The sequence below is a fragment of the Ursus arctos genome, chromosome X, assembly GCF_023065955.2.
Source record: "Ursus arctos isolate Adak ecotype North America chromosome X, UrsArc2.0, whole genome shotgun sequence".
Lineage (NCBI taxonomy): Eukaryota > Metazoa > Chordata > Mammalia > Carnivora > Ursidae > Ursus > Ursus arctos.
The window spans coordinates 42,973,010-43,117,188 of NC_079873.1; the positions used below are offsets into that span (position 1 = coordinate 42,973,010).

The following is a 144,179-nucleotide window of genomic DNA, read 5'->3' on the forward strand; positions in this document are numbered from 1 at the left end:
GGTAACTTGAGCCTTCTCTTTTTTCTTGGTCAGTTTAGCTAAAGATTTGCGACTTCTGTTGGTCTTTTCAGAGAAACAATTTTTGTTTTGTTTTGTTGATTTCAAATATTTGGTGGCCTAACATATTGTCTATCCTGAGGAATGTTCCATGTGCACTTGAAAAGAATATGTATTTTGCCTTTTCAGAGGCAGGTATACTATTAAGCCTAGTTTCTTTATATTGTTGTTCAAGTCTTCTATTTCCTTGTTGATCTGCTGCTTTGTTGTCCTATACATTCCTGAAAGTGGAGTATTAAAGTTTCCAAATATTGTTGAATTCTCCATAACACTCTTAATTTCTATAACTTTCTGTTTTTCTTCTTTTGGGGCTCCAGTTTTAGGTGGATATGCACCTGTGTTTGTGATTTTAATATCTTATAGATGGATATCCTCTGTTATCATTATAAAATGTTTTTCTTTACTTGTAATAAACTTTTCTGTTTTAAAGTCTATTTTTTCTAATATTATAGCCACTCCAGCTTTACCTAATGCTGAAAAATTAAATGCTTTCCCTTTAATTTCTGGAACAAAGCAAAGAGATTCTTCTCACCACTTCCATTCAACATTGTAGTGGAAGTCTTAAACAGTGCAATTACTCATGAAAAAGAAATAACATTAATACTAATTGGAAAGGGGAAAAAACTTTCCCTATATGCAGACAACATAATTGTCTAGAAAAAATTCCCAAGTAATCTACAAAATAAAAACCCTTAGAAATATCAAGTGAGTTCAACAAAAACTCAGGGTATAACTCAACACACAAAATCTATCATACATCTAAAAACCAGTAATGAAATTTTTAAAAATTTGCAATAGCTCCAACAATTAAACAAAATTGAAGAAAACAATACAATTTATGATAACTCAAAAAAGGGAAGAAATTAGGTGTGAATTTAGCAAAAAGTAAACAAGATCTGCATGTTGAAAACTATAAAGCACTGATTCAAGAAATCTAGGAAGATCTAAAGAAATGGAAAGACATCTAGTATTCATGGATTTGTACGATCTACATAATAAGATGAAGAATATCCCCAAATTAATCTAGATTTAACACAATTCCCACCAACACCACAAGATTTTTTATAGTTATAGAAAAGCTGATCCCATAACATATAGGAAAAATCAAAGGAATTAGAATAACTAAACCAATTTTGAAAAAGAAGAATAAATTTGAAGGAATCACACTTCTTGAGATTAAAATTCACTTTAAAACTACAGTTATCCAGATAGTGTGATATTGGTAAAGGAAGGACATATAGATCAGTAGAAAAGAATAGAGTATTTAGAAATAGACCAATACAAATATGGTGAGCTGATTTTTTACAAAGATGCAGTTTCAATGGAGAAATAATAGTCCTTTCAACAAACAATGTTCATACTAAAGCCACAGAAGTTCTACCTACAATATATCTATTTGAATAATTAACATTAAGAAAAGTATGAAGGGGCGCCTGGCTGGCTCAGCTGTAAGAGCATGTGACTCTTGATCTCAGGGTTGTGAGTTTGAGCCCCAGGTTGGGAGTAGAGATTACTTAAATAAATAAAAACTTTTTAAAAAGTATGAAAAATACCAAGTGCTGGCAAGGATGTGGAGCAATTAGAACTCACACATTGCTGGTAGGAATGCAAAATCGTTCGGTCACTTTGGAAAACATTTTGGCAGTTTCTTATAAAGTTAAACATCCAGATACCATAACAATTTATGAGCAAGCCTACTGCTAGGCATTTCTTTTGCCATATTAAAACTATGTTCACACAAAAACCTGCATATGAATGTTATAGCCTCTTAACTCATCATCTCCAAAAGTGAAAATTACCCATATGTTTAAATTGGTGAATGGATAAACAATTTGTGATACATCTATACAAAAAATACTATTCAGAAATAAAAACTAATAATTGATACATGTAACAACTTGGATGAATCTCTAAGGTGTTATCCTAAGTAAAAGAAGCCTGTCTCAAAAGGTTACTTATTCTATGCTTCCATAGATATGACATTTTGGAAAAGTGAAAACTAGATTGAAAGAGAACAGGAGCCTTTGCCAGGGTTTGTAGTTGAGGAAGACTGTGTGACTAAAACAGTATGTCATAGAGACTTTTGGGGGTTATGGGATTGTTCTGTATCCTGATTGTGGTGCGGTTACATGAATTTATACTCACAGTGCCATTCATATCAAAAAGTAATTTACTATATGTAATTTTAAGAAATGACAAATCTCTTTATGTAACAAGATGAAACACATGCCAACATATATAGTTAAGTAAAAAAAAATCTTGGTGCAAAATAGTTTGTATTATATACTATTGTTTGGTAAAAATGTAATATATGTGTGTATGTGTGTGCGTGTGTGTTTGCTTCCATATGTATAAAATATCTTTGAAAGAATAACTAAGAAACTCACTAAGTGTGTAGGGGCCAGGTATAAAAAGTTTTTATTGTATATGATTTTGTGTCAGCTTTGGGTAATTGTTTAAAATTATTCTTTATATCTTTATTATAATATATGATATATACAAAATAATGCATGTGGTTTTAATGGACACCCAGAGTTGAAAACTACTCTTTTATAAGTTCCATATTTATTATGCTATTTTGCTTATTGCTTGTCTTCCTCACTAAAAGGTAAGTTTTAAACGTGCAAGGATTTTTTCCACTCCTTTGTTTATGCATGTATCTCTACTGCCTTGAACAGTGACAACCACACAGTAGTTGGCCAACGAATGGTTGTTGAGTGAATAAAATAAAGTGATAACAGGATGTATGGTGGAAGCAGAGAAGAGGAACAGTTGTCTGGTTTTGGTTAAGGAATGGAAGGAAGAGTCAGTAAAGCTCAATGAAAGAGTTAAAATATGAGCTGATCTATGAAAGGTGAATACTAGATAGCAGGGTATGAAAGCACACATATTTGAGATCTTAGTGCACTTTCCAAATTGTAAGCACTCGTGTGAGACTTTGGCTTAGGGTGGGAAAAGCTGAGTGGTGAGAGATGAGGCTGGAGAGAGAGAGATCAAGTTAGACTACCAAGGCTTCTGTATACCATGCTAAGGAGTTGGGATTTTGGTAGAAACAGAGGGTCTGAACTAAGTGATCCTGATGACTTAGAGAAAAGTCTATAAATATTCATATATCACCCTTTCAGTGAGCTTTTCCATAATGGCAATCTTCTCCCCCTTCTCCGTGTACATTGCTATCCTACTTATTTGCTTTATTTCTTCATAATACTTGTCACTTTCTGGCATGTATTTTCTTAAATATTTTATTATCTGCCACAAGCATGTAGTCCCTCCGAGGGCAGAAATTGTTGCCATTTTGGTTATGGTTCTATCCTTAGAGCCTGGTGCATATTAACTGCTTGATAAATATTTGTTGCATGAATTTTTCAAAACTTTGAATGTAGAGGAAGTCAAGAAATATTATCAGGTTTCAATGCGTCTGGATTTCTGATAATCTACTGGCTAATTTTTCCAGCTCAATTCCCAAATACAATTAATTATTAATAGCATAAGCCCCTAATTTTCTGTATTTATTCGTTGATTACTACAATATCCTTTAAATCAACTTCTCTGCCTCCAGATTGCACCAGTACAACCCATTTTCTATATTCTCATTTTAAACATTACCATACACTTTCTTGCTTAAAATTCTTCCTTGGGTTTCTGTTTTCCTCATGATTAAGCTCAAACTCCATGACGTGGCTTGCAAGGTCCTTCCTTTTCTGGCCTCTTCTTATATTCAGCTTCATTACTCATTACTGTTCCTTTCACACTATACTTCAAGTCCACTGCCATTCTTCCATTTCATTCATCCATTCAATAATCTAGTCAACATTAAACAAGTCTTTAATGAGCACCCTTTAGGAGATAAGGTATATTTCAGGTTTTTAATATTCACCAATCAATGGGATAGCCATAGTTCCTACACTGTCTTCTCTACCTATTATTTTGTTGCATTATAGTGCTGTTAGATGTTTATGTGTTCATTTCCCCCACTGTTTGGATGGCCTTGAAATCCAGGACTGTGTCTTATTTTTCTTTATATGGGCAATATCAGGAACAGAACCTTACACTGAGTGGTTGTTCAGAATCTGCTGGTTGAATGAAAAAATATGAGTTAAAATGTTGAAATGAACTATAAAAATACCAGCAAAAGTAAGGACCTGGTGCTGGCCCCAGTCATTTCCCTGACCACATTTTGGTTATTTATTCATCCAACAAACATTGATAATCACCTATTTTATGCCAGGCTCTTATGTGTTTAAAATGCACCTTTAGCCTCTAAGCTGTGGGACTCCTACTGCAATGCCCATGGGTGTAGCATAGTATTTGGGACATGGTAGATGCTCACTATATACTTGTAGATTGACTGAAAATAACCGCAAAAAAGGAGAATTGGGGTACAGATTTTGGGCCCAGAAGAGCTTTCTGGAGATAGTGGCAATAGGTAATTCACTACTGAACTTTTAACCACAGTAAGAATTATTTTTATTATTGAAAATTTTGTCAGTTATCATTTTCTTAGGGGGCGAGTATATACATATATAAGAATGCTTTCTAGATGAGTTTACTATTATTTACTTGGAAACTGAGTATAGCATGTAACTCTTTGGATACCATTCTGAGACAAAAAATGATTCAGATTTAAGATTTTTCAAAACCTTGAAATCAAAGTATGCCACTAATAAAGATGAACTTTTTTTTCAACATGGTATGTCAGAAAACAGTAAACCAGTATGACAAATAGGTAACTGTTGAAGTCCAAGAGTTAAGGGACTAAGGGTTAGGAAGGTATTTCAAAGGCTAAATCAACAAGGCAAGGTGACAAATTTGGATACGTGGGGTTTGGCTGAAATTATTCAGTTCTTGGGATGACTAGAGCTAGGATTTATAAAAAATTACTGATCCCTCTCCCAGCCAGTTTACATCATCTGATAGGGTGAGAAAGCCAGAGAGATAAAGCATCGTAAGAGCTTGCTAGAGAGGCACAGGAAGTTGCATGATAAAGGGGGCGTGGCAGCGGAAGATAAGCCTCTCCAAACGAAGGAAAATAGCACTTCCGGTCACGCCATCGTTGTGTCGCGGCTTTCTTCTGCAAGGTGAGTGTAAAGAAGAGGGTGATAATTTTCACAACTGAGTCCCCAGACCCTCGGGGAAGCTTTCCTCCTCGCTTCTACATGGGGCGGAAAGAAGTTTTCATCCCCAGAGTACGTTGTGTGTAGGATGCTTCTGACGCTTAGGTTCCGGTCGCCTATCTTTTCTCCCCTACTCTGAAGATGGCAGGCCGTCATCCCCTCCCTTTTCTCTCTTGTAGTTCTTTCATCCCTGCTCATTCTTCACCTGTCCTCGTTATCCCAGATCTCTCCCTGACCGTTCTGAGCCTGGGTCAATCCCTCTATCACAGATTTTTTTCCTCCCTCTTACCTCCCACCTTGTTCTCTGCCCCCTTTTAGCCTAAAAACTTCTGCAACCCCTTTATCCCACTCTTCCTTTTCCTTCGACTCCAATACTTTACCTCCCTCCCTGCCCCACAAGCCTTCTGATCCCTCCTGCCCCCCTCCTGCAAAGGCCATTGAATTATATACTTGCCAAAACCAGGTGTGACTTCACTTTCTTGGTCAACGCCGTTTTTGTTCTTAAAAATAAGCAGCGGCAGAAATTTTAGCCCTTAGAGACGTAGGGTCTTGTTCAAATTATTATTGTTATTATTATTTATTATTATTATTTTTACTCTAAACAAAATGATACATCAGAAACTGCACTGATTTTTAACCCTCTACTCATGACATTAAAAAAAAATTGGCATAGAACTCAATCCACACTTTTTAAAGGTGCAGATATAGTGGGTTTTGCCTGTAACCTGTAATTTGTAATGGTGGAAGCTTTCCCATCTCCTTTAGAACTTCTCATGGAATAGAAATGGTTGACAGATATGACGTCCAATCACAAATTTATTTTTTCATATGAGTTACATTTATTATGCAGATCCTTTTCTGGTATCTGGTAGCAACATTGAACAGCAGGCCGGCAGATTTTTCAGACACAGTTTTCCTGGGAACTTTGCAAGTATTCTCTATTTGGTGCAAAAATGTATTTTTCTGTCCCATTCATCAGGTTTAATTTGTGTTGTGAGAACGTAAGTTAATCATAATTTATTATTCCAGTTTTTTACCCAAGAGAGGGGACATCATGATCATTAAACTTATGATGAGGGTCAGGGCTTTTCAGGCTCTAAAGAGGAATTTAACCAAGGATTTTCTTGAACAAGCAATTTATTCCTCTCCTCCTGTAACTACTGTGTTATACTTGCCAAAATAAGAGGTAACACTTTTTTTCTGGGCCAGGGATAATTTTCAGTTCTTTTAGAAAAAAATGAGGTGGAGATTTTCACGATACTAAAACACTTAGGAACTTTTTTGAAGGGTATTGCTGATGTCTCCATATTCTCTATTTAAGTCATAATTACACAGCATTTAAATGTCACACAGCTTCAGCCCAGTGTGCAACCATCATTTATTCATCCAAGAATTTTTTATTGAATAACTTTATGTGTCAGGCAGTGTTAAGCACTGAGGATACAACAGTGGAAAATAAAAAGTTTATTATACTGTAGTTGATAGACAGACAATAAATGAATATACAATAAATATGAATAGGTTGTGACAGGGAGGGGATGTACTATTTTAAATAGGATGGTTAGGAAGGCTTCCCTGATGTTGAGCAGAACCTAAAGGAAGTGAGGGCACAAACTGTACAGCTATTAGTGGGAAAAACAGGATATATCTATGTCGGTGTCTCTGTATTTGTTGTTCATTCAGCTTCCTACACACACACACACCCTTGCCCCTGGTCACTTTCCTGCATAGCTTTAATGCAGCACTCTGTATACTGAAATAACCTAATCCAGGCACATACATTTTCCATATTCTTTTTATCCTGGGCTAGCTTCTTGCTATCTTTAGGTATATTGTCAGTTACCAGCCCTGCTAGGAAGACATACCTTTATATCCATCCTCACTTCTCCCTCAGTCTGTTTATCTGTGGTACATTGTGTGCTGTCTTAGGGCGTATTTGCTTACCTCTCTCACTGCTCTTATCACTGTGTCTTCATGGTATGTTGCCCATAAATGTTTGGTGTGTTAAATTGGAAGAATTCAGTACTGGTCTGTCTGTACAGGCAACCTTTTAAATATAGTTGGTCCCTTAATGTTCAAAACCATCCTTTAAGGTCAGTATTATCATTGTCATTTTACTGATGATAAAACCAAGACTCAGAGGTAGATAGTAACTTACTGTTCGTGATGAGGTTCATGGAGGTGAGGTCTGTGAAACACTTAGTCCTGAGCAGATTCTCTTTGTCTTTTTGTCTCTCTTTTTCTGTTTATTAATGAGAAATAGAAAATATATGGATTATTTTATTATTTTATGAGACATAATCTGGGTATAGAAATTTCATTTAAAAAAATTTCCTTTCATAAGTCAAATTATATCAGGTACTTGTTAATGAATATTAAGAGCTGAGAGGCATGGTGGCTTTTTTTACTTGAACATTTTTTAGTTTAACAGGCATAAGTCGAAAGAAGAGTACAATGAATACTTTTATGCTCTGAACCTAGATTCAGCAGTTGTTAACTTTTGCCGTATTAGTTCACTTGTTCACTCACTTGCTCCTCTTAGCCATCCATCCATCCAGCCAGCCAGCCAGCCAGCCATTCATTTTTTTAATTAAAGTGTAATCGTTTATCTGTTTTCTGATCTATCTATTTTGGCTGAACCATTTGAGATTTGCAGGCATTATTTTTAAGTAAACTTAAATACAAACAGAAAGGAGCATGTATCATAAGTGTACAGCCCGAAGCACTTTCATAGTGTAAACACCTGTGTAACCAGCATCCAAATTAAGAAATAGAACATGATTAGCATCTCAAGGCCCTTGAATGTATCCCCTACAAGTCACATCTAAACTCCCATTAGTCACAGTCCTGGCTTCTATCATGGTATAATAATTTTGCCTATTTTTGGACTTTATAAAAATATGGTAGTATAGTATTTTTTGTGTGTGCCTGACTTCTTTGGCTTAAGATTTTGTTTTTAAGGGGTGCCTGGGTGGCTCAGTCAGTTAAGTGTCTGCCTTTAGCTCAGGTCCTGATCTCAGGGTCCTGGGATTTAGCCCTGTATAGCATCTGGCTCTCTGCTCTGCAGGGAGTCAGCTTCTCCCTCTCACTCTCCCTCTCTGCACGTGGGCTCTCAATCAAAAAAATAGAATCTTAAAAAAAAAAAAGATTTCGTTTTCGAGATTCATCCATATTATTGGGTGCAGTGGTAATTCCTTCATTCTCATTGCTATGTGAATATATCATAGCAGATGGACATTTTGTTTGTTTCCATTTTTGGCCTGTAAATAATACTGTGAACGATCTAGTACATGTCTTTTGGTGATATATGCACACATTTCTGTTGGGCATGTATCAAAGAGTAGAATTGCTGAATTAAAGATTATGTATATGATTAGCTTTAGTAGATAATATCAACTGGTTTTCCACAATGGTTGTACAGACACACCTCATTTTATTGCACTTTGCTTTATTGGACTTTGCAGATACCGTTTTTTAACAAATTGAAGGATTGTGGCTATCCTCAGTTGAGCAAATCCATCGGCACCATTTTTCCAACATCATTTGCTCGCTTGATGTCTCTGTGTTACATTTTGGTAATTCTTGCAATATTTCACACTTTTTCATTACTATTATATTTGTTAATGGTGATCTGTGATCAGTGATGATGACTCGCTGAAAGCTCAGATGATGGTTAGCATTTTTTAGCAATATTTTTAAATTACAGTATATACATTTTTAGACATAATGTTAATTGCATACTTAATAGACTACAGTATAGTGTAAACATAACTTTTGTATGCACTGGGAAACCAAAAAATTCTTTTCACTTTATTGTGGTATTCATTTTGATGCGGTGGTATGGAACCAAATCCACAATGTCTCTGAGGTGTGCCTGTACTATAAAACTCTTATAAATCTTTAAGAGTTCTACTTGCTCCAGTGTATTGTCAACGCTTGTCATTGTCTTTGCTTTTTTGCTTTTTAAGGGAAAAAAAAGCCATTCTAGTGGTTATGAATGGTATCTTATTGTGGTTTTAATTTGCAAATCTGATGATAAATGTGCATTTGTTCATATATTTGTAGGCCTGGATATCTTTTTATGAAATACCTGTTTAATCTTTGACCACTTTTTCCCTGGACTATCTTACTGATTTGTAGGAGATCTTTTTATATTAAGAATGTTAATATTTTGTTAGATATATTTATTGCAAATTTCAGTTTCTTGCATTCTCAGTTTCTTAATGGTGTCTTTTGATGAACTGAATATCTCAATTTTAATATTGTTCAGTTTCATAGTTTTTCCCCTTTATGGCTAGTGCTTGTTTTGTTAAGAAATCTTTGCCTTTCTCAAAGTCGTGAATACATTTTTCTATGTTGTGTTATTGTTTAATCTTTTCATTTGTATTCACAATTTATTTGAATTGATTTTGTGTATGATTTCAGTATGAGTAAAGCCCCCCCCTTTTTTCATATGTCAAAATGGACATTCAGAGGTGCCTGGGTGGCTCAGTCGGTTAAGTGTCTGCCTTTGGATCAGGTCATGATCCCAGGGTCTTGGGATTGAGCCCCACAATGGGCTCTGCTCAGTGGGAAGTCTGCTTCTCCCTCTCCATCTGCCCCTTCCCCTGCTCCTGCTCCTGCTCATGCATGTGTATGTGCATGCTCTTTCTCTCAAATAAATAAAACTTCTTAAAAAAAAAAAAGAAATGGACTTTCAGTCAGCCCATTATCACTTACTGAAAAGATCGTTCTTTCCCTTGTATAGAGTCATGTTTTTCATACATCAAATGACTAGATTATATATATGGGTTTGTTTCTGAATTCCGTTCTGCTTGGTTTTTCTATTCTTGTATAAGTACCACTGTCATAATTAACGTCATTTTATAATATACTTTATATATAGTTATTTAGTCCTACAGTTATGTTTTTTTTCTTCAGTAATGTCTGGTTATTCATGCATTTTAGAATCAGCTTGTCAGTTTCCACAAAAATGCTTCTTGGCATTTTGATTGAGATACTACTTAATAGATCAATTTGAGGGCATGCATCATGTCACTTTACCCCTAAATATCTCAGTGTTCATCTCTGAATATTAGGGACATTTTGTAAATAATTTAATTACCATGATGTCACCAAGAAAAATTAAAAATAATTTCCTAATATCATCTAATACCTAATCCATTTTCAAATTTCTTTTTTTTCCCCCAGTGAGCCTTTATAGCTGGTATTTCTTGTTTTAAAAAAAGAAGACAAGCACTGTTTACTAAGGTTCTATTTTTCATCAGGCAATGTATACATATTTAATCAAAACAAAGAGTAAAGATGTACATATTCTTCCATTTTATAGTAAAGGAAAGGAATCATACTTGGCTAAGAAACTTATTCAATCATAAAGCTTCAAAGGCTGTTCATATTCAAATGCATAGTTCTATAATATGAAATCCCATGCTCTTATCACTGTATCATATAATATACAAAAGAATAAAGGTAAAAATCAAATAATAAAGAGGTAGGGAGAGGAAGAAATCCTGCCGAGGGACCTATTAATTATAAAATGCAAAATATAGGTCTTATAGCTGGTTTTTAAAACCATCATCCAACCTAGATTAAAGTATATTTATATTTTTTGAGATTTTTTTTGTTATCCTTTTCTCTATTTTGTTGAACTTGTGGCTATTTATATATGTAGTACTTTTCAATCCATTGCAGTCATCATTTCTTCTGTTGCTCAAACTGTCCAGTTTGGAAGGAGCTAGTTGCAACCCCTGACATGCATTGTCTGCTTTTTTCATTTATTACTGAAATTTTCAAATATATTTAAAGTAGAAGATAGTAAAATAAAGAAGCATGTATTTTTCAGCTTCAACACTTAATACCATTTGAGGAGACCTTTTCTCCTCACCCACTTTTTTCACTGGGGTATTTTAAAGCAGTCCCAGATGTTATGTCATTACAGGTAAATAACTCACTGTACATCTCTCTTTTTTTTTAAAAGATCTTATTTATTTGAGAGGGAGAGAGTGTGAGAGCAAGCAAGAGCACAAGAGCAGGGGGAGGGAGAAGCAGATTCCCTGCTAAGCAGGGAGCCGACGCAGGGCTGGATCCCAGAATGCTGAGGTCATGATCTGCACCGAAGGCAGACACTTAAAACGACTGAGCCACCCAGGCACCCCACATCTCTAACTCTTAAGTGCATTATATTAAGTAACCACAAGCCCATTATACTTAATAAGATTAACAGTAATTCCTTATATTATCTAATGCCCCGTCCATATTCAAATTTCCATGATTGTCTTAAAGATGTCTTTTTAGGGGCAACTGGGTGGCTCAGTCAGTTAAGTGTCTCTTGATTTCTGCTCAGGTCATGATCTCAGGGTCGTGATACCAAGCTCTGTGTTGAGCTCGGCATTCTTTCTCTCCCTCTTCCTCTGCCCCTCCCCCACCACATGTGTGTGTGCTCTCTCTCTCTGTCTTTCTCAAGTAAATAAATCTTTAAAAAAAGTATTAATAAAAAAGATGTCTTTTTGTAGTTGCTTTGTTAAGTCTATATCTAAACAAGGGCCACTTTATTGCCGTTAGATATTTTTCTTTAAGTCTCTTTTCCTGACCATCTGTAGTCACCCCCCCACATTTTAAAGACCAGTGGTTTATTAGAGAAACTAAGTTACTTATCCTGTCAATGAACGGATTTAGATGATTGCTTCCTTGAGGTGTTATTCAGTTTGTTTTCCCATCTGCATGTTTCTGTTCACTGGCATTTAGAACTAGAGGATTGATTAGATTCAGTTTCAGTTATTTTTTTTAAAGATTTTACTTATTTATTAGAGAGATAGAGGTCATAAGCGGGGGCGGGAGGAAGGGTAGAGGGAGAAGCAGACTTCCCGCTGAGTTGGGAGCCTGCCATGGGGCTTGAGCCCATGATGCTAGGACAGACAGACGCTTAACTGATGAACCACCCAGGCATCCCTTCAATTATTTTTTAAGGGAAAAAATCGTTGCAGGTAGTGATACGCACTTTCCATTGTATTTCATCGTATCTGGTTTAACATTTTAACTGATTCTGGGGTTGATTTGTGTTTCAGGTTTTGTCAGCCTGATCTCTCCATTGTAGCATCTCCTATCAACCTTTCTCCTGTTGATTTTAGCAGCTATTGAAGATAATTGTCTAAATTCATTATTTCAGTAGTAGTTGAAAAAGAGTGGTCTAATTTTATCAATCCTTCTGCATTTATTAGCTGAAATTATTTTATAAAAAGACCTTTTCTTTTTTTTTTTAAAGATTTTATTTATTTATTTGACAGAGAGAGAGACAGCCAGCGAGAGAGGGACGCTTAACGACTGAGCCACCCATGTGCCCCTAAAACAGACCTTTTCTTTATCAGCTTTTTTTGGGTCCCAAAATATATTTTATAAAAAGAAAGTCAGGGTGAATGCCTTTTTTCATTTATCGGAGTAATGGGTTGGTTTCCTAGGGGCTTTCATTGTTTTCTTTAATATCATTAGGAATTTGTGGATTTTTATGTATTTTATTATATGTATCCACTGTGATTTATTTTTGATGTTCAAACTGTGTCATCATAGAAATTAGACTTTTCTGTTTGGCTCCTGTATTCTTTACATGATCTCATTAGATCTTGACTTCCTTTCTTTCTTTTTTTTTTTTTAATTTAAATTTTAGTTAGTTAACATACAGCACAATATTGGTTTCTGGAGTAGAATTCAGTGATTCATCATTTACGTACAACACCCAGTGCTCATCACATCACAGTAAGTGCCCTCTTTAATACCCATCACCCATCTAGCCCTTCCTTGCTTTTTGACATAAGATACTTTAGGTTCATTATGTACATTCTGTGCCCCCATCCTGGAATCAGCCATTTTGTTAGGAGGCATGTATTTCAGTAGGGATTGGTACTTAGAAAGCAAGATGTGTGTGCTCAGGGGATTATTACTATTTTCTTAGTCATGCTACGTGACCTTTTGTTATGCCTTTTTCCTCACTATTTTGAGTACAAGTGAATGACTCCACCAGCATTCCATTGAAAATTAAGCTAAGCATGGCTTTCATTTGTTTATGTAGTCATTCATTCAGTAAAAGTTTAGAGACCACACTACCTTGTATCTGGTCTTACGCTGGGTACAGAGGACTTGTAAAGCTAAGCCTGACTGGTTTCCTGTTCTTTTTTTTTTTTTAAAGATTTTATTTATTTATTTGACAGAGAGAGACAGCCAGCGAGAGAGGGAACACAAGCAGGGGGAGTGGGAGAGGAAGAAGCAGGCTCCCAGCGGAGGAGCCTGATGTGGGGCTCGATCCCAGAACGCCAGTATCACGCCCTGAGCCGAAGGCAGACGCTTAATGACTGTGCTACCCAGACGCCCCTGGTTTCCTGTTCTTGATGAAGATTCATTATAGTGGGGGTATGAGTAAATGAACAGACAGTGTCTAAAGAGTATGATGAGTACTGTGGTGGGTATAGGCAAGTGGCGGCAAGTGATAGACTGTGGGGGAGCACAGAAGGGGCATCTGCAAATGCTTTGGAAAGGAAGATAATGTTTGATATTGGATGAATAGAGGAAGTATGAAGGCCGAAAAGTTAGGAAAGGTGTTCCAGTCAGAAAACTGGAAGAACTGTGGAGGGATCTTGATATATTCAAAGAAAGGCATATGTGTAGTTGATTATAACTGGAACATAAGTTTTATGTAGAGGAGGAGAAATGAAACTGGAGACATAGATAGGGGACAGGATGTTGAGAGCCCCAAAAGTTAGGTCAGAGAACTAGGATTTCATTCTGAAGCTTATGAAGAAGAAATAATGGAATTGTCCTAAGTGGATGAGATACACAGTTCTCTTTGTGATGTACTGATGGTGCACTGGGTGGGGGAAGGAGAATGAGACAGTAGGAGACTGATAAGGAGAGAGGTGTAGTGGTCTGGGAGAGAGACAGTGTCATGTTACACTCCACCCTATATGTGTGTGTGGTGTATGGGAGAGTCATGTGTGTGTGTATTACATATAATCTATTATAACACATAATATATGTATATAAACATAGGGTGCAGTGTAACATGACATTTTATATATATGTATAATATATACGTGATATATATTATATGTATATAAGATAGCTCTATGCATACACATGTACATAGTGTTGCATGTCTGTAATTCTGTATGTGCATAAATATCCAGGGGCCGTCTCATTGCAACAAGTCTAAAATAGAGAATATTTCAGTGAAAAAACACTGCCCAAGGACAGCTGAAGAGTGGAAAAGGACTAACAAACACTCCCTCCTTGACCAAACCTGAGTCATGCTCCTTGGAGCCCTCTTTTCAACTAGATCTCATCTTTGGGCATTGTCTTTGACCTATCTAGTCCAGTTTTAGAAAGAGTCATGCTGAATCAACTTAATGAGACCCCTCCCTGCCCCTTAATACATGATCATCCTGGTCTTCCTTCAACAAGAATTCTAAGTCTGTTTAGCAAGAATTCCCCTATTCTTGGTGTCTCTTCTTAATTTTCTATCTACTGACCCCCCCCCATCACTGCCCAGATCTACTCCTTGGCTATAGATTCCCAGCTGTCTTTACTGTATTCAGAGTGGAGTCCATTTTCTCTTTGCTATTGCAGTAGTCTTGATGCCTATCGCAATAGTCCTTTTAATCTTATCATTTTAACAAGTGTCAGGATAATTTTTTTCTTTAACAGACCCCACGAGAACTTTTGCTTATTGTGTTCTTTCTCTTCAAAGCTCCACCAGTTGACAGTGAGGCCCAGTTGTGCATCCTTGAGTAATCTGAGAATTCCTCTTCCTCCTCTTCTTCATGGGATTTAATGGTATAAGGAGGAGTGAGATTGCTCAGCTTCTCCCAGACTGTTGGAATGTAGCCTTAACAGTTATCTCTAGGAGAGTGGAATGATAATTAAAGATACTTATCTCCTTTTATGTGTTTCTGTGTGCCAGGCACTGTTGTATACTAATGAACATATATTGCATTTGTCTTTCAAGACTACTATCTTAAACTTTTTAAAAATATAAAATGTGAAATACCTGTACATGGTTATATAAGATGTAGACTGAGAGGGTTCTGTTACATTAGGGATTTAGGGAAAACCAGGGCAGTGATTATGTATGGATCAGTGTTAGTGAAGGCTGATGTGCAGAGGACTAATAATATAATTGGTGAAAGTGTTGATGAAATGAGTGTAGACTTTCATGTCAAAGATCTTGTCTGTGAAAAGTGGAATTGATAATAGGTGGTACATGTATATTTTTAGGATGAGAGATTCGAACGTGTTTATAATGTTCTGCAGGGGAGGAGCTGATAAAAACAGAGGTTGAAAATAATAGGAGAGAACGGGGATAACTGGCGAAGCAAAATGTGGAAAAGATATGTAGAGAACATACGAAGTACTGGCCACGAACAAGAGAAGGGACATCACTTCTGACACTGGTATTAAGGAGAGTCAGAAAGGGATGTTTTTAATTTTTACGGTTTTGGAAAAGCAAGAAATAGGGAGAGCTTCTTTCTTGGTGCCCTTTTATTCCCTGTGAATAAGGTAGTAAGGGCATTCTGGAGTGTGAGAGGGGATGGCCAGGGGCCAGAGGAAAGACAAGGAAACTTGCAACCATCTTTAGGAAATGAAAGAACATTGATGGGCAGTAATGAACACCTATCTAGGTTGGAAATGAAGTGTTTGTAGTTTTGTCTTTTATTTCTAGGTACGTTCAACTGCCAAGAAGTAGGAGCAAAGAAGGCAAACATTGGGTTTGATTTTAGACTGTGAATGTGGTGGTGGTGATTGTGGGTGGTGGAAGGTTTGAGGGGCTAATAAATAAGTTGTTGAGGTTACTGATGGGATTTGTTCAGGTTATAGACCATGGGATCTAGTTTCATCAGGGAAGAGTATATTCTTAGGAAGATTCTGTGGATCCAGAGAAAGAGAAGTTGTGTGAATATGTGCATGGGTGTGGGAGAACTTGTATAAAAATTTCAAAGCTCAAAAGAGTAGAAGTAACAAGGTGATATGGCAGACAAGAAATGGTGGTCAGAGTAGGTTATTGGAGCTTAAGAGTTCAGAGGAAAAGTAGTTCTGGATGATGAGTGAGTTGGAGTAGAGGAGGTCAAGGAACTGAAGCTGGGGTGATGGACAAGTTAGCCATGAGATATCAAAGATACTGCAGAAGATAAAAGGTGATAAAAAGAGTGGAGAGGAAGATGAAGAAGATGCTATATTTTGTAGAAGGGGTTAGTATAGCTGTGAGACAGATGGCATTGAAAATCAAAGGAGCAGAGATTTTCACAGCAGGGAGATGATTTAGGGAATGGAAGCAGCAGTTGCCAACATGAGTTGTTGCCCTTAACCAGTTTAGCAGCAGATTCCTTGGATGGCCCTGGCTTTGTTTGTCTCAGTTTTGTCTTTGCCCTTTTTGGTGGGGGGCAATAACCAGGGTTAGGGCCAAGAAAGGACTGGTGGTCTTGAATGTAAGGAGAGCTAAGATAGCATTCTATATTGATTTCTATTTTTGGAGGGACTTAACTGCCCTTAGCTACTTTAGGGTAGGACCCTGGCTTGCCCAGGTGTGTGTTTCCAAAAATCCTATTGCAAATGGATATGTTAGCCAGTCCCCATACTTTTTATAGAGAGAGGTAGGTGCTTTTTATATAATATCATTCATCATCTCAGAAAGGTTGAGAACACATACTTTAAGGGAATTCCATAGGAAGGCCCTGGATTCTTCCTTTTTTAAAAAATATTTTTAGATTGTGCAATATAACAAAAATACCAAAAGTTCTGTAAAATGTAAATGTACACTAAGCTGAATAATTATAAAGTAAACACCCATAAAAGAACCTTCCAGAACCAAAAATAGAACATTGGAAATTATTCAGAAGCCTCCGCTCGTAATCTTCTCTCTCCCCCAGAGGTAACCATTTATCCTGACTTGACTTTTGTGGTTATTACTTATTTGCCCGTTTGTATAGACACGTGCACGCATATACACCTATTTATACATTTTACTGTTTATGGACATTTGGATTACCTTCTATTTTTGGCTGTTGTGACTAGTGCTGCTAAGAATATTCTTGTACACCTGTTGCATATGTGCATGAGTTTCTCTAAGATATATATCTGGCAGAGGGATTACTTGGTAATAGTATGTGCATCCCTTCAACTTTATTAGATAATGGAAAGTGGATCGCCACAAGAATTGTACCAGTTTTGACTATGAAATGTATGTGGATTTATACCTTGGTTTTTTTCTCCTCCACAGTTTTGAGGCCAGAGAACTATGGCTTGGAGATGACCCAGGGGTAGCCAGGACCTGTGATTTGCTGTGGATACGGGGGACTTGATTACTGTTTCACATTTCTCCTGGAACAATTGCACTTAACTGCTTCAGGGGGCTTCCACAGGAGAACCTTGGTTTGGTCCCATCTTTCCCAGAATCTTAAGGCCCAAGAATTGGGCTCCAGAATTGAGTGTGGTTGCCCAGCCTCTGAGGGCATTTGAGAATGAAGGAGGCTGCATTATTATCCTGCAATGCAAACAGTTGATTTTAGCAATTAGCCAGGAGTTCTGTAGGGGGGCTCTGAGTCAGTTGTCTCTTTTTCAGACTCAAGGGTCAAGAATCAGAACCAGGAAGTTAATAACCAGCATCTGTGGATGGCCGAGTGTAAAGACTAGTGTAGTGGCTTAGATGACCCTGTGTCTTTGGAGGGTCCTTGAACAACTGTCTTTAGCCAGCTCCCTCCTTGTCCCTTTCTTTCCCAGAGTCTGTCCTTTAGGGAGCCCTTGCACAGGGCCAGGAGGGCCCTGGCTTTTTTATTTCTTCCCCAGAGTTTCAAGGTTTTATAGAAGTACACTTGTAGTGATTAAAAAATGAGTTTATTAACTTTCAGAAAATTGACAAAATGTTCTATATGAAGATGTGAAATATTATACATGTGTATTATTGATTTTTTATTTTAAAACAAATAATGGAATAATAAATAATTCCAAACTTTAATTGCAATTAGTATTTAATGTACCTTTTGGATGTGACTATAGTTTTTAGTTATTTCACAAAAATTAATATATTAGCATATTAGTTCACTCTTTCTTTACATTTTACTACTGTTATTATTTTTGCTTTCTCTGTACATGTTGAGAATTTGAATTTTCAAGAAAAGTCATTGAAAACAGTGGCATGTTTGTTGTAGCTCTTCACTTGATATCCTTTCATCCTTTGGCTGCTGTTTTTGTCAAACTGTTTAATGCCTAACTATAGCCCCTCACATATTCGCAAGGCAAAGATATTCTAGAAAATGTGTTATCTTTATTATCGGTTGGACACGACATTAACCCTGTTAGCTTTTACGTGTTGTGCTCTGCTCTATATTACATGGCAACCCGCCTGAGGATGTCCATCTCACAGATATTGCTTGAATGGTATGTTATGCACAGGTTTGGCATACCAGTATGCTGTGGTTTACTAGTTGGGAATGTTGGGACCAGAGGTGTGGAAGAATCAGCAGGCTTATGAGAAAACTAGCTCATCTATGGCTAGGTGAAGGGATGTTCTAAAAATCACTGAAGGGTGTACGTAAGCTTATTTTTCAAGAATGGGGATTCTAGAGGTCACAAAGGAAAGATTCCAGGTGGAAAGGAGCACAGTGAACCGATAGCTTCAGGGGGAGATGGGCATAGCTTGCTACTTTTCATTCCCTCTATTTGTTTTGGTTATCAGGAAAATATTTTCCCAGGGCACTGGCAGACAAGTGTGAATGAACAAAGGGGGAAGTCATAGAAGGTGAGAGGGGAAACATACACAGTCTAAGAATGTCAGAAGTGCTAGGATACCAGTGGGAAAGAGAGTGGAAACCTTAAAAAAGTCAGATACACCATTAATTAATCAAGTAAGGAAAAATGGAGTGATCTAGACTCTGCTGGATAATGAGGACACAATTAAATTAGGTGTATTTTCTACTGAGTCTGGTGGATGAGATAGACACAGACATTGCAACAGGGAGTGCTATGATGGAGGGGAGACCAGGGTGTGGTACTGTCAAAAGAAACATGGAGGAGGGCCTCTAACCCATCCTAGAGGCTCAGTGAAGGCCTCCTGGAAGGCACCAGGTTGAGAACTTAATTTTGCATAGAAGTAGCCATTATTCTGGCAATGGATGAGAATCGTCTGAGGGTGGGGACCAGAGAGCAGGTATATCGTAGCTGCCCGGTTAGCCATTTAGTCTTGAACTTGGGAAGTACCTGAAGAAATGGACAGTTGAGAGGCTACTCTGGTTTAGTAGAGCTAGGGAAAAGGGGTCAAGTAGAAGTGAATCATTTCATAAATGGTTAAATTTATGATGCAGTTTTAATAACCTTAGCCCTCATGAAAGAGTAGCCTCTTCTGTTTTCCTCACTATGCCATGAAATGATAATCATTTTCCATATATGTGTTTTTCATCTTGTTTAAGGAATTCTTTCTTACCTTGATTTCATAAAGGTATTCTACTATATTCTCCTATAAAACTTTTATAATTTTCTTTTCACAGTTAGTTTCCAGTTGGAATTTATTTTTGTGTATTGTATGACGTAGAGAACTTACTTTTTTTTTTTTTCCGGAATGATTTATCTGTGGTTCTGGGATTATTTACCGAATAGTCTGTTCATTGTCCACAGATTTATAATGCTGTCTCTATCATATACCAAGTTTTTGTAATAGATGTATATGTCTGCTTTTAGGCTTCCTATTCTGTTCCATTGTTCTATTTGTCTGTATCTATACTAGTCCTACATTGTTAATTACTATAGCTTTGTAATGCATCTTAATATTTGGTAGGGAAAGGCTCCTTCCTTATTCCTCTTCCTCAAAAATATATTTTTGCCCTTTACTTTTCCATATGAATTTTAAGGTAAGTTTAACATGGTCTATAAGAAACATTGAAATTTTGATTAGAACTTGTTTCTGTTTATAGGTTTATAGATTTTGTTGCATCTTTACAACAATGAATACGGTTCATCCCGCCTTTTGTCTAGGTATTTTTAATGTCTTTGGAAAAAAGTTTTATAGTTTTCTCCGTAAGGGTTTCATGCATATTTTGTTAGACATATTTCTGTGTACCTGATAAGTTTTTATTGTCCTCGCTGATCTTTTTTAAATTATGTTTTGTAACTGATTGTGGCTGGTGTATGGGAGTGCTTGATTCTGGTGCATTGTTCTTACTTTGCTTACCTCTTTTTCTAGATCCAGTTGTTTATAGGTTTTGTTGTGTTTTTATATAAACTTTATATAAAACATACTTAAAGGTATGTAAATCATAACTGTACAGCTCATTGAATTATCACGAAGTATTTTTGGCTTGTTAGTGTAATTTGTGAATAATTGTAATTTTTCCCCTTGCAGCCCTTGTACCTCCAAATATTGATATCATTCTGTATAAAATAAAATAGAATTTCTTTTCTTAAACTATTTTCACTGAAGCGTTTCTGAGGCTTCATGCTCTACATAGTGGTGTTTGATATGTAAATACTTTTGAAGTTATCAAAGAAAGGACATTACCTTTACTTGGAAATTCCAACAGAACTTAATAAAAGAGCTTGCAGGGTAGTGATATTTCAGATAATTGACAGTAGTCCAGGATTTGGTGTTCAGCATTTGTGAAATGCTGAAATGAAACTTGGTGAAAAACAAATATATACAAATTAATGTACTGAGACTAAGATAGATATAGAAAGAAAAACACACCCATCCTACAGTAATACATACTTTCTAGTGACCAGAACAGTCAGGTCCTTTCTCCAGAGCACGTCAGTTCCCACATTGGGATACTTGGGAAATCAAACTAAGAAAACAGCTTGTTGCTTACTGTGAGCATGGAATTAAAGCAAAGAAGGCAGAGAATCTCACAAGCATGGGGTCTTTTGTGCAGCTGTGAATCATTTGAGGAATGCGTTTGAATGCTCTACCCTCTCTTCATCACACTCCAAGCAGTTTGAGGGGCAGCAAGATGTAGTGGAAAAATACTGGGTTTTGTTGACAGTTGACAGGGACTTGAATCCTAGCTCTTTGCGTATTGATCTTAGGCAAGTTAGTTCTCAGAGTTTCATTTTTCTCACTGGCGGAGTAGAAATCATGACACTGCTAATTTAAAAGAAATATATTTTTTCAAATTATTTGCTGTATCCTGCAGAATTACGGGTTTAGATTTGATAATCCATGCCTGTGGGTGAAGAGGAAAGTGCCAATGATCCTTTCTAATTTGTTAGAATGATCTTAAAGTATTAATCCGTTTCCAAATACAGAGATTGCAGAGACAACTTTATCACTAGGTGGTATTAGCTTCCTCTTGCTGCTGTAATACATTTTGACAAATATAAATAATAAACACATATATTATCTTACAATTCTGGAGGTCAGCAGTCCTAAAAATCAAGGTGTTGGCAGGCTTGAGCTCCCTCCAGAAGCTCTCAGGGAGAATATATTCTCTTGCTTTTTTCAGCTTCTAGAGATCACCTGCGTTCCTTTTCATTCATGGTCCTTTTCTCTCTCTACAGATCACCAGTATAGCATCTTCACCTTCTCTGACTCTGACTCTCTACTTCCACTGTTATATCTCCGTCTCTGACTTTGGTCCTTCTGTTTCTTATAAGGACTCTTGTAATTACGTGGAGCCCACCGGTAATCCGGGATAACTTTTTCATCTTAAGATCCTTGATCACTTACGCAAAGTCCCATTTGCCATGTAAAGTAACATATTCACAGGATCAGGACATCTTGGGAAGGCTATTATTCTGTCTGTTACACCAGGTTAATGAGTTAACAAACAAGATACCTAGTTAGAATTACATATTTCTTTTGTAGGTTATTTTCATAGGTTATTTTCATCAATTTCTAAAGTTGTGGGAGTCCTACAAAATGTCTTTCTTTAAATAGTACTTCCAAGGAAAGATTTGTATTAACAGAGAATAGAACTACTTGGTAACAGTTATGATTATTCATAAGTCTCCATATTGTAAGAGAGAACTAGATTGACATTCTTTTTTTTTTATTTTAATGTTTTTTTATTATGTTAGTCACCATACAGTACATCCCTGGTTTCTGATGTAAAGTTCGATGATTCATTAGTTGTAGATTGACATTCTTGTTAAAATTTCTCAATTTAACATCTTTTAAATTTAGATTTTTTGAGATAAGTGTGAAGCAAGATGGTTTCTACCCCTCCACAGCTCGAGGGAAGAGTACAGAGCCTTCATCTCTCTTTGAGTTTCCTTTTGTTGATTGTGAAGATTTGTATTTGTAAAGTTAGGCTTTGGAATTCCATTAGCTAATTTTAAGTAGAAAACAGGTCTGGAGCCAATTTTGCTTGTGGAAATGGAGAGGAAATGGAGAAAGGGCTGAAAAGAACTTTATTATCAATGAAATTCTGTATTCTGTGCCTTGTAAAGTAGTTGTTCAGATTCAGTGTGATCACTTTACAAGGCCCTGACACCTTAGTGAATGAGAGCAGTTTGAGTCTTTAATACTCTTTTCCGTACTTTCCACCTTTTTGTTTCCTTGTGCTGTACTCTAATAATTTTTACAAATTATTTTCTTAATCTGTTGATTAATGCAATCCCTTGGGTTTTTCATTTGAGGCACTGTTTTTTTTTCTTCCAAATTTCGATTAGGTTTAATTGTGATATATACCATGTATTATAATTTCCTGATGCTTGGAAATACCTTCAAGTTTGTTATTTACTTCTTTATGTGTAGTAAAATAATTATCTTATAGTTTGTGTTTGCTAACCCCAGTGTTAAGTCTTTCCTGTTACCAGCTGATCCTGCTGTTTTGGCTTCTTTAGATAAATTCAAGGCTCAAGGATCCCTAGGCCAAGTCATGTAATTCAGCCTGAGCATCAGAATGACCTGCTTCCACTCATCAAACCCCTGAGAGGGTAGCCTGGTATAGTTCTAGACTTTAATTTGTTTCTTTTGCCTTCAAAACAACCGAAATGAAAGTTAAAATTTTTTTGGAATGGACAAATGCCCTCAGGGCAGAAATTGCCTCCTTGCTTATCTGTTTCTCTAGATTCCCCTTTTCCCCTGCTGTTTCCTTGATGTTTCTGTATTTTTATTGCCCTGTACTTTTATTGTTTTTAAGTAGATGTTATTTCTTTGTCATCAAGATTTTGTTTTGTTTTGTTTTCAGCATGAGGGTTTGTCCAAACAACCTTGTGGGCAATAACCAGAATTAGGAAATTTTCCTACAACTCTTTCCTATGCTTTCTTTGGGATTAGGTTCAGGCTCAGAGCTTCTCATTACCTTGTGGGTTTTCTTTTCTTTATTTTATAGACGAAACATCCAGTGTTTAGAAGAGTAAAGATACTTGCCCAAGGTCACCTAGCAAGTAAGTAATAATATTGGTTTTGAGCCCAGCTCTGTCTAGTCCTGAAGCCTGTGTGCTTAACCAGTTCAGTGCACTGCATCCTTTGGATTCTGTTGTTTTTTTGTTCTGGAATATGGAACATCTTTCTTCTAGGAGGAGAGTAAATGTTGCATTGTGTTTCTCTTACTAAGTTTTCATCCCTCAAGATCAGCACCCTCTCTCTTGTTCCTGGGGATTACATGCATTTCTATGCCTCTTTCAGAAGATCTATGCCTGTTTCTGAGACATCCTAATAAATAAGAGACCCTCTTCTACATCTACCCTGTGCCTTTCAGAACTGAATTTAGGGACAGTCAGTACCCCAGCTTTAACCACAAGGTTTTATTTTCTTTTCACCTGCAGGATTTTCCACCTCGAAAGACCAAAATGCATTCCCAGCTGAATTTGGAAAGAGCTAAGGACAAAGGGATCCAAGAAGAAATTCTCTCAGGTGAACGAAGACAGGAGAATGAGACAGGTAGGAGCTCGAGAATTTATAGTTTGGTTAGTGTTAAGATAGTTTTGGAATTTTGGTTGGCGAATGCCCACAGGGCACCTTGACATGGTGGAAAACACAGGAGCCTTGGAGCCACACACATTTGAATTGACACTCAGTTCCCTTACTTATTAACTCTAAAATACTGGGTCAATCAGTTCTCTTCTCTGGCATCAGTTTCTTCATTTATATAACTTGAATAATAATACCTATCTCTCAAGGTTTCCATGTGAAATATAGGAAATATATTTTGGTAAAGTGTTTGCGCTTGGTACATGCTTACTAAAGAATTGTAGTATTATTATAATTCTTGTTGCAACTGTAGGGGCAGAAAAATGTTCCCTTCTTTTTTTTTCTAGATGGACTATTACATGTATTTATTATCTGTTTGCATTTCTTTTTTGTGAATGGTTTACTCATGTTCCTTGCCTGTTTCTGTATTTGGGTCTGTCATTTAGTTGTTAAGATTTTGGCTAAGAATAGTATCTACTTCAAAGAGGGAAATTTCAGAAAAAGTCAAAATTCTAAAGAATGTTAGAGATCCAGAATCCAAGGCCAATTCATCATAGTCTCTGCTGTGGAGAAGACTTGGCATGTGATGACATAGGCTGCAAGAAAGCTTAGCAGGGAAGGATATAACATACTCCCTTCTCTGCAGAAATCTGTTGTGGGCACAATACTGCCACTTTCAAAAAATAATTCTACCAAAGAGAAAGACTGAGTACATTAAGGAAAGACTGAGCTAGATGTTTTTATATGAGGAAAACCTTTAGGAGAAAGGTATGGTTTATTTTTTAATTTAAATTCAATTAATTAACATGTACTGTATTATAAATTTCAGAGGTAGAGTTCAGTGATTCATCAGTCTTAAATAATACCCAGTGCTCATTACATCATGTGCCCTCCTTAATGTCCATCACCCAGGGATGGAGTAATGGGTAACAGAGGTATAGTTTATAGGACCATAACTGTGCAAAGGTTTTAGAATTTGTGAGACACTAGAAAATTTCCAATGGGGAGAAGCCCTACATGTATGATTAATGTCTAAAAGCCTTTTGTTGGTGTTCAGGGTCGATGCCTCAGAGTACTCATAGTAGAGGGAAACCCTATGAAGGTAACGAATATAGAAATTTCTGTCGTGATGCTGAGCTTATTTGACATCTGAGGACTCACACCTGAGAACTTATTAATTCATATGGCTATGAAAACATGGAGAGGCCTTCAGGCAGAATTTAATTTCTCTTTCAACACCAGAGATTTCATAGGGTAGGAAAACTTTTCCAATGTGAGAGAAATTGCAGTGGGTAATCAAGCTTTCTCAGTCATAATGAAAATGCAGAGAGAAACCCTATGAATGTATTGACTATGGGAAAGACTTCAGAACAAGTTCAGACTTTTTAAAAGTTTTTTAAAAATTTTGTATTTGATTTTAAAGATTTTATTTATTTATTTGATCGGGGGGGCGGAGAATAAGCAAGAGGAGCAGCAGCCGGAGAGGGAGAAGCAGGCTCTCTGCTGAGCAGGGAGCCTGACGCAGGGCTCAATCCCAGGACCCTGGGATCATGACCTGAGTTGAAGACAGACGCTTAACTGACTGAGCCACCCAGGCACCCCTAGACTTTCTTTTAGTGTAAGAGAGTTCATAGGGGAGAAAACTCTATGTTCGCAATGCCTGTGGGAAGGCTTGCAGATCCAGTTCAAACCTTGCTAAGCATGAAAGAATTGACAGTGCAAAGAAACCTTATGGTGTGTAATGAATGTGGGAAAGGGATTTTGGTGATATCAGTCAGAAAATTTATAACGGAGATGGAAAGAGATCCTTGTTTATCATCTGTAAATTCATAGTGGAGAGAAATTGTACCCGTAATGAATAAGCCTTCATTTAGAGGCTAAGATTTTTTTATATATATATCTTTTTTTAAATAATTTTCTTAGTAACATGTAATGTATTATTTGTTTCAGGGGTCCAGGTCTGTGATTCATCAGTCTTACACAAGTCACAGCACTCACCATAGCACATACCCTCCCCAATCTCCATCACCCAGCCACTCCATCCCTCCCACCCCCCTCCACTCCAGCAACCCTCAGGTTGTTTCCTGAGATTAAGAGCCTCTTATGGTTTGTTCCCTCTCTGGTTTCCTCTTGTTTCATTTTTTCCTCTCTTCCTCTATGGTGCTCTGCCTCGTTTCTCAAATTCCATGTATCAGTGAGATCATATGATAATTGTCTTTCTCTGATTGACTTATTTGGCTTTAGCATAATACCCTCTAGTTCCATCCACATTGTTGCAAATGGCACGATTTCATTTTTTGATGGCTGCATAATATTCCAGCGTGTGTGTGTGTGTGTGTGTATACACCACATCTTCTTCTTCTTTTTTTTTTAAATGACTTTTTATTATATTGTGTTAGTCACCGTACAGTACATCACGGGTTCCGATGTTAAGTTCGATGCTTCATTAGTTGCGTATAACACCCAGTGCACCATGCAATACGTGCCCTCCTTACTACCCATCACCAGTCTATCCCAATCCCCCACCCCCCTCCCCTCTCAGGCCCTCAGTTTGTTTCTCATAGTCCATAGTCTCTCATGTTTCATTCCCCCTTCTGATTACCCCCCCTTCTTTATCCCTTTCTTCCCCTACCGATCATCCTAGTTCTTATGTTCCATAGATGAGAGAAATCATATGATAATTGTCTTTCTCTGCTTGACTTATTTCACTTAGCATTATCTCCTCCAGTGCCGTCCATGTTGTAGCAAATGTTGAGAATTCGTTCTTTCTGATAGCTGAGTAATACTCCATTGTATATATGTACCACAGCTTCTTAATCCATTCATCTGTTGAAGGGCATCTCGGCTCCTTCCACGATTTAGCTATTGTGGACAATGCTGCTATGAACATTGGGGTGCATATGGCCCTTCTCTTCACTACGTCTGTATCTTTGGGGTAAACACCCAGTAGTGCAATGGCTGGATCATAGGGTAGCTCAATTTTTAACTTTTTAAGGGACCTCCACACTGTTTTCCAGAGTGGCTGTACCAACTTGCATTCCCACCAACAATGTAGGAGGGATCCCCTTTCTCCACATCCTCTCCAACAATTGTTGTCTCTTGCCTTGTCTATTTTTGCAATTCTAACTGGTGTAAGGTGGTATCTCAGTGTGGTTTTGATTTGAATTTCCCTGATGGCTAATGATTTTGAACATTTTTTCATGTGTCTGTTAGCCATTTGTATGTCTTCATTGGAAAAGTGTCTGTTCATATCTTCTGCCCATTTTTTGATTTGTTTATTTGTTTCTCGTGTATTGAGTTTGAGAAGTTCTTTGTAGATCTTGGATACCAGTCCTTTATCTGTAGTGTCCTTTGCAAATATATTCTCCCAACCGTGGGCTGCCTTTTAGTTTTTCTGACTGTTTCCTTGGCTGCGCAGAAGCTTTTTATCTTGATGAAGTCCCACAAGTTCATTTTATCTTTTGTTTCTCTTGCCTTTGGAGATGTGTCATGAAAAAGGTTGCTTTGGCCGATGTCGTAGAGGTTGCTGCCTATGTTCTCCTCTAGAATTTTGATGGATTCCTGTCTCACATCGAGGTCTTTCATCCATTTGGAGATTATTTTTGTGTATGGTGTGAGAGAGTGGTCAAGTTTCATTCTTTTGCATGTAGCTGTCCAATTTTCCCAGCACCATTTATTGAAGAGACTGTCTTTTTCCCACCGGATGTTTTTTCCTGCTTTATCAATGATTAGTTGCCCAAAGAGCTGAGGGTCCATTTCTGGGTTCCTATTCTGTACCATTGGTCTATGTGTCTGTTTTTGTGCCAGTACCATGCTGTCTTTGTGATCACAGCATTGTAGTACAGCTCGAAATCCAGCATTGTGATGCCCCCAGCATTGTTTTTCCTTTTCAACAGTTCCTTGGCGATTCGAGGCCTTTTCTGGTTCCAAACAAATTTAAGGACTGTTTGTTCCAGTTCTTTGAAAAATGTCCTCGGTATTTTGATTGGCATAGCATTGAAAGTGTAGATTGCTCTGGGTAGCATGGACATTTTAACTATGTTAATTCTACCGATCCATGAGCATGGAATATTTTTCCATCTTTTTATGTCTTCCTCAATGTCTTTCAAGAGTGATTTATAGTTTCTAGAATATAGGTCCCTTACGTCTCTGGTTAAGTTAATTCCAAGATAACATATGGTTTTTCATGCTATTGTAAATGGGATGGATTCCCTAATTTCTCTTTCTTCGGTCTCGTGATTCGTGTATAGAAATGCAACTGATTTCTGAGCATTGATTTTGTATCCCGCCCATTACTGAATTGCTCTATAATTTCTAATAGTTTGGGAGTGGCTTCTTTTGGGTTTTCCATATAGAGTATCATGTCATCTGCAAAGAGAGACATTTTGACTTCTTTGCCGATTTGAATACCTTTGATCCCTTTTTGTCGTCTGATTGCTGTTGCAAGGACTTCTAGTACTATGTTGAATAATAGTGGCGAGAGTGGGCATCCTTGTCGTGTTCCTGATCTTAAGGGAAAGGCTTCCAGCTTTTCCCCATTGAGAATAATATTTGCAGTAGGCTTTTCATAGATGGCTTTTATGAGATTGAGAAATGTACCCTCTATTCCTACACTCTGAAGGGTTTTAATCAGGAAAGGATGCTGTATTTTGTCAAATGCTTTTTCTGCATCAGTTGAGAGGATCATATGGTTCCTGAGTCTTTTCTTGTTGATATGATGTATCACGCTGATTGATTTGCGAATATTGAACCACGTTTGCATCCCAGGTATGAATCCCACTTGATCGTGATGGATAATCCTTTTAATGTACTGTTGGATGCTATTAGCAAGTATCTTGTTGAGGATTTTGGCATCCATATTCATTAGGGAGATCTGTCTGTAATTCTCCTTTTTGAGGGGGTCTTTGCCTGGTTTGGGGATCAAGGTAATATTGGCCTCATAGAATGAGTTTGGTAGCTCTCCTTCTGTTTCTATTTTTTGAAATAGCTTTATGAGAATAGGTATTATTTCTTCTTTGAATGTTTGGTAGAATTCCCCAGGAAAACCGTCCGGGCCTGGAGTTTTGTTATTTGGAAGGTTGTTTATCACTGACTCAATTTCTTCATAATTAATTGGCCTGTTTAAGAAATCAATTTCTTCCGGTTTCAATCTTGGTAGTTTGTAGGATTCCAGGACGGCTTCCATCTCTTCCAGATTGCTTAGTTTATTGGCATATAGCTGTTGATAAAAATTTCTAATAATCCTTCCAATTTCAATGCGTGACCTCTCCTTTTTCATTCATAATTTTAATAATTTGGGTCCTTTCTCTTTTCTTTTGGATAAGTCTTGCCAGTGGTCTGTCAATTTTATTGATTCTCTCAAAGAACCAGCTTCTAGTCCTGTTGATCTGCTCTACCGTACTTCTGGTTTCTAATTCATTGATTTCTGCTCTAATTTTGGTCAACTGCTTCCTCGTGCGTGGATTAGGCCTGTCCCTCTGTTGCTGTTCCAGCTTCCTGAGGTGAGAATATAAAAACTGCATTTTAGATTTTTCTATTCTTTTGAGTGAGGCTTGGATGGCTATGTATTTCCCCCTTAGGACTGCCTTTGCAGTATCCCATAGGTTTTGGACCGTTGTGTTTTCATTCTCGTTGGTGTCCATAAATTCTTTAAGTTGATTTTTGATTTCCTGGTTTATCGAATCATTCCTGAGCAGGATGGTTCTTAGTCTCCAAGTGTTTGAGTTTCTTCCAAATTTTTCCTTGTGGTTGAGTTCCAATTTCAGAGCGTTGTGGTCTGAGAATATGCAGGGGATAATTTCAGTCTTTTGGTATCAGTTGAGACCTGTTTTGTGTCCCAGAACATGGTCTATTCTTGAGAATGTTCCATGGGCATTAGAATAGAATGAGTATTCTTTGGTTCTGGGGTGTAGTGTTCTGTATATATCTATGAGGTCCAACTCGTCGAGTATGGCATTCAAAGCCTTTGATTCTTTGCTTAGTTTTTGCCAGGGTGTTCTGTCTATTTCTGATAGTGGAGTGTTGAGGTCCCCTACTATTAATGTATTTTTATTTATATGTCTCTTTATTCTGGTTAAGAGTTGGCTTGTGTATCTTGCTGCTCCCCTGTTGGGGGCATATATATTTATAATTGTCATATCCACTTGTTGAATACTTCCCTTAAGAATAATATAGTGCCCTTCTGCGTCTCTAACTATAGTCTCTAGTTTAAAATCCAATCTCTCTGATATGAGAATTGCTACCCCAGCTTTCTTTTGAGGTCCATTTGCATGAAAGATGGTACTCCATCCCCTTACTCTCAATCTGAATGCATCTTTGGGTTCGAAATGAGTCTCTTGTAGACAGCAAATGGATGGGTCATTTCTTTTTCTCCAATCTGCAACCCTGTGGCGTTTATGGGAGGATTTAAGCCATTCACATTAAGACTGAGTGCTGAGAGATATGATTTTAATGATGCCATGTTGCCAGTAAAGTCTTTGTTTGTATCGGTTGTGACTTTCTTTTCTGTATCACTCTTGGGGCCTTTTTACCTTTATAGAACCCCCCCTTAATATCTCCTGTAGGGCTAGTTTCGTGGTTACGAAATTGGTCAATGACTGGCGATTCTGAAATGTCTTTATTTCTCCATCAATTCTGAATGACAGCCTTGCTGGATAAAGGATCCTTGGCTGCATATTTTTCTCTGAAAGAGCTTTAAAAATGCCCCCCCAACCCTTTCTCTCATTCCAGGTCTGTGTAGACAGGTCTGACGTAATTCTGATGCCTTTGCCTTGGTACGTGAGAAATTTCTTTGCCCTGGCCACTTTCAATACTGTATCCTTGGATCTAATATTTGCGAAATGCACTATGACGTGACATGGCGTAGGTTTGTCATGGTTGAGCTTGGGAGGGGTCCTCTCTGCCTCTTGGACACGAATGTTTGTTTCCCTCGCTAGATTAGGGAAGTTTTCAGCTACAATTTGTTCAAATATCTCTTCTAGACCTCTGTTTTTCTCCACCCCCTCGGGGATGCCGATGATTCTAACATTGGATCGTTTCGTTGAGTCAATAATCTCCCATAGCCAACATTCGTGGGCGTGGATTTTTTAAAGACCAGCTTCTATTTTTGTTTTTTCCTCTATTAACCCATCCTCCAATTCACTAATACGTTCCTCTGCTTCTGTGACCCTGGCCGTCAGAGCCTCTAGTTTTGCCTGCATTTGGCTCATAGAATTTTTAATTTCTGTCAGATTCGCTCTCATTTCTGTCCTTAGGGATTCTATATTCTCAGTAACCTTTTCGTTAATAGTTTTTTCAATTCTACTCATCATTTTGACCATTGTTACTCTGAATTCCATTTCTGATAATTTGGTTACATCCACATCCATTATTTCTGTGGCAGAGGCCACAGACTCACTGTCTTTTCTTTGCTGGGGTGGGGGGCTTCTCCTTCTTGTCATTCTGATGAGGAGAGGTTGCGGGTTTCTCCAGAGCCCAAATTATTGACTGGGTCCCAGGCCGTACCCCTTGTTTTATAGGGATCTTGGGGATGTGGGCTTCTTCTTTAAAGATTTTATTTATTTATATGTGGCAGAGATTCAACCAGCGAAAGAGGGAACACAAGCAGGGGAGTGGGAGAGGAAGAAGCAGGCTCCCAGGGGAGGAGCCCGAGGAGGGACTCCTTTCCGGAATGCCGGGATCACGCCCTAAGCCGGAGACAGGCGCTCAATGACTGTGCCACCCAGGCGCTCCGGGTTGTGGGCTTCTTGATTTTTCAGCCTGCCTTCTGTGTTCTGGGGGAGGGGCCTGCCGCGCCGATACTCAGGCAACCCTGTTTGGGTAGAGTCTCTGTGTCCCCTGCGAGGGGCAATGGGGATGGGCACGCTGTGAGCCCGTGTTTCCAGGCTTTTGTTCTCTTGCGGCTTTCCCTGGCGGTCTGCTGTGCCTGTTCTGAGAGTCAGAGCAGCAGCGGCCGAATCCCAGCCTCTGTCTCAGAACAGAGGGATTGTGGCCCGTTCTCCATTGATGTTCTGGCCACTTTAACTCCGTTACTGTTGGTGCTGCTCAGCCCTGCAGCGTCCCGGGATGTGTGCCCCACACCCGGCGTCCCAGCCCTCACTTGCAGGGCTGGCGCGTCTCTGTCCTTTGTGTTTCTAAGGCAGCCATCCGCCAGCCGCCCCCATGCGCTTCCGGATCTCCGGGTCTCAGTCTATTTCCGGCGAGCACACCGGGATTCCGGAGTTCCGTGAGAAGCCTGGTGGGGCGCGCTCCCGGCTCAGGGTCTCAGTCTGCTCTTTCGCGGGTGCCGTCCACGAGTCTGCCTGGTCCCCCATGCAGGTGGCCCGCCAGCCGCCCCACGCGCACTCTGGGAGCTCCCCGTCTCTGTCTGGATCCAGTGAGCAGACCGGGATTCCGGAGTTCCGCGAGATGCCTGGTGGCGCGCGCTCCCGGCTCACCGGTCTCAGTCCGCTCTCTCGCGGTTGCCGTCCGTGAGTCCGCCCGCTCCCCCGTGCAGGTGGCTACAGCTTCCCGGTGCCCGAACGCGGCGGTTTCCTCCCCCTTCCTTTTATCTTCCGATATCTGAGTGCGGTTTCATGGCTCCCCTCTTCGTACCTCAATACTCAGCGCTGGAGATGTTCATTTGTAGAGATCCGGATGTATCTTCCTGCGTCTCAGGCTGATTCCGTGGATGTTCAGGCTGGTCTGGTACCTATCCAGCTCGACTCAGGGGACCGGCTGAAAAAGGGGTCCCCTACTCCTCCGCCATCTTAACTCCTCCTCTACACCACATCTTCTTTATCCATTCATCTGTCAATGGATATCTAAGCTCTTTCCATAGTTTGGCTCTTGTGGACATTGCTGCTATAAACATTGGGGTACAGGTGTCCCTTCGGATCACTACATTTGTATTTTGGGATAAATACCCAGTAGTGCAATTGCTGGGTCATAGGGTAGCTCTATTTTAAACTTTTCGAGGAACCTCCAAACTGTTTTCTGGAGTAGCTGCACCAGCTTGCATTCCCATCAACAGTGTAGGAGGGTTCCCTTTTCTCCACATCCTTACAGGCTAAGTTTTATCTATCATCAAGTGATTCATAAAGGCAGGATCTTCTGTGTTTATAAAAAATGTTAGTACGCTTTCAGCAGGTTTAGTCTTATTTGACATCAGTGGGTCCATAGTAGAGAAGAATCTTTCAGGTGCAATGAATGTGGAAAGGCCTTCAATTTTTTTAAAAGATTTTATTTATTTATTTGAGAGAGAGAGAGAGAGAATGAGAACATGAACAGGGGGAGGGACAGAGGGAGAAGCAGAATCCCCATTGAGCAAAGAGCCCAATGTGGGGCTCGATCCCAGCACTCTGGGATCATGACCTGAGCCAAAGGCAGATGCTTAACTGACTGAGCCACCCAGGCATCCCGAAAAGGCCTTCAATTTGAAGTGGCGTCTTACTCAGCGTTAGACATTACAGGCATCTTACTAATGTAATGATGTGAGAAGGTCTTTGTGAGAAAATCAGATCATGATAGAAATGAAAAAAAAAAGATTCATAATAAAAGTTGATTGAAATACTTCACATTTATTCCATATAATTATACATCTACCATGTACCAAGCAGTATAAGAACTTTATGTAGTGTGTTTAATCATTTAACTCTTACAACAATCATGTGATATAGGAAATCTTATCCTTGTTTTGCATGTGAAGAAACTGAAGAAATGAGATGGAAGAATTTTCCTAAGGTCACATAGCTATCACTGGAAGAGCCAGGATTTGAATCCTGCATAATTTAATTGTTAGGGGTTTATAATGGCAATGTGTAAATCTTCAGAGATGTGTTAGCGTTTATTTATCATTAAGGAATTCATTCGAGAAATTGGAATTCACTCTTCAGTGCAGTGAGTTTTGGAAGCTTTAAGTCAGATTTGGAATCTGGTAGATACTCCCAGAAACTGCACATTGGGCTCCATAAAATGGAGTAAGGGTTATAAAGAGTTTATCCTATAACTCCTTTTGAATAGGGATTATTACCTCTAATCTTGGAAGATTTCACTAATAACAAAATTCTGTTCTCAAATGTCCATCCTAACCACTTCTCATGGTTTAGGCAATTTGCTGTAGTGTAGAGAACAATCCCAGGCTCTGGGATTAGCTAGGACAGCTTCATCATCAGGAAGTAAGGGAGAGCAGTCCAATTCTAAAAAAGACTGAGTAGGGATGGAAGACAGACAAATGTGCTGGGAGCTTTAGGAACAGAGCCAGGTCATTCTAGGAATTATAACTAGACAAGCCAAAGTAAACAGAATTTAGCCCATAAGAAGTAGAGAAACTAGGGTATATGCTATGATTTTTCTCCTTGGATGGGTATAGATATAGGTTGCTTGTCTGTTACCCAGTATTCAGAGGAACTGCGACTTGAAATTGCCACAGGAATATTCATTGTTCTAGCATTCGAAGATCAGTGCGAGTGAGATTAAAGTGAAATTTTGGAATTTTGAAAAAATGCTCCAGTAGATTGTTGTTTATTTGAGAAAGAGGTTTTTAGTCTCCACTGTACTTTTCCAGGGGGTCTGGATGCAGAAGAAATGAAGAAGGTAAGTCGATCCATTGTTTCACTAAGTGCGGTAGGCCTGTTACCTGTTTTCTCCGGTGTAGCATTTCGCTTGTTACCAGATTTCTGACCTTTAGTTAGAGATGACTATTTTCTGAATGAATTGACAAAACTGAAGTATAAGTCAGAATGCCAGTATATGGGGTTTTGTCTTCTCTGATGACAAGATGTCTCTCCAATGGGCAGTGCTAGATGTACATGAACAGAATTTACCTCCCAATGCTGATTTTTGCTACAACATTCCTTTGTTACATGTACCATTGCTGTAGTCATACTGTTGCCAACATTGTCTAGGAAATATCTGCCTAATCCCGTGTTAATTCTCTTAGATCAACTCTGATAATTATTGAGGCACGTCATTGTGACAGGCTACGCTCCAGGAAGAGAAAGAAATTGTATATATCGTGCCAATTCCAGCTGATTGAAATAGGTTTTCATAGTATGCTGTCTTGAGAATGATTCTGAGGTAAAGGGGGACAATATTGGGGTTAATTACTGACGTCTGCCATAGATGCGAGATTGGTGTCAGACTGACCTCATATATTAATTACATCCTCATGATGACTCTTATTCATTCAGAAACATTCGTTAAGCATCTTCTCTATGCCAGCCACTGTGGTAGATATTTTGAGTAGAGATGTGAATAAGACATGCTTTTCTGCTCCCAGAGGAGCAGAAGAGATATTAGTAGAAGAGACATGTAAACAAATATACACAGCAGAATATTACAAGTTTGATAAAAAGAATATATATAGAATACATTAGAGGCACAAAGGAGGAAATAGTTAATTTCAGTGGGTGGGAGAGGGTTCCAGAAAGAAATTAATGCTTAAGTTAAATATTGAAATGTGTGTAGATGTTACCAGTGTTAACTGCTGGGGCTGAGGAATAGAAGAGATTCAGTCATTTCAAGCCGTGGTGGTATGAGCAAAGATACATCATGAAATAACTCTGTGTTTACAGTGTGTTTGTGGTATGTTTAAGAAGCTAAGTGTAGTTCGAACATAGTGAGAGAGGGTATAATGAAAAGGAGACAGTAGTTTGATCAGGGAGAGCCTTGAATGCTATACTAAGAACAGCGGAGAGATATTTAGAGATTTTAATCAAGGGATAAACAGGATCAGATTTGCATTTTAGAACTATCCAGTCGATGAGAGTAAAATGGATAGACTGGAAAAGACAGAACTGGGTATAGGAAGACCAATTCAGAGGCTATTACAGAAGAGGAGAGCTGTTGAAGCCTGAGTTAAGGCAGTGGGAAGGAAATGAGAATACATACATTTGAGAAATTAAGAACTCAGTCACTGACTGGATTTGTGGGGAGGGCCAATGGAGAAGAAGAAATCTAGGACAATCCTCCATTTTCTTTCTGCCTCAGGTGGTTGAGAAGATGTATAAGCCGTTTCATGAGGGGCGCCTGGGTGGCTCAGTTGGTTAAGCATCTGCCTTTGGTTCAGGTCATGATCCCAGAGTCTTGGGATTGAGCCCTGCATTGGGCTCCCTGATCAGTGGGGGAGTCTGCTTCTCCCTCTTCCTCTGCCCTTCCTCCCCACCTCCACCCCCACCCCCGCCGCTCCTGTTCGCTCTCTCTCTCAAATAAATAAAATCCTGGAAAAAAAAAAGGCATTTGGCGGGGTGGGGAGGGATGATGAGTTCAATTTTGAACATGCAAAGTCTCAGGCACCTTCAGAATGTCCAAGAGGAATTATCCAGTAGGTAACCAGGAATTTATTCAGCTGTTGTGAAGCAAGTAAGATTACAGATAGATTTGGAAGTCCTTAAGCATAGAGGTGGTGGTTTTAAGGTATGAATGAAATTGCTCCAGGGGTGTGTGGAGTGAGGGAATAAAAGGTGAGGGCGGGAGAGCAGGGCAGAATCCCAGAAACAGGCATTTTAAGGGAGGGCAAAGCAAACTGTGAAAGAGCGATCGGAAAGGTAGGAGGGGAACCAGAGGAACTGTTGCATTCTCCTTGTGCCCTCTTGTGGCGGTCTGAGTTTCTTTCCCAGAATAAATACCCCTTTCCTGTTTTTAGTCTCCAGGCTCCCCCATCCCTGACTAATTTGGACCCATAATTCCCAGTCCCACTCTACCGGTAAGACTGGGGTTACCAGGTCCTCTGGCAGTCATTTAAGTGTAAAACTCCTCTTTGATTGCTACAATTTAAGAGAGATTTGGAACACCCCCTTACAAAAGAGTTGCAAAAGAATAAAAAGCAAACATTGGGGGCCCTTCAGTTTCTACATTTATATGTTCCCCACCTCTTTTGATCTGTTCTGTTGGCCATATTAATTTCAGTAAATCCCAGTTCTCATCACATCCCTTTCCTTTATAATTAAATGGCTCCCTTTATAACTGAAATATATTTTATTTTGTATTTTTGTTATATATAATAGCATAATATATATTACTTATTATAGTAAGGCCTATATATGGCTTAAAAACTAAATAGTAACAAAAAATAGTAGTGTTTACCTTCACCTTTTCCCACCCTCCCAGGCTCAAATACCTGAAGTAGCCAGCTTTGAAATATATTAGCTATTTCTTCTGGTTTTTATCCCAATAATGCTAAATAATATAGCTATACCGGCATAGCTTGGAGATACTGTGCGTTCAGTTCCAGACAACTGCAAAACAGTGAATATTACAATAAAGTGAGTCAAATGAAGTTTTTTGGTTTCTCAGTGCATGTAAAAGTTATGTTTACACTATACTGTAGTCCACTAAGTGTACAGTAACATTATGTCTAAAAAACAACGTACAGACCTTAATTGAAAAATACTTTATTGCTAAAAAATGCTGATCATCATATCATCTGAGCTTTTAGCGAGTTATAATCACTGAACACAGATCACCATAACAAATATAGTAATACTTAAAAAATTTGAAATATTGTGATAATTACCAAAATGTAGCACAGAGACACAAAGTGAGCAAATGCTGTTGGAAAATTGGTGCCAATAGATTTGCTTGATGCAGAGTTGCCACAAATCTTCAATTTGAAAAAAAAAAAGTGCAACTACCTGGGGAGCCTGGGTGGCTCAGTCGGTTAAACTTTTGCTCAGGTCATGATCTCAGGGTCCAGGGATGGAGCCCCGTGTTGGGCTCCCTGCTCAGTGGAGAGCCTGCTTCTCCTTCTCCCTCTGCCCCTCTCTCTGCTCTCTCTGTCCCTCGCTCGCTCTTCCGAGATCTCTCTATCCCAAATAAATAAATAAAATCTTTAAAAAAAATGCAACTATATCTGAAGCTCTATAAAGCGAAGTGCAATAAAACAAAATATGCCTATTTACCGTAGATGTAGATTAAACTGTTTTTTTCTCTTCCACTTTTCTTCTCCATCTTTTTATATAGTTGTAGCATATATTTTGGTTAATGATAATGTTTATATTGTGGTTGTGCAAACAGTGTACACTAAAGAGACAAGTAGGTAATTGTGATTATATTTCTCTTATATACATTTTTGTCATTTCTAGAGATAATAATTGCTTTTCACCTCCATAATTTAATATATTCCTCTCCTTTCCCTCCGATCTATCATGTCTGGGTTCTTTTTTTTTTTCCAACATGTTCCCAAGTAAGATTATCAAAAAAAATTTTTTTTCCTGGAAATCCCCTTCGTAAGGCCTTTTGTTCTGCTTCAGTCTGGACTATTTGCACTCCTGATTCCTGGAAGCTTTTAGAATTTCCACTTCATCACTGATATTCTGAAATTATGTGATGACGTGTAGATATTGCATCTATTATGCTGGACACTTGGTAGACTCCTTTAGTTTATATGTTCTTGTGCTTAGGCTCTAGAAATTTTATTATTTCTTTTAATAATTTGCAAGCTCCATAAGGACAGTGATTTTTATCTATCTTATTTCTGTGTCCCCAGTGCCTGAATAATAATAATGCCTGATACATGATAGGCACTTATTATTTGTTGAATGAATTGCTATTTACATTTAAAATAATATAAATAAAGTAATACCAGTAAACCTACTAGCCAGGACAAGTAATAGAACATTAGTGGTACCTTAGTGCCCACCCTCCCCATTGCCCTTCTCTGGTCACACTCCTGTCTGCCTCCACCTTGAGATAGCACTACTCTGGGCATTGTATTAATAATCCCCTTGGTTTTCTTACAGTTTTATCATCTATATGTATTACAGGTGGTATTATAAACAACATATTGTTCAGTTTTGAAAAAATTGAAAAGCAAGCACAAATCTGGTTGCATGAGGAATGGGTAATATTGCCCTTGTTAAAGTCTTCCGAGAAAACAGGTTCTGGGTCAAAGACTGACTTCACCTTCCCTGAGAATTTAATAAAGCCATTTCTGGGAAAATTGGTGAATGACATCATGAAGTTTGCTATTACTGATGAAAGTCCTATGTCTGTCTAATTTATTTTTTCTATTGTAGGTAACTTTTTCTACCTGTAAGCTTATAGGATGTTTTCTTTATTCTTTGAGTTCAGAAATTTGATCAGGGTATGCCTAAGTGTGTCTTAGAATGTAAGCTCCGTGAAGGCAGGGATTTTTGCCTATTTTGTTCACTGATAAATATCTTAAGTGCCTAAAAAAGTGCCAGATATATAATAGGTCCTTACTAATCTATTGATTAAATGACTGTATGGAAGCATAAATTAATAAATGGATGGGTGAATGGATAGGTAAATCAATCTTGTCTGGAATTCAGAGGGCCCTTTCTTTAGCTCAGGGAAATTCCTTTCTGTCATTTATTTAATGTGGCCTCTCTTGCCCATGTCTCTTTTATCCTTTAACTCCCCTATCCACCCACCTGTATTCACATGGTAGGTCCCTAAGTCTTTTGTCCCTCATTGACTCTATTACTTTATAATAATAGTAATTATTATGATTATTTCAGTGCTTTGGTATAAATCTTGCATTTCATTTTCTAGTCCAGTAACTCGGAGCTCATTAGTGACCCGTCATTTTTCATTTTATTATTTAATTGAAACGTTTTAAAGCTTTGAACTTACAGAAAATTTTTGACATGTGTGTGCTGTACTTGACTTTTCTTAGCTGTTCTTATTACTCTTTAGTCAGGTTTTCACATATCTTACCCAACACTTTTGTTTCATTTCTCTTTGACTGCTGAGACATAGTTTTGCTTATATGTCTGTTTTTATGAGTGATCACTTTATTAGCCCCAATGTACATTGGAAAAGGCGCATTTGAGTCAGTACCTCTAGAACACCAACTGTGTAAGTATGAAAAGTGTTCCTATGCAAAAGAGGTCACATATGAACTCTAATCCTCACACTGTTGTATTTCCAGAGAACAGTTGGCATTTCTTCACACCACTGATTGTCCCAGGGTAGAACTGAAAATTTCAGTATTTGGTCCTAGTTACCTTGGACACAAATTGTACTCTGCAGGTGTTCTTTCATTGAGAGCAGACAAACACAGTATTTAAGTTTGTGTGCAAGGGCTCAAAAGCTAGCATGAAGCTAACTAGCAAAAAGAATGAGAACTAAAATGACCGTTAGATTTAAATTTTTAGAGAACTTGTTAACAGGAGCATCCTATCAGACTAAATCTAGTTTTTTATTAAAAGGTTTTTTTACCCTTTAAGAAATGGTTCACATTGATCTTTCTTTAATAAGGCTTCCCTACATCTGGATGAATGGCTAAACCCTTTTCTAATATTCCATATAAAGGTTTGCTACCCCGTCCCATGACAGAGCTCTTTTGGTTTTGCCCTCCTAGGACTTAACAGTATGGCCAAGGAAGATAGGTCCAGTTAGTGCCTGCTCCCCACTATCCTGATTAAGTAGCACCTACTGTACAATGGTAACTCTACTTCAGATTTTGGACTCCCTAATCCAGAGGAATTGGGAGTTTAGGGGTGGTGGACATACAGTTTCCTTGTTTAGACCTATTCTCCGTTTCTGCCAAGTGTTTGTTAATCAAAAACAAACTTCATGTAGAAACTTCTCTGTATTAAAACAATAAAGCTGGTAAAGAATTTTCATGATTTCAATGGTGTGGGTATTTTAAAAGACCAATAAATAACAATTTGTCTTCCCTGCCTAGGTTCAGAACCAATTGAAATATAAATTTAGGAATCAGATAGATGTAGATCAAAATATCATCTTCATTGCTGATAAAGATCATTGGAGAAGGCGGTGTTAGTGTGAACTTCCTAATGCTGGGCCCCAGAATTAGGCAGACTTACCTAGGCAATTACAAGCAATGCTGAAAAATCGAGAGACTCCAGGCCGAAAGTAGGCTCCTTATTGCATGGCAAGGAGCTAGTCAGAATGCATGTTCTCCATAGGCATAGAGACCCCTGGGAGAAAAGCAGAAAGCAAGAGCGTGAGCCAAGCACACTCAGATATGTCTCTCAAACATACTAGTCTTATAACTCATTCATTCTCCTGTGGGCAGAAAAGCAGGAGTGCTAGTCTACTTGAAGTTCTTCCACATGGAAATATGAGAAGTAAAGATTAAGTGTTCCCTCCAGCACAGCTCAGTGATATATTCAGTATTGCCATTTGCTTGAAGCTGTCTGTCTCTTCAGGACCAAAAATATCACAATTTTGCTGTAACAAGAAAAGCTATTAGTATATTTTGGGAAGACTTACGTATAGTGCGGATAGCTTAACTGCATAGATCATAATTAAAGACACATCAGTGAAGTATTTAAAAACCTCATCTAAATGCTGTAACAAAACATGAAGAAATGCTTCTTAAAGGCAAATATACCAAAAGGAATCCATTCACAACTATTTACCAAGTGAGAACATTAAATATTATACGTTTTGAGCATGATACGTTCCTCTACTTACTAGAGCTTTGCAGTGAAGCTTCAGGTGAGAAATTTCTCTGTATTATCTGGGTTCATGTAGTAGCCACATGTTGGGAAAGTGTATAGGTGTGGGTGGGGAGAAAAGGGAAGGGAAGGGAGAAAAGAAAATGAGATTTCAGGGAAAGGGCACCAAATTGTGGATAATCTGGGCCACGTGTTTGATGCAGAGATGGGGAGAGGATTGAGTGACAGTGGGATAGTGGGAGTGATATGAACAAGCAAGGTATGTGTGATAATCATGACATTGGGGACAGTGTGAATAATGAGGGAGAATGGTCTGAAATCACTGAAAATGAAGGGGTTGCCAGTGTGAATGCTAGTGATAGGACAAGATCAGAATATATGTGGTAATGGTAGTTACGGACACGATGTATGTCCTACTGTGAAAGATGAGAATTATGCATGTGTGTGTATGGTTGTGTGTGAGAGTGAGGAAGGAGAGATAATGGTAAAGGACACAGTGAGACTGGGATTATTATGTGTAAAAATGTGAATGGGTATTTCAAGTAGCCATGGGAGGATGTAGACAGTGGGTGGAATGGGGAAAGTTTAAGTGATGGTAGAAGACAGATTCATAGTGGAAGTGATAGGGTTAGTGTTTGAATGTGTGTGTGATGCTGGGGGAAATGAGAAGTGTATCTACTTTTGGGAGCAGATAGATGTGGTGAGTATGTGTGATAAGGGGGAGTGGAAAAGTGTTACGATAACTTGGAGTGTGGCTATCATGAGTGTCTGAGTGGGGTTGTTGAATAAATCCGTATGATGGGAAAATGCAGTTTCAAGTGTCAGGAACAGGAAAAGAATGTGTGTGACAATAGAGTTGATGTGGGTATTGGTTGTGAGTGTATAATAGGGAGATGGCATGAGCATGTGGGAAAGTTTTGGAAGATGACGAAGGTTTTATAGTGGGGTTATGGACTGTGTGACAGTGGGTGTGTTTAGACACTAATAATGTAGCGATTGAGTGATTATAGGTGTGGCTGAGTGATGGCAGTGCTATGTGTTGATTAGAACTAATTGTATTTGACAGAGTCATGGTACTGTATGGACATTGTGCGTATAATATAGGATAAGACAGTGGATGTGCAGGAATGGGAGTAATAGAGATCGTGTGCATGCTAGTGGGATAGTTCGGAGAATTGGGACAGTGTGTAGATATCATAAGTCATAAAGTAGTCATTATAAGTCATAGAGGGAGTTATGTGTGAATGAGATACTCTGTTAAAAACTGTGTGAGACAAATTTTTCATGTAATAGATCTGGAAATGAGTTGTTTAAAATGATTAGGAGATATCTTTCTCTTATCTAAAATCCAGTGGATTGAAGTCCAGGAACCCCATGATTTCATCAGTGCCCCTCACATACATATATTTTTTTTGTTTCATGATCTTTAGCATGTGGCTCCCATCTTTCAGGGGCCTCATGGTTGCAGGATGCCTTATACAACTTTATCCATCATGTCTGTTTCAGGTAGGAAGATAAGGAAGAGGAGAGAACAAAATACCTTGTCAGTAGAATCAGTCTCCTTTATATGGAGCTTTCCCAAAAATTTTACCCAACAATTTCCACTTAAATCCATAGGACAGAACTGACACATGGCCACCACTATTTGTAAGGGTGTCTGGGAAATATAAGTTTACAGCTAAGAACGTTGTCAACTATAATAAAAGTCAAGGTTTATTTAATAAGAAAGAAGGGATGTTAGGTTGGATATAGCCAGGAGAGGAGGAGAGTGGTTGCAGATATGGGAGAGAGTATAATTAAAAGATCAAAATCCCAGAGGTAACAGATACAGGTAGGATTCAATGTACAGGGGCACTATAAGACTGGCATGGTTTGAGATGCTGGAGATATCATGGTAAACAAAAATAGATATGTTTTCTCTGCCCTCATGAAGCTTACTGTCTTGTAATTAAAGACAGACATTAATCACAGACCCAAATATTTGTGAGGTTGACATTGTAATAAGTGTTGTGGAAGCTAAGTGCATGGTTCTGTGAATAGATTTAGAGGGTTTGACCCACTCTGAAGGCCAGCGAAGGAGGAAGTGACAATTGAACTGAGACCAGAAGGCAGATTCAGAATTAACTGGTTGAAGGATGGGTGGATGGTTGGGATGGGGGAAGAGTGTTCCCGGAAGAGGAAATGGCATGAACAAAGGCACTTCTGTGCTCCATTTATTTTTAAAATGTATTTTATTTTTATTTCATTTAGAATATTTGCTGTTGTTATGTCTTCAGGTTCACTCATCTATTTACTAGTTAATTCCATCCAGTGAATTTTTCATTTCAAATATTATGGTTTTTATTACTAGACATGATTTGCACCTTATTAAAAATGTCTCATTTCTCTACTTAACATGACTATTCTTCTAGCTTTTTGCACATAAGGAACACAGTTATAGTACTTTTTTTAGAGAGAGAGACAGAGAACTGTCGGATTGGAGGGAGGGGCAGAGGGAGAAGAGAGTATCTTAAGCAGGCTTTGCACGCAGTGTGGAGCCCACTGGAGCCTGAGGTGGGGCTCATTCTCACCACCCTGAGATCATGACCTGAACTGAAATAAAGAGTCAGACACTAAATCAACTGAACCACCCAGGCACCCCAATTACAGTGACTTTTTAAATGAGCTTGTCTGCTGAATATATAACATCTGTGTAAGTTGTGGGTCAGTTTGGATTGATTTTTTTCCCCTCATATTTTTCTGCTTCCTGGCTTGCCTGGCTTTGTTTTTTTGTTTGTTTGTTTTTTGAATGCTAGGCATTATGAACTTTACCTTTTGAACTCTACATTTTGGTGAAATCTTGGTAAATTTTTTGCCTTTTGGTGCTAGATATTTTTGTATTATACATCATCTTGAGGTTTATTATAAGATGTAGTTATTTAGAAGCAGTTAAATCTCTTTTGAGTCTTTTAAGTTTTAGGCAGGACCACAGAAATGTTTTTGCATAAAGCTAATTATCCCAGACTAGTGAAGCAAGGTCCATCTGAATACCCCATGCCTCAGGAATTATGAGTTATTCTGCTCTGGATGGTAGGAACAGGTGCAAACAGGCAGGAACAGGCATGATCCCCAGACCTGTGTGAGCTTTTGACATTTGTGTTCTCTAATCTTTCTGGGTGGTTCTTTCCCCAGCTTTGGGTACTTATTTATATGCATTAACTGATCAGTATTCTGCTGAATACTTTATGGCAATCTTTCGAAATTCTTGAGAATTCTCCTTAAGTGCAGCTCTCTACTTTTTGGTATTCTCTTCTCTGAACTCTAGCCACATTGTTCTTTCTGATCTCATCTCTGTCACCTCAACGAAGGAAATCCTCTGAGCTCTGACTGCATTCTCCTTCATTGCACCATGAACTGGAAACTCTTCCAAGTTGAAAAGGCTCACCTCATCCCCTGCCCACTCCCATCTTTCAGGGATCACTGTTTTTCACTGCCTGATGTCTGATGTCTTAGAAACAATGATTTCATATGTTTGTCCCCCTTTTTTAAGTGTTTCTCTCAGGTTGGAGGGTAAATCAGTCCCTGGTTTGCCTCTTAGGAAGCTGTATGGTGGAGACTCGTTAGATAATCCTTTCCTTTTACTTTTCCTTTTTTTTCTTTTTCTCTTCCTTTTCTTCTTTCTTTTCTCTCCTTCTCCTCTCTTCTCCTTTGAGCTTGTTGGTTTCCTCAGTACTGCCAAGTATCAGATATAAGTGACAGTTGTACTTCTAAAATTTTTGTTATCAAGATGAGAAGGAAGAGTCTGAACAAAACAAGAAACATATTCAAAATCAGGGGTATAAAGATTTTTGGATCATGGGATATAACCACATATTCCAAGGGTAAATCTTCATGACTTCAAACTTATATTTCTGAGTATAAAGTCAAGTTAAAGAGGCAGATTAACTTCCCTTCAAAGGATAGATGTTTTAGGCTTGGGATAGATACAGGATTGTATCCAAGACTATAGTAAGTGTTAGAATAATTGTGCTCTAATCTCAGACACTGTCGTACATGAGGATGAACCCATACATAGGACAGGCAGCCCATGGTGTGGGTCACAGGATCTTAGCTTTCTTTATCCAATTTCAGTTTCAGAGATCACAGGTCACCAAGAAGGTTATGATGGTGAGAAAACATGTATAAAGAGCATTAAAGAGCCTTTAGGCAGGCTTCAGATTTTGTTAACATCAGAAAATTCATCAGTAGAGATAAACCCTATGAATGTAGTGATTATGGGTCTTTGAACCAATGTTCAAATGTTAATTCAACTATACTGAATTAATGAAGAATTAATTAAGTGAAGAGAAGCCATAGGAAGCAGTTAATGTAGAAAAGCCTTTAGGAGGGAGTCAAACTTGAGTAATCATCACAAATTTCAATCTGGAGAGAAATTATTAAATATCCAAAATGTGATAAAATACTTCCCTCTGTTCTTACCCCATGCAGGTTCCCCCAGTCTCTATAAGTGATTCCTCAGATCCCTCCTCCCATGGCTTTTTGACAAAGGAGGGAAAACACTCTTTCCCAAGCCAAAGACTTACAACACTGTGAATTCTTCTCTAATTTTTCCTAGTCTCTAAGTACATTTGGTCAAAGGAATAGAATAAGTATTAGTAGGGTGACTAGTCTGCTGTTCTGCATAAGTCCTGTAAGATGTGTTCAGAACTCCTTGGTGGCTCCCTTTAGAATAGGGAGATACTTGGTATCTTTTTTTTTTTTTTTAAGCTGTGTGTCTTTAAAATTCTGAGGCAACTTTAAAAGTCACATTCAATATCCTGCGAAATTTGTATTGTGTTTTCTTCATGCTGTAATAGAAATAGGCTTCTGTCATTGTTTAAACATCAGAATAATTTAGATTTGTATAATTTCCCACTAAGTGCAAAGTCTTCATAGGTAATTTACTAAGAAAGTATAGATTATTTTAGGTGCCAAGTATACATTTCTGAATTACTTTCCATAAAAATGAATATTTGCTTGGCTTTTGAATGGGTAAGGACATCCCTGGTATTTTTTTTAAATGGAGGAAATGACAGTGGAAAAGATGGTAATAGTTGCATGCCTTCCTAGATCAGGAATTCACAAACAAAATTAAAAGGCAAGCCACAAACCAAAAAAATGTATTTGCAACAAATATGATAGGCATAAAGTTAATATCCTTAATGTTTAAAGAACTCTCACAGAAGTAGAAATGACTAAAAAACACTGAAAAGTGTGTTCCCCTTCATTAATCACAAAGTAAATACAATTTAAATCAATTAAATATTTTGTCTATCAAACCAGAAAAGATGTTTTTAAAGGAAATACTGAATATGATCAAGGGTACTTGAGAACTCTTCTACATTACTAGTGTTGATAAAACTTTCTGGAAAGCATTTGGGTATTGAATAACAGCCTTAAAATAGTTCATACCCCTTTGACCTAGTAATTCCATTTCTAATAATACACCCTAAGGAAATAATTGGAGATATGCACAGAACTTTGTGGGGAAAAATCACCACAATGATAATCTAATGAACAAAAATAAATAGAAACAACACCTTTGTTAATTAGTTGAGTAGGTACATTTATATAATGGGATATTATATAATTATAAAGAAGCTTACAAAGGCTTTTTAGTATCTTGGAAAATGTTATAATAATATCAGAATAATTATTATGTAACATTATGTTCTCAAAACAGTCTCAGATGCAGGATATTATCGTTGTGCATGTGGGGGTGTGTGTGCGATGTTGGAGTTGGTATGGACCATTTTTCCAGTGTTTTTCAGATGATCCTTGTTTCATAAAATGAAATCAGAAAATGCCATAAGCCGAAGTATGTGATGACTGAAGTCCAGCTCTATACCTGTTAACAGTTATTAATGCTTCATGATTCTCAAATTAGGTTATATTGATGCTGAACATCGAGGACACCTATGGAGCTAAGTCATATCCCAGGTACCCAAGAACATTCAGATATACCTATGAATTTTCTAGTGCAAATGACAGAAGGGCTCTAAGTCACAAGATACCAAAAGCCCATATGGTAAGATTATCTGATGAGATATCAAACAAACACCCTCAAACTGCATGGAGGTTCTACTTGCAGACTTCCTCTTGTCTCTTCTGATAACCTTCTCCTTGTTAATGGAATGTTAATTGCTGTAGTGATGGGAGTGAGGAATTAATTGGAAGGGAATAGGGAATTGGTCAGTGTGAAGGAAGATGTAACCTATTTAAGTTTATGCCAAGATCATTTTTTTCCCAAACTACTTAGCATTTTTATTTTTTTATTTTTTAATAATAATATTTTTTATTATATTATGTTAGTCACCATACAGTACATCCCTAGTTTTTGATGTAAAGTTCCATGATTCATTACTTGCGTATAACACCCAGTGCACCATGCAATACGTGCCCTCCTTAATACCCATCACCAGCCTATCCCATTCTCCCTCACCCCCTGAAGCCCTCAGTTTGTTTCCCAGAGTCCATAGTCTCTCGTGGTTCAATCCCCCTTCTGTTTACCCCCCTTTCATTCTTCCCTTCCTCTTCCTACTGATGTCCCTGCTATTCCTTATGTTCCACAAATGAGTGAAACCATATAATTGTCTTTCAGTGCTTGACTTATTTCGCTTAGCATTATCTCCTCTAGTACCGTCCATGTTGCAGCAGATGTTGAGAAATCGTTCTTTTTGATGTATGCCAAGATCATTTGATGTCATCTTGAGATATCACTTTGCCTGCTCTCATGCTGCAAATTGGCATTAAAAACTCCATAAAGTATCTCAAAATTGTACAAGTCTAACTGGACTCAGTTTTGTTTACATTTGACTGAGATCCAGTAGTCCTTGAAAAGAGGTAATACATGTGTTTTTGCTCATCGTTTCCCCAGCACTTATAATGCGTAGCATCTAGTACACATACTTAAATTTCTTTTAAAATTCTTACACAGATATAAGTAAGGGAGGTAAAATCTAATTAGTTTCCATCCAAAAACATGGAAGGATGTAAGAATTCTATAGTGCTCATTTTGAGGCACCATAATGTTTTTTACATTTTTTAGTTTTTTTTAATTCCAGTATAGTTAACATACAGTATAATATTAGTTTCAATTAGTTTCAATTAGTACAATATAATGATTCAACAAATCTATACATTGCTCAGTGCTCATAATGATAAGTGTGCTCTTTATTCCTCGTCACCTATTTCACCCATTCCCCCACCCACCTCCCCTCTGGTAACCATCAGTTTGCTCTCTGTAGTTGAGTCTGTTTCTTCGTTTGTCTCACTCTCTCTCTCTCTTTTTTCCCTTTACCTGTTGGTTTTGTGTCTTAAATTGCACATAGAAGTGAGTTCATATGGTATTACCTTCCTCTGACTAACTTATTTCCCTTAGCATTATACTCTCTAGCTCCATTCATTCTTTGTTATGGCTGAATAATATTCCATTGTGTGTGTGTATGTGTGTGTGTATAGTGTGTGTGTGTATATATATATATATATATATATATATATATATATAGTATATGTATATAAGTATACATTTCTGAATTACTTTCCATATATGTATATATATGTATATATATATACACATACACACACACACCACATCTTCTTGATCCATTCATCTATCAATGGGTAGTTGGGCTGCTTCCATAATTTGGCTACCTACAATAAGCATAGGGATGCATATATCCCTTTGAATTAGTGTTTTTGTATTTTTTGGGTAGATACCCAGTAGGAAGCATCCTAATATGTTTTATGCTTGGGTCTCAATGTATAGTACCTATATAGAAGTTTCAAGAAGGACCCATTATTTCATATGATTATTTTATCATTTACTCCACTATGATTTTGGTTTTATTATTTCTTCTTGCATATCTGTTAAGTTATGATTTGTATATTTATATTACGCAGTGAACTTTTCATCTAAAATAATGTTTTACCTTAAAGTCCTATGTCTGGGGGCACCTGGGTGGCTTAGTCGTTAAGCGTCTGCCTTCGGCTCAGGTCATGATCCCAGCGTTCTGGGATCGAGCCCCACATCGGGCTCCCTGCTCAGCAGGAAGCCTGCTTCCTCCTCTCCCACTCCCCCTGCTTGTGTTCCCTCTCTCGCTGCCTCTCTCTCTGTCAAATAAATAAATAAATAATCTTAAAAAAATAAAGTACTGTGTCTGATATTAATATATCATTTGTTTATTGTGTACCATAACTTACTCCATCTTTTTATTTTTATCCTGGATATATGTTTATGTTTCTATTATGTTTTGCATGCAATAATGGGGAAGTGTTTTGCATAAATTTCCATTGATTAAAGCATCCCAAAATATCTATAATTGCAGTTTTTATTTGCTCTTTGAAGGAAAGCTTCATTTATTCCCTCTCCACTGCTCCTGTCTTTATGTAGTTCCAAGTTTCTGCCCTATATTGTTTTCCTTCTGCTCCAAGAAAATCTTTTAACATTTCTTGTAGGATAGATCTACTGTGATGAATTCCTTCAGTTTTTGTTTGTCTAAGAAAGTATTTCTCCTTCAATTTTAAAGGATACTTTGCTAGATATAGAAATGTAGGTCAGTGGGTTTTTTTCTTTAACGTTTTAAATATTTCACTCCACTCTCTTTTTGCTTGCATGGTTTCTGATGAGAAACCTTCAGTAGTTCTTACCTATGTTCCATTATAAGTAAGATACGTTTTTCTTCTAGCTTCTTTGAGGATTTTCTCTTTGTCTTTGGTCTTCTGCAGTTTGAAAATTATGTGCCTCAGTGTGAATCTTTTAGTATTTACCTGTTTGATGTTCTTTGGGCTTCCTGGATCTGATTTGTTGTCTTCATTAATTTTGGAAAATTCTTAGCATTATTTTTTGCAATATTTCTTCTGCTTCATTCTTCTCCCTCTGTGTACCAGTTATGCATATGTTGCATCTTTTGAAATTGTCCTATGGTTCTTAAATGTTCTGGTTTTTAAAAATTATTTTTCCTAATTACCTTTCAGTTTGGGAGGTATCTCTTAATCCACTTTCCAGCTTTCCTCAGCTGTGTCCAGTCTACTAATGAGTTCACCAAAGGCATTCTTCATTTGTTATGATTTTTTCTAGCATTTCCGTTTGGTTTTTTTCTTAGAATTTCCATCACTCTGCTGACTTTACCCATATCCTTGATGTTGTTTGCTTTTTTTCATTAGATCCTTTAACATATTAATTACAGTGTGTTGAATTCCCTGTCTGATAAGTCGAACACTCTTTCATATTTGAGTCTTATGCTTCCTTTGTCTCTTCAGACTTTTTCTTCTTGCTTTTTGGTGTGCCTTCTAATTTTTTGTTGAAAGCTGGATATGATGTTTAGGTAATAGGAAGTTAGATAGATTGGTCTCTAGTGTGAAGATACATGTTAATCTTGCTAGGAGTGGGCTTTGTTTAAAGTTTCCTTTAGCGTTAGGTGTCAGAGGCTCCATATTCTTCTAGCATCCTTGATTTTGTTTCCTCTTTTGACTTTGGGCTTCCTTAAGTCCCCTTCCTTAGAGAGTCTTTGTCTTGCAGTTCATTGTGTTATAGCCCATTGTTAATATACTGGAGCCCTGTTGCTGTGGTGGTATGGTATGGGAGAAAAGGGAGTGTTTTGTAATATTCCAGTTAAATCTCAGAGTTTTAGTGGGCCTGTGACCTTTACAGGTATTTCTTCTTGTGTAGCCCCCCTCTCTGTGCCCCTACCTTAGGTGAGATAGGAAAGCTAGAGGGTTTGGAATGAGAAGGATACCCTTCCTCCATGGCTCTGGAACAAGGTTCTGGTAGTCTTTTCTCCTGGAGAGTAGGCCTTTGTTGTGGAGAAGGCTCTGGGCATATTTCATAAGGATATTCACAAGGACTCTTCCTCTGTACTTGCCAGGGCCACAAGGGTGTCTTTCTTGGATCTGCACTCTGAGAACCCGGTGAGATTCCTGGAAGTAAAGCCCATGAAAGTGTGCCTCCCCCCAAGACTACCACTCCCAGGAGTTTCTCACTTTCACTCTAGTCCACACACAGCCTCCAGCATCTTGTCAAAATTATCAGTTAAGTGTTCCTACAAGTTTATAGCTTTAGTGACTTCTGTTTCAGGTAAGTATATCTCATTTGTGATTCTGGATTTGCCTATTCCTCAAGATTTCAGGATGGTGGTTTGTTCTGAAACATCATTTCTCTGTCGGGTCCAAGAAAAGTCATTGATTTTTAATTTGTTTAGCGTTTTGTTGTTTTTATCACTTCTTTTCAAGGCTGTACCTCCATCTTCACATTGTGTTGATAAGAAAAACAGACAAGAAGCAAAGAGTCAGTAGATACTGTGGGTTCCTGGAAACTGGAGAAACCTAGGCCCTGTATTTCAGGGATGGAAAGAAACCCCAGGTTGGTTTGTGAGATCCTCTACCAATGTGATCTTGTGCCTCACTTCCTGGGTAAGGCCAGGAGAGATGAAGACTACAAAATAGAAATGGTTGTGTGGTGTCTATAGGGATTTTGAGCTTTAGGCCTCCTCATATGGTTTCTCTCAGCTCAGGGTATCATGGGAGTAAACAATGTGGTAAGCAAAGACAGCCTCACAGAGATGAACAGGCCCCATTATATGATAGGAGCAGCGGAATATTTCCCATGTATATGAGTGGTATGTGACGCCCTCAGAGAGAGTCAGACCCCAAGAGGGTTTTGTAGTATAGAATGAGGTTCAAGTCAATAGCTACCTGCTTGGACAGACATTGGTGAACCAGATATCACATGAATGTCAGAGTGGATATGGGCTACTCAACAGAACCCATTCTGATGTTTTGACCCCAAGGTCTCATAACTGAGACACAACCCCAAAGACATAGAATTTATAAAATGAGTTGCAGAGAAAAAGAAAACTTGTATTTCCTGCATACCTGAATTTGTCAGATAATATTCATACCTGATGAACAACCAGCAGCAGAAAGTATGTGATAAATGATGAGTACAGTAAACAAATTTATCTGTTCAAAATGTGGGGCACATGGTTCTTACTAGTTGAAAACCACAGTGGTCTTACCTCAAGGCAAGAGTGACATCATGTGAGAAATGACCTGTGGCACTTTGCTGGGTACCAAATGTAAAGGGAACTGGGTATTTGAGGAGGAAAAAAGAGGAACTTCTTACATTCAACATTCTTCTCTCTGCAGAGTGAAATCTGCCGTTTTTAAAGGTGTGATTCCATGTCATTTCTTCTTCTTGTCCCTGTCCCTCTTACTTCAAATCTTTTCTCCCTCATCATTTCCTCTACTCCCTTCTTTCCCATGAAACCCCCTTCTTCCTTCTCCTTTTTAATTTTCCTTTCATCTACTTATTAATCTCTCTAACTCCTCCTGTCTCCCCCTCATACTCTTCTATCCTACATCTCTTCTTCCTTCTGCATTCTATTTCCTTACTCTCCTTCTTACTGGTTTTTCTGTTTCAGCTTAATATCTATTCTTTCTCCACTCTTATTTCTCCTTATCTTAATTATTCGATTTACTTGCAGCTATTTTCATTCATCCTTTCTCTGATCCCTGTTTTCTTCTTTCCTTCTTCTATCTATTCCTCTTCCCCCCTTTTGAATTTTTCTTTCTCTATTTCTCCCTCTATGCTCCTTTCTAACAGTAAGATAGAATAGAATGCAATTAAGGTGTACTTAAAATGGTAGACTCAACAGGAATAGGTGATGGATTAGGTTTGTGAGTAAGGCAGAGGAAATATTATGAATAAGTAAAATAGGAAGAGAAACTACTAAATATGGTTTTTAAAACTACGTATAAAAGAACAACAAACATTCTAAATGGTGAAATGGTAAAGTCATTTCAGGAAAAAGAAAAGGATGTTGCTTATTGAGATTATTACCCAAAATTGTTCTTGATGTTTTAGCAGATCATCTAAAACAACAAAATAAGTGCTGTATATATTGTAAAATAAGAGATCAAATTATTTTTCTTACAGTATGACTGTACATTATAAATTCCAATAGTTGTACATTTTTAAAAAGCATCAGAATTGAGGACTTCTGCTTCCAGCAGGAAGGGGTAAATGGTATAGATACGCTTTTTCCCCTATTGATCCCTGGGCATTGTATATAAACCAAACATGAGAAGACCTTGAAAGTTAGAGATAAGATGGCAAACCTTCTAGGGAATTTGGATCCCAAAGAGTGACATGGTGGTGAGTTTCCTGGGTTTTCTTTTGGCCTCATATATCCCAAAGCAGATGCTGAAGAAGCTTGCAAACTGGAAACACCAAAGGACATAGACCAAAAAACAAAAAGCCCCAACATAACTCTGTTCTTAACATATCTAAAAGACAGAGACAGCATAGCAAGACAAAAAAATTTTTTTAGACAATAACTGCCCTACTCTAGCTAAATGCCAGAGGGGAGACTGTGGCCTTGTGCCTACCAGCAAAAGCCAACTAGAGACCCTCTACTTCCACTCTTGCCAGGCTGTAATGAGGTCTTTAATCTCCTGACAGAGTGTCAGGGAAGGGCAAATAGGGAGTGGGAATAATAGCCCAGTCCCCACAATGTCAGAAACTATGTGGGGAGCCTGGCTCTCTATCACTGAAGATGATAATGAGATGCATCTCCCCCTAACCAATGAAGTCACGTCAAAAGAAGGCACAGTGGACAAATGGGATTTTTATTACCACCCAGCACTAAAAATAATACACATTTACCATGTAATTAGGTACCCAGCTCCCTCCCAGTCAGGCTGATACCAGTAAAACCTTAGTATGGAGCTGGAACTCTCACTTAGCCCTCAATGAAAACGAGCCCCTCTCTCTCAGGTGCCAGTGGTGGCTGAGTAGGAATGTGGACCTAGCTACGTGTGGTAAAACAGAAGATTTAAATAAGATTCAATCCTCATAACATACTATGCAAAATATCTAAGATTCAGTTGAAAATGACTAGTTATATCAAGAGCTATGATAATTACAACTTGAATGAGAAAAGACAGTCAACACACGCCAGCACCAAAATGACACAGATAATAGAATCATCGAACAAGGATTTTTAAATAGACGTCATAAACATGTTTCAGTGAACAGTCGTGAGCATTCTTAGAACAAATGGAAAAATAGAAAGTCTCAACAAAGAAACAGAAAATCTTCCAAAGAGGAGTGCCTGGGTGGCTTAGTTGGTTATGTGTCTGCCTTGGGCTCAGGTCATGATCCCAGGGTCCTGGGATGGAGTCCCACATCAGGCTCCCTGCTCAGCGGGGAGTCTGCTTGTCCTTCTCCCTGTGCCCTGCCCATGCTTTCTCAGTCTGTCTCTCTCTCAAATAAATAAATAAATCTTAAAAAAGAAGAAAATCTCCCAAAGAAATAGAAGATACAAAGAAGAATCAAAAAGAAATTTAAGAACTGAAAAATCTAATAAATGAACTTTAAAAAAAACCTCAGTAGGTGACTTCAACAAGAGAATAATATAACAGAAGAATAAATCCGTGAACTCTTAAGATGGAACAATAGAAATTATCCAGTCATACCAAAAGAGAAAAAAATAGAGTGAAAAACAAAAACAGAGCCTCAGGCCCTTGTTGGACTATTACAAAAGATTTAACATGGGTGTTGTCATAGTCACAGAAGAAGAAAGAAGGGCTAGAAAAGTAGCTGAAAATTTTCCAAATTTGGAAAAGAGCATAATCCCATAGGGTCAAGAAGCTGAGTAAACTCCAAAAAGGATACAGCCAAATAAATTCGTACCAAGGCTTATCATTTTCAAACTTGTGAAAGCTAAAGACAGAAATTAAGAATCTTGAAAGCCGCCGGACAGAGAAATGATACTTTACCTGTAGGAGAACACCAAATTGATAACAGCAGATATCTCATTCGAAACCATGGAGGCCACAGTATTTTTCAAGTGCTCTGAGAATGAAACTGTCAACCCAGAATTATATATCCAATAAAAATATTCTTTAGTACCATATAGAGGAAATTGAGACGTTTTCAAAAGAAGGAAAACTAAGAGAATTTGTTACCAGCCTTCCTATCCTAAAAGGATGGCTAGAGGAAGTTCTTGAAAAAGAAAGGAAATGATAAGAGAAAGGGTCTTGGACCATCAGTAAGGAAGAGAGGACAACAAAATAAAATATGAGTAAACATAATAGACTTTCCTTTCTCTCTTTTTTTTTTTTTTAAGATTTTTATTTATTTATTTATTTGACAGAGATAGAGACAGCCAGCGAGAGAGGGAACACAAGCAGGGGGAGTGGGAGAGGAAGAAGCAGGCTCATAGCGGAGGAGCCTGATGTGGGGCCCGATCCCATAACGCCGGGATCACGCCCTGAGCCGAAGGCAGACGCTTAACCGCTGTGCCACCCAGGCGCCCCCTTTTTTTTTTTTTTAAGATTTTATTTATTTATTTATTTGACAGAGATAGAGACAGTCCTTTTTCTCTTGAGTTCTTTAAATTATACTTGATGATTGAAGCCAGAATTAGGACACCATCTGTCTGTAGTTCTCAGTGTATGAAGAGATATTTAAGATGATTATATATATATATATATAAACTTAATATATAAATTATATTATAAATGTAATATAAATGATGGTAAAAGTATGTAAACAGAGGTAAGTTTTCTATACTTCACCAAACTGGCAAAGTGTTACATGAGTGGTGTGTTGATCTTAGACTTCTCAGCCTCCAGAACTGCAAGAAATAAATTTTATAAATGTGTATGTGTGTGTGTGTGTGTGTGTGTGTGTGTGTGTGTGTGTGTGTAAATGTAATTAGGCACCCAGATCTCTCTCAGTCAGGCCAATATCAGTAAAACCTTAACATGTATGTGTGTTGGGACAACTGGGTGGCTCAGTCAGTTAAGCATCTGCCTTTGGCTCAGGTCATGATCCCCAGAGTCCTGGGATCGAGTCCCGCATCAGGCTCCTTGCTCAGCTGGGAGTCTGCTTCTCCCTCTGCCTGCTGCTCCCTCTGCTTGTGCTCTCTCTCTCACAATCTCTCTCTGACAAATAAATAAAATCTTTAAAAAATAAAATATATGTGTGTATATACAAGTATACGCACACATATATATGAAATGATAATATATAATATATATAATGTGATACCTATAGCAATCACTATAAAAGTCTGTTTAATGTTATATGCTCAAAAACATAGATAAAATAGACTTTGTCTTAGTCCATTTGGGCTGCTGTAATAAAATACGACAGACTAGTAGCTTATAAACAACAAATTTATTTATCACAGTTCTGAGGGTGAGAAGCCTAAGTTCAGGGTACCGGCATGGTTGCATTTGGTGAGGTCTCTATTCATAGCCCTCTTTTCATGGCCTCTTCTCACTGTGTCCTCACATGGTGGAAGGGATTAAAAATATCTCTGGAGCCTCTAAGGTACTAATCCCTTTCATGAGAACTCTACCCTCACAACCTAAACACCTCCTAAAGACCCATCTCCTAATACTATCATCTGTGGGGAGGTTACGATTTCAACATAGGAATTTTAGAGGGATACAAACAGAATAGCAGAATTCTACAAAAAAGTTTAGCTCTTCAGAAGGCAAGAAATAAAGAAATGGAAAAGAGAAAAAGAAACCAATTAGAAAATGGGCAAAAGACATGAAGAAACATTTTACCAAAGAAGATACATGGATGGCGAGTAAGTACATGTTAAAAATGTTCAACATCATTAGACGTTAGGGAAATGCAAATTAAAACCACAATGAGTTATTAGTTCACATTTATGAGAGTGGCTTAAAAAAATACAACAGGTTGCTGGCAAGGATTTGGAGAAAATGGATCATTTACACATTGCTGGTGGGAATGTAAAATTGATACAACCACTCTGGGAAAGTTTGGCAGTTTCTTATAAAACTAACATTCTTATTATACTACTCAGCAATTGCAGTCTTGAGCATTTATCCCAGAGAAATGAGAACTTATGTTCACAGAAAAAAAATTATACGCAAATGTTTATAGCAGCTTTATTCGTAATAGTCCCAAACTGGAAACTGCCCAGATGTCCTTCAGTGGGTAAATTTTTAAACCAGCTGTGGCACATCTATATCCTGGAATAGTACTCAGCAATAAAAAGGAACAAACCATTAACACATACACATAACAATGTGGGTGTGTCTCACAGGCATTATGCTGAGTGAAGAAAAAGTCACAATGTGACATTGTATGATTCCAATTTTATAACCTTTTGAAATGTTGAAATTACAAAGTTGGAGAACACATTAATGGCTGCTAAGGGTTAGGGATAGTGGAGGGAAGGATGATGAATGTGAGTGTAAAGGGGTAGTACAGGGAAATCTGTGGGGTTAGTATAATTCTGTACATTGGTTGCTATGGTGATTACTATAGAAACCTCCCCACATGTGATAGAACTATATGCATATATCATACCAATGTCAATTTCTTGGTTTTAATACTGTATTACAGTTTCATAACTGTGCCCATTGGGGGAACTGGCTGAAGGGGTACATAGGACTTCTCTGTATTATCTTTGCAATTTCCTGTGTATCTATAATTATTTCAAAATAAAAAGTTAAAAAACTTTTAAAGTAGAATTAATAAAATAATTTGTTTTTTCAAAAATCATGCCATAAGTATTAGCTGGTTGGCTGCCATTACTGCCACCACTGAACACTGGATACTAGATGCTGCCCTTAGCCCTGCTACCAGTGCTGCTCCTAGAAACTGGATTGTAGAAAAGAATTGATTCCACAGGTGTTTGGGGTCTATAAATCCTGTGATTTCCAAAAAATGTCTGTACATTCCAAAGATAGGTCTGGCTCTTAACAAGCTCCTGGGGGATAATCTCCAAGCCCTTGGAATATCCTGCCTGATCAGAGTGTCTTTTTGTTCACTTGGAACTTTGGGCCATACTAGATAGTTTATGTTAACAGTGTGATTTATAGTGGGCCTTGGCCCATTTTGTATTATATAGTGGGCCTCTGGTCTTGTAGCACCTCTGCACAGCCTGGAGGCTGAGTAACTAAGGTCAGCCACACGAGTGTCTAGTGCCTATCTGATTGACCCCCAGTAAAATCCCAGCTCAGGGAAATTTCCCAGGTTGCCACATATCTTGCTGGGAGATTTAAGCACTGGCCATCCAACTCCACTGAGAGAAGACAGCCAGAAGCATACGCCTGGTTTCTCCTGGAATCTTTCCTGTGCACCTTTTGGTTTTGTTGATTTAAAATTAGTATGCTTTTGCTGTAATAAACAATAGCCATGAGCATAACACCTCTGAGTTCTTTGAGTTCTTCTAGTGAATCATCGAACCTCAGGGTAGTTTTCAGGACCTGCCACACTGGTAAATCCTAGATCACATTCTCTTGGCTGCTACGGGAGTGTGAAAAAGTGAACATCTGGCCTTTATAAAGGCTTTTGCAGTTTGAACTGTTATGTAATATAGAGTATATACACAGTGTTCCCTTATTAAAATGTGAAAAAAATAATTGAAATATATCTAGCCCTAAGGGTTTTCAGTAAGCATCTGTGGGACTATATAAAGAAGTTCTAAAAATAAGACAGACAACACAAGATAAAGTACTTGCACAATTACTTTACAAAAGAAATCTAATAGTTCCATTAATATATGAATGTGTGTTTCACTATTTACATCAGAAATGTAAATTAAGCCACAGGAGATACCAATAAAGTACACATCACATTGGCAAAAGGTTGAAAAAGTTTTTATATTACCAAGCACTGTACAGTATGTCAGTCTTATTCCTGGGCATCTGGTGTCACAGGAATGAAGAACATTAAGCATAAAATACGAGGATATATGTACAAGTATTTTATTGCAGTGTTTGTGTGTATGTGCTCCCCAAAACCTTGAAACTAGAATGACCATCAGTGGGGAAATGATTGACTACGTTGCAGTATATCCCTATCATGGAATATTATGCAGCAATGTAAAAGAGTGGGGAAGAGGTAGATCAGTGTTAATTAAAATAAATCTGATACATTGAAGTGTATATGATCTTAATTTTTGTAAAACAGTAAAAAAATAAGATGACTTTTTGAACATGGAAAGTTATAAAAATGGTTGTTAAAATGCATGTTTGGCAGATGAGGGTTGAGGTGGAGGAAAGGAGTGGGAGGCAGAAGCAAAAGAATGCAATTTAAAATATGACATATGATCCCATTTATGTAAGCATATATATGTTATGTGAAAAGGTAGCATCAAAATCTTACTAGCGGTTGTCTCAGGGTGGTGTGGTGCCATTTGGAGTGATGTTTACTTAATTTTTAAAATATTTGATGTTTAAATTTTTATTTTTTTATCTTCATTTTTTAAAGATTTTATTTATTTATTTTGAGTGTGTGTGAGTGGGGGAAGGGGCAGAGGGAGAGGAAGAGAATCTCAGACTCCCTGCTGAGCGTAGAGCCCAAAGCGGAGCTCCATCTCACAACCCTGAGATCGTGACCTGAGCTGAAATCAAGAGTCAGAGGTTCAATCGACTGAGCCACCCAGGCGCCCCAATATTTAAATTTTTAGTGACAAATATGCATTGTTTGTATAAGGAAAAGTAAGTGAACTCATCACAGGAAGGAAAAAAGAATACCTCTCAGGTTTCTTGCTTGAGCAACAGGGTGGATGGTGTGATTCATTCTTTTATTAACAAACATTTTTGAGCATATAAAATACGCCAGGTATCATTGTAGGTACAGGTTACACAGCAATGAATAAAATAAATAAAAATCCATCTCCCTAAAAGGCTTTTTGTTCTAAGGGAGAGAGAGTGGCATGACTAGAGGAGAAACACAGTGTTGGTGAGGAAGAGGATATAAACAAAGGAATCAGTTTGAGACTGTTAAATTTGAAAATATTGAGGGATATCCAGTTGCATAAGAGAGGCAGGCAGTTGGATTATGGATCTAGAATTCATAGGCCAAACCAAGACTGGAGATACAGATACAGAAGCAGATAGCATTTAAAATGGTGTTTCAGACCTTCTTTCCTGAGTCTGATCACGTCCCACTGCAGACACTTTACAGAGGAAGTGCTGAGGAAAAACAGGCAGCTGACAGGGGAGGTTGCTATGCAACAGATGAGGAAAGTCATCCAGCCAGGCAGAATTGATGTTGGCCCTTGGGGACCAAATGCTGCCATCCTTCCTAGCATTAGCTTTCTTTCATATGCAGACTCCTGGCAGAAGCTGATGCCAGAACAAATGTGAAATGTACCAAGGTCTGCCTTGTATTTTTGGAAAGTATCAGTTCAATTTGAGTCATTTCACATCTGTATATGATTTTCTGTCTGAGTCTCCAGTCATGTGGAAGCATAGCAGCATGTGTGTCCTTGGGTCCAACTCCAGTCAGTGCTATTTGTGCTTCCCATTTTGTATATTGAGAATCTGGCTCAGAGAAGTGGAATGACCTGAGACAGCTCACACAGCTAGGGGTAGAATGGCCCAGCAATTCGTCCCAGGAATTGAGGCCTGAGCCCTGGAAGGAACCAGGGTAAACATTTACACTGAATGTGGGCTTGCCATGGTTCAGACGCACAGGTGCCTGATTGTCCTGGCTGCTCAAGCAGGCACCAGGAAGGCCTCAGGGGCAGCGGTGTTTGTGCCACTCACAGGGAGAGAACTGACAATCGGAGCAGGGAGTGGACCCCCAGGAACAATTCCCACACCTGGATGGACCCACATGGGGTGGGGACTAAGGGTCTCTCTCTATGTTCTCCTAAATGCAGAGCATGAGCTTAAAGTCTCCGGAGAACACAAACCTTGCTTGTTTGGGACAGGTGTTGACAGGGCAGGGGAGGTGTATGTGTGGGATTTGTCGCTCAAAACTGAAGAGGGGAGGGTGCCTCAGTTCCTGGGCCAGCACTAGTGGAACATGGGTTTTGGATTAAGGAAAACCTAAGGCCCACATTTTTCATTTTCTCTTTACTGGCTCTGGCCTTGTCTAGTTCATGCAGTGTGTCTGTGCTTTAGCTTTCTGACCTGTAAAATGGGGATGCTGATATCCACTCCCAGGGCTGCCTTAAGAGAAAGACAAGCCCCAGCACAGATTGCGCTGTGATGTTCAAGCTGTTCCCTTCCCTCCGCTCCTCACCTGCACACAAAATATGCGCATGGCTGGAGCTGCACAAAGAGCAGGAGAGAAGCTAATGTTTATGAGTCTGGGATCTGTTGAGGGGGATCATACAGATTCTTGTGGCAGGTGCAGACTTCTTCTACCTCCAACAGTGTATTCTCTTTGGCCATTCCTTTTCCTGGGTGAGCTTAGCGGGAGCCTAGCACTTGTTGCAGTTTGAGACCCCACACGGACACCTCCTTAATAGTGACTTAAGTGGTGCTAGGCAGGGGGCTAGAGATGCTTGCCGACCGGACAGGAGGGGCCACAGAAGGCGAGGGATAGAACAGAGACGCATTGCGGAAAAGGTAGGGGGCCGGTGTGTGGGGCAAGGGGTGGGACCTAAAGGCACAGCGCATCTGTTTGGGGGAGGGGATATTGATGAAGGAGGTGGGACCGTGGTATACTGTCGACCTGGTTGGTGGTGGGATGGTGTGTTGGCAAAGGGGCGGGATTGCTTCCCCTTGCACATGCGCACCATGGTGTTCGGGACGAAGCTTTTGTTGGGGAAGCGGGCGGGACTTTTATTTGGTCGGTCAGTTCTTGCGCATGCGCATAACTATCTGAGGCGGTGGGTGGTATATTAGGCGGAGAGGCGGGGTCGTCATAGCTGCCGCGCTGGCATTTTCTCCTGGACAAGGAGAGGGTGCGGCTGCGGAGAGCCGAGCACTGCAATCCCGATCCTCTGAGTCGTGAAGAAGGGAGGCAACGAGGGGGTTGGGGTTGGGGCCTGAGGCAAGGTGAGAATTAGCCCCCAGACAGGGCATCTGCCCCCTGGTGCGGGCCCCCCATTTTTCATTTCGATCCCTTTACCCCGGATTCCGATCCCCCTTCCACTCCCCGAACCCCCCATTCACACCCCTCACCCGATCCTCCCTTGCTCAGAACCCCTGTTCGTTCTCCGAACCCCTCCCATCGTTAAAAATCTCCACAGATTTCTTGACCTCAATCTGTACTGTCATACGATTCCTCCCGATTCGAAACCTCCATTCAATTTACCATATGCGAGTCCCAACCCACTCCCCCTGGATTCAGAACTGTTAATGGCTTTCCGAATCACGATTTGAAGCTTCTCCCCGTCAGTAGCTTCTCGGGATTCAGAGCCTCCATCCTGACACCCATTCACTTTTCCCACTCTGATCCCGCCCGTTCCCCTCACATTCAGCGCCTCATTCGCCCCCACAGTCAATCCCAGACACCTCCCCACCCAAATTCGGCTCTTCATATTTGCCCTCTGTGGTATAACGCCCAGCTCCTCCCCCACATCCCCCAGGCTCTGCTCTTGCCAGAGGGACAGGAGCCATGGCTCAGAAAATGGACTGTGGTGCGGGCCTCCTCGGCTTCCAGGTGAGATCTCCACTCCCCACCCCACCATTTCCCTAGCCGACAGTTCCCTGGGGTCCCTTTGGCCGTCCAAAAGCCTGGATCTGATTTTGCCCTCTTCGTGCCTAGACTCCGTCGTCTTTCAAATTCCCATGGTTTATGGGGGGGGGGAGGGGCGTCCCTTTTCAGCCATCAGTCCCTGCTTAGAGAAAGGGGAGACCCTGTTAGTAGTCAGGGCAATCTGCCCAGAGAATGCGGGTTGGGTAAGGAACCATTTTTTTCCACAGTCCTGACGCTTTTAGAGCAGTCTGCCACCCCCTCCCCCAACCTCCCTCCGCCACCCTCCCTCTCTCCTGCATTCCCCACCCCTGCGACCCCCCTTATTCTCCTCAACTCCTCCAGGCGGCACCCTTGCTCTGGCTCCCCTCACGTCTTTAGCTCCTGCCGCACACCGCATTGCTCTGCTCTAACCTCCTCCATCAACCCCCACCGCCCCCTTCATTCTACTTCATCCCCACTCCTCATTCCGCCCCACCCCTCATTTGGTCCTGCCCCATTCCATCCCTACCACACGTTTTGTTACCATTCCGCCTCCCATCTCCCCTTGCTGGTGGTCTGCGCCTCAGCCTTTCTGCACCATTCGCCTGCCTGCACCTCCCCTGCACTGCTCTCCCTACACTCCTGCTTCCGCTTCGGAGGCCCAGAAATTTCATTTTCTCCCCCTGTATTTGCAGGCTGAGGCCTCCGTAGAAGACAGCACCTTGCTTATGCAGACCCTGATGGAGGCCATCCAGATCTCGGAGGCTCCACCTACCAACCAGGCCACAGCAGCTGGCCCGAATGCTAGTCCCCAGAGTTCACAGCCCCCAACAGCCAGTGAGATGGCTGATATTCAGGTTTTAGCAGCTGCTGCTAGGCCCAAAACAGCCTTTAAGGCTCAGAATGCCACCACAAAAGGCCCAAATGGTGCCTATGATTTCTCTCAGGCTCTTAATGCCAAGGAGATGCCCAATGCGCCACCTAAGGCAGCCTTTAAGGCCCAGAATGCCACCCCAAAGGGCCCAAATGCTGCCTATGATTTTTCCCAGGCAGCGACCACCAGTGAGTTAACTGCTAACAAGTCCGAGATGGCCTTTAAGGCCCAGAATGCCACTACTAAGGTGGGCCCAAATGCCACCTACAATTTCTCTCAGTCTCTCAGTGCCAGTGAGATGGCCAACACTCAGCCTAAGACAGCTTTTAAGGCTTGGAATGACACCACTAAGGCCCCTACAGTTGATACCCAGACCCAGAATATTAACCAAGCCAAGATGGCCACTTCCCAGACTGAGGTAGAGACCAGCCCAGGTATCCCTGAATCTGATGGTGCAGCTGCACAGACATCAGCAGATGGTTCCCAGGCTCAGAATCTGGAGTCCAGGACTATAATACGGGGCAAGAGGACCCGCAAGGTGAGATCCCTGCTAGCTCCACTTTGATTTGGGCTCTCTCCTTTCTTCTCTGAGGTTCATTTGTTCTAAACAAAACAAAACATACATATATGATGGCCTGTATTCAGTTAGGTTGTAGGGGTTGATAAGGTGAATGTGATAATTTCTGTGCTCTGAATATCCACAGACTAATGGGGAGATGAGACATGGACACATAATATATATATACATACTCTGTATATAATTAGTTTACGTTTTCATGGTAGCCACTATGTGTTAGGTCTTGAGCTAGGCACATTCACAGGTTATCTCATTAAATCTTCAAGATATTACCAGCTAGGGTTCATAGTCTCAGTTTTACAGAGAAGGAAACTAAGTCCCAGAGAGGTGAAGTGACTTGAGTGATTTGTCCAGGGTGGTACAAGCAGAGCCAGTGTTGGACATAGGAAGAGGAGAAGCCTCAGGCCCCACCCTTGGGTTGCTCCTGACCTGATTCAGAGATGAAACTCCTGCCTGGAAGACAGTGAAAGACAAGCCCTGGACTCAGGGTGACCATTGGCTAGTGGGTCAGGCTGTCACTACAGGTGAGGGTTTTAGGGGGCCTTCCTGGAATAGATAGGGTGAGGAAACAGAAACATCTGGTGACCCTGGACCTTTCTTCTCTCTGATGATGCAGATTAATAACTTGAATGTGGATGAGAACAGCGGTGGGGATCAGAGGCGGGCCCCACTGGCTACAGGGACATGGAGGTCTGCACCGGTTCCAGTCACCACTCAGAACCCACCTGGAGCACCCCCCAATGTGCTCTGGCAGACCCCACTGGCCTGGCAGAACCCATCAGGTTGGCAAAACCAGCCAGCCAGGCAGACCCCACCAGCACGTCAGAGCCCCCCAGCTAGGCAGACCCCACCAGCCTGGCAAAACCCAGTTGCTTGGCAGAACCCAGTGATCTGGCCGAACCCAGTGATCTGGCAGAATCCAGTGATCTGGCCGAACCCCATTGTCTGGCCTGGTCCGGTTGTCTGGCCAAACCCACTGGCCTGGCAGAATCCACCTGGATGGCAGACCCCACCTGGATGGCAGAACCCACCAGGCTGGCAGGGTCCTGCAGATTGGCAAGGCCCTCCTGACTGGCCTCTACCACCTGACTGGCCTCTACCACCTGATTGGCCACTTCCCACTGACTGGCCACTCCCACCTGACTGGATCCCCACTGATTGGCCAGTTCCACCTGACTGGCAGAACCTGCGACCCTCACCAAACCTGCGCCCCTCTCCCAATTCGCGTGCCTCACAGAACCTGGGTGCCTCACAGCCCCGAGATGTGGCCCTTCTTCAGGAAAGAGTAAGAACTGTTATTCCCAGTCACTTCTCTGTCTCTTCCTCTTGTCTTGTCCTTTTATCTATAATTCAATCAAGTTTCCTGTAAATATCTTAATAACTTTAATGATTTCCTTTTCCCCTCCTAGGCAAATAAGTTGGTCAAGTACCTGATGCTTAAAGATTATACGAAGGTGCCCATCAAGCGCTCAGGTAGGCATCCAGTGCCCTCCTCCAGCACTCTGCCCTTCCCCTCACCCCATGTTCTGTGGACATCCCTTTGCTTATATGTCCCCTCCCCTTCAATTCCCTCTTTCTGTGGCTGATTCTTCATTTTTCATCCTTGAGAACCCTGAGCGTGTTCCCTTTAACAAGACTGGCAAAGGGTTTGTAGCTCTGTGGCCCCTGCTCAGCTCAGGTGCTCTGTTCTCTCTCCTACAGAAATGCTGAGGGATATCATCCGTGAATACACTGATGTTTATCCAGAAATCATTGAACGTGCATGCTTTGTCCTGGAGAAGGTGAGAAGGCAGCCCTGAGGAATAGGAATAATGAGCGAAGGTTTTGATATCAAAGATTCATGGAATTCCTACTGGGAGTTTAGAGCTGAAGTCTCACAGGGAGGTGAGCAACTGAGCAGGGGTAGCTGGTGCTAGATATTGTAATTTCATAGTCTGTTTTCTTGTCCCTGTAGAAATTTGGGATTCAACTGAAGGAGATTGACAAAGAAGAACACCTGTATATTCTCATCAGTACCCCCGAGTCCCTGGCTGGCATACTGGGAACGTAAGATGGGAAAAGAGGTGGAACATTGCCTTTCTCAGTGGTGCTTTTTTCCCAGGAATGTCAAGTAGGTCAGGGTCCAAGATTTAGGATCATAGACCAGGTCATGGTCAGCACTGAGGTAGAATTACCCCCTTGCTGAGGAATACTGGGGAAGCTAGATGGGTAAGCTGTCTGGGGTGTCTCATACAAATGGCTGCTGAAAATATTTTTTTTGTACTCTTTTAGGACCAAAGACACACCCAAGCTGGGTCTCCTCTTAGTGATACTGGGCGTCATCTTCATGAATGGCAACCGTGCCAGTGAAGGTGAGTGGCTGGACCTGCAGCTGGGGGTTGGCTACAGCCTGATTTTCATGCTCATTTTCCGTCCCTTGTCTCCCCTTGCCTCCCATTGCAGCTGTCCTCTGGGAGGCACTACGCAAGATGGGACTGCGTCCTGGGTATGATTGGGCTCTCTCATCTCTTGCCTGTTTATATCATCCTTTGGCAACAGAGGATGGTCCCAGGATTGCATCAGCCTGGTGGTCTAGGGGAATTGGTTTGGGGAGGTACAGAGCGCAAAGATGTGACCTGGGTGGATAGGCAGATAATTCTGAACTCTATGCCTCTTCTCTCATCTCTGACCTCTAGAAAGCTCTTTTCTTTGGGCAGTGTCACAGTCTCTGAATATGGGTTTCTTTTTTTATACTGTCAGGGTGAGACATCCTCTTCTCGGAGATCTGAGGAAACTTCTCACTTACGAGTTTGTAAAGCAAAAGTAAGTGATCTCTAACGGTTTTTTTCTGGTCCTCATGAGTTCTATGTGCTGGTCAGCCTCAGACAGTCCTTCCTATGCTCATTTCTTACACTATACATATATATTCACATAGAAAAACACATACATACTTGGAAGTGTTTATTGAGTATCCCTGCTTGTGGTTGGATTTTTCTGCAGTATAGTTATCTTGCAAGTAATGTCTACTCACAGTAGACATTTCCAAGGCTGAGGTTTACACTGCACACTAATCATTGCAATGGGCTAACTGTGTCTTGGTAACAAGATTACAAGAACGTGGAGCTAGAGCCGTGACACAAAGGGTGAGATTAAGTATTGTCCTTTCTATGACCTTATATAAGCCGCCCGGCAGTTCTAGGTGACTGCTTAATGTAGAAGCACTGGTACAGGAGTTTGAAGGCCTGGCTATAAGAATATAATTAAGCTAGGTTTATGGGGCACCTGGGTGGCTCAGTTGGTTAAGCATCTGACTCTTGATCTCAGCTCAGGTGTTAAGCTCAGGGTCATGAGTTCAAGCCCTGCATTGGGCTTCACAGTGAATGTGGAGCCTACTTAAAAACAATAAAAATAAATTTTAAAAAAGAATAGAATTAAGCTAGGTTTAGGAATGAGCCTGGGGAGGTTGCTACCTGAAATTGGGAGTGTCAAAAATAGTATGATGCATTGTTGGACTACGATTCTTACCTGGGTAGAAACAAAGACCTTTCTGCTCTATAAGGTACCTGGATTACAGACGAGTGCCCAACAGCAACCCTCCTGAGTATGAGTTCCTCTGGGGCCTCCGTTCCTACCATGAAACTAGCAAGATGAAAGTGCTGAGATTCATTGCAGAGGTAATAGGGGAACTGCTCTAGACTTGATAGGTCAAGGGGTGAGGTATGACTGGCTGGGAAAGGTCCAGAGCAGGAATAAGACCTTAGGTATTGCACATGGTAGGTGCTGCATTACTGGTGGTATTTATTGTTGCTGTTATGTAATCAGTAGCACAAAGTAGGGTACTAAATATATAGCGGGTGCTTCATAAATATTAACTCCTACTATTACGGATTTTGTTTTCTTTTCTATTCTTCATCTCAGGTTCAGAAAAGAGATCCTCGTGACTGGACTGCGCAGTTCATGGAGGCTGCAGATGAGGCCTTGGATGCTCTGGACGCTGCTGCAGCTGAGGCTGAGGCCCGGGCTGAGGCGAGAACCCGCATGGGGATTGGAGATGAGGCCGTATCTGGTCCCTGGAGCTGGGATGACATTGAATTTGAGCTGCTGACCTGGGATGAGGAAGGAGATTTTGGCGATCCCTGGTCTAGAATCCCATTTACCTTCTGGGCCAGATACCACCAGAATGCCCGCTCCAGATTTCCTCAGACCTTCGCTGGCCCCATTATTGGCCCTGGTGGTACAGCCAGTGCCAACTTCGCTGCCAACTTTGGTGCCATTGGTTTCTTCTGGGTTGAGTGAGATGTTGGGTAGGTATATCACTTTGGTTTGGGCAGTTAAGGTTATTGGGAGACATAGGGTCTGTGGGAATGTATTTATGTGCACGATCTGGGAGTCCTAGGAAACCCATGGTGGGGAGATGAGGGAAGTATAGGGAAGCACTGTTTGGTATTTATATTTCTCACTATTTGAAATATGTCATTGATTGTTAATTTTTTTCTTATGTTCACAGATATTGCTAATCAGTTGCAATAGTCTTTCCCCTGAGTGAGGCTGAAGCCTCAGATTCCTTCTAAACACAGCTATCTAGAGAGCCACATCCTGTTGACTGAAAGTGGCATGCAAGATAAATTTATTTGCTGTTCCTTGTCTGTTGCTTTTTTCCCCCTTGTGTGCTGTCAAGTTTTGGTATCAGAAATAAACGTTGAAACTGCAAAGTGAATTAGATGTGCTGTCTGGTTTTTCCATGTTGGGGAGAGATCAACTTGTTTATATGGGAAAGAGAGGGCCTCAGTTCTAGCCTGAGAGGCAGATTAGCTTTCGACTGGTAAAAATATGGGTAGATCCTGTTAATGGATTGGGAAACAAAAGAGGAGGTAATGAACACAGATGTTAATGAGGTCCAAGAACTAGTATGGTTTACTTTATAAATATTACTGAAGTGACTAATAGGTGATAGACATGCTGCTAGGTGTCCTGGAGTGACATTAAAAGAAATAATGAGAGAGGGTGTAGGTGGTCAGATAGTTGTATTTAAGAAGGCAGAGGGGGTAGAACTCCAGCTAATGACAAGGTCCAGAGAGTGGGTGGTTGAAGGGGAGGGAAAATAACTTCCTAGAGATGATGTCCCTCGGATTCCAGGGTGTTGGTTGTATTATCCGTGTGGAAAGTGAAATAACTCCAGGATGGGGGCAGGAGTAGGAGCAGAGAACACTATGATCCAGGTACTAGAGTCTCCTGTGAGAAAAAATCTCAACCCTAGCCACGTTGTCCATAAAGAGATCGGTTCGGGGCGCCTGGGTGGCTCAGTCGTTAAGCGTCTGCCTTCGGCTCAGGGCATGATCCTGGCCTTATGGGATCGATCCCCACATCAGGCTCCTCCGCTGGGAGCCTGCTTCTTCCTCTCCCACTCCCCCTGCTTGTGTTCCCTCTTTCTCTAGCTGTCTCTCTCATTGTCAAATAAATAAATAAATAAATCTTTAAAAAAAGAGAGAGAGAGATAGGTTCACGAGGCCCCCTCTTCATCTCTGGAAATGCTGCCCAGGATCCTGTCCCTCTAGAAAGCCCTCACAATCCCTCACCCCAGCAGGAGCAGGGCCTCATCACAGAGACAAGTTTTTATGGACAGTGAAGGAGAACTCACATTGGCCTCTTCTCCCCTCCTACAAGGAGAAAGTAACGTTTGTTGCTTAGAGAATAAGAATTGAGGAAATAAGACAAGGCTTTGTGTAAAGCTAGACTGCCTTGTGACTGAACAAGGACCTGGCTTGAGCTGCTGAAATCTTCACTGGAGCTATCACTGAGGATGAAATTAAGCCTAGGCCATAACTTCCTTAGAGGCTTGGTGGTACCCAAGCAAGTGGGCAAGGACAGAAACAGGAGCTCCCAGGGTAGAAAAAAGCAAGAGCAAAGGCAATTTAGCCTCCTGGGAAGGGCTCAATAATGTGCAGGGATGGTGTCCAGGGCTTCCTCAGGTTCCGGAGTGATGTCCACATTCTGGGGGGAGAGAGCCCAGGATTAATAGGAAGGAGCCAACACTGTGGAGCTCCAGCCCCTCTCCTGCCTCTTGTCCTCACTGCCAGGCTTCCTGCCTTCAGCCGGGCCTGGATTCTGACCTTTTTCTCAGGCAAGCCTCTGGGGAATCTCAACCTGAGGACTTTGGGGATAGAGGATGCTCTAGCCCTGCATCTCTATGGCACCTCAGGCCTGGGCCATGGTTCCTGCATTTCTGGGTGCTGGTTATTTTCCTTGTTGGTATGAAACACCCAAGCTCTGTGGGATTGGGACAGCCTTTCTGTTCAGGTGGGTGCTTTCACCATGTGCCAACTTAGGCCACAGAGTCTGTCACCTACCTCAGATTTCTCCCAGTGTATGTTTATGGCTCCCACATTCAGATAGATGGACTCTACTTTGGAGTCTCAGAAAAGAATGACCTGCCCATCCATTAGCTCCCCAAGGTAAGTACAGTTCTTCCTTGAAGTCATTCGCTCCCACATCCATCACCACCCACACCCCCAGCTCCATCCTGTGTGCAGATTGTGACTCTTCTGTAGGGAGGGAATGTAGACCAGCTGTGTGATGTATGGGGAAGACACCAGGTCTACGAGAAGCCAATGAGATGTTCTCCCAGCTGCCCCTAATAGTCTCAGAGTTCTCTGAGCCTCAGTTGCTCAACTGCAAATGGGAAGGAGATGAAAATAGATGATCTCTGGGGACTCCCCCACTTTTTGTGCTATGTGAGATAGCAGTCTATATAATAGTGATGGAGTTCTGTGGATCTTCTAAGCTGTGTTAGGTGCTGAAGTGGTGAAAGAGTCTTGGGGCAATCAGTCTCAAGTAAAGTTTATTTAAAGAACAATGTGGTTATGGCAACACCAGAGGTGTGGAAGGTCACAAGGGAATTCTGGAAGCCTAAAGAGAGGAAAGGTTGTATCATTGGAGCCTGGGGGTGGCAGAAAGGCCCAATACCCATGGAAGCCCCCTTAACTCTATCCCTGTGGACTGTACCCTGTTCTGGGCTTCAGTGCACTGTCTGTCCTTTCACACCCCAGAAGAGATTTGATTCTGTCCCTTACTTGATCACAAAATTCTCGTGCAATTTGGACAGTTGGCAAAATCTATTGAATAAGGTCTTTAAATTAGATAATAGTATTATATCAATGTTAGTGGTCTGATTTTGATTACTGTACTGTTTTCTGTAAGAGAATGCCTTAAAAAGTGTGTGTGTGTGTGTGTGTAGAGAAAAAGAGAGAATAAAATAAATACAATAAATGTTAACTTTGGGGAATCTAGGTTAAGTGTATACAGGAACTATTTTTATTATTCTTGTACCTTTTAAAAAAAGATTTTATTTATTTGTCAGAGAGAGCGAGAGAGAGAGAGCACAAACAGGGGAAGCGACAGAGGGAGAAGAAGGCTCCCTGCTGAGCAAGGAGCCCAACATGGGACTTGATTCCAGGACCCTGGGATCATGACCTGAGCCGAAGGCAGACGCTTAACTGACTTAGCCACCCAGGTGTCCCTCTTGCAACTTTTTTTGTAAGTCTTGACTTACATCAGAATAACAAGTAAAAAATAAAAATTATTTTTATTTTAACAAATATTCACTAAAGTTTACTTATCCATCCATACACACTTCTTGCCATTGCATCCTTTGGAAAAAGGACACTGTGACATGATGCCATTATTCTTCATGCAAACAAAAATGTCTTCACTCCTCTCTAAAAAGAAAAAAACCTAAGTTTCACAAGTTGTTGCATCCAGATCCAAGTCCAGGGATAATGGTTCATCCCAATTAGCAGAGATTTTGAATGAAGACATTTGGGGGAAATGGACACAAAACAGATTTAGGGAAGTGGTATATGAACTTCTTGGGACTGGTCAGGAGCATGAGACTATTATGTAAGCTGTGAATGCTCACCAAAAGGCTCTCTCAGTAATCAGGTGGGCAATACGACCTACTCAGTGGTGGTCAGTAAGCCTCTTTATTCAGCTACTCCTGTGCTTGCTCAATGGGCACCTGTGGTCACAGTAACACGAACAGAAGCTATATATGGCCTCAGCAACATGGTTTCCCATCACAAGGGCTGATGTGAGCACCCTCCTACCAATTGCTGAATGCCCAACTTGGCAACACTATACTGAGTTCCTGATATGTACCAATCTCAAGGGGACCAGTCAGGTACCTGGGAGTATGGTAATTAATTTGGACCAATTATATCATGAATAAGTTACTTGGCTTTATAATTTTTCTGGAATAAATGAGTATCTTAGGTACGGATTTGCCTTTTTTGCCTGCAGTACTTCTGTCAGCACCATCATCTATGATCTTACAGAGAATGCTTCATCCACAGTTCTGAAATTTCATACAATGTTGCTTCTGATCAAGGGACTCACTTTAAAACCCAAAGTCTGGTGATTGGCTTATACCCATGGAATTCACTGGTTTTATCATACTCAGAAAAAAGTTATACAATGGAATAATGACTTTATTGAAGACAATTATGGCTGCCACCAGTCAAGAGACAACACTTAATGTGTTAGAGGTGCTGTCCTACAATATATAGTATATATTCTAAACTAGCCACCAATATACATAATACCATTTAGTCAACAACCAGGATTCCTAGGTCTAATAACTAAATGATGAAAGTTAGTGTTGTTCCTAAAGACATATTCACAAAATGTTTTGTTTATGGTCCCTGTAACTTTGGGCTCTACTGGGTTAGAATTTTTAGTACCCAAGCAAGGCATGTTTCTATCAGGTTACTCAACAATGATTCCATTGATTTGAAAGTTGAGATGTCCACCTGGCAGTTTTGGAATCGTCATGTCAATGGACAAATAAGTAAAAATGGGGGCTTGTGTACTGGCTAAGATGATTGATTTCAATTTTTGTGAGGAAGTAGGGTTGGGGCTACATAATGGGGGTAGAAAGGAGTGTGTCTGGAGGCTAGAAGATCTTCTGGGATGCCTTTATCACATCCCAAAGTGGTTAAAATTATTACGCTATTACAGCAACCCCATACGTGCAAGGCTACCAATCCCTCAGACTATACACATAAATAAATGTTTGCCACGACACCAACCGCAGTGCCGCGGCGTTGATTCGGGAGAAGGACGAGGCACAGACAGGTTAGCTTGTGAAAGACAGCATGGGTGCAGGGGACGACAACCCGGCGCTCCACTGCCAAGAGTGCGATCGCCCCAAATAGCTGCAACCTTGCGTATTTATTGGCAATAAACAATCAAAGACAATCAAGGGAATAATCCATATTACATCCTAGTGAATAGTAGTACGTCACGAGGAAGGTCACAGGATTAGATGATCTAACGTTCAGCAAGTGAGGCCTATTCTTAAACATGTTTCTATGGACCCCACGGGCTATTGTCAAGGGCAATCAAGTTTCGGTTGGGGCAGCGTTCTGCCCTGAGCGAGCCTGGCGTTCCCAGCCACTGTGCTCTGATGTTTATGCTAAAGCCCGCAAGGTCACAAACATGTTTTCCTATTATATCCTTAGTATAAGCTCTCAGGCAGGGGCTGCTGCAAATGTTTGAATCATTTTTCTAGGTAAAGAGCCCATCTGACTGAGATGGTGACTTGATGACAGAAAAAGTGGTGTGGAGAGTAAAGAAAGAGTTTATACCAACTTTGACCTGGTAACCAGTTTTAGAAATGAAGACTACAGTAGTTACATATTTTATTTTTTGTAATATGTATATATTTTTATATTTTAATGTGTCCCATTTTATTTCTCTTTTACTTACTATTTTATATATGGTGAGTTGATAACAGTGAGTTTTTATTTATCCACCTTATTACAGAATATTGATACAGCATTCATTTGAACTAGAGGAAGAATGGATGTCATCTGAAGATCCTAAACTAGAATTGATGCTAGGATTGATAAGACTTTATGTTTCTCTCCATTTGGGGATGACTGAATGCATTTTGCTTGTATGAAGAATAGTTGCACTGTTGGCATTTTTCCAAAGTATGGGATGGCAAAAATATGTACAGATATTGAACAAATGTACTGTAGTGAATATTTCTCTTGTTGGTATCCATTTATCTTTCCTGGTGGCACTCAATTTCCGTTTAGGTAATACAGTTCCCCCATTTTTGTGGTAGGTAAAACTGTGGCAGAATTCAAGGATGGCCTACAAGATCCCCATCCCTTGGTTACATATACCTTTTAACCATTATTCAATAAAACACTAATCTAGATGCTGTTGTGAAGGGATTTTCCCACATGTAATTAAGGTCTCAAATCAGTTGAACTTAAAATACGGAAATCATCTTAGGTGGGCCTGACCTAATCAGGTGAGCCCTTAGAGGGAACAGCACTCTTACTGGCAAGAAATATTTGAAGAATCAGAGGGATTTGATGCAATGAAATTCTCCATTCCTGGGTGACCTCTATGAACTAAGTGAGGCCTTTAGCAGATAGCCAGCAAAGAAACGACATCAGACCTACAGACGTAAAGACAGGAATTCTGCCAACAATCTGAATAGCTTGGAAGTGGATTCTTCCCCAGAGGCTCCAGAAGGGAATGTAGCCCTGCCAACCCCTTGATTTCAGGCTTGCCTGAACAGAGAAACCAGTCAAACCATGCCCAGATTTCTGACCTACAATTACTACGAGATAATAAATGGATTTTGTTTTAGCCACCCAAGTTGTGGTCATTTGTTGTGCATTAATAGAAAACTTGTATGTAGTCTTTGTGAGATGACATGTCTAGATGCTTGCCTCCCCTTATTGAAATAGAGTAAGCCAGATTCTTCCTCTCCTTGTTCTGGTATTGCTAAGGGGCAGGCATGCAATCTACTCTTACTTAATCACATGTCCTTTTGTTGGACTTTGAAACTTAAGTGATTGACACAGGAGTGAAAAAGAATAGTTTATGTGATTTTATCCCCAGAGCAGAATCCTGATCCAGATAATTCCTATCTTTGTGCTTCCTATCCAGGTCTCAAGTTACTTTCTTCAGTCACCCTTCAGTTCTGTGGGGCCAGCTTGGATGGTTGGATTTCTATATTGATTATATTTTGCTGTAAGGAAATTTCTTTACCTTCCCATGTAAGAATGCATATAAGCATGTATGTGTATCAGTGTTGACTCATTATTGTTCTATTCAATGTGTTATAATTCTTTACTAAGATTAATTATTTAGATATGATAATAGTTACAGATTTGGTCAGTAGGAAACCCTTCAAGTTGACTCCTGAGTCCATTTAAAATACCCCCATCATTTTTTAAAAACATTTCTCACATTTGGCACAGCAAGGTAGTACAGATTCATCTTGAATGTTTCTTGCCCCAGCCATCATACATTTCGCCATGGAGCCCTGGCTTTTATCTGTGGGTAGTAGTGCTTATAAACCAAGCTCTGGGTGTTAAGTGTACTCACTGCTTTTGAGGTATCATTGCTATTAGGATCTCTCAGAGGACACATCTGGGAGATATATATGTGTATGTATGTGTGTGTGTATCCATATTTTAATCTATTTAACATCCATATTAAAAACCATGAGTTCATACTATTACTCAAATTACAGTCCAATACAGGATTCATTTCAACTTTCTCCTTTCAGTAATTGTAAACCCCTTCTCTGACAGTAAGAAACATAACTCCCCTTATCCAACTATGTATATAATTTATTTATTTACTCAATGCTAGTCTACACAGAAATTCGTTTCAGAATTTTAACCCATGATTCTTGAGGAAATATCAAATCAACAGCAAAAGCAAAAGCAACAATAAAACTATTAGAGTTCAATTTTTTGTGTATTTTTATTTAAATTCTAGTATCATTAACATACAGTGTTATATTAGCTTCAGATGTACAATATAGTGATTCAATAATTCCTTACATCACCCGTTGCTCATCACAAGTACACTCCTTAATCCCAATCAACTATTTATTTAATTTTTGAATTTTATTTATTTATTTATTTATTTTTACCTTCTTTTTCTTTTTTTTCTTTTTTTATTATAATAATATTTTTTTAATGATTTTTTATTATATTATGTTAGTCACCATACAGTACATCCCCGGTTTCTGATGTAAGGCTCGATGATTTATTAGTTGTGTATAACACCCAGTGCACCATGCAATACGTGCCTTCCTTACTACCCATCACCGGTCTATTCCATTCCCTCACCCCCCTCACCTCTGAGGCCATCAGTTTGTTTCTCATAGTCCATAGTCTCTCATGTTTCATTCCCCCTTCTGATTACCCCCCCTTTCTTTATCCCTTTCTTCTCCTACTGATCTTCCTAGTTTTTATGTTCCATAGATGAGAGAAATCATATGATAGTTGTCTTTCTCTGCTTGACTTATTTCACTTAGCATTATCTCCTCCAGTGCCATCCATGTTGTAGCAAATGTTGAGAACTCTTTCTTTCTGATAGCTGAGTAATATTCCATTGTATATATGGACCACAACTTCTTCATCCAGTCATCTGTTGAAGGACATCTCGTCTCCTTCCACGATTTAGCTATTATGGACATTGCTGCTATGAACATTGGGGTGCATATGGCCCTTCTCTTAACTACATCTGTATCTTTGGGGTAAACACCCAGTAGTGCAATGGCTGGATCATAGGGTAGCTCAATTTTTAACTTTTTAAGGGACCTCCACACTGTTTTTCAGAGTGGCTGTACCAACTTGCATTCCCACCAACAATGTAGGAGGGATCCCCTTTCTCCACATCCTCTCCAACAATTGTTGTCTCTTGCCTTGTCTATTTTTGCCATTCTAACTGGCGTAAGATGGTATCTCAGTGTGGTTTTGATTTGAATTTCCTTGATGGCTAATGATTTTGAACATTTTCTCATGTGTCTGTTAGCCATTTGTATGTCTTCATTGGAAAAGTGTCTGTTCATATCTTCTGCCCATTTTTGATTTGTTTATTTGTTTCTCGTGTATTGAGTTTGAGAAGTTCTTTGTAGATCTTGGATACCAGTCCTTTATCTGTAGTGTCATTTGCAAATATATTCTCCCATTCCGTGGGCTGCCTCTTAGTTTTTCTGACTGTTTCCTTGGCTGTGCAGAAACTTTTAATCTTGATGAGGTCCCACACGTTCTTTTTATCTTTTGTTTCTCTTGCCTTTGGGGATGTGTCATGAAAAAGGTTGCTTTGGCCGATGTCGTAGAGGTTGCTGCCTATGTTCTCCTCTAGAATTTTGATGGATTCCTGCCTCACATCGAGGTCTTTCATCCATTTGGAGTTTATTTTTGTGTATGGTGTGAGATAGTGGTCAAGTTTCATTCTTTTGCATGTAGCTGTCCAAATTTCGCAGCACCATTTATTGAAGAGACTGTCTTTTTCCCACCGGATGTTTTTTCCTGCTTTATCAAATATTAGTTGCCCAAAGAGCCGAGGGTCCATTTCTGGGCTCTCTATTCTGTTCCATTGGTCTATGTGTCTGTTTTTGTGCCAGTACCATGCTGTCTTTGTGATCACAGCTTTGTAGTACAGCTCGAAATCCGGCATTGTGATGCCCCCAGCTTTGTTTTTCCTTTTCAACAATTCCTTGGAGATTCGGGGCCTTTTCTGTTTCCATACAAATTTAAGGACTATTTGTTCCAGTTCTTTGAAAAATGTCCTCGGTATTTTCATCGGGATAGCATTGAAAGTGTAGATTGCTCTGGGTAGCATGGACATTTTAACTATGTTAATTTTTCCGATCCATGAGCATGGAATATCTTTCCATCTCTTTATGTCTTCCTCAATGTCTTTCAAGAGTGATTTATAGTTTCTAGAATATAGGTCCTTTATGTCTCTGGTTAAGTTAATTCCAAGGTAACGTATGGTTTTTGGTGCTATTGTAAATGGGATGGATTCCCTAATTTCTCTTTCTTCGGTCTCGTTATTCGTGTATAGAAATGCAACTGATTTCTGAGCATTGATTTTGTATCCCGCCACGTTACTGAATTGCTCTATAACTTCTAATAGTTTGGGAGTGGCTTCTTTTGGGTTTTCCATATAGAGTATCATGTCATCTACGAAGAGAGACATTTTGACTTCTTCTTTGCCGATTTGAATACCTTTGATCCCTTTTTGTCGTCTGATTGCTGTTGCAAGGACTTCTAGTACTATGTTGAATTATAGTGGCGAGAGTGGGCATCTTTGTCGAGTTCCTGATCTTAAGGGAAAGGCTTCCAGCTTTTCCCCATTGAGAATAATATTTGCAGTAGGCTTTTCATAGATGGCTTTTATGAGATTGAGAAATGTACCCTCTATTCCTACACTCTGAAGGGTTTTAATCAGGAAAGGATGCTGTATTTTGTCAAATGTTTTATCAGCATCAATTGAGAGGATCATATGGTTCCTGAGTCTTTTCTTGTTGATATGATGTATCACGCTGATTGATTTGCGAATATTGAACCACGTTTGCATCCCAGGTATGAATCCCACTTGATCGTGATGGATAATCCTTTTAATGTACTGTTGGATGCTATTAGCAAGTATCTTGTTGAGGATTTTGGCGTCCATATTCATTAGGGAGATCTGTCTGTAATTCTCCTTTTTGAGGGGGTCTTTGCCTGGTTTGGGGATCAAGGTAATATTGGCCTCATAGAATGAGTTTGGTAGCTCTCCTTCTGTTTCTATTTTTTGAAATAGCTTTATGAGAATAGGTATTATTTCTTCTTTGAATGTTTGGTAGAATTCCCCAGGAAAACCGTCCGGGCCTGGAGTTTTGTTATTTGGAAGGTTGTTTATCACTGACTCAATTTCTTCATAATTAATTGGCCTGTTTAAGAAATCAATTTCTTCCGGTTTCAATCTTGGTAGTTTATAGGTTTCCAGGAAGGATTCCATCTCTTCCAGATTGCTTTGTTTATTGGCATATAGCTGTTGATAAAAATTTCTAATAATCCTTCCAATTTCAATGGTGTTCGTCGTGACCTCTCCTTTTTCATTCATAATTTTAATAATCTGGGTCCTTTCTCTTTTCTTTTGGATAAGTCTTGCCAGTGGTCTGTCAATTTTATTGATTCTCTCAAAGAACCAGCTTCTAGTCCTGTTGATCTGCTCTACTGTACTTCTGGTTTCTAATTCATTGATTTCTGCTCTAATTTTGGTCAACTGCTTCCTCGTGCGTGGATTAGGCCTGTCCCTCTGTTGCTGTTCCAGCTTCCTGAGGTGAGAATATAAAAACTGCATTTTAGATTTTTCTATTCTTTTGAGTGAGGCTTGGATGGCTATGTATTTCCCCCTTAGGACTGCCTTTGCAGTATCCCATAGGTTTTGGACTGTTGTATTTTCATTCTCGTTGGTGTCCATAAATTCTTTAAGTTGATTTTTGATTTCCTGGTTTATCGAATCATTCCTGAGCAGGATGGTTCTTAGTCTCCAAGTGTTTGAGTTTCTTCCAAATTTTTCCTTGTGGTTGAGTTCCAATTTCAGAGCGTTGTGGTCTGAGAATATGCAGGGAATAATTTCAGTCTTTTGGTATCAGTTGAGACCTGTTTTGTGTCCCAGAACATGGTCTATTCTTGAGAATGTTCCATGGGCATTAGAATAGAATGAGTATTCTTTGGTTCTGGGGTGTAGTGTTCTGTATATATCTATGAGGTCCAACTCGTCGAGTATGGCATTCAAAGCCTTTGATTCTTTGCTTAGCTTTTGCCAGGGTGTTCTGTCTATTTCTGAGAGTGGAGTGTTGAGGTCCCCTACTATTAATGTATTTTTATTTATATGTCTCTTTATTCTGGTTAAGAGTTGGCTTGTGTATCTTGCTGCTCCCCTGTTGGGGGCATATATATTTATAATTGTCATATCCACTTGTTGAATACTTCCTTTAAGAATAATATAGTGCCCTTCTGTGTCTCTAACTATAGTCTGTAGTTTAAAATCCAATTTATCTGATATGAGAATTGCTACCCCAGCTTTCTTTTGAGGTCCATTTGCGTGAAAGATGGTACTCCATCCCCTTACTCTCAGTCTGAATGCATCTTTGGGTTTGAAATGAGTCTCTTGTAGACAGCAAATGGATGGGTCATTTCTTTTTATCCAATCTGCAACCCTGTGGCATTTATGGGAGCATTCAAACCATTCACATTAGTGCTAAGAACTGAGAGATATGATTTTAATGATGCCATGTTGCCAGTAAAGTCTTTGTTTGTATCGGCTGTGACTTTCTGTTCTGTATCACTCTTGGGGCCTTTTTACTTTTATAGAACCCCCCCGTAATATCTCCTGTAGGGCTGGTTTCGTGGTTACGAAATTGGTTAGTGACTGGCGATTCTGAAATGTCTTTATTTCTCCATCAATTCTGAATGACAGCCTTGCTGGATAAAGGATCCTTGGCTGCATGTTTTTCTCTGAAAGAGCTTTAAATATGCTCCCCCAACCCTTTCTCTCATTCCAGGTCTGTGTAGACAGTTCTGACGTAATTCTGATGCCTTTGCCTTGGTACATGAGAAATTTCTTTGCCCTGGCCGCTTTCAATACTGTATCCTTGGATCTAATATTTGCGAAATGCACTATGACGTGACATGGCGTAGGTTTGTCATGGTTGAGCTTGGGAGGGGTCCTCTCTGCCTCTTGGACACAAATGTTTGTTTCCCTCGCTAGATTAGGGAAGTTTTCAGCTACAATTTGTTCAAATATCTCTTCTAGACCTCTGTTTTTCTCCACCCTCTCGGGGATGCCGATGATTCTAACATTGGATCATTTCATTGAGTCAGTAATCTCCTGTAACCTACATTCGTGGGCGTGGATTTTTTTTAAGAGCAGCTTCTATTTTGGTTTTTTCCTCTATTAACCCATCCTCCAGTTCACTAACCTGTTCCTCTACTTCTGTGGCCCTGGCCGTCAGAGCCTTTAGTTTTGCCTGCATTTGGCTCATAGAATTTTTAATTTCTGTCAGATTCGCTCTCATTTCTGTCTTTAGGGATTCTATAGTCTCAGTAACCTTTTCGTTAATAGTTTTTTTCAATTCTACTCATCATTTTGACCATCGTTACTCTGAATTCCATTTCTGATAATTTGGTTACATCCATATCCATTATTTCTGTGGCAGAGGCCACAGACTCACTGTCTTTTCTTTGCTGGGGGGGGGGGGCGCTTCTCCTTCTTGTCATTCTGATGAGGAGAGGTTGCGGGGTTGTCCAGAGCCCAAATTATTGACTGGGTCCCAGGCCGTGCCCCTTGTTTTATAGGGATCTTAGGGATGTGGGCTTCTTCTTTAAAGAGTTTATTTATTTATTTATCTGAGAGAGAGAGAGACAGACAGTCAGCGAGAAAGGGAAAAGAAGCAGGGGAGTGGGAGAGGAAGAAGCAGGCTCCCAGCGGAGGAGCCCGAGGAGGGACTCCTTTCCGGAACGCGGGGATCACGCCCTAAGCCGGAGACAGGCGCTCAATGACTGCGCCACCCGGGCGCCCCGGGTTGTGGGCTTCTTGATTTTTCAGCCTGCCTTCTGTGTTCTGGGGGAGGGGCCTGCTGCGCCGATACTCAGGCAACCCTGTTTGGGTAGAGTCTCCGTGTCCCCTGCGAGGTGCAATGGGGATGGGCACGCTGTGAGCCGGTGTTTCCAGGCTTTTGTTCTCTGGCGGCTTTCCCTGGCAGTCTGCTGTGCGTCCTCTGAGAGTCAGAGCAGCACAGGCTGAATTGTCACAGAACAGAGGGATTGCGGCCTGTTCTCCACTGATGTTCTGGCCACTTTAACTGTTTACTGTTGGTGATGCTCAACCCTGCAGCGTCCCGGGATGTGCGCCCCACACCCGGCGTCCCTGCCCTCACTTCCAGGGCCGGCGTGTCTCTGTCCTTTGTGTTTTTAACGCTGCCAGCGACCAGCCGCCCCGTGCGATCCCGGATCTCCAGGTCGCAGTCTATGCCTGGTGAGCACACCGGGATTCCAGAGTTCCGTGAGTAGCCTGGTGGCGCCCGCACCCGGTTCAGGGTCTCAGTCTGCTGTTTTGCGGGTGCCGACCGCGAGTCTGTCCGCTCCCCCGTGCAGGTGGCCCGCCAGCCGCCAGCCGCCCCGCGCGCTCTCTGGGAGCTCCCGGTCTCAGTCTGGATCCAGTGAGCACACTGGGATTCCGGAGTTCCTCGAGATGCCTGGTGGCGCACGCTCCCGGCTCACCGGTCTCAGTCCGCTCTCTTGCGGGTGCCCTCCGTGAGTCCGCCCGCTCCCCCTTGCAGGTGGCTGCCACTTCCCGGCGCCCGAACGCGGCGGCTCCCTCCCCCTTCCGTTTATCTTCCAATATCTGTGCACGGTTTCACGGCTCCCCTCTTCGTACCTCAATACTCAGCGCTGGAGATGTTCATTTGTAGAGATCCAGATGTATCTTCCTGAGTCTCAGGCTGATTCCGTGGTTATAGGCTGGTCTGGTACCTATCCAGCTCGACTTAGCGGACCGGCTGAAAAAGGGGTCCCCTACTCCTCCGCCATCTTAACTCTGATTCCCAATCACCTATTTAACCCATCCCCCCACCTACCTCCCCTCTGGTAACCATCAATTTCTATAGTTAAGAGCCTCTTTCTTAATCTCTCTCTCTCTTTCTCTCTTCCTCATTTGTTTTGTTTCTTAAATTCCACATATGAGTGAAATCATATGGTGTTTGTCTTTCCCTGACTGACTTATTTCGCTTAGACTAATACTCCTTAGAACTATCCATGTCATCACAAATGGCAAGATTTCATTCTTTTTTTATGGATGAATAAAATTCCATTGTATATATATACACCACACCTTCTTTATCCATTCATCTGTTGATGGGCATTTCAGCTGCTTCCATAATTTAGCTATTGTAAATAATGGTGCTATAAACATAGGGGTGCATATATCTTTTTGAATTAGTGTTTTCATTTTCCTTGGGTAAATACCCAGTAGTGGAATTATTGGATCATATGGTAGCTCTATTTTTGGCTTTTTGAGGAACCCCCATACTGTTCTCCACAGTGGCTGCACCAGTTTACATCCCCACCAACAGTGCAGGAGGATTCCTTTTTGTCCACATCATTGCCAACACTTTTTTTTTCTTGTGTTTTTGATTGCGGTGATTCTGACAGGTGTGAAGTGATATTTCACTAGTTTTGATTGGCATTTCCCTGATGATTAGTGATGTTGAGAATCTTTTCTCATGTCTGCTGGCCATGTGGATGTCTTCTTTGGAGACATGTCCTTTTATATCTTCTGCCCATTTTCAATTAGATTATTTGCGTTTGTTGAGTTGTATAAGTTCCTTATATATTTTGGACTAACCATTTATTGAATATGTCATTTGCAAATATCTTCTCTTATTCTGTAGGTTGCCTTTTAGTTGATTGCTTCCTTCCCTGTGCCTAGCTTTTTATTTTGATGTAGTGACAATAGTTTATGTTTGCTTTTATTTTCCTTGTTTCAGGAGACAGATCTAGAAACACATCGTTATGGACAATGTCAGACAAATTACTGCTTTTGCTCTCTTCTAGAATTTTTATGGTTTTAGGTCTTACATTTAGGTCTTTAATCCATTTTTAATTTATTATTGTGTATGATGTAAGAAAGTGGTCCAGTTTCATTCTTTTGCATGGAACTGTCCAGTTTTCCCAACACCATTTGTTGAAGAGACTTTTTCCCACTGGATATTCTTTCCTACATTGTGGAAGATTAACTGATCATATAATTGTGGGTTTATTTCTGGGTTTTCTATTCTCTTCTATTGATTTATGTGTCTTTTTTTGTGCCAGTACTGTACTGTTTTGATTATTACAGCTTTGTAGTATGACTTGAAGTCTGAAATTGTGAATACCTCCGGTTTTGCTGTTTTTCAGGATTGCTTTGGCTATTTGGGATCTTTGTGGTTCCACACATATTTTAAGATTATTTGCTTCATAGATCTTGGATACCAGTCCTTTATCTGTAGTGTCATTTGCAAATATCTTCTCCCATTCCGTGGGCTGCCTCTTAGTTTTTCTGACTGTTTCCTTGGCTGTGCAGAAACATTTAATCTTGAGGAAGTCCCATAAATTCATTTTATCTTTTGTTTCTCTTGCCTTTGGGGATGTATCATGAAAAAGGTTGCTTTGGCCGATGTCGTAGAGGTTGCTGCCTATGTTCTCCTCTAGAATTTTGATGGATTCCTGTCTCACATCGAGGTCTTTCATCCATTTGGAGTTTATTTTTGTGTATGGTGTGAGATAGTGGTCAAGTTTCATTCTTTTGCATGTAGCTGTGAACTTCTCAAACTCAATACACGAGAAACAAATAAACAAATCAAAAAATGGGCAGAAGATATGAACAGACACTTTTCCAATGAAGACATACAAATGGCTAACAGACACATGAAAAAATGTTCAAAATCATTAGCCATCAAGGAAATTCAAATCAAAACCACACTGAGATACCACCTTACGCCAGTTAGAATGGCAAAAATAGACAAGGCAAGAGACAACAATTGTTGGAGAGGATGTGGAGAAAGGGGATCCCTCCTACATTGTTGGTGGGAATGCAAGTTGGTACAGCCACTCTGAAAAACAGTGTGGAGGTCCCTTAAAAAGTTAAAAATTGAGCTACCCTATGATCCAGCCATTGCACTACTGGGTGTTTACCCCAAAGATACAGATGTAGTTAAGAGAAGGGCCATATGCACCCCAATGTTCATAGCAGCAATGTCCACAATAGCTAAATCGTGGAAGGAGCCAAGATGCCCTTCAACAGATGACTGGATTAAGAAGTTGTGGTCCATATATACAATGGAATATTACTCAGCAATCAGAAAGAACGAGTTCTCAACATTTGCTGCAACATGGACGGCACTGGAGGAGATAATGCTAAGTGAAATAAGTCAACCAGAGAAAGACAACTATCATATGATTTCTCTCATCTATGGAACATAAGAACTAGAATGATCAGTAGGGGAAGAAAGGGATAAAGAAAGGGGGGGTAATCAGAAGGGGGAATGAAACATGAGAGACTATGGACTATGAGAAACAAACTGAGGGCTACAGAGGGGAGGGGGGTGGGGGAATGGGATAGGCCGGTGATGGGTAGTAAGGAGGGCACATATTGCATGGTGCACTGGGTGTTATACACAACTAATGAATCATCAAGCCTTACATCGAAAACCGGGGATGTACTGTATGGTGACTAACATAATATAATAAAAAATCTTTATAAAAAAAATAAAATAAAAATGGATCAATAAATCTTAAGGCAAAAAAAAAGATTATTTGCTTCAGTTTCATGACAAACGCTGTTAGTATTTTGATAGGGATTGCATTAAATGTGTAGATTGCTTTGGGTAGAACAAACATTTTAACAATATGCATTCTCCCAATCTATGAGCATGGAATATCTTTCCATTTCTTTCTGTCCTTTTCAATTTCTTTCATCAGTGTTTTACAGTTTTCAGAGTACAGATCTTTCACCTGTTTGGTTAGGTTTATTCCTAGGTACTTTATTATTTTGGGTGCAATTGTAAATGGGATTGTTTTATTAGTTTCTCTTTCTGCTACTTCATTATTAGTGTATAGAAATGCAACAGGTTTCTGCACATTGATTTTGTATCCTGCAGCTTTACTGAATTCATTTATCACTTCTACTATTTTTTTGGTGGAGTTTTTAGGATTTTCTATATAGAGTATCATGTCATCTGCAAATTGTGAAAGTTTTACTTCTTCCTTCCCAATTTGGATGACATTTATCTATTTATTTATTTATTTATTGTCTAATTGCTGTGGATTGCCTGTCCTATGTTGAATAGAAGTCGTAAAAGTGGACATCCTTGTCTTCTTCCTAACCTTAGGGGAAAAGCTCTCAGCTTTTTTCCCATTGAGTGCAATGTTGGCTGTGGGTTTTTCTTATAAGGCTTTCATTATATTGAGGTATGTTCCCTCTAAACCTACTTTGTTGAGGGTTTTTATCATGAATGGATGTTACACTTTGTCAAATGCTTTTTCTGCATCTATTGAAATGATCATATGGTTCTTATTCTCTTATTGATGTCATCTATCATGTTGATTGATTTGTGAATATTGAACCACCCTTGCAACCCAGGAGTAAATTCCACTCATGGTGAATGATTTTTTTAATGTATTGATGAATTTGGTTTGCTGGTAATTTTTTGAGCATTTCTTTTGCATCTAAGTTCATCAGATACATTGGCCTGTAGTTCTCTTTTTAGTGGTGTCTTTATCTGGTTTTGGTATCAGGGTAATGTTGGTGTCATAGAATGAACTTGGAAGTTTTCCTTCCTCTTCTTTTTTTGGAATAGTTTGAGAAAAATAGGAATTGACTCTTCTTTAAATGTTCTGTAGAATTCCTCTGTGGAGCTAACTGGTCCTGGACTTTTGTTTGTTGCAAGTATTTTTTTTTTTTATGTTCAATTAGCCAGCATATAGTACATCATTTGTTTCAAATGTAGTGTTCAACGATTCGTTAGTTGCATATAATACCCAGTGCTCATCACCACACGTGCCCTCCTTAATACCCATTACCTGGTTACCTCTACCCCCCACCCCTCCCCCTTCTGTAACCCTCAGTTTGTTTCCTGGAGTCCAGAGTCTCTCATGGTTTCTCTCCCTCTCTCATTTCTTCCCATTCCATTTTCCCTCCCTTCCCCTATGGTCCTCTGTGTTATTCCTTATATTCCATATATGAGTGAAACCATATGATAATTGTCTTTCTCTGCTTGACTTATTTCACTTAGCATAATCCCCTCCAGTTCCATCCATGTCAATGCAAATGGTAGGTATTCATCCTTTCTGATGGCTCAGTAATATTCCATTGTATATATGAACCACATCATCTTAATCCATTCAGCAGTTGAGGGACATCTTGGCTCCTTCCACAGTTTGGCTATTGTTGACATTGCTGCTATGAACATTGGGGTGTAGATGCCCCTTCTTTTCACTACCTCTGTATCTTTGGGGTAAATACTCAGTAGTGCAGTTGCTGGGTCACAGGGTAGCTCTATTTTTAACATCTTGAGGAACCTCCACACTGTTTTCCAAAGTGGCTGTACCAGCTTGTAGTCCCACCAACAGTGTAAGAGGGTTCCCCTTTCTCCACATCCTCGCCAACACTTGTTGTTTCCTGTTTTGTTCATTTTTGCCATTCTAATTGGTGTAAGGTGGTATTTCATTGTGGTTTTGATTTGTATTTCCCTGATGGCTAGTGATGTTGAGCATTTTTTCATGTGTCTGTTAGCCTTTTGTATGTCTTTGGAGAAGTGTCTGTTCATGTCTTCTGCCCATTTATTACTAGGTATCTCATGGCTTTGGTGCAATTGTAAATGGGATTGACTTCTTAATTTCTCTTCCTTTTGTATCATTGTTAGTGTATAGAAATGCACTATGTATAGAAATGATTTCTGTGCATTGATTTTATATCCTGCCACATTGCTGAATTCCTTTATGAGTTCTAGCAATTTTGGGGAGGAGTCTTTTGGGTTTTCCATGTAGAGTATCATGTCATCTGCAAAGAGTGAGAGTTTGACTTCTTTGTTGCCAATTTGAATGCCTTTCATTCCTTTTTGTTGTCTTATTGCTGAGGCTAGGACTTCTAGTACTATGTTGAACAGCAGTAGTGATAGTGAACATCTGTGCTGTGTTCCTGACCTTAAGGGGAAAGCTCTCAGTTTTTGCCCATTGAGAATGATATTCGCTGTGGGCTTTTCATAAATGGCTTTTATGATATTGAGGTATGTTCCCTCTATCCCTACAGTGTGAAGAGTTTTAATCAAGAAAGGATGCTCTATTTTTCAAATGCTTTTTCTGCATCTATTGAGAGGATTATATGGTTCTTGTCCTTTCTTTTATTAATGTGGTGAATCACATTGATTGATTTGCAGATTTTGCAGCCCTTTGCACCTTTGCAGGAATAATCCCGATTGGTCATGGTGAATAATCCTTTTAATGTCCTGCTGGATCCTATTGGCTAGTATCTTGGTGAGAATTTTGGCATCCATGTTCATCAGGGATATCAGTCTGTAATTCTCCCTTTTGGTGGGGTCTTTGTCTGGCTTTGAGAACAAGGTAATTCTGGCCTTATAGAACGAGTGATTGAGTTCAGTTTTCGAAGCAGTGTGGTCTGAAAATATCCATGCATGTTTTCTGACCACAGCGCTATGAAAGTAGAAGTCAACCAAAATTAAAAATCTAGAAAGACCACAAATACATGGAGGTTAAACAACATGCTACTAAACAATGAGAGTGCCAACCAAGGAAATCAAAGAAGAAGTAAAAACTACATGGAATCAAATGAAAATAAAAACACAATGGTCCAAAACTTTTGGGATGTAGCAAAAGCAGCCCTAAGAGAGAAGTATATAGCAATACAGGCTTACCTTAAAAAGCAAGAAAAACCTCAAATAAACAACCTAACCTTACATCTAAAGGAGCTAGAAAAAGAATAACAAATGAATCATAAAGCCAGCAGAACAAAGGAACTAACAAAGACCAGAGCAGAAATAAATGATAAAGAAACTAAAACAAAAAAATAAAGAACAAAAAAAACCCACAATAGATCAATGAAACCAATGAGATGGTTCTTTGACAAAATTAATACAATTAATTTTATTTTAAAAATTAATTTCAGAACCCTGAGTTCATGACCTGAGCCAAAATGAAGAGTCAGATGATTAACCAACTGAGCCACCTAGGGACCCCACTAACTGGAATCTAAATAAACACTTAAAAAGAACTCTCACCAAATGATAGAACTTCTTCAACTTGGTAGAGGGTAACTGCAAAGAATCTGCAGCTAACATCATACTTAATGATAAAACACTTCATGTTTTCCCCTAAGGTCTGGTACAAGGCAAGGATGTCCATTTTCACCACTCCTTTTCAACATACCTTAAATCCTAAGCCAGTGCACTAAGGCAATAAAAGAAATGAAAAGCATACAGATTGTAAAGGGGAAAACAAAATTGTCCCTGTTCTGTGTAGAAAATGTCAATTAATTCTTCAAAAAATATAAAATAATTAAACACCTACAATGAATACGTGAGGGCATCAAAGTCATAAGTTACAAGGTCAAGACAGAAAAATCAACCCTATTTTTATATCCTAGCAGTGTATAATTGGAAAATTTTTAAAAAGCATGTAGATATTAGCTTAAACAACAACAAAAAAGAGGTCCGTAGTGTGATAGTCAGTTTTATGTGTCAGATTGCTAGGTTATAGTACTCAGTTATTCAATCAAATACTAATCTATATTTCACTGTGAAGATATTTTGTAGTTGTGATTAAAGTCTATAATCAGTTAACTCTAAGTAAGAGAGATTATTTTAGATAATCTGGGTGGGTCTGAGATAATCTGGTGGGTTTCAGATACCTGTAGTCAACTGTGGTCTGAAAGGTGATGATCCTTCTGAGAAATTGTCAGAAGGTCAGTGGTAGCCTAACGCTAGGTCAAAATTCCTATGGCAGTCACCTCACTTCATCTCATCACATAGGCATTTTACCATCTCATATCATCACAAGAAAAAGAGTGGGTACAGTACAATAAGAAATTTTGAGAGAGACCACATTCACATAACTTTTATTACAGTATATTGTTACAATTATTCTATTTTATTGTTAGTTATTGTTAATTTCTTATTGTGTCTAATTCCTAACTTAAAGTTTATCATAGGTGTGTATAGGAAAAACATAATATATATAGGGTTCAGTACTATCCATGGTTTCGTGCATCTGCTGGAGGTCTTGGAACATATCCCCCACAGATAAGGGGGAAACTACTGTACATGCATTGTACCAGTAACAATTTCCTGGTTTTGATATTGTACTATAGGTGTGTAAGATGTCACCATTGGGAGAAATTGGGTGAGGGGTACACAGTAACCATCTACCATTTTTTTGAAACTTCCTGTGAATCTATAATTATTTCAAACTAAAAAGTTTTAGAAAAATTAATGAAAAATAAAATGCTAGAGAAAATTGGAGCAACTGGAAATCTCATACATTGTTGATGGGAATGCAAAATAATAAAAACAATTTGGAAAATGGCCTGGAAGTTTTTTTTATAAAGTTAAACATACATTTGCTATATAACTCAGCAATCACTCTTCTGCATATTTATCCTTGATAAATTTATTTATGATTAAATGGAAAACTGTACATGAATATTTCTTTTTTTTTTACAGATTTTTTTTAAAGATTTTATTTATTTATTTATTTGACAGAGATAGAGACAGCCAGCGAGAGAGGGAACACAAGCAGGGGGAGTGGGAGAGGAAGAGTCAGGCTCATAGCAGAGGAGCCTGATGTGGGGCTCGATCACATAACGCCGGGATCACGCCCTGAGCCGAAGGCAGACGCTTAACCGCTGTGCCACCCAGGCGCCCCTGTACATGAATATTTCTACCTATTCCATTCAAAATCTTAAAAAATCATGGGGCGCCTGGGTGGCACAGCGGTTAAGCGTCTGCCTTTGGCTCAGGGCGTGATCCCGGCATTCTGGGATCAAACCTCACATCAGGCTCTTCTGCTATGAGCCTGCTTCTTTCCCACTCCCCCTGTTTGTGTTCCCTCTCTCACTGGCTGTCTCTATCTCTGTCGAATAAATAAATAAAATCTTTTAAAAAAATCTTAAAAAATCTGTGAACGAGTCAAATGTCCCTCAAGAGGTAAATGAATTTTTAAAAATCTTGGGTATAGTCAAAAAATAGAACATACTTCAGCAATTGGGGTGCCTGGGTGGCTCAGTTAGCTAAGCGTCTTTGACCGCTGGTTTCAGCTCAGGTCATGAGATTGAGCCCTGCACGGGCTCCGTGCTCAGCATGGAGTCTGCTTGGGATTCTTTCCCTCTTCCTCTCCCACCTCCTTTGCTCCTTCCCACCCTCTAAAATAAATGAATAAATGAATGAATAAATAAAGTCTTTTTAAAAAAAGAACATACTTCAGCAATAGAAAGTGAACTGTTGATATATGTAATAACTTGGGTGACTCTCAAAAGCATATACTTAAATGAAGAAGTCAGTCTGAAGGAGTTATACAATGTCCTGTTCTATTTATATGATATTTCCAAAAAAATAAAACTATAGTGATGCAGAACACATAGTGATCATTGCCAGGGCAAGGGCTGGGTTGAGGGTGTGACTATAAAGCAGTCGTTTGTAACTAAGGGAGATTGGTTGTCACAACTTAAGAGAGGCTGCTACCTGACACCTCTTGGACAATGGCAGGGGGATGCTTCTAAACATCCTACAGTGCATACAACAGCATCCCACAACAAAGAATTATCCAGCCTAATACGTCAATAGTGCCAAGGATGATAAATCCTGCTATAAAGAGATAGCAAAAGGGAGTTTGGGAATGATGGAACCGTTCTCGATCCTGACTGTGAGAGTGATTACATAAATGACTTCATGTGTTAAAATTCATAGGACCAAGGGAAAATCAGTTTTAATATATGATGTCTTTAAAAATAAAATAAAATAAAATAAAAATTTTATGTCACCTGAATTGTAGAACCAAATAAAGCATATGGGAGCTATTCAATACTGGTCTAAATATATAATAGCAGTAATCAGAGGCAAGCCAGAGGGTGTAGAGTGCTCAGAAAGTATGTACAATGCTCTACATCTTAAGTCCAATGTTTGTATGCCCAATAAGTTGAGAAACATTGAGCACTAGCATACAAATTCATATCCAGTGTCTCCAAACTGTTTCTGAAAATCATTTGTTTTATAAACTTAGAGGACTCTTTCAGGAGCTATCATCTCCCAAATCAAAGAAATATTTAAACAAATTTCTCCTCTTTCTTGTTTCACCTTCATTTATCTAATTATACCCTAAAGTTAATTTATTGTTTTTTATTCTGAATACAATGTAGGGTATAAACCTATTGTCAAATTCGTTTATGTCAAGTGATCTTTCTTTCTAGCTATCTACATATTAATCTATCCTTTTAATTCACAAGTGAATAGAAATACATATCAATTAATTTTTATTTTTTTATTTTAAAAATTTTTTTAAGAATAGTGTCTTTTTTTTAAGATTTTTAATTTTTATTTATTTGAGAGAGACAGCCAGCGAGAGAGGGAACACAGGCAGGGGGAGTGGGAGAGGAAGAAGCAGGCTCCCAGTGGAGGAGCCTGATGTGGGACTCAATCCCAGAACGCTGGGATCACGCCCTGAGCCGAAGGCAGATGCTCAACGACTGCGCCACCCAGGCGCCCCCTTTTAAAGTTAAACTTTACATTTTGAGTTAACCATAGGTTCTTAAAAAGTATGTGAGATTTTGGGATTGGCTTTTTAAAAACTCAGCATAATGCTTTTAAGATTCATATACATTATTGCTTTTTGATTTTTAGTTCCTTTTTATTGCTGAGTAGTATTTTATGGTATGGCTGTATCACCATTTTTTTTTGCCCATTCACCCACTGAAGGACATCAGAGTCATGTCCAGTTTTAGCTTATAAATGAAGATACTATGGACATACATGTACAGATTTTTGCATGAGTCTAAATTTCCAATTCCTTTGGATAAATGCTCACTAGTGGAATTCCTGAATCATATAATTGCAGATTTAGATATATTTCACTGAGTTATAACTCACATATAATAAATTTCATTATTTCATAGTGTTCAATTAGGTAGTTTTTAGTATATTCACAAAGTTGTGCATCCATTACCACTATCTGTCCCAAAACATTTTCATCACCCCCAAAAGAAACCCATTAGCAGTGATTTCCCATTTCTCCTTTTTTTAGATTATGGCAATCACTCAACTAGTTTCTGCCCTATGGCTTTCCCTATTTTGAACAAGTCATAAATAATGGACCATACAACATGTACTGTTTTCTGACTGGCTTCATTCATATAGTATCATGCTTTCAAGATTCATCCATGTTGTAACATATGTCAGTACTCCATCCCTTTTTATGGCTAAATAATATTCCATTGTATGAATTTTCCATATTGTGTTCACTAGTTGATGTGTTTACTAGTTGATGGACGTTTGGGTTGTTTCCATTTTTTTGGCTACTATGAATAATGCTGCTCTGAAAACATTTGGATACAAGTCTCTGCTTAGGTAAATGTTTTTAATTTTTCTGAATTTATACCTAGAAGTAGAATTGCTGGTTTACACAGTAATTCTATGTTTAACTTTTGGAGGAACTGCTGAACTGTTATCTGAAGTGGATGAATTATTTTATATTTACACCCATGCTTTATAAGAATTCAAATTTTTCTATATCTTCACCAAAACTTGTTATTATTCTCCACATTTCTTATTATATCCATCCTAATGGCTGTGAAATTATTTCATTTTGATTCTGACTTACTGCCTCTAACGACTAATGATGTTAAGCATATTTTCATGTGCTTGTTGGCAATTTATACAGTTTCTTTGGGGAAATGTTGATTCAAATCCTTTGACCATTTTTTAAATTGAGTTATGTGTTTCTTTGTTTTTGAGTTGTAAATATTTATATATTCCAGATACCTATATATACTATATATACTTATATTCCAGATATCTATATTCTTAGATTTATGATTTGCAAATATTTTTGCAATTCTATGGATTGAATTCTCTCTTTAATTTTTAAAAAGATTTTATTTATTTATTTAAGAGAGAGAGAGAGAGCATGAGCAGGGGGGCGGGGTAGAGGGAGAGGGAGAAGCAGACTCCCCGCTGAGCAGGGAGCCCGATGTGAGACTCAATCCCAGGACCCTGGGATCATCATCTGAGCTGAAGACAGATGCTTAACTGACTGACCCACCCAGGCACCCCAAATTCTCACTTTTTTGATAATGTGCTTTGAAGCATGAAAGTTTTCAACTTTCATAAAGTCCAACTTGTATGTTTTTCTTTTACCACTGTAGTTTTGGCATCATATCTAAGAAACTGGTGCCTAAACCTAGTTCACTAAGATATACTCATATTTTCTTCACAGAATTTTATAGTTTTAGCCATTATATTTAAATTCTTTATATATTTTGTGGTGTTTTTTGTTTATGGTATAAGGAAATGGCCTAATTTAATTCTTTTGCATATGGATATCCAGTTTAACAAGCATCACTTGTTGAAAAGACTATACTTCATTGAATTTTGTTGGCACAGTTTCAAAAATCCTTTGAACATTAATATAAATTCAATTGTATTCCATTGAGCTATATGTCTATCCCTGTGCCAGTACCACACAGCCTTGATTATTGTGGCTTTTTAGTAAATTTAAAAATTACAATGGAGTGTGAGTCCTCCAACCTTATTCTTCTTTTCAAAAATTGCTTCAGCTATTTTTGGACCATTGTATCTTTCCTCCAGTTTTATTGAGGTATGACTGACAAATTAAAATTGAATACATTTAGGTTGTACAACATGATGTTTTGATATATGTATACATTGTGAAATATTACCATAGACAAACTAATTAACATATTTATATCTCACATTGTCATCCTTTTTTTGTGGTGAGAACACTTGAGATCTGGTCTCTTAGCTAATTTCCAGTATATAATACAGTCTTATTAACCTTAGTCATCCTGCTATACATTAGATCTCCAGAACTTATTCATTCCTCAAGTAAAAGTTTATACCCTTTAATGAACAGTTTCCCTTTTCTCCCACTCCCCTGGCCCTGGTAATTACTATTCTACTCTCTGTTACTATGATCTGATGTTTTAACTTAAATTCCAACACAAGTGAGATCATACAGTGTTCGTCTTTCTGTGTCTGGTTTATTTCGCTTAGCATAATGTCCTCCAGGTTCATCCATGTTGTCACAAATGATAGAATTTCCTTCTTTTTTAAAAGGCTGAATAATATTCTATTGCATTTTCTCTACCCATTCATGCATCGATGGACATTTACGTTGATTCCATGTCTTGGATACTATAAATAAAGCTGCAGTGAACATGGGAGTTCAGATACTTCTTTGAGATAGGGACTATTTCCTTTGGATATATATTCAGAAGTAGGATTGCTGGATTGTATGGTAGTTATATTTTTAGTTTTTTGAGGAATCTCCATACTGTTTCTCATAGTCATTGTACCAATTTACATTTCAACCAACAGTGTACAAGGGTTTCCTTTTCTTCATAACCTCATCAGTGTTTTTCATCTTTTGTCTAATAGTAGCCATTTTAACAGGTGTGAGGTGATATCTCATTGTGGTTTTGCTTTATGTTTTCCTGATGATTAGTGATGTTGAGTGTCTTTTCATGTACCTGTAGGCCATTTGTTATTGTGTTTTGTATGTCTTACAGCTTTTTTGTCCCTCCTTTCCTCTCTTAACTGCTTTCCTTTGTGTTTTATTGATATTTTTAGTGACATGCTTGGATTACCTTATTTGCCTTTATGTATATTCTATAGATTTTTTTTGTGCGTACCATGGAGATTATATAAATATCTTAAGTTGATAATAATCTTACACTGAGAATAACAACTTCAGTGGTATACAAAACTCTTCTCCTTTACAGCTCCACCACCACTCTATGTTATTCATGCCAAAAATTACATGTTTACATATTGTGTACACATTAATATACATTTATAATTGTTTTTGTGCTTTTATCTTTTAACTCCTATGTTAAAACTGGAGTTATAAACCAAAATTATAATAGTGCAGGTTTTTATGTTTGTCCATATATATACAACTTTGCTGAAGCACTTTATATTTTTATATGACTTCAGGTTATTGCCTCGCCTCCTTTCATTTCCAGCTTGAATGACTCACTTTGGCATTTCTTATAGGACATTTCTAGTGGTAATGAACTCCTTAGCTTTTGTTTATCTGGGCAAGTCTTAATTTCTCCTTCACTTTTGAAAGATAGATTTGCTGAATGCAAGTTTTTCTTTCAGCACTTTGAATATAACATGCCACTCCATTTTGTCCTGCAAGGCTTCTGATGAGATTTCCACTGATAATTTTATAGAAGCTCCATTATATGTGATGGGTCACTTTTTTCTTACTGCTTTCAAAATTCTCTTTTTATTTGAATTTTGACAGTTTATTTATAATGTGTCTCAGTTGGGACTTTTTGAATGTGTACTAGCTGGAGTTCATTTACTTTCTTGCATTTAGATATCCATTTTCTTCCCCCAATATATGGAAGGTTTTTGGACAATTAAAAAAATAAGTTCTCAGCCCCTTTCTCTTTCTCTTACCCCACTGGGACTCAGATAATGTGTATTGGTTTAGTCAATAGTTTCTACTCTGGACAATAGTATGGAGGTTCCTCAAAAAGCTAAAAATAGAATTACCCTATAATCTAGCAATTGCACTACTAGATATTTACCAAAAGGATAAAAAAATACTGATTCAAAGGAGCACATGCACCCCAATGTTTAGAGCAGCATTATCAACAATAGCCAAATTATGGAAAGAGCCCAAATGCCCATCAATGAATAAAGAAGAGGTGATATATATATATATATGTATGTATATATATATATATATATATATATATATATATATATATATATATCCAATGGAATATTATTCAGGCATCAAAAAGAACGAAATCCTATCATTTGCAACAACATGGATGGCACTAGAGTGTATTATGCTAAGCGAAATAAGTCAGTCAGAGAAAAACAAATACCATATGATTTCACTCATATGTGGAATTTAAGAAACAAAATAGATGAAGATAGGGGAAGGAAGAAAAAAAAGAAAGGGATGCAAACCATAAAGGAAACTCTTAACCATAGAGAACAGACTGAGGGTTGCTGGAGAGGAGGTGTGTGGGAGTGGGATGGCTAATTGGGTGATGGATATTAAAGAGGGCACTTGTGATGAGCACTGGGTATTATATGTAAGAGATGAATCACTAAATTCTACTCCTGAAACCAATATTACACTATATGTTAACTAATTAGAATTTAAATAGGCTTTTTAAGGCTTTGTTCACTTAAATTTTTTTCTTTTGCTCTTCTTACACAGAGAGAACTAAACAACACAGTTTTGTTCACTTTTAGGCTTTGTTCACTTAAAATTCTTTCCTTTTGCTCTTATTACTCAAAGATTTCAAATGACTGTCGTCACTGATTCATTTTTATGCCTAATCAAATCTGCTATTAATCCCCTCTAGTGAACTTTTCAAATCAGCTATTCTTTTTTCTGCTCTAAAATTTCTGCTTGGTTCACTTTTATAATTTTTGTTTCCTCATTAATATACTCATTTTGTTGATGTCATTTTCCTGATTTTGTTTAGTTCTGTGTTCTCTTTTACCTCATTGAGTATCTTTAGAACAATTATTTTATTTTTTTAAATTAAATTCAATTAGTCAACATGGAGTACATCATTAGTTTCAGATGTAAAGTTCAGTAATTCATCAGTTGCATATAACACTTACTTAAGAAATAATTTAAAATAATTGTTTTCTAACACCCAGTGATGTGATGAGCACTAGGTGTTATAAAACAGTTATTTAAAATTATTTCTCAAGTAAGTCAGAGGCCTGCATTTCTTTAAGTTGATTTAAGGAGACTTATTTTGTTCCATATTTTTTCTGTTTCTTTGAATACTTTGTGATATTTTGTTGAGATTTGGACATTTGAAAAAACAGTCACCTCTCCAAGTCATTATGGATGGCTTTGTGCAGAGGAAGAGCTTCACTGATCAGTCTGCCTTAAAGTGTCAGTGTCCTTTCAGGTCTTTTCTGATATGTGCCTTCACTAAGCTTGTGCTTGTACTTTTATTCCAGCTCTGAGCATATACAGCTGCTTTTAAATAGCATAATTTCCTTAAGAGTCTCACCCCTGCTTCTTCTCAGAAGCCTTAGTTTTCTATTGTATCCTTCTGCCCATAATCTCTAATCCCTTGTTACCTGTGGGTCTGCAGACCCCCTGAGACTCTATCACACCCAGCACTACTCTCTGGAGCCTCCAAGCTGGTATCCAAACCGTGTCTTTATACCCATTAGTGCCCTGAGTGAGGGAAGACAGACACCCGTCTCTTAGGCATCCCTGAAACAAGCTAGAATATTGCAAGCACGTTCCATTCTTTTCCTTCTGTCTTGAGGGAGGAACTGAGAATTCCTCCTGACCATTGGGAAGTTTCCTCCTGACCATTCTGTCTTGTGCCAAGGAGCAGGTGGGCAAGAGTGAACAAAATGCCATGAAATTTCCTACCATCGTTATTGTGGCTTTTCTTGTTTAGATGTTTGCTGGGGTGCTGCTGCTTTTTCATCTGGGTCCTAGAGTTCTCACAAAGCAATTTTGGTTCATATATTTTGGTTTAGGCAGTGTTTCTGTGGAGGAATGAGTGCCAAAAACTTCCTTTTTTTAAATATGGGAATATATTTTTATTTATTTTTATTAAACATTTTTCTTTGTTTTAAGTTTTCTTTAAGTTTTTATTTAAATTACAGTTAATACACAGTGTAATATTAGTTTCAGGTATACAATATAGTGACTCAACATTTCCATACAACACCTGGTGCTCATCACAACAAGTGCACTCCTTAATCCCCATCATCTGTTTTACCCATCCCCCCACCCACCACCCCTCTGGTAACCATCAGTTTGCTCTCTATAGTTAAGAGTCTGTTTCTTGAATTAAGGAGGGCAATTGTAATGACCACTGGGTGTTATATGCAACTGATGAATCACTAAATTCTAACCCTGAAACTAATACACTATATGTTAACTACATTGAATTTGAGTAAAAATTTTAAAAAGAGTCTGGTTCTTGGCTTGTCATCTCTCTTTTTTCCCTTTGCTTGTTTGTTTTGATTCTTAATTTCCACAGATGAAAGAAATCATATGGTATTTGTCTTTCTCTGACTTATTTCACTTAGCATAAAATTCTCGAACTCCACTCATGTTGTTGCAAATGGCAAGATTTCATTCTTTTTTATGGCTGGGTAATATTATATTATATATTTATATTATATATAGAATATAATTATAAATATTATATAAACATATATAATATTCTATTCTATATATCACATATTTGTATATTTGTATATATGTCATATATATTATATATTTATATTATATATAATATATTATATATAATATTCTATTCTATATATCACATATTTGTATATATTTGTATATATGTCATATATATATATATATATATATATATATATATATATATATATATCACACCTTTATCCATTCATTTATTGATGGCACTTGGGTTGCTCCCATATCTTGGCTATTGTAAATAATGTTGCAAAAAACATAGGGGTGCATTTATCTTTTTGAATTCGTGGTTTCATTTTCCTTGGGTAAATACCCAGTAGTGGAATTATTGGATCATATAGTAGTTCTATTTTTAACTTTTTGAGGACCTTCCATTCTGTTTTCCAGAATGGCTGCACCAGTTTGCACCCACCAACAGTGCATGAGGCTTCCTTTTTCTCTACATCCTTGCCAACATTTATTGTTTCTTGTGATTTAATTGTGGCCATTCTAACAGGTGTGAGGGGATATCTCACTGTGGTTTTGATTGGCATTTCTCTGATGATGAGTGATGTGAGTATCTTTTTATGCATCTGTTGGCTATCTGTATGTCCTCTTTGGAAAAATGTCTGTTTATGTCCTCTGCCCATTTTTAATTGAAATATTTGTTTTCTTGGTGTTAAGTTGTATAAGTTCTTTATATATTGAATATTAACCCTTTGTCAGATATATCATTTGCAAATATCTTCTCTCATTTGGTGGGTTGTCTTTTGCTTTGTTGATGGTTTCCTTTGTTGTGCAAAAACTTTTGATTTTGGTGTAGTCCCATAGTTTAATTTTGCTTTTATTTCCCTTGCCAAAAGAGACATATCTAGAATGTTGGTAAGGCTGGTCAAAGAGATTACTGCCTATGTTTTCTTTTAAGAATTTTATTGTTTTAGGTCTCACAGTTAGGTCTTTAATCCATTTTGAGTTTATTTTTGTGCCTGGTTGAAGAAAGTGGTCTAGTTCATTTCTTTGCATGTAGATGTCCAATTTTCCCAACATCATTTTTAAAGAGACTTTTTTTTCCCATTGCATATTCTTGCTTCCATTGTCATAGATTTGTAGTATGTCTTGAAATCTGGGATTATGATACCTCCAGATCCGTTCTTTTTCAAGACTGCTTTGGTTATTCAGGGACTTTTGTGGTTCTATACAAATTTTAGGATTATTTGTTCTAGTTCTGTGAAAAATGCTTAAACAGATTCAGATTTTAAAAGCAAAGTCAACTTTTATGCATAGTGTAATTTGTCTATGACCAGATCAGTTTCTGTCAAAGTGGTAATGATGTATGTCACTGGGTTGGGGAGGGTTCTCCTACAACTGCTCCCTACCTCAGGGAAAGCCCCATTTCCCAAGCCCTTTCCTCACCTCTCCCTCAGAGGGAAGACTCATGTGATGGGCCAGATTCTGAAGCACCGAGCGCAGTACCACTACACACTTCGAGGTGACACTCACGCATGTAGGACACGCCCGTGTTCTCTCTTACAATACTAAGTGGTAAGCTGAGCCAGTGCCCACCAGTGAAGGTTGGGTATTGCCACATCACTCTTTCTTTCTTCTCACTAGAGATTTGGGGCTAAGTCCTCATCCTTGCACATTAGGGATCAATGGTAGTAAGATGCAGAATGAGTCAAAGGAATTCTGCTTCATTGTTTTTTTAATTATTATTATGTTATGTTAGTCACCATACAGCACATCATTAGTTTTTGATGTCGTGTTCCATGATTCATTGCTTGCATATAACACCCAGCACTCCATGCAATACGTGCCCTCCTTAATACCCATCACCGGGCTACCCCATCCCCCCACCCCCCTCCCCTCTAAAGCCCTCAGATTGTTTCCCGGAGTCTATAGTCTCTCATGGTTCATCTCCCCCTCCGATTCTCCCCTTTCATTTTTCCCTTCCTTCTCCTAATGTCCTCCATGCTATTCCTTATGTTCCACAAATAAATGTGCTTCAACCCAACTTGACCAGAAGGCTGTACATTTTTTTTTCCTCATTAACTGGCCATGTTCAGTTTCCTATCTGCACATGATGTTCCCTTCCCTTGGAAGTTACCTTTTTTTTTTATGACTTTTCTTGATTACTTCTATCCTCTTTGACCCCTATCTTTTCTAATTAGCTCTCTCATTGATGTCTAGGAGATAAAATTAGCACATCATTATATTCATACATTTCATTTGTGCTGTACCAGATTTTCTTAGTGTTTAGTATATTATATGGTATTTTGTATTGGTTGCTATTTTTTAAATGCCACACACTATTCTATAATCTGTTAGAAAATGTGATTTAATGAAAAGATCATGTGGTTTGAGTTCTGACTTAACAATTTTTTAGTTGTGCTGAAAGCCTTACATTGAAGCGTACTGGGAACTGGCCCAGGGAATGATATTACAGGTTCATTGATGTATGTGTCCTTTAGGAAAAGCCCTAGGTGGAGGCAAAGTGGCAATTTAGGGTAGGAGTGAGGCATTCTGGTGTCTCTTGGACAAATACTAGTTTCATATTGTCAGATTCTCACCAGTAACTTCACAATCTAAATGGTAAATAGACCCAACAAAATGTCATCACCTACATTGAAATGTCACATGTACCCATTCAAAGGTTAACGCTGGTGTTTGCAGGCATGGTTGGTGGACTACATGTGGGAAAAGACAAGGTAAGTTTCTGCAGTTCTTAGTTGTTTCAATCATTTGCAGGGTCATCATTCCCTCCCTATTCTTCCTTCTGCTTCTTCCCTGTTCATTCCTTAGAGGATTCTATCCTACTTAGCCTTTTTGTCACCTGCTCTCATTTTCTGGGTTCACATTAGGATATCACCAGTGCCCTTCTGCCTTCTTAAGGCTTATTGTTGTGCAAAAACATGTCTACTGATACCCTGAATGGGAGGACTGGTTGATTAGAGGACTGGTCAAGGCCTCTTAAATTCTGGTTCTTAATCTGTTCTCACGATAAGATCATTTTGTCTCTCAGTAGTTTGACCTTGACATTTAGATTGCCCAAACTGGCAAACATATCCCAGGCCAACTTACTGATTTTTTTTTAAAGATTTTATTTATTTATTCGACAGAGATAGAGACAGCCAGTGAGAGAGAGAACACAAGCAGGGGGAGTGGGAGAGGAAGAAGCAGGCTCATAGCAGAAGAGCCTGATGTGGGGCTCGATCCCAGATCGCCGGGATCACGCCCTGAGCCGAAGGCAGATGCTCAACCGCTGTGCCACCCAGGCGCCCCCAACTTACTGATTTTTGCTATTTCTCAGTTGTCTCAATTGTAGTGGAATTGGACACATAAGTTTATCTTTAATAACTAATCATTCAGATGTAACTAATTATTGTCTTTCTTTATGCACAATGTTATGCACAATTGCCTTGAAATAGATAACACATATTGATAAACGCCTTTTAGCAATCACTGTTACATATTTTGAAGCATCACTATCACTTTCCAATATATATTTTTCCTTGCACAAAAATCTCATACTTACAGGCTCATACCAACTACTAATATAAATATAGTCAAAATGGGATGAGGTAAATTTCTCTTTTGTGATCAGTTGCCGAATATGCCTGTACATGAGCAGGTGGAGTCATCTCTATAGCTTCCATAATCCGTCCTAAACTGCCTGTTAACACGACCATTTTTCCACTGCTGGAAAATCGATTCTCTGTTCCCATAGGCTCTGGTAAAGTTGCATTCCTCTACCATCCCAAAATAAATCCATTACTGAGATCACACCCATATCACATGGTGCCATCACTCAAATTGAGCCCCAGTGGAATGGTCATACCCTGAGTACTCCCTAATACATGTTCAAGAAAGGGCCAATAAAAGGTGTTATGACAAAAGCTAAGTTTGATGCAAGAAAGTGGTTTCAGAATGGAAGGCAATTTTCTGTTTTAGTTCATCTGAGTACTGAATATCTTGGCTAGAAGTCTCCTTATCATCCAGTGTTAACAATACTGGCCCATAGTGAATTATAATGCAACATATAACTTAAGAAATATGTAGCATTACTTTATAGCTTTTCACCAAGATTACTTTGGTATTTAATAATATTTGTATGTATCAGAGAACCAACATGTTCATGGCTCTTGAATGTAAGTTCCCTATTTAGTAGATTTATTTTTGTCCATTGAATTAAAAATACCAGTGTATTTTGCTAAGAGAAACGATAAGATAATATCCAGTGTCCCCAAAAGGATCATAGATATTTTATACTGAAATATTAAAAATATTTCCAAGAGTATCATTTTAGTAATGATAAATGCAGCAGTTTGCGTTATTTACTATGTGAGAGAGGGGGCATCAATTACTCTTGCCCATTGCCCGCAATTGATGCTAGCATGAGTTTTATAGAAACACACCCCTGTTGAAATTATTTCAGCTACTTTTCCAACTATTCTTTCTTTACAGAATAAAGATAAAACTCCTTGGCATGTGATTTTTATTTATTTATTTTTATTTTTTATTGAAGTATAATTAACATACATGCAATGTTACATTAGTTTCAGGTGTACAACGTATTGATTCAACAATTCCACACGTTATTCAGTGCTTACCATGATAAATGTAGTTACCGTCTGTCACTATACAATGTTATTACAATATTATTGACTATATTTCCTATGCTGTGCTTTTTCGTTTCTGTGACTTATTTTATAACTGGAAGTTCTTACCTTTCGATTCCCTTTATCTATTTCACCCATTTCCCCACCCACTTTCCCTCTGGCAACCACCAGTTTGTTCTCTGCAGGTGATTTTTAAAGGCTTCCTATGCTTTGATCAAACTGCTCTAGCAGCCCCACCTTTCCTTATTCTCCTGAATCACCACTCCCTCTTACTTGGCACTTACAGCAACACAGAACTCTCTGGTGTTTTAAAAGTAACTGATGCATTTTCCCCTAGGGGTTCTGGGCCATGCCTTATTTTTGATGGTCCTGCCTTCCTTGCAGCTGCTACAGTTTGGTGCCTGCTTGTGCTGAATTGTTGATGCTCCTTGGTTGTTTATCCCTAAAGCCTCTGGGGAAGAGTGATACTGTATTTGGGTCAGGAAGGAAAGGCAGACATCTGACTAAGTAGTGCTGCTGTGGGCAGGGTTGGGGGCTAATCAATAGAACCTTCCCTTACTTTACTGTGTGGGCTTTCTCTTCAGAAACATTGTATCTCTGGCCTTAAATATTCTCATCTTGGGGAAACTGGATACATTGCAACACCCTAATAATGAAAGCCTTTATCAGGAACTTTCCAAGCTAAAAGTTTCCCAGTTGGATCCTTTTGTTCTAATGTGAATTTATTCTGGCCTTGCCCTGTTTCTAATCTGTGTGTTTCTGTGAGGCTCCTAAACTCTGTGAAAGGTGTTAGGATGTGAAGGAGTAAACAAAAATGCATTAAGGCACCAGGCAGCTGACATCAGTTCCCTGCAGAACAATGTGTGTAATAGATGAGGGCTAAGTCCACTTCCTCATCCTTTTCCACTTTCACGCCCCTTGGCTCCTGGATAATCTCAGGTACTTTTTAATCTTATAATTGGATGACAGGAGAGGTGCCAGGGCTATCTCAGGGTTACTAAAATCCCTTGTTTTTGGCGACCTATTGTTCTGCATCTGGAAACCACTAATGCTTCAGTTTTTAATCCCTGCAAGACTATCTTTTATTTTCCCTTAATTATAAAAAAGAAAACTGTTTAAGGCAAAAAAAAATATTATGAGGTGTATAATAAATGTTGAAATAAAATATATGACCACAGCCAATGTTGAAATAAAATATATGACCAAATGGAATTATCCTTTTTAAAATTTATTATGTTTATGTGAAGTAGCAAATATTAACTCTAACAGACTGTAATAAGTTAAAGATGCATATTGTAAGGTTTAAGCAACTACTAGAAGTTATAGCTAAAAATAAAATACAGATATTAAAATAAAATACAAAAAAGAATTTTTTTTAAGATTATATTTATTTATTTGACAGAGAGAGACAGCCAGTGAGAGAGGGAACACAAGCAGGGGGATTGTGAGAGGAAGAAGCAGGCTCCCAGAGGAGGAGCCTGATGCAGGGCTCGATCCCAGAATGCTGGGATCACGCCCTGAGCCGAAGGCAGACACTTAACGACTGAGCCACCCAAGCGCCCCCAAAAATATTTTTTAAAAAAGATTTTATTTATTCATTTGATAGAGAGACAGAGAGAGCACAAGCAGGGGGAGAGGAGGAAGGAGAGGGAGAAGCAGACTTTCTGCAGCAGAGAGCCCAACTGGGACTCAATCCCAGGACCTGGAGATCATGACCTGAGCCGAAGGCAGATGCTTAACCATCTGAGCCACACGGGCACCCCAAAGTACAAAAATTTTTTATTATCCTCAATGAAATATGAATGTGAAATAGAGGAATAATAAACAAATAGGACAAAGAAAACAAATAGCAAATGATAAACTCAATCACATACATAATTACATTAAGTAGAAATAGAAAAAATACTCCAATAAAAAGGCAGACGTTATTAGACAGGATAAGAGATCAAGACCCAACTATTTGCTGACAAAAAGAGATGCACTTAAAAATACTCAAATAGGTTTCAAATAAAAAGATTCAAAGTGGCATATAATGCAAAATGTAAATCTATGAACATCGTTGTGCATATATGAGTATCAAAGAGGACTTTAAGAAAAATAATATCACATGCAATGAAGTGAGAAATTTCATAAAGATAGTGGGTTAATACGTAATAATGTTAACTATGTATGCACCTAAAGACAGAACTTCAAAATTCATGAGAAAATGCAGGCAGCTCTAAAGATAGAAGAAGACACAGCCACAATCATAATTGATGATTTTTATCACTCTTCTCTTGGTAATTGATAGGATAATTACACAACAAAATGAGTAAAGATTTAAAGGATTTCAATAATAGTGTCATCCAAATTAATGTAACTGACATTTTATAAAAACACTATATATAGTACCTGGATAATTCATATTATTTTTAAGAGCACATGAAATGCTCATCAAGGTGGACTATATTCTGGACCATAAAATATCCATATATATATTTCAGATACACACACACATAAATATATCCATATTTGTTCATAAATACCTAAAGTTTGAAATCTTTGAGTATGTTTTCTGGCTACAACATAATTGTTAGAAATCAATAACCATGAGATAGCTAAAAGATATCCAGAAATGTGCCCAAAATACTTATAAATAAAATGACACACTCCTAAATAAACTATTAATCAGAGATTAAATCACAAGGGAAATTATTTTGAATTGAATATTATGAAATCACAATATATCAAAATGTGTGAGATACAGCTAGAGCAGTGCATAAAGGAAAATTAATAATTTTAAATGCTTGTATTGGAAAAGCAAAGAGCCTTAAAAATCAGTCACTGAGGGCTTCAGAGGGGAGGGAGGTGGGGGAATGGGATAGGCTGGTGATGGGTAGTAAGGAGGGCACATATTGCATGGTGCACTGGGTGTTATACGCAACTAATGAATCATCGAACTTTACATCAAAAACCAGGGATGTACTGTATGGTGACTAACATAATAAAAAAAATTAAAAATATATATATATAATAAAAATAAAGATGCAAAAAAGATCAGTCACTAAATTTCCATCTTTAAGAGCTGGCAAAAAAAGAACAAATTAAATACAAAGTAAGTAGAAGGAAGGAAATAATAAGGAGAATAGAAAAAATTAGAATACAAAACAGACCAAAAATAGAAAAAATTAGTAAAGTAAGAACTTTGTTCTTTGAAAAGATTAATGAAATTTACAAATTCCTAGTGAAACTGATCAAGAAACAAAGAGTCAGAAAACTCAAAGTACCAATATAAGGGATAAAAGTGTACAAGATTACAGATTTTATAAATATTAAGAGTTTAGTAAGAGAATGCACACTGGCCAACAAAATTAAATTAGAAATCAATATTATTAGTAATAATTGGGATTTATTCTAAGAATGGGAGACATATTTTCTTCCTCAGTTGTATGTCTGATTAGCTTATGTACTTACTGATCTGATCGCACGTTACGTGAGTAGTAGGGAAGAGAATTAGGGGAATATGGCATTGTGGGAATTTCCCAATAGGAAGAATTTAGGGCTGTCACAGCATCAGTGACTGAGAGAAGCTGAGACTGAAGACTATAGCCTTTCTAGTGCTGCCACAATATGTGAGTGGGCAGCCAAGAGGCACATATAATAGAGGCGTGCTATATAAAAACCATCAGTTGGAGGTCAATGGGAGTGGTGACCAAATTTTCTAAGGAACGTTCAATAATTTAGGGGAGATGCACTGGAGTGAACTCATCACCAATAAAGCATTGGTATAGTTACAACCCATTCTCATTAAGCGCTTGAAAAGAGTTAAGTCAATCATAGAGTGGGACTTTAAAAATCAGCTAGTTGAATACAGAGTTACTTTTATTTTTCTCTCTTTTTGTATCCTGCCACATCATAGAAGAGAAAGGAAGTGTCCTGGAGGAAGGATGACAAGGGGAGAGAATGTACAATCCTTGAACTCTTCACCTTCTCCTAAATATTACATATGCAGTTAAAGTCACAGACTGGTCTAGCATGACCAGGGGTAGAAAAAGAGATGTAAGATTTAAATTAAGTTCAAAGTAAAATTGTAAAATAAATGGGATCACATCATAAATATCAATATGAAATCATTCTAAAGATTTAATATCACCAACAAGTTACAGAATTTGGCCAATCCACACAAGTGTGAATGGAATGTTTTCAACTTTGCTATATCTAGAGAAGTTACTGCAAAAAATAAAATTATTTCATGTTTGCATTCCAATGAGTTGAGAATTCTTAATATACCTACTTAGAGTTGAGATATGACTCTATCTCAGCCATTATTCCTCTTCCTGTCTCTGTCTTTTTGCTTGTTCCTTAGTTTGCTCATTTTTTCTTTTTTCTGTATTTAGTTCTTCATCACCCCTTCTAAATTTGTTTTATCCTTCATAATCTCTTCTTTGCTCTCTTCATATATCCTTCTACTCTTCTTACTCTTAAACTTACATTCAGTTCTCCTATTACGCCTTTCCCCTCCTCTCTCCTGCCTTATTTTGACCCCCCTCTTGGGGCGTATTGAATCTCCACATAGAGTTGATTTTATCAATCAAGTTGTGTCACTTTTGAGAGTAAACGAGGGTGCCATTTATAATTTTGCTAATACAACAAGCATAAACCACTACTGTCTTAGGGAAATTGGGATGAATGGTCATACTATCTGTAGCAAAACCCCAATTTAGATAGGTGAAGATGATCAGAGAAGACCACTATGAGAAAATAATATTAAGTTGATTTCTGTAGGGTGCATAAAAATTAGCTGCGTGAAGAGTGAGGTTAAATATGTAACTGACAAAACAAATAAGAATGCAGAGCCCCTTAGGTAAGAGTGAAGTTCCGAGTAGTAGGAGAATGAAAGCTGGGAGAGTATCATGGACTGACGTTGTAGAATTGAGCAAAGGAGTTTCTAGAATTTCTCCATTTTTGGGGGGCTTAGGTGGAGCTTTCTGGCTGAAATGAGGATTACCTGTCACCAAGATGCATTTTTATAGCAAGCATAGGGATTTTATTTAGAATTGCATGTTACGAGTCAATAAAAATAGCACTGTTTTCTAACAATGTTTTTAAATCACAAATTGCATGAGATAAACATGAATTTTTGTTAAAGGAGATATGGTTAGTATTTGGATAAAGTGAGGTTCAAGCCCTGCCCAAGACACCGCTTGTCCAGGGTAGAGAGTTTAATTTTTATTCTAATTGCAGTGGGAAAACAATGGTAGATTTAAGTGGGAATAGTAAGTGGCATAATATGATTTACATTTTAAGATTATTCTAGTTACTTTGTAGAGAACTGATTGTAGTAGGAAAAAATAGGGAGGCCAATTAAGAGGCTGCTCAGTAGGCCAGGTTAGAGAGATACTGGTGGCATAGTGTAGAATGGTAGAAAGGGAGTGAAGTTGGTATATATTTAAGGTAGAATATTCAAGATTCGGTGGTTGTTTGAATGTGGAAAAGGAAATAGGGAAAGGAAGTTGTGATGAAGACACGAGAGTTTCTGGATTGAAAATCTGACTGCATGTTGGTATTTACTGAGGTGAAGAAGTCAAGTGAAGGAATGCATGATGATTGTGAGAAGGATATATTCAAAAGCTCAGTTTGGGACATACTAATTTTGAGAATACCAAGACATATCCAAATGGAGAAGTAAGGTATACAGTTGGATTATGGTTACAAAAGTTATAGGCCAAGTTAGAGTTGGGGATACAGATTTGGGAACAAATAGCATATAAAATGGTGTTTCAGACCTTTTCTGAGTTTGTTCACATTTCATTATGGACATTTTACAGAGGAAGTGCTGAGGAAAAACAGGCAGCTGACAGGAGAGGTTGCTATGCAACAGATGAAGAAAATCATCCAGGCAAGCAGAACTGATGCTGATCTTGGGGACCAAATGCTGCCATCCTTCCTAGCATTAGCTTTCTTTCATATGCAGACTCCCAGCAGGAACTGATGCCAGAACAAAGTGAAATGTACAAAGATTTATCTTGGATTTTGGAAATGTATTAATTCAATTTGGGTCAACTTACATTTGTATATGATTTTCTGCCTTTTTTAGTTTCTCCAGTCATCTTGGAATCATAACAGCATGCATGCCCTTTAGTAGGACCCCAGTAAGTATGCCTTGCACTTTATATTTTGAATATTAAGAAATGGGTTCAGAAATGTCCAGTGACCTGAGTGGGCTCATACAGCTAGCAACGGTCTGGCCTGGCACTCTATCCCTGGAACTCTGAAGGTTGGCCCAGCTTCTTTTTGTAAAACCACAGCTGTTCTAGGCCCCAGCCCTGGAAGGAACCCAGGCAAACATTAGCTCTGAAACAGGACCTGCCATGGTTCAGACACAAAAGTGCCTGATCATCCTGACCACTCCAGTGGGCACCAGGAAGGCCTTAGGAGAAGCCTGTTTGTGCCACTCACAGTGAAAAGGTCTGATAGTTGGGGCAAGGAGTGGATCCCAAGGAACAATTCTCACACCTGGGTGGACGCACCTAGAGTAAGCAAGGGGTGGAGACTTGGGCGGAGGGGTGTCTCTACCTGTGTCCTGGATGCAGAGCATGAGCTTGATTCTCCAAGAGCACAAATTTTGCTTGTTTGGGACAGGTGTTGGCAGGGCAGAGGAGGTGAGGGGTAGTTCTGTCATTCAAACTGGAGAAGGGAGGGTGCCTCAGTCCCCAGGCCAGAACTAGTAAACATGGGTTTTGGAGGTAGGAGGACCTAGGCCCACATTTTGCATTTTCTGTTTACTGGCTCTGTGGCCTTGTCTAGTTCATGAATTGTGTCTGTGCCTCAGCTTTCTAATCTGTAAAATAGGGATGCTGACATCCACCACTCAGGGCTACTGTGAGAGGAAGATAAGTCCTAGTGCAGATGTTGTGATATACAAGCTGTGCCCTTCCCTCCCCTCCTTCCCACCTGCACACACAAAATAAGGTTATTGCTGGAACTGCACAAAGGGCAGGGGAAAGGGTATAGGCAGTTCATGAGTGAGGGAGGAGCCAGTTGGTAGTCACTAAGGTAATTGCCTTCCCCATTAGTGTAATTTCCCTAGGTTCTTCTTTTTCCCTAGCCCTAGAGCTGAGGAGATGTTCAGTAGTTGTTTGGTGTAGAATTTGTTCCCTCATAGAGATCTATTTCAGAGAGGCAGATGGCTTCTTGGACTGGTCACACTTATGGTCAGTCCTGTTTGTCACCAGGTTTCAAGTTGTGGGTACTCTGCAAAAATTGAGCCTGGAAAGGCTGACCTATGACAATTAGACTCATAGGAGACTAATGCATAATAAAAGCCAATACGTTAACTTTTGACTGGCTGGTGCTCACTCTTGTACACCTCTTCTCTCAATTAAGGAAAACAGTCACAGGCCACTTGGAGTTTTGGCATCACAATGAGGGAAGTTGGTTGGTCATCTCAGTGGTTGGAATTCTTTAGTTGAAATTCTGCAGGCATATATAGGCTGTGTAAAGAATTTCTGGTCACAAGTTCCAATGTTTCTGTCAGCAGCTGAGTTACTCTCTTATAGGGACACTGTCTCACACAAAGAGACACATCTTTTCTGTTGCTTAGATGACCCGTCCACATATTGCATACAGACATCCCTCTTCTGCCTATACAGTCCTTCTCTACACAGGACACAATGTCACTAATTAGGTATTAATATCAATGTGGCATTGCCTTCTCCACATGACACTCTGGCCACTTTGGTGGGAGGAGTGTCCCCAGGCTTCTTACATCTACAGATGCTCCCCCTAGGGGCAACCCTAAAGATGTCTCATGTCATTCTTCAAATGGTGATTTTTTTCTCACCATTCCCTAAGGCCATAGAAATATTCAAAAACAGCATGAAACTATGGATTCACATCATACATAATGTAATTGAAAAATCCTATATTGTTGGACAATTGTTTTCTAATTTTCACTATTGTGTACGAAAAACAAATAATTTTGCTCCTAAATATTGAAGTAAACCCCTGATTTTTTTTGTGTGCTGTTAGTTATTAAAAGTGGAATCATTGGAGGCGCCTGGGTGTCTCAGTCAGCTAAGCGTCTGCTTTCAGCTCAGATCATGAACCCAGGTCCTGGGATGGATCCCTGCGTCGGGCTCCCTGCTCAGTGGGGAGCCTGCTTCTCCCTCTCCCTCTGCCCCCCAGCTCACGGTCTCTCTCTCTCACTCTCTCTCTCTATGTCAAATGAATAAATAAAATCTTTTTTTTTTAAAAAGTGGAATCATTGAGGAAAACATATGAATATTTGTAAGGCTTTCATGTATATATTTGTCTCCAGAATGGCTGTACCAATTTATAGTGTTACAGCTATATTGAATGCAATTTTACTGCACAATCACCAATACTGGTTGCTATTCTTTTTAAAAATTTGCCAGTCACATATTTGAAAAATAAGTGATTTAATATTGCTTTGTTTGGGAAATATCTTTACTCTTTTCTGATTATAGAGGCAATTCATAATCTATGCACAAATTGGAAAATACAGAAAGAAATGAAGACTGAAAGAAGAATAGTATATAATTTCTCAATAATATAACCATTGTTGTAATTTTAAATATTTTCTTTACATTTGTTTGTTTATTTATCCCAACTCCTTTCTTTTTTTCCACATTTCACATCCAACCAGTCTATCAGGAAAATATTTTGGTTCTATTTTCAAAATTTATGTTTGCAATTTGACCACTTCTTACCAGTTCTGTATTAACCTCCCTGGTTCAAACCATTATCAGACCATTATAATAGCATCTGCACTGGTCTTCCTGCTTCCACGGTGTCCCATTCAGAAAGATTCTGCTAAAATCTCATGTCCTTCCTCTGTTCACAACCTTTTCATATTTCTTATCAACCTTAGAGTACAACTAAAGTCCTTGGAGTGATCTGTAAGTTCCAACACGATTCACTCATCCCCTCTCTGATCTCATTGCCATACCCTCTCACTCATTCCACTCATACTACATTGGCTTTCTTCTGGATACTTAAATATACGTGGCTTGCTTGGTCCTACTTTAAGTGTTTACCCAGCTGTTTCCATTACTAGGAATACTCTTTTACAATATAGCTGCATTACTCATTCTCTTAACAATGAAAAATTTTCTCAAATAAGCACTTCCAGACTATTACGATCCCCCTACTCTGTTCTATTTTTCTTCTCCCCATTGCTCTTACTTTGTAACACACTATGTAATTTAGTTATTTTTCATGTTCATTTTTTATAATGTTTCTCCACTAAAATTAAGATCCACAAGGAGAGAGATATGTATTTTATGTTTCCAAAGAACATTGAACAAGGATGTGACTCAAAGAAGGCACTCGATAAATGTTTCCTGAATCTATCTATCTATCTATCTATCTATCTATCTATCTATCTATCTATCATCTATCTATCATCTATTATCTATCATCTATCATCTATCTATCTATCTATCTATCTATCTATCTATCTATCTATCATCTATCTATCTTAATAAATGCTTAGGATAGTTAATGGGCCTCAGTGGGAATAAGACAAAGGAAAGTTTATTTTGTTGCTCCATAAAGGTAGAGAGTTGATGAGAGATTTAAAAAAAAAAAGTAAACTAGAAGCCAAGAAAATGGTGGAAGTTGTCTAGGAGTTTGATATAACTCCTACCATCAACTCCAAGAACTTTGCTAAATTTCACAAAATTTCTTGCACTGTTTTCTCTGGCTGAATTTTTTGGAGGATAGGGATGGGATGTGTGATATGACATAGTTGTAAGTTCAAGAGACATACACAATACACCCAACAATAGCATAATATACATTATTCTAAGGTGTATGTGAACCATTCTCCAAGAGAGATCACGTTAGTCCACGAAACAAGTCTGAAAAGATTGAAATTTTAAAATATTTTATTTTATGTTTTTTAATAATTTTTTATTATATTATGTTAGTCACCATACAGTACATCCCCGGTTTCCGATGTAAGGCTCGATGATTCATTAGTTGTGTATAACACCCAGGGCACCATGCAATACGTGCCCTCCTTACTACCCATCACCGGTCTATCCCATTCCCCCACCCCCCTCCCCTCTGAGGCCCTCAGTTTGTTTCTCATAGTCCATAGTCTCTCATGTTTCATTCCCCCTTCTGATTACCCCCCCTTTCTTTATCCCTTTCTTCCCCTACCGATCATCCTAGTTCTTATGTTCCATAGATGAGAGAAATCATATGATAGTTGTCTTTCTCTGCTTGACTTATTTCACTTAGCATTATCTCCTCCAGTGCCGTCCATGTTGCAGCAAATGTTGAGAACTCTTTCTTTCTGATAGCTGAGTAATATTCCATTGTATATATGGACCACAACTTCTTAATCCATCATCTGTTGAAGGGCATCTCGGCTCCTTCCATGATTTAGCTATTGTGGACATTGCTGCTATGAACATTGGGGTGTATATGGCCCTTCTCTTCACTACGTTTATATCTTTGGGGTAAACAACCAGTAGTGCAATGGCTGGATCATAGGGTAGCTCAATTTTCAACATTTTAAGGGACCTCCACACTGATTTCCAGAGTGACTGTACCAACTTGCATTCCCACCAACAATGTAGGAGGGATCCCCTTTCTCCACATCCTCTCCAGCAATTGTTGTTTCTTGCCTTGTCTATTTTTGCCATTCTAACTGGCGTAAGATGGTATCTCAGTGTGGTTTTGATTTGAATTTCCTTGATGGCTAATGATTTTGAACATTTTTTCATGTGTCTGTTAGCCATTTGTATGTCTTCATTGGAAAAGTGTCTGTTCCTATCTTCTGCCCATTTTTTGATTTGTTTATTTGTTTCTCGTGTATTGAGTTTGAGAAGTTCTTTGTAGATCTTGGATACCAGTCCTTTATCTGTAGTGTCATTTGCAAATATATTCTCCCATTCCGTGGGCTGCCTCTTAGTTTTTCTGACTGTTTCCTTGGCTGTGCAGAAACTTTTAATCTTGATGAGGTCCCATACGTTCATTTTATCTTTTGTTTCTCTTGCCTTTGGGGATGTGTCATGAAAAAGGTTGCTTTGGCCGATGTCGTAGAGGTTGCTGCCTATGTTCTCCTCTAGAATTTTGATGGATTCCTGCCTCACATCGAGGTCTTTCATCCATTTGGAGTTTATTTTTGTGTATGGTGTGAGATAGTGGTCAAGTTTCATTCTTTTGCATGTAGCTGTCCAAATTTCGCAGCACCATTTATTGAAGAGGCTGTCTTTTTCCCACCGGATGTTTTTTCCTGCTTTATCAAATATTAGTTGCCCAAAGAGCCGAGGGTCCATTTCTGGGCTCTCTATTCTGTTCCATTGGTCTATGTGTCTGTTTTTGTGCCAGTACCATGCTGTCTTTGTGATCACAGCTTTGTAGTACAGCTCGAAATCCGGCATTGTGATGCCCCCAGCTTTGTTTTTCCTTTTCAACAATTCCTTGGAGATTCGGGGCCTTTTCTGTTTCCATACAAATTTAAGGACTATTTGTTCCAGTTCTTTGAAAAATGTCCTCGGTATTTTGATCGGGATAGCATTGAAAGTGTAGATTGCTCTGGGTAGCATGGACATTTTAACTATGTTAATTTTTCCGATCCATGAGCATGGAATATCTTTCCATCTCTTTATGTCTTCCTCAATGTCTTTCAAGAGTGATTTATAGTTTCTAGAATATAGGCCCTTTACGTCTCTGGTTAAGTTAATTCCAAGGTAACGTATGGTTTTTGGTGCTATTGTAAATGGGATGGATTCCCTAATTTCTCTTTCTTCGGTCTCGTTATTCGTGTACAGAAATGCAACTGATTTCTGAGCATTGATTTTGTATGCCGCCACATTACTGAATTGCTCTATAACTTCTAATAGTTTGGGAGTGCCTTCTTTGAGTTTTCCATATGGAGTATCATGTCATCTACGAAGAGAGACATTTTGACTTCTTTGCCGATTTGAATACCTTTTATCCCTTTTTGTTGTCTGATTGCTGTTGCAAGGACTTCTAGTACTATGTTGAATAATAGTGGCGAGAGTGGGCATCCTTGTCGAGTTCCTGATCTTAAGGGAAAGGCTTCCAGCTTTTCCCCATTGAGAATAATATTTGTAGTAGGCTTTTCATAGATGGCTTTTATGAGATTGAGAAATGTACCCTCTATTCCTACACTCTGAAGGGTTTTAATCAGGAAAGGATGCTGTATTTTGTCAAATGCTTTTTCAGCATCAATTGAGAGGATCATATGGTTCCTGAGTCTTTTCTTGTTGATATGATGTATCACGCTGATTGATTTGCGAATATTGAACCACGTTTGCATCCCAGGTATGAATCCCACTTGATCGTGATGGATAATCCTTTTAATGTACTGTTGGATGCTATTAGCAAGTATCTTGTTGAGGATTTTGGCGTCCATATTCATTAGGGAGATCGGTCTGTAATTCTCTTTTTTGAGGGGGTCTTTGCCTGGTTTGGGGATCAAGGTAATATTGGCCTCATAGAATGAGTTTGGTAGCTTTCCATCTGTTGCTATTTTTTGAAATAGCTTTAGGAGAATAGGTATTATTTCTTCTTTGAATGTTTGGTAGAATTCCCCAGGAAAACCATCCGGGCCTGGAGTTTTGTTATTTGGAAGGTTGTTTATCACTGACTCAATTTCTTCATAATTAATTGGCCTGTTTAAGAAACCAATTTCTTCCGGTTTCAATCTTGGTAGTTTATAGGTTTCTAGGAAGGATTCCATCTCTTCCAGATTGCTTTGTTTATTGGCATATAGCTGTTGATAAAAATTTCTAATAATCCTTCCAATTTCAATGGTGTCCGTCGTGACCTCTCCTTTTTCATTCATAATTTTAATAATTTGGGCCCTTTCTCTTTTCTTTTGGATAAGTCTTGCCAGTGGTCTGTCTATTTTATTGATTCTCTCAAAGAACCAGCTTCTAGTCCTGTTGATCTGCTCTACTGTACTTCTGGTTTCTGCTTGATTGATTTCAGCTCTAATTTTGGTCAACTGCTTCCTCATGCGTGGATTAGGCCTGTCCCTCTGTTGCTGTTCCAGCTTCCTGAGGTGAGAATATAAAAACTGCATTTTAGATTTTTCTATTCTTTTGAGTGAGGCTTGGATGGCTATGTATTTCCCCCTTAGGACTGCCTTTGCAGTATCCCATAGGTTTTGGACTGTTGTGTTTTCATTCTCATTGGTCTCCATAAATTGTTTGATTTGATTTTTGATTTCCTAGCTTATTGAGTCATTCCTGAGCAGGATGGTTCTTAGTCTCCAAGTGTTTGAGTTTCTTCCAAATTTTTCCTTGTGGTTGAGTTCCAATTTCAGAGCGTTGTGGTCTGAGAATATGCAGGGGATAATTTCAATCTTTTGGTATCAGTTGAGACCTGTTTTGTGTCCCAGAACATGGTCTATTCTTGAGAATGTTCCATGGGCATTAGAATAGAATGAGTATTCTTTGGTTCTGGGGTGTAGTGTTCTATATATATCTATGAGGTCCAACTCGTTGAGTATGGCATTCAAAGCCTTTGATTCTTTGCTTAGTTTTTGCCAGGGTGTTCTGTCTATTTCTGATAGTGGAGTGTTGAGGTTCCCTACTATTAATGTATTTTTATTTATATGTCTCTTTATTCTGGTTAAGAGTTGGCTTGTGTATCTTGCTGCTCCCCTGTTGGGGGCATATATATTTATAATTGTCATATCCACTTGTTGAATACTTCCTTTAAGAATAATATAGTGCCCTTCTGCGTCTCTAACTATAGTCTGTGGTTTAAAATCCAATTTATCTGATATGAGAATTGCTACCCCAGCTTTCTTTTGAGGTCCATTTACGTGAAAGATGGTACTCCATCCCCTTACTCTCAGTCTGAATGCATCTTTGGGTTCGAAATGAGTCTCTTGTAGACAGCAAATGGATGGGTCATTTCTTTTTATCCAATCTGCAACCCTGTGGCTTATTATGGGAAGTTTCAAACCATTCACATTAAGACTGAGTACTGAGAGATATGATTTTAATGATGCCATGTTGCCAGTAAAGTTTTTGTTTGTATTGGCTGTGACTTTCTGTTCTGTATCACTCTTGGGGCCTTTTTACTTTTATAGAACCCCCCCGTAATATCTCCTGTAGGGCTGGTTTCGTGGTTACGAAATTGGTTAGTGACTGGCGATTCTGAAATGTCTTTATTTCTCCATCAATTCTGAATGACAGCCTTGCTGGATAAAGGATCCTTGGCTGCATGTTTTTCTCTGAAAGAGCTTTAAATATGCTCCCCCAACTCTTTCTCTCATTCCAGGTCTGTGTAGACAGGTCTGACATAATTCTGATGCTTTTGCCTTGGTATGTGAGAAATTTCTTTGCCCTGGCCGCTTTCAATACTGTATCCTTGGATCTAATATTTGCGAAATGCACTATGACGTGACGTGGCGTATGTTTGTCGTGGTTGAGCTTGGGAGGGGTCCTCTCTGCCTCTTGGACACAAATGTTTGTTTCCCTCGCTAGATTAGGGAAGTTTTCAGCTACAATTTGTTCAAATATCTCTTCTAGACCTCTGTTTTTCTCCACCCCCTCGGGGATGCCGATGATTCTAACATTGGATCTTTTCATTGAGTCAGTAATCTCCCCGTAACCTACATTCGTGGGTGTGGATTTTTTTAAGAGCAGCTTCTATTTTGGTTTTTTCCTCTATTAACCCATCCTCCAATTCACTAACCCTTTCCTCTGCTTTGGTGATCCTGGCCGTCAGAGCCTCTAGTTTTGCCTGCATTTGGCTCATAGAATTTTTAATTTCTGTCAGATTCGCTCTCATTTCTGTCCTTAGGGATTCTATATTCTCAGTAACCTTTTCGTTAATAGTTTTTTCAATTCTACTCATCATTTTGACCATCGTTACTCTGAATTCCATTTCTGATAATTTGGTTACATCCATATCCATTATTTCTGTGGCAGAGGCCACAGACTCACTGTCTTTTCTTTGCTGGGGGGGGCTTCTCCTTCTTGTCATTCTGATGAGGAGAGGTTGCGGGGTTGTCCAGAGCCCAAATTATTGACTGGGTCCCAGGCCATGCCCCTTGTTTTATAGGGATCTTAGGGATGTGGGCTTCTTCTTTAAAGAGTTTATTTATTTATTTATGTGGCAGCCAACCAGCGAGAAAGGGAAAAGAAGCAGGGAAGTGGGAGAGGAAGAAGCAGGCTCCCAGCGGAAGAGCCCGATGAGGGACTCCTTTCCGGAACGCCGGGATCACGCCCTAAGCCGAAGACAGGCGCTCAATGACTGCGCCACTCAGGCGCCCGGGTTGTGGGCTTCTTGATTTTTTAGCCTGCCTTCTGGGGGAGGGGCCTGCCACACCGATACTCAGGCAACCCTGTTTGGGTAGAGTCTCCGTGTCCCCTGCGAGGGGGGATGGGGATGGGCACTCTCTGAGCCGGTATTTCCAGGCTTTTGTTCTCTGGCAGCTTTCCCTGGCGGTTTGCTGTGCCTCTTCTGAGAGAGCAGCAGCGGCTGAGTTTCAGCCTCTGTCACAGAACAGCCAGATTGCGGCCTGTTCTCTACTAATGTTCTGGCCACTTCAACTCTGTTACTGTTGGTGCTGCTCAACCCTGCAGCGTCCCGGGATGTGCGCCCCACACCCGGCGTCCCAGCCCTCACTTTCAGGGCCGGCGCGTCTCTGTCCTTTGTGTTTCTAATGCCGCCAGCCGCCCCGCGTGTGCTCCGGAAGCTCCCGGTCTCAGTCTGGATCCAGTGAGCGCACCGGGATTCCGGTGTTCCGCGAGATGCCTGGTGGCGCGTGCATCCGGCTCACAGTCTCAGTCTGCTGTTTTGTGGGTGCCGTCCACGAGCCCCGCCCGCTCTCCCATGCAGGTGGCTACCGCTTCCCGCCGCCCCGAACGCGGCAGCTCTCTCCCCCTTCCATTTATCTTCCGATATCTGTGCACGGTTTCATGGCTCCCCGCTTCGTACCTCAATACTCAGCGCTGGAGATGTTCATTTGTAGAGATCCAGATGCATCTTCCTGCGTCTCAGGCTGGTTCCGTGGTTGTTTAGGCTGGTCTGGTACCTATCCAGCTCGACTCGGGGGACTGGCTGAAAAAGGTGTCTCCTCGAAATTTTAAAATATTTTAATTAAACAACGTGTCATTCCTGATCACAATGGAATGAGACTAGAAACCAATAGCAGAAGGCAAACTGGTAAATCCATAAATATGTGGAAGCACAGTCTTCAACAACCAATGAGTTAACGAAGTCAGAGGGAAATCAGAAAGCACTTTGAGACAAATGAAAATGAAAACAACATACCAAAACTTAGCGGATGCAGTGAAAGCAGTACTATGTGGGAAGTTTACAGCTATAAAGACATACATTAAAAAAGAAGAGAGATCTTAAATAAACAACCTAACTTTATAACTCAAGGAGCTAGAAAAAGAAAATGAAACTAAACCCTAGTTAGCAGGAGAGAAATAACAAAGAATAAATAAGATAGAAAATTAAAACAATAGAAAAAATCAGTGATAGAGTGGATTCTTTGAAAAGACCTACAAATTGACAAATCTTTAGTTAGATGGCCTAAAAAAGGAGACTCAATCAGAAATAAAATAGGACATTACAACCAATGCCACAGAAATTAAAAGGATTATGAGATTATTATGAACAACTGTACACCAACACGTTGAATAACTTAAAAGAAATAGCTTAATTCCTAGAAACAAATGACTTAAAAACTGAATCATGAAGAATAGAAAATCTACAGAGACCAATAACTAGTAAGGTGATTGAATCAGTCATCAAAAATCTCCTTCACCCAGGAAAAATTCCATGCAGCAGCCCCTGGCCGAGAACTTACGCTAAGGATGTAATAGGAAAACATGTTTGTGACCTTGCAGGCTTTAGCGTAAATGTCAGAGCCCAGCGGTGGGGAACGCCCGGCTTGCCCAGCGGCCAGGAACACTTGGCTTTCCCAGCAGCTGGGAACGCCCAGCTCGCCAGGGCAGAACACTGCCCCAATGGAAACTTGATTGCTCTTGACAATAGCCCGCAGGGTCCATAGAAACATGTTTAAGATAGGCCTCACTTGCTGAACATTACATCATCTAACCCCCGTGACCTTCCCCATGATGTACTACTATCCGGTGATCTTCCCCGTGATGTACTACTATTCACTAGGATGTAATACGGATCACTCCCTTGATTGTTTTTGATTGTTTATTGCCAATAAGTATGTGGGGTTGCAGCTGTTTGGGGTGATCGTACTCTTGGCAGTGGCACACCTGGCAGTCGTCCCCTGCACCCATGCTGTCTTTCGCAAGCTAACCTGTCTGTGCCTCGTCCTTCTCCCGAATCGACGCCGCGGTGCTGCAGGCAGTGTCGCGGCAATTCCATATTCATCTTATGAGGCCAGCATTACCTTGATACCAAAACCAGATGAAGACAGCACAAAAAAAAGAGAACTACAGGTCAATATCTCTAATGCAAAAATCTCAACAAAATATTAGCAAACCAAACCCAACAATACATTAAAAAAATCATTCAACATGATCAAGTGAGATTTATTTATTCCTGGGGTGCAAGTGTGGTTCAATATTCACAAAGCAATTGATGTGGCACACTATACCAATAGGAGAGAGGATAAAAGCCATATGATCATTTCAATAGATGCAGAAAAAGCATTTGACAAACTACAACATCCATTCGTGATAAAAACCCTCCCTCAACAAAGTAGGTTTAGAAGGAACATACCTCAACATAATAAAGGCCCTACATGAATAATCCATAGCTAACATCATCCTTAATGGAGAAAAACAGCTCTTCCTCTAAGGTCAGGAACAAAACAGAGATGTCCAATCTCACCACTTTTATTAACATAGTACTGGAAGTCCTAGCCACAGAAATCAAACCAGAAAGAGGAATAAAAGGCAACCAGACTGGTAAGGAAGAAGTATAACTTTCGTTATTGGCAGATTACATGATACTATATATATAACCCTAAAGACTCCACCACAACACTACTAGAACTGATAAATAAATTCAGTAAAATCACAAGATACAAAATCAATTTATGGATTTCTGTTGCATTTCTATAAACTAATAATGAAGTAGCAGGAAGATAAATTAAGAAAATAATTCCTATTTACAATTGCACCAAGACAATACAATACCTAGGAATAAACCTGACCCTAAAAGGTGAAAGACCTTTACACTGAAAACTATAAAATATTGATGAAAGAAATTGAAGAAGGCACAAAGAAATGGAAAGACATTCCATGCTCATGGATTGGAAGGACACATATTGTTAAAATGTCTGTACTACCCAAAGCAATCTACACATTTAATGCAATCCCTATCAAGATACTAACAGCCCTTTTCACAGAACTAGAACAAAAAAATCCTAAAATTTATATGGTACCACAAAAGACAATTAATAGCCAAAGCAATCTTGAAAAAGAAAAGCAAAGCTGGAGGTATCACAATTCCAGACTTCAAGTTATATTACAAAGTTGTAATGATCAAAACAGTATGGTACTGGCACAAAAATAGACACATAGATCAATGGAACAGAATAGAAATCGTAGAAATGAGCCCACAGTTATATGGTCCATTAATCTTTGACAAAACAGGAAAGAATATCCAATGGGAAAAGTGTCTTCAACAAATGGTGTTGGGAAAACTGGGTAGCAACATGCAAAAGAATGAAACTGGACCATTTTCTAGTATCATACAGAAAAGTAAACTCAAAATGGATTAAAGACCTAAATGTGAGACCTGAAATCATAAAAATCCTAGAAGAGAGCACAGGCAGTAATTTCTATGACATTGTTTGTGGCAACATCCTTCTAGATATGTCACCTGAGGCAAGAGAAATAAAAGCAAAAATAAACTATTGGCACTACATCAAAATTAAAAGTTTCTACACAGCAAAGGAATCAACCAACAAAGCTAAAAGAGATCCTACTGAATAGCAGAAGATATTTGCAAGTGACATACCCAATAAAGGGTTAGTATCCAAAATATATAAAGAACTTATACAACTCAACACCCAATAATCCAAATTAAATAATCCAATTAAAAGCCAAATAATCTAATTAAAAATAGAATATATGAATAGACATTTCTCCAAAGACATCCAGATGGCCAACAGACACATGAATAGATGCTCAACATCACTGATCATCAGGGAAATGAAAATCAAAACCACAAAGAGGTATGACATCACACCTGTCAGAATGGCTAAAATCAAGAGCTCAAGAAATTACTGTTAGTGAAAATGTGGAGAAAAATGAACCCTTTTGCATGGTTGGTGGGAATGCAAACTGGTGTACCCACTCTGGAAGACAGTACGGGGGTTCCTCAAAAAGTTAAAAATAGAACTACCCTATAATCCAGTAATTATGGGTATTTCCTTAAGAATACAAAAATACTAATTCAAAGGGTTATATGCACCCCAATGTTTATTCCAGAATCATTTATAATAGCCAAACTATAGAAGCAGCCTAAGTGTCTATCAATAGATGAATGGATAAAGAAGATGTAGTATATAGAGGCACCGTGGCTCAGGTGGTTAAGCGTCTGCCTTCGGTTCAGGTCATAATCCCAGTGTCCCGAGATCTAGCCAAGAGCTGGTCTCCCTGCTCAGGAGGGAGTCTTGTTCTTCCTCTCCCTCTGCCTCTCCCCCTGCTCATGCTCACTCTCTCTCTCTCTCTTAAATAAATAAAATCTTTTTAAAAAAGAAGATGTGTTGTGTGTATACACACACACACACACACACACACGAATATTACTCAGCCACAAAAAAGAATGAAGTCCTGCCATTTGTAACAATGTGGATAAAGCTAGAGAGTATTATGCTAAGTGAAATAAACCAATCAGAGAAAGACAAATACCATATGATTTTACTCATATGTGGGATTTAAGAAACAAAACAAAGGAAAAAAGAGACAAACTGAAAAACAGACTATTAACTATAGAGAACAAACTGATGGTTACCAGAGGGGAGGTGTATGGGGGGATGGGTTAAATAGGTGATTCAGATTAAGGAGTGCACTTGTCTTCATGAGCACTGAGTAATGTAGGGAACTGTTGGATCTCTATATTTTACATTTGAAACTAATATAGTACTGTGTGTTAACTACATGGGAATTAAAAAAAACTTCATTTCTCATTTCCACAAAAACAAACAAACAAACAAACAACAACAAAAACAAAAACCCAACTCCTCAACCAAGTGGCTTCACTGGAGAATTGTACCAATCATTTAAAGAAGAATTGAGGGGAGGAGTTAAGATGCCGGGGCAAAGGGGGACCCTAAGTTTGTCTCATCCCTCAAATACAGCTAGATATCAAATCATTCCAAACACCCAAGAAATCAATAGAAGTTCTGAGAAAACAAATACCACAAGTCTACAAGTAGAGAAGAGACAACCTTTTGGAAGATAGGAGGTGCAGACACTTGAATTCGGTGTAATATAGCTGTAGACACAGCAGAGGGCAAGGAGCCTGCTTAAGGAGGCTACTGCAAAGTATTATAAGCAGTAGAGCACAAAATCAGAACTTTTAGAAGTCTGCTATGGTGGAGGACATTCCTGGCTTAAAGGTGCTCAGGTGGTGAAGCAGGGCAGAATTCCAGTGTGACACCAATGTCTGAGGATCCCCTGGGTTGCAAGAAGAAAAGGTGGCACCTGAGTGCCAGGCATAAGAGCATGGAAGCCGGCTGAGAACAGTGAGTCTAAGTGCCAGCTTTCTGCTCTATATCGCCATAAACTGTGAACCGCTCTGTAGTCTTGCACCTGCTTTCCTGGGACGGGTCCAGCAAAAGACAGAAGCATGGCTACACCCTCCCCAGGCGGAACAGTGAGGGTCCACACCACAGGAGTCCCTAAAAGTTGGAGTTTTGGAACTCAGTCACATGCCTGAGATGAAAAAACTTGGACACAGGCAGGGTGAACACAGGGTCTGACAGAAACCAGGGAAACAAGAGTGATTTATTGCTCTTCTGTGAGGGCTCACTGAAGAGTGGGTGGCTTAAATATTCAGCTCTGGGGTTTGAGAGCAGGACACGACCATATTAATCCCGCCCATCAGTGCTGAAAGCCTTCAGGGAGCAAAACAGCGCCACCTCGTGGAGGCTGGGGCCACTTACACCAAGCCCTGCTTACCTGTCCATTGGAGGCGCATTTCCACTAAGGCAAGTCCACCTGATAATCAGTGCAACAGGCCTCTCCCCCAGAAGACCAGCACAAACAACTTGCTCCCAGCAAGTTTACTGATCTTAGAGGGCTATGAAACTTCAGCTCTAGGGGAAAATAGTATCTGACCTCCTTTTTACTTTTATTCTCTATTTCTTTATTATTAATTTTTCATTTATTTTCTAATTTTTTCAATTATTTTTTACTTTTTTAATTTTAATTTTTTATTTTTTAAAAGATTTTATTTATTTACTGGACAGAGAGAAACACAGCGAGAGAGGGAACACCAGCACGGGAAGTGGGCGAGGGTGAAGCAGGCTTCCCGCTGAGCAGGGAGCCCGATGTAGGGCTCGATCCCAGGACACTGGGATCATGACCTGAGCCGAAGGCAGATGCTTAATGACTGGGCCACCCAGGCATGCCTAATTTTTATTTTTATATATGCTTTATATTTTATTTTTTTATTTCTTTAATTGTACTTTATTTTTAAACACACACATATATAAATATAAACATATATAATATATAATAATTATATATAATATATAAATATGTATAATAATATATATAAATATTATATATATTTTTTTTCTTTCTCTCTTATTTTGAGATCTACTTTCTTTTAACAAGCAGACCAAAACACACCCAGGATCTAGGGTTTTGTTGTTGTTGTTGTTGTTATTGTTTTTTCTTTTTCTTTCTTCTTTTCTTTTCTGGACAAAACGATGAGATGGAGAAATGCACTCCAAAAGAAAGGACAGAAGGGTAGTACTGACAATCAGGGATTTAATCAATACAGATGTAAGTAAGATATCTGAACTAGAATTTTAAAAAATGACTATAAGGATACTAGCTGAGCTTGAAAAAAGCATAGAAGACACTAGAGAATCCCTTACTGTAGAGATAAAAGAACTAAAATCCAGTCAGGATGAAGTTAAAAATGCTATAATTGAGATGCAGTCCCAAGTGGAGGACATAAAAATAAGGATGGATGAAGCAGAAGAGTGAATCAGTGATATAGAAGATAAAATTACGGGGAAAATGAAGCTGAAAAGAAGAGGGAAAGAGAACTATTAGATCACAAAGGTAGACTGTGGGAACTCAATGATTATATGAAGTGAAATAAGATCTGTATCATAAGAGTCCAAGTCTTGGACTATCTTTTGGGGTGAATTCTTCCATCTTGTGTTTCTGGAGGGGGAAAAGGCAAAATAAAATTTTAAAAATATTTAAAACATTAAAAAAATAAATAAAGTAAGCTAGGTATGTTTTGGTCTGCTTAAGAGAAGCTTGATAGACAAAAGAAATAAAAAGAAGACAAAAATTTTTTTAAAATATAGAAAATTAAAAAAAAAAGATTGCTCTTTCTGTTTCCGAAAACAAAAACAAACCCAAACACAAAAACCAAAACCATACCATAAGAGACCATTAATTATAGGAAACAAAGTGAGGGTTGCAGGAGGGGTCATGAGTGGGGGGATGGGGTAACTGGGTGATGGGAATTAAGGAGTGTACTTGATGTAATGAGCCCTGGGTGTTATATGCAACTGATGAATCACTAAATTCTACCTCTGAAACTAATAATACACCATATGTTAATTAAATTGATTTTAAATTTGAAAAAATTATTAAAAAACAACAGCAAAAACCATAGGAAGCTAGATCCTGGTTTCCCTAGAGCTGAGGCTTTGCAGCACTCTGATTAAGTAAACTTACTGCAGGCAAGAAGGTTGTGCTGGTCTTCTGGGAGTGGCTGCGACTCTGATTCTCAGGTGGATTTGCCCTAGTGGAGATGTGCCTGCAGGGGCCAGGGTGGGTGGGGCTTGGTGTAGCAGCTCAGTTCTCCGCTTGGTGGTGCTGTTTAGATCACCCAGGTTGATCAGTGCTGGTGGGAGAGGGGTGAAAATGGCTTCCATCTCCTGAGAGAGAAATTCACACCCCCCTTTCTTCAGGAAGCCCTAACAGACCTGCCGACAATCACCCCTCCTGTGACCCCGCTTCTGTCAGATCTCTGCTTTCACCCTGTCCTTGACCAAGCTGTGCAGCACTCCCGTATTTTAACTCAGGCGCAGCTGTGTTTCAAAACCCCACAATTCAGAGACCCCACAGCATAGACCTTCGCTGATCTTCTGGGAGAGGGTCTCCCTGTACTGTGGCCAGTGCAAGCTTGTCCCAGAAAACAGTTATGTGACTGTGTAGCAGTTTGGAGTTTATGGTAAATCACAACACATGGCTGGCGCCAGGGTTTGCCCTCAGCAGGCATCTTTATTCCTAAACTGGTGAATGGGTTTAACTCAATGGTGCCCTCAGGGTCCTTTTACCATGGATAGGCCATATCACTTCTACCAAATGCACTCCAAGCAGGGGAAGAGCTTCTCCCTGGGCAACCCAGGGGATCCTCAGACAATGCTGCCTGTTCCTGGCTCCTCCTTGCTTCCCCACTAGAACACCAGCAGGCAAGACCTTGGCTATGGTGCTGACCTCCAAAACTTCAGATTCTGTGCTCAGCTGTTAATAAAAAACTGGCGGTATTGGAACCCTCTCTTTTTTTCCAATCAGTGGTTCTGGGGAACAGTTTGTTGTGTAGCCCTCTGTGCATGTTTTCACTCTTTTTTTTTTTTCACTCTTTCCTTCTTCTCTCTAGATACTCCCTCTGCAATCAGGGCTCCCTCCCCTTGCAGTGCCCATGGCTCTCCTCCCATGAATCAACTCTCTGCAGTTCCTACCTTCCACAGGTCATTTTTCTCTGTTTGTAGATGTGCAGCTTTTTTCTCTAAGACTTCTGAACAATTTCTTGGGTGTTCAAAATGATTTGGTCTTTATCAAGCTGTGTTCCAGGAAAGAGTCAAGCTTAGGATTGCCCAACTCCACCACCATCTTAACCCCCTCTCCCCTGCAACAGATTTCTTTATACTGCTTTTGTATCTTGCAACTTTACTGAATTTATTTATTATATCTAACAAGGTTTCATTTTTTTTTTTTGGTGGAGTCTTTAGGGTTTTCTATATATAGTATTATGTCATCTGCAAATAGTGACAATTTTACTTCTTCCTTACCAATGTGGATGTCTTTTATTTCTTTTTCTTGTCTGATTGCTGTGGCTAGGACTTCCAGCACTATGTTGAATAATAGTAGGGAGAATGGACATACTTGTCTTGTTCCTGATCTTTGAGGAAATGCTTTCAGCTTTTCACCATTGAGTATGATAATAGCTGTGAGTTTGTCATATATGGCCTTTATTATATTGAGGTAAATTCTGTACCACTTTGTTGAGAGTTTTTATCATAAATTTATGTTGAATTTTGTCAAATGTGTTTTCTGCATCTACTGAGATATGATTTTTATACTTCATTTGTTAATATGATGCATCATGTTTGATTTGCAGATGTTGAATCATCCTTGCATCCCTGAGGCTTTACTGAGGCCAGAAAATGGTCCTGGGGTGGGACATGCTTATGGCTTTAGCAATGTGGGAAAAAAACATTGCGGGCAGAACACACCAGTGGCTTTACTGAGGCTATGTCTGTGTGGACCTTCATGCACTAGCAAGGTAAGGGCAAGTGCAAAAGTGGCACTTTTCAGTGCTTCTGTCCCTGTAGAAGTCCCAACTGGTTCTTGCCCCTCTGGCAGTTCCTTTTAAGATTAGCAAACAAATCTCTTTTCAAAGTAATCCAGTCACCTCTCAAACTTCTGCCTTTGAACTGAATCCTGGAACAAGTGAGTCCATGTGTGAGCCCCTCAAAAGGAGTATCTCAGGTCCCCACTGACCCACCTGGTCACCTGAATGTAAGCCTCATTGGTTTCCAAAGTCAGACGTTTTGGGGGGCTGCATCTCTCTTGTGCAATTCCTAAAGGTTGTGCCTGATGTGGGGCACAAACCCCTCACCCTTCAGAGAGAAGCTGTGAACCCATGATATCCCTCCCTATTTTATGTTGTCATGCCATGGGTGAGGTTTTTGGTAAGAATGTGTCAGGTCTCTGCCTCTCATACCCATCTTGATGTGCACCTCTTATCCCTTATTCAGGGAGGGAGCTGTTTAGCTAGTTTTCATTTTCTTTTCAGTGGGAATTATTTTATATCTACCTGTAGATTTGGTGTATCCATGAAAGTAGTTAAGTTCAGTGTCTTCCTGTGAAACCATCTCAGACCAGAGACTTCTTTTTTGAACTGTGAATTATTTAGAAATTTATTGCTTATGAACTTGGAGTGCAGGTTTATATATTAGGAGGCAGGGGCTAGAGTGGATAATCTTCCAGCATCTTTTCCAAATCAAAGGACAATGACCTACCGCTCCATGAGCCTTCTTGCCTTCTTAACTAATACAATGTTCCAGCAGAAGAAGTAAAAAAACAAAAACAAAAACATAAACAAAGGGTTGGAGTTAAGATGACGGAGGAGTAGGGGACCCCTTTTTCAGCTGGTCCCCTGAGTCAGGTTGGATAGGTACCAGACCAGCATGAACATGAATGGAATCAGCCTGAGACGCAGGAAGATACATCTGGATCTCTACAAATGAACATCTCCAGGGCTGAGTATTGAGGTATGAAGTGGGGAGCCATGAAACCATGCACAGATATCAGAAGATAAACAGAAGGGGGAGGGAGCTGCCGCGTTTGGGCGCCGGGAAGCGGTAGCCAACTGTACGGGGGAGCGGGAGGACTCGTGGACTGGCACCTGTGAGAGAGCAGACTGAGACCGTGAGCCTGGGAACGCGCACGACCAGACTGAGGGCCGGAGCTTCGGAGTGCGTGGGGGCGGCTGGCGGCTGGAGGCTGGTGGTGTTAGAAACACAAAGGACAGAGACCCGCTGGCCCTGGAAGTGAGGGCTGGGACGCCGGGTATGGGGCACACATCCTGGGACGCTGCAGGGTTGAGCAGCACCAACAGAAACAGAGTTAAAGTGGCCAGAACATCAGTGGAGAACGGTCCGTGGTCCCTCTATTCTGAGACAGAGGCTGAGATTCGGCCACTGCTGCTCTGACTCTCAGAAGAGGCACAGCAAACCGCCAGGGAAAGCCGCCAGAGAACAAAAGCCTGGAAAGACCAGCTCACAGGGTGCCCATCCCCATCCCACCTCGCAGGAGACATGGAGACTCTACCCAAACAGGGTTGCCTGAGTATCAGCGTGGCAGGCCCCTCCCCAGAAGGCAGGCTGAAAAATCAAGAAGCCCACATTCCTATGATCCTTATAAAACAAGGGCAGACGGCCTGGGTCCTGGTCAATAATTTGGACTCTGGACAACCCCACAACCTCGCCTCATCAGAATGATGAGAAGGAGAAATCCCCCCCAGCAAAGAAAAGACATTGAGTCTGTGGCCTCTGCCACAGAACTAATGGATATGGATATAACCCGAGTATCAGAAATGGAATTCAGAGTAACAATATTTAAGGTGATGTGTAGATTTGAGAAAAGTATTAACAAAAATGTTAATGAGAATATAGAATCTCTAAGGGCGGAAATGAGAGCTAATCTGGCAGAAATTAAAAATTCTATGAGCCAAATGCAGTCAAAACTAGAGGCTCTGACGGCCAGGGTGAATGTGGCAGAAGAACGTATCAGCGAATTGGAGGATGGGTTAGTAGAAGAAAAAGCTAAAACAGAATCTGGACTCAAAAAAATCCACGCTCAGGAATGTAGGTTACGGGAGATTACTGACTCAATGAAACATTCCAATGTCACAATCATTGGCATCCCTGAGGGGGTGGAGAAAAACAGAGGTCTGGAAGAGATATTTGAACAAATTGTAGCTGAAAACTTCCCTAATCTAGCAAGGGAAACAAACATTCGTGTCCAAGAGGCAGAGAGGACCCCTCCCAAGCTCAACCATGACAAACCGACGCCACGTCACGTCATAGTGCATTTCGCAAATATTAGATCCAAGGATACAGTATTGAAAGTGGCCAGGGCAAAGAAATCTCTCACGTACCAACGCAAAGGTATCAGAATTACGTCAGACCTGTCTACACAGACCTGGAATGAGAGAAAGGGTTGGGAGAGCATTTTTAAAGCTCTTTCAGAGAAAAACATGCAGCCAAGGATCCTTTATCCAGCAAGGCTGTCATTCAGATGTGATGGAGAAATAAAGACCTTCCAGAATCACCAGTCATTGACCAATTTCGTAACCACAAAACCAGCCCTACAGGAGATATTAAGGGGGGTTCTATAAAAGTAAAAAGGCCCCAAGAGTGATACAGAACAGAAAGTCACGATCGATGGAAACAAAGACTTTACAGGCAACATGGCATCATTAAAATCATATCTCTCAATAATCGGTCTCAATGTAAATGGCCTAAATACTCCCCAAAAGTGCCACAGGGTTGCAAATTGGATAAAAAGACATGACCCATCCATTTGCTGTCTACAAGAGACTCCTTTTGCACCTAAAGATACACTCAGACTGAAAGTAAAGGGATGGAATACCATCTTTCACGCCAATGGACCTCAAAATAAAGCTGGGGTAGTAATTTGCATATCTGACAGATTGGATTTTAAACTAAAGACTATTGTTAGAGACACAGAAGGGCACTATATTATTCTTAAAGGATGTATCCAACAAGTGGATATGGCAATTATAAATATATATGCGCCCAACAGGGGAACAGCAAGATACACAAGCCAACTCTTGACCACAATAAAGAGACATATAGACAAAAATACACTGATAGTAGGAGACCTCAACTCTCCAGTATCAGAAATAGACAGATCACTTAAGCATGAAATCAGCAAAGAAACAAGAGCTTTGAATGACATACTCAACAAGTTGAAACTCATAGATATATATAGAACACTACACCCCAGAACCAAAGAATACTCGTTCTATTCTAATGCCCATGGAACAGTCTCAAGAATAGACCATGTTCTGGGTCACAAAACAGGTCTCAACCGATACCAAAAGACTGAAATTATCCCCTGCATATTCTCAGACCACAACGCTCTGAAATTGGAACTCAATCACAAGGAAAAATTTGGAAGAAACTCAAACACTTGGAGACTAAGAAACATCCTGCTCAAGAATGACTCGATAAACCAGGAAATCAAAAATCAATTTAAACAATTTATGGAGACCAACGAGAATGAAACCACAATGGTCCAAAACCTATGGGATACTGCAAAAGCAGTCTTAATGGGGAAATACATAGCCATTCAAGCCTCACTCAAAAAAATAGAAAAATCTAAAATACAGTTTTTATATTCTCACCTTAAGAAGCTGGAACAGCAACAGAGGGACAGGCCTATTCCACGCACGAGTAAGCATTTGACTAAGATTAGAGCAGAAATCAATGAAATAGAAACCAGGAGCACAGTAGAGCAGATCAATAGAACTAGAAGCTGGTTCTTTGAGAGAATCAATAAAATTGACAAACTGCTGGCAAGACTTATCCTAAAGAATAGAGAAAGGACCCAAATTTAAAAAATTATGAATGAAAAAAGAGAGGTCACAACCAACACCAATGAAATTGGAAGGATTATTAGAAACTTTTATCAACAGCTATATGCCAATAATTAAGCAATCTGGAAGAGATGGAATCCTTCCTGGAAACCTATAAACTACCAAGACTGAAACAGGAAGAAATTGATTTTTTAAACAGGCCAATTAATTATGAAGAGATTGAGTCAGTGATAAACAACCTTCCAAATAACAAAACTCCAGGCCCAGACAGTTTTCTTGGGGAATTCTACCAATCATTCAAAGAAGAAATAATACCTATTCTCCTAAAGCTATTTCAAAAAATAGAAACAGAAGGAAAGCTACCAAACTCATTCTATGAGGCCAATATTACCTTGATCCCCAAACCAGGCAAAGACCCCATCAAAAAGGAGAAGTACAGACAGATTTCCCTAATGCATATGGACGCCAAAATCCTCAACAAAATCCTTGCTAATAGAATCCAACAGTACATTAAAAGGATTATCCATCATGACCAAGTGGGATTCATACGTGGGATGCAAATGTGGTTCAACATCCGCAAATCAATCAGCGTGATACATCATACAAACAAGAAAATACTCAGGAACCATATGATCCTCTCAACTGATGCAGAAAAAGCATTTGACAAAATACAGCATCCTTTCCTGATTAAAACCCTTCAGCGTGTAGGGATAGAGGGTACATTCCTCAATCTCATAAAAACCATGTATGAAAAGCCTACAGCAAAAATAATTCTCAATGGGGAAAAGCTGGAAGCCTTTCCCTTAAGATCAGGAACTCGACAAGGATGCCCACTCTCGCCACTATTATTCAACATAGTACTAGAAGTCCTTCCAACAGCAATCAGACAACAAAAAGGGATAAAAGGTATCCAAATCGGCAAAGAAGAAGTCAAACTGTCTCTCTTCACAGATGACATGATACTCTATATGGAAAACCCAAAAGAATCCACGCCCAAACTATTGGAAGTTATAGAGCAATTCAGTAATGTGGCAGCATACAAAATCAATGCTCAGAAATCAGTTGCATTTCTATACACGAATAATGAGACTGAAGAAAGAGAAATTAGGGAATCCATCCCATTTACAATAGCACCAAAAACCATACGTTACCTTGGAATTAACTTAACCAGAGACGTAAAGGGCCTATATTCTAGAAACTATAAATCACTCTTGAAAGACATTGAGGAAGACACAAAAAGATGGAAAAATACTCCATGGTCATGGATCGGAAGAATTAACATAGTTAAAATGTCCATGCTACCCAGCGCAGTCTACACTTTCAATGCTATCCCGATCAAAATACCAAGGACATTTTTCAAGGACCTGGAACAAATAGTCCTTAAAATTGTATGGAATCAGAAACAGCCCCGAATCACCAAGGAACTGTTGAAAAGGAAAAACAAAGCTGGGGGCATCACAATGCCAGATTTCGAGCTGTACTACAAAGCTGTGATCACAAAGACAGCATGGTATTTGCACAAAAACAGACACATAGACCAATGGAACAGAATAGAGAACCCAGAAATGGAGCCTCGGCTCTTTGGGCAATTAATCTTTGATAAAGCAGGAAAAAACATCCAGTGGAAAAAAGACAGTCTCTTCAATAACTGGTGCTGGGAAAATTGGACAGCTACATGCAAAGAATGAAACTTGACCACTCTCTCACACCATACACAAAGATAAACTCTAAATGGATGAAAGACCTCGATGTGAGACAGGAATCCATCGAAATCCTAGAGGAGAACATAGGCAGCAACCTCTACGACATCAGCCACAGCAACCTTTTTCATGACACATCTCCAAAGGCAAGAGAAACAAAAGATAAAATGAACTTGTGGGAATTCATCAAGATAAAAAGCTTCTGCACAGCCAAGGAAACAGTCAAAAAAACTAAGAGGCAGCCCATGGAATGGGAGAACATATTTGCAAATGATGCTACAGATAAAAGACTGGTATCCAAGATCTGCAAAGAACTTCTCAAACTCAATACACGAGAAACAAATAAACAAATCATAAAATGAGCAGGAGATATGAACAGACACTTTTCCAATGATGACATCCAAATGGCTAACAGACACATGAAAAAAATGTTCAAAATCATTAGCCATCAGGGAAATTCAAATCAAAACCACACTAAGATACCCCCTTACGCCAGTTAAAATGGCAAAAATTGACAAGGCAAGAAACAACAATTGCTGGAGAGGATGTGGAGAAAGGGGATCCCTCCTACATTGTTGGTGGGAATGCAATTTGGTACAGCCACTCTGGAAAACAGCGTGGAGGTCCCTTCAAAAGTTAAAAATTGAGCTACCCTATGACCCAGCCATTGCACTACTGAGTATTTACCCCAAAGATACAGACGTAGTGAAGAGAAGGGCCATATGCACCCCAATGTTCATAGCAGCATTGTCCACAATAGCTAAATCGTGGAAGGAGCCGAGATGCCCTTCAACAGATGACTGGATTAAGAAGTTGTGGTCCATATATACAATGGAATATTACTCAGCTATCAGAAAGAATGAGTTCTCAACATTTGCTACAACATGGACGGCACTGGAGGAGATAATGCTAAGTGAAAGAAGTCAAGCAGAGAAAGACAATTATCATATGGTTTCTCTCATCTATGGAACTTAAGAACTAGGATGATTGGTAGGGGAATAAAGGGATAAAGAAAGCGGGGTAATCAGAAGGTGGAATGAAGCATGAGAGACTATGGACTATGAGAAACAAACTAAGGGCCTCAGAGGGGAGAGGGGTGGGGAATGGGATAGACTGGTGATGGGTAGTAGGGAGGGCACGTATTGCATGGTGCACTGGGTGTTATACGCAACTAATGAATCATCAAACTTTACATTGGAAATCGGGGATGTACTGTATGGTGACTAACATAATATAATAAAAAAACATTAAAAAAAGAAATTTATTGCTTATTTTCTAAATACCTGAGGATTTTCTATATTTTTATTATTAATTTTTAGTTTAATTTAATAATGGTCCGACAGTGTGTTTTGTATGATTTTTATTTTTGCTAAATTTCTTATGAGTATTATGATATAATTATTATTCCTGTTTCTCTGTAAGGAATATGCCCCTCCTAACCCTGGGATGCCTTCAAGATTTTCTCTTCACCTTTGGTTTTCAGTAGTTTGAATATGATATTCCTGGATGTGGTTTTATTTTAGTATTTATCCTGCATGGTATTTTCTGAGCTTTTTGGATCTGTGACTTCTTGTCACTTGTTAATTTTGAAAAATACTGGGTCATATTTTTTCAAATATTTTCTGTCCTTTTCTTTCTTCTTCTGGGATTCTAAATGTGCAATGTTTCACTGTTTTAATATTATCCCACAGATCTCAGATGCTCTGTTCTCATTTTTATAAGATAATTTTTTATTATGTTATGTTAGTCACCATACTCTGTTCTCATTTTTAAGTCTTTTTTCAGTTTATGTTTCAGTTCCCAAAACTTTTAATTACCTTGTGTCAACTTTATTATTTCTTCCCTTGGCTGTGTTGAGTTTACTGATAAGCCCACTGAGCATTCTCCATCTTTGCTACTGTGTTTTCATTTCTACCATTTCCATATAACTCTTCTCATAGATTTCACCTCTCTGCTATAATCTAATCTCAAATGTGCCTACCCTTCTCCTTAGAGATCTTAATTTTTTTAAAGTAAGCTCCACACCCAGTGTGGAGCCCAACACAGGGCTCGAACTCACGATCCTGAGATCAAGACCTGAGCTGAGATCAAGAGTCAGACACTTAACTGACTAAGCCACCCAGACACCCTTAGAGATTTTAATATTTTAATCATTGTTATTTTTAATTCCTTCTGATAGTTCCAATATCTATGACAAACCTAGATCTGGCTCTACTGATTGTTTTATCTATTCAGAATATGTTTTGTTTTATTTTATTTTATTTTTTATTTTATTTTGTATATCTTCCTTTTTGTTTCCTTCTCCAAGTTTTTATTTAAATTCCAGCTAGTTAACATACAGTGCAATGTTAGTTTTAGGTGTAGAATTTACTGATTCATCACTTGCATGCAACACCTGGTGCTCATCACAAGTGTCCTACTTAATACCCATCACCTGTTTAACCCATTCCCCCTACCTCCCTTGCCGTAACCATCAGTTTTTTCTCTGTAGTTGAGTCTGTTTCTTGATTTGCCTCTTCCTCCCCCATATTCATCTCCTTTCTTCTTAAATTCCACATATGAATGAAATCATATGGTATTTGTCTTTCTCTGACTGACTTATTGTGCTTAGCATAATACTCTCTAGCTCCAACCACACCATTGCAAATGGCAGGATTTCATTCTTTTTTATGACTGAGTGATATTCTGGTGTGTGTGTGTGTGTGTGTGTGTGTGTGTGTGTGTGTGTATGACCTCTTCTTTATCCTTTTGTTGGTTGATGGACATTTGGGCTTTTTCCATAATTTGGCTATCGTTGATAATGCTGCTATGAACATCGAGATTCATGTGCCCCTTTGAAGCAGTATTTTTGTAACCTATGGGTAAATACCTAGAGTGCAATTATTGGATCGTAGAGTGTTCTATTTTTAACTTTTTGAGGAACTTCCATACTGTTTTCCAGAGTGGCTGCACCAGTTTGCATTCCCACCAACAGTGTGAGAGGGTTCCCCTTTCTCTGCATCCTCACCAACACCTGTTGTTTCCTGTGTTAATTTTAGCCATCATGACTGGTGTGAGGTGATATCTCATTGTAGTTTTGATTTGTATTTCCCTAATGATTAGTGATGTTGGAATCTCTTCCTGTGTCTGTTAACCATCTGTCTGTCTTTGGAAAAATGTCTGTCTATTCATGGCTTCTGCCCATTTTGTAACTGGATTATTTGTCTTTTGGGTGTTGTGTTTTATAACTTTATATATTTTGGATACTAACCCTTTATCAGATATATCATTTGCAAATATCTTATCGCATTTCCTAAGTTGCTTTTCAGTTTTGTTGTTTGTTTCCTTCACTGTGCTGAAGTTTTTTTCATTTTGATGAAGTCCTAATAGTTTATCTTTGCTTTTTCTATCTTATTTTTTATTGAAAGCTGAACACGTATAGGGCAGTAGATATAACTAGACATAAATAAAATTTTATACTTGTAAATAAACATGATTTTTTCTAGACCTTTATTTTGTTTTGTTTTATTTTATTTTATTATTTATTCTATTTGCAAATGTGCTAAGGAATTGGGCTGGGTTTGAAGTTTATCGTTGCTATGGTTATCCTGTGTGAACTAAAATCATAAATTTGCTACATTCATACTTTGGTTTTCTGTCCCTCCCTTTTTCTTCCCATCGTCCTGTCCCTTTGTCCCTTTGTGCTGCTCCCTAGAGAGATTCTATCTGCTTGAGCTCTTTCAGCTGTTTTCCATTGTTGTTTTTATTGCAGGTTTGTTAGCATGGCAGTAGGGGGTCGGGGAGGTGGTGTTTCCTGGTAACACCAAGGGTGAATTTATTCTGAAGTTTCTCTCATATCTTCCTTGTGGGCACCTGGTGGGGTTCCTAGAGGAAAACCTCACAAGTTAGTGTGGGGTCCTTACTGTACTTCACACTGTGCTCATAGCCCACGCTCAACCTTTAGTAATGTACTATTTCTAATTTAATCTTCTTACGGGCTTATATGGTATTTGGGCAGTGTCTGTCTGAGGTAAGCAAATGTTTAAGTCCTCTTTCTACCTGCAAGCACCTGTCTATCACTAAATTCTGTGGTAAAAGTTTCCCATGGGAATTCTGTTTTCAGAAGGGTACCCAAAAAATCATTAATTTGAAAATTTCCCAGCTTATTTTCTTGTTTTATGAGTAGCAATGATGCTCCTTCCGGCTCTGTGCATCTCTGAGCTCAAACCTGAAGTCTTTAGAAAAGTCTTTTAACAGATAATGCTGGATCAGTTGGAAACTCATATGAGAAAAAAATGAACCCTTAACCCCTATCAAAGTTCATATGCACCCTTAACTTATCATTTGGGCCTCCCACAGATATCAATCTGTCCTGCCACTCTACATAGCCTTTTACAGTTCTATTGGCTTCTTCTTACTCTGGGAATGTCTCTCTGCCTATTGTTGGTCTGATCTTTTGCATATTGTTGTCCAGTCTCACCAAGTGTCTCTAGCCACTAGGCTATTGAAATCTTCTCACCTAGCAAGGACATGCCTTTCTCTGGAATTTAGTTTCTTTAAACTTCTTTGTATCCACAAATCCCTATTGTCTTTAAGAATGTGTGCTTTAAAAAAACTTATCCAGTTTGTGTCTTAGTTGGTATAATTATCACAATGGTCTGTCAAAACATTCTAAGTCTGAAACAGAAGTTGCACAACATCTAATACTTAATTTAAATGGGATGTTCAGATCATAGGGGCAAAGCTCTCAGTTTTTCACCATTGAGCATCATGGTAGGTGTGGGTTATTCATATATGGTCTTTATTTTGTCGAGGTATTTCCCTCTAAATCTACTTTGTTGAGGGCTTTTATCATGAGTGGATGCTGTATTTCATCAAATGCTTTTTCTGTATCTATTGAAAGGATCATATGGTTTGTATCCTTTCTCTTGTTGATATGATGTATCATGTTAATTGGTTTATAAATATAGAACCACACTTGCAGGCCAGGAATAAATTCCACTTGATTGTGATGAATGATGTTTTCATGTATTATCAAATTCAGTTGGCTAATATTTTGCTGAGGATTTTTTCATCTATATTTATCAGAGATATTGGCTTGCAATTCTCTTTCTTGGTAGTGTCTTTAATATTAGGGTAGTTCTGGCATTGGAGAATGAATTTAGAAGTTTTTCTTCCTGGGTGCCTGAGTGGCTCAGTCGTTACGCGTCTGCCTTCGGCTCAGGTCATGATCCCGGTGTTCTGGGATCAAGCCCCGCATCGAGCTCCCTGCTCGGCAGGAAGCCTGCTTCTCCCTCTCCCACTCCCCCTGCTTGTGTTCCTTTTCTTGCTGCCTCTCTCTGTCAAATAAATAAATAAAATCTTTTTTTTAAAAAAAGAAGTTTTTCTTCCTCTTCTATTTTTTGGAATAGTTTGAGAAGAATAGGAATTAACTCTTCTTTAAATGTTTGGTAGAATTCATCTGTGAAGTCATCTTGTCCTGGACTTCTGTTTGTTGGGAGTTTTTTTGATTACTGATTCAATTTCATTGGTGATAATTAGTCTGCTCAAGTTTTCTATTTCTTCCTGTTTCAGTTTTGGTAGTTTATATATTCTAAGAATTTATCCATTTCTTCTAGTTTGTTCAATTTGTTGGCACATAATTTTTCATAATATTGTCTTACAATCCTTTGTATTTCTGTGGTGTTCATTTTTATTTCTTCCCATTCATTTCTGGGTTTGTTTTCTTTAGTTCTCTCTCTCTCTCTTTATTTTTAAAATTATTTTTTATTTTTAAGTATTTTATTTATTTGAGAGAGAGAACATGAGAGAGAAAGAGAGAGCAAGCGAGCCTGAGTGAGGTGGGGGGAGGGAAGGGCAGAGGGAGAGGGAGAAGCAGGCTCCCCACTGAGCAGAGACCCCAACACAGGGCTCAATCCCAGAACCCTGGGATCATGACCTGAGCTGAAGGCAGATGCTTAACCTACTGAGCCACCCAAGCACCCCAGTCTCTCTCTCTCTTTTTACTTGTGGACAATAAACAACATAATACCAAACAACCCATGGGTGAATGAAATAATCAAAGAAATTTTAGAAATTATTTTTTCTGCTAAAGATTACCTCCAAAAATCTACAGCAAATATAAGAAGCAATGGTGAATTACTGGAATTATTCTTCCTGAGACTTACAATGTTGTGAGTGGTGCAAGGATGGCCATTATCTTCACTTTTGTTCAACAATATACTTCCTAGCCAGTGAAGTGAAGGAAGAAAAATAAATTGAATTGCAAAGGAAAGAATTAAAAAGTCTATAAAGAACTTATCAAACTCAACTCCCCCAAAATAAATAATCCAGTTAAGAAATGGGCAGAAAACATGAATACACATATTTAAAAAGAAAACAGGCAGATGGCTAACAGACACAGGAAAAGGTGCTCAACATCTCTCATCATCAGGGAAATACAAATCAATACTACAATGAGATACCACTTCACACTTGTCAGAATGGCTAAAATTAACACAAGAAACAACAGATATTGGTGGAGATGCAGAGAAAGAGGAACATTTTTACACTATTGGTGGGAATGCAAAATGGTGAAGCCATTTTGGAAAATAGTATGAAGGTTACTCAAAAAGTTAAAAATAGAACTATCCTATGACCCAGCAATTGCACTACTAGGTATTTACCCAAAGGATACAAAAATACTGATTCAAAGGGGCACATGGATCTCGATGTTCATAGCAATGTTATCAACAATAACCAAATTATGGAAAGAGCCCAAATGTCCATCAACTAATGAATGGATAAAGATGTGGTAGAGATATGTGTGTGTATGTATGTGTGTGTGTGTGTGTGTGTGTGTGTGTGTGTGTGTATACACACCATGGAATATATTTTTTAAAGATTTTATTTATTTTAGAGAGAGAGAGAGGCAGGGCTAGAGAGAGAGAGCATGAGCAGGGTGAGGGGTGGAGGGAGAAGCAGACTCCCCACTGAGCAGGGAGCCCAATGTGAGACTCGATCTCAGGACCCCAGGATCATGACCTGAGCTGAAGGCAGAGTCCTAACAGAATGAGCCACCCAGGCACTCCTATACAAATAGAATATTAAGCAGCCATCAAAAACAATGAAATCTTGCCATTTGCAACAACGTGGAGCTGGAGTGTATTATGCTAAGTGAAATAAGTCAGTCAGAGAAAGACAAATGCCATATGATTTCACTCATATGTAGAATTTAAGAAACAAAGCAGATGAACGTAGGGGAAGGAAGGAAAAAAAAGAAAGGAAGGCAAATCATAAGAGACTCTTAATTATAGAGACTAAACTAAGGATTCATGAAGCCGAGGTGGGCAGGGGATGGGCTAAACGGGTGATACATATTAATGAAGGCACTAGTGATGGGCACTGGGTGATATATGTAAAGTGTTGAATCACCAAATTCTACTCCTGAAACCAATATTACACTGCATGTTAACTAACTAGAGTGTAAAAACTTGAAAAAAAAATAAAATGTCTTTATAAATGTCCTCATCATGTACACATACAATGCAAGAAAACCTACAAGCTCTTAGAACATACAAGCAAGTTTAGTAAGGTCACAGGGTCAGGGTTAATATATGAAGATCAATTATTTTTCTATATATCAGCAATCAATAGATGTGAAGAAATTAAAACAACACCATGTACAACAGCATAAAAAGACCAAATACAAAGCCATGTATCTAATGAAAGAAGTGCAAGGTCTCTGCACAGTAATCTACAAAATATTATTCAGAGAAATTTAAGAAGTTCCCAAAAAATGCCATGTTCTTGGATTGGAAGAATCAAAACTGTAAAGATGTAAATATTTTCCAAATTCTCTCTACAAATTGTATACAATTCCAATACAAATTCTGGTATTATTTTTGCTGGTGGAAATTGGCAAGATGATTCTAAAATGGACTTAGAAATACAAACAAAGAAGTGTCAAGAGAATCTTGAAAAATAAAAAAAGGTGGGAGATGCACAAATACCATAGATAACAAAAATTATCTATATGCAGATAAAATAATCTATATTAAAATATTATCTCACACTACTAAAGATAACAACATTTACTATAAAACTGTAGTAATTAAAAGGCTGTGTTACTCCTGAAACAATAAACAATGAGACCAAATGAACAAATTAAAGAGTCCAGAAATACATGTACATATATATGGTCACTTGATTTATGACCATTACTCTGTGGTAGGGGAAGAATTGTTTTTTTAATTATGCATTGTCAATCGAGTTATGTTATGGAAAAAGTAAACCTTGACTCCTTCAATATAAAAATATCATACAAAATCATCAAATCTGGGATGATTTTTGGTCTAAATATGAAAGGTAATATAATAAATATTTTATAGGAAAACAGAAGAGATTTTTCATAACTTTGGCATAGCATATATTTCTTTTTATAATTTTTTTCTTTTTATTTTGTTATATTTTGGCATGATTTGACATAAAGACAAGTTGTAAGAACAAAACAAAGAATTCTTATATACTTGTCTTGCAGGTTCCCAGAATGTTACTACTATACCATATCTTCTGTATCCTTCTTTATCTTCTAATTATATATCTAGCCACATAATTCCTTTTTTTATTATGTTATATTAGTCACCATACAGTACTTATTTAGTTTTTGATGTAGTGTTCCATGATTCATTGTTTGCATATAACACCCAGTGCTCCATGCAATACATGCCCTCCTTAATACCCATCACCAGGCTAGCCCATCCCCCCACCATCTCCCCTCTAAAACCCTGTTTGTTTCCCGGAGTCAGTAGTCTCTCAGGGTTCATCTCCCCCTCTGTCTTCTCCCTCTTCATTTTTCCCTTCCTTCTCCTAATGTTCTCCCTGCTATTCTTTAGTTCCACAAATAAGTGAAACCATATGATAATTGTCTTTCTCTGCTTGACTTATTTCACTTAGCATATTCTCCTCCAATTCCATCCATGTTGAGGCAAATGTTGGGTAATCATCCTTTCTGATGGCTGAGTAATATTCCATTGAATATATGGACCACTTCTTTATCCATTCGTCGGTTGAAGGGCATCTCAGCTCCTTCCACAGTTTAGCTATTGCGGACATTGCTGCTATGAACATTGGGGTGCATATGGTCCTTCTTTTCATTATATCTGTATCTTTGGGGTAAATACCCAGTAGTGCAATTCCTGGGTCATAGTGTAGCTCTATTTTTAACTTCTTGAGGAACCACCACACTGTTGTCCAAAGTGGCTGTACCAACTTGCATTCCCACCAACAGTGTAAGAGGGTTCCCCATTCTCCACATCCTCTCCAACATTTGTTGTTTCTTACCTTGTTAATTTTTGCCATTCTAACTGGTATCTGGTGGTATCTCAATGGGGTTTGGTTTGAATTTCCATGATGGCTTATCATGTTGAACATTTTTTCATGTGTCTGTTAGCCATTTGTATGTCATCATTGGAAAAGTGTCTGTTCATATCTTCTGCCCATTTTTTTGATTTGTTTATTTGTTTCTTGTGTATTGAGTTTGAGAAGTTCTTTGTAGATCTTGGATACCAGTCTTTTATCTGTAATGTCATTTGCAAATATCTTCTCCCATTCCGTGGGCTGCCTCTTAGTTTTTTTGACTGTTTCCTTGGCTGTGCAGAAGCTTTTTATCTCGATGAAGTCCCACAAGTTCATTTTATCTTTTGTTTCTCTTACCTTTGGAGATGTGTCATGAAAAAGTTTGCTGTGGCCGATGTCGTAGAGGTTGCTGCCTATGCTCTCCTCTAGGATTTCAATGGATTCCTGTCTCACATCGAGGTCTTTGAACCATTTGGAGTTTATCTTTGTGTATGGTGTGAGAGAGTGGTTGAGTTTCATTCTTCTGTATATAGCTGTCCAATTTTCCCAGCACCATTTATTGAAGAGACTGTCCTTTTTCAACTGGATGTTTTTTCCTGCTTTGCCAAAGATTAGTTGCCCAAAGAGCCGAGGGTCCATTTCTGGGTTCTCTATTCTGTTCCATTGGTCTATGTGTCTGTTTTTGTGCCAGTACCATGCTGTCTTTGTGATCATATGGTACATCATTAGTTTTTGATGTCGTGTTCCATGATTCATTAGTTGCGTATAACACCCAGTGCACCACGCAATACGTACCCTCCTTACTACCCATCACCAGCCTATCCCATTCCCCCACCCCCTCCCCTCTGAAGCCCTCAGTTTGTTTCTCAGAGTCCATAGTCTCTCATGGTTCATTCCCCCTTCTGT

At 39.2% G+C, this 144,179-nt stretch overlaps 1 protein-coding gene across 7 annotated transcripts; it reads left to right on the forward strand.

Moving 5' to 3' along the window:
* The first annotated feature begins 5,064 nt into the window (after nucleotides 1-5,064).
* Nucleotides 5,065-68,997, forward strand: MAGED1 (MAGE family member D1). 7 transcript variants are annotated; one of them, XM_057311561.1, is made up of 17 exons: nucleotides 5,075-5,135; nucleotides 12,832-12,920; nucleotides 22,983-23,083; nucleotides 23,474-23,528; nucleotides 23,910-24,024; nucleotides 62,762-62,835; nucleotides 63,546-64,262; nucleotides 64,918-65,586; nucleotides 65,711-65,774; nucleotides 66,003-66,082; nucleotides 66,256-66,347; nucleotides 66,573-66,652; nucleotides 66,744-66,786; nucleotides 67,041-67,103; nucleotides 67,840-67,954; nucleotides 68,199-68,584; nucleotides 68,788-68,997. In XM_057311561.1, the coding sequence occupies exons 5-16, from the start codon at nucleotides 23,934-23,936 to the stop codon at nucleotides 68,574-68,576; spliced, it is 2,466 nt and encodes an 821-aa protein (XP_057167544.1). In that variant the 5' UTR covers nucleotides 5,075-5,135; nucleotides 12,832-12,920; nucleotides 22,983-23,083; nucleotides 23,474-23,528; nucleotides 23,910-23,933; the 3' UTR covers nucleotides 68,577-68,584; nucleotides 68,788-68,997. The 7 variants fall into 7 exon arrangements, with proteins under 7 accessions (XP_026346227.1, XP_026346228.1, XP_057167544.1 ...); XM_026490443.4 differs by lacking the exon at nucleotides 12,832-12,920 and having other exon boundaries at nucleotides 5,069-5,135; XM_057311556.1 differs by lacking the exons at nucleotides 22,983-23,083; nucleotides 23,474-23,528.
* Nucleotides 68,998-144,179: the final 75,182 nt, after the last annotated feature.

Bases quoted from the DNA above. Each gene is read 5' to 3' on its own strand.
- MAGED1 (XM_026490442.4), top strand. From the start codon at position 23,934: ATGCATTCCCAGCTGAATTTGGAAAGAGCTAAGGACAAAGGGATCCAA. The intron at 66,083-66,255 runs GTGAGAAGGCAG...TTGTCCCTGTAG, and splicing joins CATGCTTTGTCCTGGAGAAG to AAATTTGGGATTCAACTGAA. The intron at 67,104-67,839 runs GTAAGTGATCTC...CTGCTCTATAAG, and splicing joins TACGAGTTTGTAAAGCAAAA to GTACCTGGATTACAGACGAG.